The following is a 110,680-nucleotide window of genomic DNA, read 5'->3' as shown; positions in this document are numbered from 1 at the left end:
ACACAGATACACGACTGCAGTCGGGTATTTGGAAATAAACATAATAAGCTCTGTGACAAAATACTCGACTGCAGTTGGGTATTTGCACAAATACACGACTGTAGTCGGGTATTTACAAATAAAAATAACAAGCTCTCTGTGACAAAATACTCGACTGCAGTCCAGTATTTGCACAGATACACGACTGTGGTCGAGTATTTAGAAATAAATATGACAAGTTCTCTGTGATAATCGAGTATTTGCACAGATACACGACTGTAGTCGAGTATTTAGAAATAAACATGACCAGTTTTGTAACAGCCAAAATACACGATTGTACTCGGGTATGTGCACAGAATAAAAATTATTTTCAATCATTCATTATATTGATGACACAATCAATATAGATTTTAAACATATCAAACTTCAAATAAATGAAACTAACTATAGTTCGATTGCCTATCAAATAACACAAATCCAATAGTTATTGAAATCGTAAATAAGTCGTAATATAATAGAAGTTATTTAACATTCATCATAAATTTTTGGCATATTCAACCCAAACACTCGGTCCATATTTTATAAGTCTCGGGTCGCCTCCCTTCAATACTTGTTCTTAGAAAGTCACACAAACATGTTTATTCATCTGCGAAACAAAAAGGTAAAAATTTATCACTAAATATGAAAGATATTAAAAAAATTAAAACAACAAAAAATAACAAGTATATAAGGTTCATAGTAGTCGTGTAACTTATTAACAATTATAGTATGTAAGTTTATACGTACACGTTAGTAGTCGTGTAACTTATTAACACACACGACTATAGTCTAGTAATAGTAAAAGGATATATATAGTGAAAAATATATATTTTTTGAACCAATAGAATAATAAGGTGTCATAATAATTGAATTTTTTTGCACATTTTCACGACTACAGTCGTGTAAATACATACATACACGACTGCTGTCGTGTATGTCGGGTGCAGAAAAAAATTTGACAACAACTTCAGATTTTAACGAATGTAGTTATAAAATTCATCAAATAACAGTCATATGATGCAAATGTAATGAAAATATGAGTTGCTTTAGTGTTTATTACAAACCAAACAAAACCCTAAAAATAATATAATGTCAACAAATTGAATAGATAGCGCAAAATAAAATAAAAAAAAGTTTCAAATACCTTATTCATGGGATGAATAATACACCCAGCTGCAAACAAACTCAGTGCATTAGCTGTTTGTGAGTGATTTTGAGTGTGGTGTGAGTTTTTGTATAGATGATAAATACGTGAGAAGCAAAGAGTGTTGTGAGTTGTGTGTGTGTTTTATATTTTTCTTTAGGGATATTTTAGATAATGTACCACATAAAAATGCATACTTAGATAATTTTCAAATATGAGGTATATTTAACTAAATACACTACTTTTAAGGCATATTTAATTAAAAACCTCTGATTAATGCATAGGACTGAGAGCCAGGCCGAGTGAGAGAGGCGGTGAGGTGATGCTGGAGTTCTAAGAAATGTGAAAAGTTTGTTTGAGAATGTTTGGGCCGAAATTGCTTTCGGTTTCATAAACTTGGGTCGGGGCTTGAATCTCTATAGTGCTGTTGAAAAGCACAGAAGAGGCCCATTACAAGCATGTATAGCCTGGAGTTGCGCGTTGAGAAGTATGGTTTTGCCTAGGGGTGGGCACGGGTCGGGTTGGGTCGGGTTGAAAATTTTTAACCCAACCCAACCCGCACTATGTGCGGGTTGAGAATTTAATAACCCAACCCAACTCGTTTATTTTATCAACCCAACCCAACCCGCAAAAAATCACACGGGTTGGGTCGGGTTCACGGGTTGGGCGGGTTGATGCCCACCCCTAGTTTTGCCCAATGGAAAAATGAGTGGAGCTTCTAATAACACCGGTTAAAAAAATCTCTCAACGAATTCTACTTTTCATTTTTATATCTCTTCCTTTTGGGATATTAGATATATATACATAAAAGATACAAGGAAAATTTTAATTAAATTTTACAATTATTGAAAATAACTTCATTAGATTATAAACAGACAGTTTTCATAGTAAAATCATTACTATTAGGTAATTTACTTCTTCATTGTTTCAAAATTATTTTGATTATATACATAAAATTAATAATATTATATATGATGATTAAAAAAATAGTTAGGAGTTCGTGATTAGCATGGGTGGAAGTCAAATGTAACTTATTTCAAAGGTTTTTGTTTGTATTGCTTATGTTTATGTTCCTTCTCAAAAGCGACATAAACTTGAAGATAATAGTGAGAAATGCATATTTGTGAGCTATAGCATTGAGACTAAAGGTTACCAATTTAATAATCCTCTTACCAAGCAATTAATTGTTGGTCGTGATGTTGTTTGGAGTGAGTCAAGTGCTTGGAATTGGAAAGAGTTGCAGCAATGTCTAGGTGTAATAACTGCAGATGAGCTATAGAGGATGAAGATGATACATGCAAATTATGCATGCATGCAATATGTTCGTGGGTAGCCAAAAGCGGCGTTGATGATGAAGCAGATATAGTCATATTTGTTGAGATGGTCAAGACGGTAGACTTAGTCAACTTAATTTGGTAGTTAGATGAATAGGCTGCTTAACTTAAGCATAAGTGGTAGCATGGTTACATGTTTGTTTCCGATTATTTTGCCTTGTTGTTGCAGTTGTTTTGCTACATTATCTGTCACGTTTGTAAGGCTATAAATAGCCAAAAGCATCTGGATAATGGGGAACAGATTTTCAGCAAAAGAACTCTTCCTTCCTTTCTTAACTTCTTCGACTTCTACTTCTTTGACTTCTATTTCTTCTTATCTAAATTCACTCATATCAGAAGATTCACATGGTGATGATGCAAGACAATTAACTCTAAGAGGGCAACCCTCTGACTCCACCAAATTCTCCACCTTCCTTTCTCGGATCACCACCTAAAACAATGAAGTCTTTGATGGAGATTTATGAGCAAGATGCAAGATGTAATTTTTTCTCAGATCAGTGAGCCAACTTTGTTTCAAGATGCCATAGAATGCAAAGAATAGTGTCAAGCCGTGAATGTTGGAATTAAAGCTCTGGAAAGAAATCGCATATAGGAGCTTATAGATTTATTAGAGGGGGGGAAAAAAAAGAGCCGTTGGGTTCAAATAGATCTATAAGATTAAATATAAACCCGATGGTTCAATCCAAAAAAATAAGGTGAGGTTAGTTGCCAAGGGATACATGCAGCAACAAGGTATCGATTTCATCAAAAAATTTGCTCCAGTTGCTAGATTTGATACAATTTGAAATGTCTTGGCCATTTCTGCAAATCACAAATGGAATGTTTATCAATTTGATGTTATATTAGGCTTTTTGAATGGTTTTTGGAAAAAAAAAAAAGAAAGAGTTTATGTGTACCAGCCTTTAGGCTATGAATTTATAGGTGAAGAAAGTAAGGTGCACGGGTTAAAGAAAGGACTTTATGGCTTGAAACAAGTGTATATATCTAGATTATTTCATATATTTAAATAAAAACAAATAAATAAATCTAGGCAAACCAAATCCTATAATTGAGTGGTACGATTGAATTGAGTGGGCATTTCAAGTAACATGGTTTCTAGAAAAAAAAGTGAAAACGAACCTACCTTGCATGTCAAAACAAGAGGTATGGATGAGATTCTTATTATATGCTTTTTATGTTTATGATATTATCTATACCACTGATAGTGTTAGATTAATGGAAGAATTCAAATATAGCATGATTAATGAATTTAAGATGATTGATCTTGGCTTGACGAGTTATTTTCTAAGGTTGGAGGTGAAGCATTATGATGGGATTTTTATCTCTCAAAAAAATATGTAAATGATTTACTTGAGAAAATAACATGAAAGAGTGCAATATGGTAAAAACTTCAATGAACACCAATAAAAAAAATTCAACTTGAATGATGGGGAAGAAAATATTGATGTTTATCGAAGTTTGATTGGTAGTTTATTCTATTTGAAAAAAAAGCCAACCTGATATTTTGCATGCTAAATATTTTTTTCTCAAGATTCATGCAAAGTCCATATTTTTTCTCAAGGTTCATGAAGAGTCCAAACAAAGTTCAGTATGGGGCTACTAAAAGAGTGCTACAATATTGAAGGGAACTCGCTTATATAGAATTTGATGTAATAATGTTAAAAGATTTTCGATTAGGTGGTTTTTTAGATAATGATTGGGCAGATTCAATTAATGATCATAGAAGCGCTATAGACTATATTTTCAACCTAGGCTCAGATGCCATCTCTTGGTGCTTTAAAAAGCAACCATCTACTACATTGTCCTCATCGGAAGCCGAGTGTATGGCAGCAAGTTCAGCAGCATGTCAAGCAATTTTATTATGATAATCAGTCCACATTGCAATGACTAAGAACTTTATATTTCATAGCCGCACAAGACTCATAGAGATACAGCATTACTTCATCAGAGAATTGATGGAAAATGGAAGCATCAGAATGGTCATTGCAGTATTGATGAGTAGCTAGCTGATGTATTTACAAAGGCTCTATCTTTGGAGAAGTTTCTTCATTATGGGATAGTTTGGGAGTTCAGTGTTTTCTTCCAACTATCTATATACTATCAATGACATTTAATAAATGAATGTTAGAAAAAAGAAAAGCATAATATAGCTATTTTTAAGGCCAAAATTAAGCAAGATGAATATTAGGAAAATATAATTATATAGATGATTCGTAATCTCCCCTGTGAACTCTTCGTAATAAATTATAGAACATCCAAATTGGTTCTTGAGTGAATGAAAAATTAAATCTCAAAGAACAATCAATGATTTGAAAAAAAATGAAGGGAAAAGTAACAAATCTCATTGGGCATGGCAATTTGTAGGGTCGGGCTCATGCTTGGGTCCAATAATACAAATAAAGGGCCCGAGCCAGATAAAAAGCCTGATTGTTTCAACTTTGGGTTGGGTTTAGCTCGGGTCAGCTTTAACATCGGGCTTTGTTCGAGCCCAACCAATTTTTTTAATTTTTTTTAGTGCTTAAATGATTTAAATTTACCCGCTCTTATTACATAATGGTCAAAGTTGTGTAAACAAGACTCATATTTTTTAAAAAAAAAACAGGAGTCAATGAATCAAATAATTTTGTTTTGTTTTGTTTTATTCAAGAACATACTACAAACTTAATTATCCATCATGAACTGAGTAAATTATCAATTAAATGCATGAAATAATATAACTAACTCTTATTATTAACATTATTCATATGGTTAATTGTTTCCTCAAAGTGGGATTAGTTAGTAAAAGGTGGTCCTATTTTGTCTTAAAGAGCTTGTCATAGAGAAGGTTAACCAAATGTTACTTGTGGGATAAGAATGACAAGGCAACGAATTAAGGAACTCTAATTAACATTATAATTACTAACAAATCAATGAAGAAGATGGTGATTACAAAAGAATCTTACTGCATATGCACACATGGCACGCTGAAAACTTTTACAGCTTTGCTACACGTGATTATTGATTAAGAACATATCATTATACGTATAAGTGGTAGCCATCCTTCTTAGTTTCATTAATTAAACAAGTCTTTTTTGGTAAGCTTTTGGAATTATTTCACTTATGGTCACTCGAGCAAGACAGCCCATCTGCCCATGTGATGTAAATCAACACTTTATACTTCTCATTAATTATTATTAGAAATATGGGAGAATGCCAATTTCTCCTCTATTGTTTTTATTATTTTTATAATAGTCAATAATCTATTGATAATATAAGTTTATAATATTTTTCTTATTTCAAAATACACTTTTATGTATAATTTATTATAAATTAAATAAATGATAAGAATAGAAACTAAAAAAGAATTAAGTATTAAAAATAAGAAATATATATATATATATATATATATATATATATATTGATGTGAAAAAAATAATATACTATTTTTCTCGTGCTTTTTTATTTTGTGAACATTTTCTTATAATAAATATTTTATAATATTTTCAAATTAAATGTAAAAAGTACAAGAAATAAATTTATCATTTATTTTATAATAATATTTTATTTATCATTCAAGTTTTCTTATAATAATTTTTTTTATCATTTTATAATAATTTTCTTATATATTTATTATAAGAAAAATTTTATAAAATAAAAAGTACAAGAAAATATTTTATTATTAATTTTTCCAATTCAGAACATATATTTCTTATTTTTAACACTTAATTTTTTTATTTTAATTTCCATTCGTGTGATTTATTTAATCTATAATAAATATGAATAAAAGTGTATTTGAAAATAAGGGTAATATTGTAAATTTATATTGTCAGGGAGTTATTAACTATTATAAAAACAGTAGGGAAAAATGATATATATTGATTATAGTATGAGAAAAATTGACAATCTCCCTAAAAATAATACTCGGACAAAGCAAGCCAGTATTATTCTCCCTACTATAATTTAGTTCGCGATAAGTTAATAACACACAAGCCTACTTACATTTTTTTATAGTGATGATTACTATTATTTTTCTTTCAGCAAACGTGCATATGATTTTCATTTCTCAGAGGGTTCCCCTTTTAACTAAAAACTCTCTTCATTTCTTTCTTTCTTTGTTTGCTTTTTTTCCCCTTCACTCGATCTTTCTTTCTTTCTTTTCTTTTTTATCCTTCATTTGATGTCATTCGTTTTAATTCTTTGTTATAATACTCAACTAATTTGGCAGCATCTCAGTTCTAAGATTCTGTAGAAGTTAATTTAAGTGAAATTAAATTCTTAGGTGTCAATTGTGTGTCCATGCTTTATCAAATAAAATTCAAAGTAATAAACTATTCTTTTGTTCAAATTATTCTATACATATAGAGAGTTTTTCTTTAGTATGAGCGTTTTTATTTTTTTTTATTGTGACGTTATTAAACCATGCGATTTATATTAGTTCGTAACATAATTAAGAAAAAAATATACTTTGCGTAAAAATTTTCCGATGCAAATGAATTTCTGTTGCTTGAGACGTTCTTCAATTTTTTAATATTAATTTAAAATTTTACTAATATACATAATCAGCATAATTTTATTGAGATATCCTGTATGAGCTATCGTCTGGCAGAGCCTGATATATTTTTCAAGATTAAACCAAGTTCTTTAAAAAAAAAAAAAGAACATATTGCGTTGAAATCCCTAGTAGGTGGTGCAATTAATATTCCAATATCGTTAATTATTAGAGAGATAGAGATATGAAAGGCTGCAGTGAGCACATGGAGAAGATGACTGCAAGACTCCATGCATCTACCATTATTATTGCTTTTGCTTTTGAAAAAAGATACATGGTGGGCACATGCATATATGGAATAAGATATCTTATCTTCTTATCTGGGTTAACATCATTTTTCAAAAGGCATAGGCGAAGGAAAAAAGATAAAACTGCAGCAGGTCAAATTGCACATGACAAATTAATTCACATATCAAACCTTCACTCAAAATAACAAACGCCAAATCCAAGATACAACATTGTTGGCTTAGCTGGGTTTATAATAATAATAATCGTATTCCCCACCAAAAGCCAAATTCAAAAAAAAAAAAAAAAAAGGTTAGCTAATATAGCCAGCTACCTAGCAATTGCAAGCAAATGGGAAATCAAATGGCAGTACTACTTGGATCCCCCACACGAGGCGTTGCCTCTCCTTTGCACATGCTCTCTGTCTCCCCCACTATTCATTAGCTCAAACTAATAATTAAACACTCACTCACTGATCACTCATTCAAATAACTATAGTCTATCACAATAGTCACAAAGCTTTGGTACTTGTTTAATTTCCTATATATTCCTATAATGTACACAAGTTAATCATAATAAACACTCAAAAGTAAATTGTAATTAGCATAGTACTTATGGGCAGCTTATGCATATTTGTATGATGTTAATTTGATCGATGATATTCTAAAGAGTAGGTGTTGCTGTTGTTGGTGTTGTTGGTTCTTGATCATTATTGGGGCGTTTGTATGGTGCCGCGGCCAATAAGGTGCATGGGAGGTGGCGGTGGCAGATGATCAAGTGATCGTTAGTTAGGCCGGCGGCTTGCATGAATGAATGGACCACCGTCGGACCCACGAACCTAAATCCTCTCCTAACCATGTCCTTGCTTATGCTTTCTGATTTTGATGTCTTAACGGGGATTTTGTGCCCAAATTTGTATTGTGTAGAGATTGGCTTGTGGTTAACAAATCCCCAGATGTATTTCTCAAATGATCCAAACACTCTTTTAACCTGTAAATTTGTCATCCCACACAATTTCATAATTAATAATTAACTAACGAATAAATAAATCAAATGAATCATAAATAAAGTAATGTAATGATGGATCCCACGCCCTTGTTATTATGTATATTTTAATTTTATTGTTTCAGTTTTTCTGGTTTAAATTTGCTGCGCTGGATTGATCATGTGCTTAACAGCCAATGTTGTGAGGTCTTTCATTACTTTATTGTATTGAATAGGACAACTCGGAACTTGATTCCCAACAACTTTTCACCAAATAAGAGGAGAGAAAATGCTGAAAAAATGATTTAAGTTGTTGACTTGACTGCATTCTTTTTAAATCTTAACAAAAATTTTATTAATTACTCCAAAAGTTATATTTTTAAAGAAGGAACAAAGTCATTAATAAAATGAGTCGTAAAGGGACAAAATTAACAGAGTGGTTGAAAAAAGTGTATGTATGTTACCTCAAGAATTCGGTTAGAGTTGTCGACAACACCTCGAACTCGGCTCATATCTATGCTATACTCTGTACTTATTGACATCATTTGCTTGTCACTTAGTTTGGCCACAGTTTCGGCTTCAAAACCTGAAAATGCATCCCTGAAAAAGAGATAAACAAGAAAAGAAACTATTTATTAATATTAAGGGCGCAATTTAATCTATATGTATGTGTTTAGAAAATAGTAATTAATTAATTAGCACTCACCTGAAACCTTGTCTTTTTTTCAAGATTGAAGTCCAGTCTGAGCCAACTTGAGCACCACTCAGAACTAGCAATTCAAACAACATACTGCATAGAACGAAGAAAAACTTTTAGTAATTGTTAATCAACTAGGTTATATATAAAATAAAAGGAGCGTCCTTAGTTATTTATGTAAAGTGAGAGATGGAGGAGAAAGAGAGAGAAGCCATACTTATCATTACGGACTGGAACTCCCCATTCTTCATCATGATAAGCTACGAAAATGGGATCTGCCACATACAATTAGCATAAAATTAATCAGAACAAAATAATAATAAGTTAAGAATTCATAACAAATTAGGTCACAAAATATACATACATACATACATATATATGGATGATAGAAAAGAAATCAACGTTCGTGTGTGTGTGTCTTTATATACCTGAATAAGCAGTAATAAAGCTGCACCTCTTCTCTTCCTGCTGCTCACCAGTTGTGGGCGTGCTGCGTGCCGCATTATTATTGTTAGGATCAAATAAAGGAACAACTTTGGATTCAAACTTAGCAGACTTTGATCTTCCATAATGAGCAATCCGCATTTTGCGTTGTGCATGTTGAAGCGCCATTTGTTCCCTCCTCACGGCGGCTATGCTTCCCGGCGAGTCCATGATCAGAGACGATGAATAGGTACTAGTATTAGTACTCATCATTAATGCTGCTGTTCTCTCTACATTTCCACCTTCTTTGAAACTTTTAGACTTCTTTCTCTCTAAAGTTCTGATGTTACTTCTTGGAGTAACAACCTTTTCGGAACTCGAATTTAAATCATTGCCTCGCTTAATAGCTTGAGGCCTTGGTGACTTAGACTCTGCAGGACACGTTAATACTAATGGAGCCGCTGGCTTGTTAGGTTTAATAGAAGTTGGCAATGGTAATGTTGGTGGTGGTGGTGGTGCTTTGTTGAGGGTATTACGGCGGTCTAGCTTGCTAGGAACACGGTTACAAGTAGGTTGAAGAACCGGCCTGCCATTGATTTTGGCAACCATCGTTGGGGTTGCTTCATTCATGCCTGTGGTCACCTTGTCCTTGGAGCTACACATTTTATACGTGTATATATATATATATGATGTATGTTTTAGGAGAACAGCTAGCTGGGTTATTAATTAGCTATGGGTTTGGAGGAATTAAAAAAAAAAAAAAAAAAAGGCTCTCAAAGGCTCAAAAGATGAAATATTAATTGAAAGAGAAGGTTATGAAAGAGCTTGCTAGCTAAGAGAGAATATTGAAGGAAGAGAAGAGGGGGATGTTGGGTTATATATATACATATAACAAAGCTAGGGGTGAGGTGAGGGAGGAGTGGGGACAAGAAGCAATAACATTAACGTGGGGGGTGGGTTGGGGTCTTGTGAATATATTATGGAGCATTCGCATTACTTTACTCTTTGCTAACTAAACCACCAGGTGGAGGGGGGTGACCATCTTACTTTTTTCCTACTATTTATTTATTTTATTAGTACTTATCATTTTTACTAATTGTAAGTGTATATATATTGTTGTGAGATATGGGAGAATCAAGGGAAGTTGATAGAAGGGATTTGTTGGTTGAGTTTGGATTAAAATTTGAATTAATATGTTAAAATATATAATACATGTTATAATTTTATCTTCCAACTTCCCCTAATTCTTAATCTTGGTTATGATATATCTTTTGCATATACAAGAATGTTAATCGGCCGGCTCGAAAAATACGCCGTTCTAAAATCGTAGCAGAAATCAGAAAAAGACTGAGATGCCGGCAAATTAATTGAGTTAAAAAAGAAAAAGACCCAAATGCCTATAGATGGAGTTGGATAAATAACTTTCAACAAATTAATTAATTAAAGAGATTCACTCACCAGCTTGCTTGAGTGGTGGATAAGGAAGGTAAGAATGCAAGGAAAAGAATCAATGATTGATGTATTCTTTTTAGCTGGAGGGAATCTCTTGTTTCTCTCACCGTATATCTCACGAGGGATAGGGTAACATGGGATGGGAGAGATATCAATACTTATTTATTTATAACCACAATATTAATAATGTGATAAACTTCTTAAGTAAGACACAGGCTATAACAACCTTTAAGAGAGGATGAACTTAGTTTGAGGTTAGATGTTCTGATGATGACTCATGAAAAGAGATAAGATTACAATTCCATAACAGATCTTTAAATTTGTGTGGCATTATGTATAGTTACCTATTATTAATTAATTAAGTTTATTCTTTGATATGAAAACTCTTAAAGGAGAAAGGGCATGCATGCATGCAGTATCTTTTGTATATATATATACTTTCCAAACGAATTGGGTTGCACCAATGTGATAATAAACTAACTATGTACCTTCAATGACATTTAATAAATTAATGTTCGGGGACAAAAAAGCATAAAATAGTTATTTTTAAGACAAATTTTGAGAAAGATGAATATTAGAAAAATATACTTATACAGATGATTCAAAATCTCTTTTGTACTCCTCGTAACAAATTATAGAACATTTAAATTAGTTCTTAAGTGAATGAGAAATTAAATCACTAAGAGCAACCATTAATTTGAAAAAAAATGAAGGGAAGAGTGACAAATCCCACATCAGAAAATTAACTAACAATTAAAAGCTTCATGTATACTCGAGACAAGATCACAATTCCATAACAGATCTTTAAATTTGTGTGGCATTGTGTATAATTACCTATTATTAACTAATTAAGTTTATTCTTTGACATGAGAACTCTTAAAGGACAAAGGGCATGCATGCAGTATCTTTTGTATACACATATTCCAGACGAATTGGGTTGCACTAATGTGATACTCAGTTCAGTTTCTTCTTCAAACTATGTACCTTCAATGACATTTAATAAATGAATCCTTGGATTAAAAAAAGTAGCATAAAATAACTACTTTTAAGGCCGATTTTGAGAAAGATGAATATTAGAAAAATATAATTTTATAGATGATTCAAATTATTAGAAAAATATACATTTATAGATTATTCGAATCTTTTTCGTGAACTCTTCGCAATGAATTATAGAACATTCAAATTGGTTCTTAAGTAAATGAGAAATTGAATCTCAAAGAGCAACTATTGATTTCAAACAATGAAAGGAAAAATGATAAATCCCTCATTAGAAAAGTGATTAAGAACTAAAGGTTTTATATATACTTATATATGCGACAGATGGTAAGTGTTCTAAGGATAAAGACTCTCTCTACCAACTCCTTTCATTGGGAGAGTAAGTACCCGAGAGAAAGTGAAAAGAACTCGAAATGCACTCTTTTATCCTCGCATTTTGTCTGCAGACTTCATCAAGTTCAACCATAGATAGCAAAAAGATATACAACTTGTGAGATATTGCACCATTGTAAGTGTTATTATTCTTAGATTATCTGTATATGTATAATATTTCAGCTAGAAAACTAGTTAAATTTATTTTATACAAAAAATAAACTAGAATATATGAGATGCAATCAATAATCAATAATTTATTTATTTATTTATTTAACTTTTTGTTGTAATCTAGTAAACATAATGGTCAAAGTTGTGTAAACAAGACTCATCGAAAAATGAGTTAATGAATCAAATAATTTTGTTTTGTTTTGTTTTATTTTATTGGAGAACGTATTACAAACTTAGTTAGCCATCATGAACTGAGTAAATTACCAATTAAATGCATGAAATAAATCAACTAACTCTTATTATTAGCATTATTCATATGGTTAATTGTTTCCTTAAAGTGGGATTAGTTAGTAAAAGGTGGTCCTATTTTGTCTTAAAGAGCTTGTCACAGAAAAGGTTAACCAAACATTACATGTGCGATTAGAATGATTGGGCAACGAATTATGGAACTTTAATTAACCTTATAATTACTAACAAATCAAAGAAGAAGACGGTGATTACAAAAGAATCTTACTGCAGATACCCATATGGCATACTGAAAACTTTTACAGCTCAAGGCCATATCTTTATTCCATTGTGTTTTGTGCCTTCATGTTAAAGTGCTCATCAAAGACAGCATCAAAGTGGATGAAAAGGCAGTTGAATAAATTTCGGATAAAAAAGTGGCCAGAAAGAGAAAATCATGATAGTTATAACTTAGCTCGATGAATTTCTATACAAATTACTTATTAACTTATGTTACAATTTCAGGAATATAGTGGTTGATACACTTCCTATAATAAGAAAACAAATTTGGCAATCTTTTTGGTTATTGAGTTGGCCCAAATAGAATTTGATTCTTTTCACCTAATAAGAGAATTCAAATCGAGGCTAATTATAGCCATTTACCGAAATGTATATAGATTTCCAATATCAATCGATTGAAGTAGTATAGAAAGAAAAAGCATTTCGAAAGGATACAAAAATATAATGATACTCTAAACTTAATTTCACAACGTCGCGTTGCGATCCTTGAAGCTGAATTGTAAGGTCCATCAAAAGGAGCTCCTTTAGTCTACAAAAGCATACCACATGGATAAAAGTTGCCAACATTGCATGTGAGAGCCAGTGCTGCATTATATATGATTATAATTGTCCAAAGTGATCGATAACAGCATAACAACATACCAATTAAATGGCATCTCACCTTTTTCAATTCTTAAGCTAATTCCTTCGGGCTGACAGCCGCCCCGTAGTCTTGTAGTTTGAGTCTTCCCATGTGTTGCAAGAGTTGATTTTTTCTTGGTTTGAGAATAAATTTTTCTTTTATCTGTTTCAATAGGGATCCACGTCAAGGAAGGTTAATTTACTCGGTATTCAAGCTGAATTACAAGAAGAAAGGTCCCTAATGTAACTATATATCGACAATCATTAATGTTGTTTCAGGTTAATTCAATTCCATAATTTTACAGGTGGATTATTCCGTAGAAGCATGATGATCAAGCGATCACCGCCCGTCACATGATGCTATGCGTGATTGTTGATTAAGAACATATCATATACGTGTAAGTGGTAGCCATCCTTATTCGTTTCATTAGTTAAATAAGTCTTTTTTTGGGTAAATTTTTGGAATTACTTCACTCACATTATTTTATGATCACTCAAGCAGGACAGCCCATGTGATATAAACCGACACTTTATACTTCTCATCAATTATTATTAGAAATAATTCTCGGACCGAACAAGCCAATATTATTTTCCCCACTATAATTTAGTTTGCAATAAGCTGATAACACACAAGCCTACTAGCATTTTTCTTATAGTGATGATTACTATTATTTTTCTTTCAGCAAAATGCATGTGATCCTCATTTCTTAGAGGCTTCCCATTTTAATTAAAAACTCTCTTCCTTCCTTTTTTTGTTTCTTTCTTCACATCCCCCCCCCCCCCCCCCTCCCCCCGGGTGTCATTTGATCTCATTCTTTCTAATTCCTCGTTACAATACTCAATTAATTTGGCAGCACTTCAGTTCTAAGATTCTGTAGAAGTTAATTTAAGTGAAATAAATTCTTAGGTGCCAATTGTAAGAATACATGAAGAGGGAGAGACAGTGTGTGTCTCTTTTGCGAACACCTTCATTTTTTTATACGAACACGCTTTTAGGTCGTGAGGTTTAAGAGAGTTAACTTTTAATGCTATTAAACCATACGGTTTTATAGTTCATTAAAAAAAAATCTATCAAACCTCACGGCTTAAGAGTGTGTTTGCATTTAAAAAAATGAAGGTGCCCGCATTTGAGACATATATATAGTGCGAGCACTCTTTTTTTTTTTTTTTAAAGCGGACATTCTATATATGCTAGTTAGTGACATAGCTGATGACATAATTAAGAAAAAAAAAAGATAATTTGCGTAAAAGATTTTCAGATAAAAATTAATTTCTATTGCTTGATATATTCTTCAATTTTTTATTATTAATTTAAAATTTCGCTAATATGCATAATCAGCACAATTTTATTGAGATCTCCTGTATGAGCTCTCATATGGCAGAGCCTGAAATATTCTTCAAGATCAAACCGAGTAAATTCTTTTAAAAAAAAGTAATTTAAGAATGGTGACTGGTGACTGGTGAGCATGGGTGGATTTATTCCATTCACCGTCACGGCATCACCATACATGAAGGCTTAATTTCTTGGTGGGCTTGAAAATACTGGGCAATTATCAGAAAGAGAATATGAGAACATTTTCTGACACATTATTCATTTCCAAAGAATTATTCATTCGTGGACGAAGTGGTCACAGAATTGCATTATTGAACGAACCAAATGGGAGGAGAGGAGACCATATGAATGATGAACACCGATAGGATATTTACTTGTCTCACATTGAAGACTAATGGACATGTGAATGAAACCGTGTGAACAAAAGGGATCTTTTATGTACATCTAGCTCGCAAGCATTGTTTCTTATGAACATGATAATCGATGCATCATGCTCGTAATAATATAAAAGAAAAGAATTTAAAGTACAATTCATTCTGTACGTATATTAATCTTACACAAGCACAATATATATTGATTCATAAATTATTATATTGAGCACTTTGACTCCGTAATGTGGTTTCTATTGTAGATATGAAGCTTCTTAACTCTAAATAAATTTTTAAAAAATACAGGTTTTAGGTTGGCTAATGTTAGAGATTTGTCGTTGTATCATCTCAAGAGCCTACCCCTGGAGGCAAAGGTTGATAGAAGAGATGATGAGTATTCACCTTCACGGTGACTCCATGTGCTGTGTGCATGTTGAGTAGGGAAATGCGTTTGTTGATAACAGAGCATGAGATTGTTTACCATAATAATTGAACGTATATTGATCTGAATGATTGCAATGAATATCTTTATATTGTTTCCTAACTACGTAATCATAAACTGTAATTTTGGATTGCTCGTTAAAAAAGAAAAAGAAAAAAAAGATTAATAACGCGGCTTTATGGACTTGAAAGAAAGTATACGGTTCTACTTCTAGATAGAAACGCAATGGGACAAACTAGGTTGTGAACATTAGTGGTGATAAATTTGGTAGGCGGAAGGCACATGTCCCCAGCTCCAATTAATGCAACTGGAATTGAGGGATAAGGTTTAATGTTATCCATATGTTTTTCATATAATTTTGCTAGCTCTTTCTATTTCATTTGTTGATAGGCATTGGTGCTGGCTGGAGAAATTGTCTTTATGTTACATATGTACCCTGGAATGGCATGCGTTCATTAATGAATTGAAGTCTGGAATTGGGCAACGGCATTAATAACTTGTTTTCCTTGGCAATTTTATTCGGAGCTAGCACATGCAGTCTTTTGTGTTTTTTATATTCAATCATTATTTCAGTGCAAACTAAGTGAGGAATAGGCAGCATCGCGATACCGATTAGTTAAAATTTCAAGTTTGTTTAGCTTTAATAAGAGATTATATATGAAAGTAATGAAAATTGTCTCAGTACCTGGGTTTTAATAATTGCAAAGAGGGAATAACGATTGGTTTTAAAATGGTTGAGATTTTTCATCTCAAACCAAAACTTTTAAATGAAAAAATAAAAAAATTGGGTCTATTTCTTGCACATCAAAGTTGCTTTTCACATCATAAATTATGTTCTACGGACAGTCTTCCAAAGTACTTAGTTAATTACTTATATACGTATCCGATCGAAGATATATTCTTTAGGTAATGTGGATTATTAATGTGATATTAAGTCACTCAAGCTTTTTCTTTTTTCTTTTTTTCTTTTTTTGAAGCAATTCGTTGCAATTAGATCGTATAGTTATATTTATTTATTGACTTATTTTAGTAAAAAATACATATTTAGTTTCAGGTCATAAATAAGAATTAAGCACCAATAATAATTAAGGAAATATCCCCACTGTAGAGAATTTTCGGGTAGAATTGTTTGTGTGTTATTTGTCAGCGAGGTTGGGTACTTGGGTTATGAGCTTGGGCTGTTCTTTTGGTTTGGTCCCTCAATTGGCTAAACTTTCATAACTTTCAAGTCCAATAACGTATTTCCTTCACGGTAGTTCTACAATCTTCCAAAGTCCACATTGCTTTTCTCCATATATAATCATTGTAAATCATCATCGACGAAAGTTAAAATTGTTTGACTATTCAATTACCATTTCCATTTTCCAGGTTCTCCCAGAGACTTCGCAAGACTTTAGTTACCCCAAAAAGCATTAAAATTATATATATCTACACAAGACTTACAAATTAAATCTCTCTTCAAAGAAAGAACATTCTTATCCTATACATGTATATGCACTTAATTTCCAAATTCCAGAAATTTCAAGAACTCATCATGCGTTGAGTATAAATACATAACCATGAGATAAGCTCAAGACATACATAGCGAAAGAAATAATTGAAAGCGAGCTTTCTTACAAGTTATATAATATAATTTAAACGAGAAACTAGAGTTGAACAAAAATGTCTCTCCTTCCTGTTGGGATATCATCTCTCGTCCATCCATATGGAGGCATAGACACCCAGATGGACTGGAAAGAAACTCCACATGCCCACGTATTCGAGATCGATCTTCCAGGGCTTGCAAAAGAGGATGTGACGCTTCAAGTTCATGGAGACAGGATACTTCACATAAGTGCTGAGAGGAAAGAGGAGCCAGAGGACAAAGGCGACAAGTGGCACTGCCGGGAGAGGCCACACGGCGGCAGCTTCACCAGGCAGTTTCGTTTGCCTGATGATGTTAAGGTCGATGAGATTAGGGCTTCAATGCGTGACGGGGTACTAACTATCACTGTGCCTATCAAGGACGATGAGTTGACAAAAAAGAAGAATAGTAAGCACAAGAAGACAACATCATCGGTTTCAGTTGAAATTTCTGGGGGTGATGGTAATGCTCCTGCGCGATCTCATGCTCCCAGAGGACTCGGCCGTTTCGTCTGCTGCAAAGCTTAATTAATTAATTGAATGGTTTGTGTTGGATTGTTATGGTGTCACTGGTGTGAAATTAATTAATTTGCATCCGATTTTGTTATTGATACTGTCCTTATCACTTCTTGATTGATTAATTATAAATTACATTGTAAATCCAATATATACGAAATCTTTTTATCCGCATATGAAATATAGTTTTGTTAACTTGTGTAATTAATTAATAATACATGGCCGGGTCTATGATATTTTTAGGAGAGAAATTCTCTAAGCTGAGAAATTTTATAATACATCTGATGTTCCATGTCGTGGAACCACTAACCAATAATTTTTTTACATGTATTCATTAATTTTTAAACTTTAACTTATTAAAAGTTAAATAATTCCTTCCTTTTCTCTATCTTCTCTAGTTTCAAAAATTCTTCTTCTCTCCTCCAAATTCCAAAAAACATTAATTTATTTAAAAATTATAAAAATAATAAATTGAACAAAGTGCCTGCAGAGGCCTAATTTCATCATCCTCCTCGTTTCCATTCACAACTTCATTGCCCTACAAGGTAATCTTGCTTTGATGTTCTTCTGCAAATGTTTGATATATGACAACCCCCAACCTTAATTCACTTTGCAGATCTAAAAATAATCTTATTTTGATGCTCCTTTTGCTTCTCATTCATAAACCCATTCTCGTAGAAAATCTGCCACTAGCTTAGTTAGAAAATTTGTTGCTTTTTTTTTTGGCAGGGGAACGGAGTTGTAAATGGGAAGGAGTATGAAATCAAGCTCTTTGTAGCCATTTTATTCAATTTATTATTTTTATATCTTTTAGTAAATTAATGTTTATTGAAATATGGAACAGAGAAGAAGAATTTTTTAAACTAGAGCAAAGAAAGAGAAAGGGAGGGAACTAAAGTTGGTTGGTGTGAGTGGTTCGACACTCTCACTCCTTAAGAGAGGTCAGGGGTTCAAGTTCCGCTCTCGTATGGAGTCACCACTTTGGCCAGCACTTTACCCCTTATGGGTCGACCCGGTGCGAGCGGGGATTAGTCTGGGTTGTGGTACGGGCTTAAAGGTGCTTCCCACAGTTGGGGCCCACTCAGGACCACCTCGTGGTTCAAACCAAAAAAAAAAAAGAGAAAGGGAGGGGATTGTTTGACTTTTAATTATTAAAAATTGATTGACACGTGTAAAAAATTTATTGATTAGTGGTTCCACATCATCAGATGACATGGAACATCAGATGTATTATAGAATTTCTCTAGCTAGAGAACAAGCCCGCCCAAACTAATCAATGTGCGTGCATAAATATTTATACAACTAATTAATTAAGTTAGGTGTGCATTGAAATCCACCAATTAAGCCTTGAACAACCACAATCTAATTCTCATTTATGACAATTTTATGTAAATTTGACTTAGTCTGAGTAGCAATTGCTTGAACTAGCCAGCAAAATTAGTGAAGCTCCCTTTACTTGATTGAGAATTAGGGAAATCAATATCCATGCACATTTTTTTTATAATATAAGGATTTGATATCTGAAACTTAAGTAAAAATACTTCAAATAAGTCTGGAAAATTAGTAGTCAATTATGTGTGTGTGTGTGTGTGCACGTACGTAGAGAGAGAGAAGACTAATCTAGTGTAGAATTCTTAAATTTATTAAAATTTGAGAAAGCTATTATCCCATTTAGCGTAATAGCTTAATAGCATTACACTAGTTTATCGATTTATGCACTCCTAATAAAAAAAATGCAACTATCATTCCCTACTAGAAGATTAGGAATAAGTGTTTCAAATTGGGGGGAATAGTTGCAAGATTCTCGACCTGATGAGGGCAAATGCAAAATTTGATCATAGAACCATATGAAGCGTGTTTTGAGGTTCAAGTTTATTATTTTTTATTATTGTTTGGTACAATATGATATGAGATCTTTTTCTAATTATGCTTCAATTTTAACAATTTTATGGATGTTGATATTATTACGAACCTAAAGAGCTTACAATTACATACATATATGTATATATGTATATGTATATGTATATGTATATGTATGTGTATGTATATATGGTTTTATTTTGCATGCTGTAAAGTGTAGATAGTGTATGTATGTATTTTATTCCTAATAAATATATAATGCATTCCCAGGTCGATTCCTGTCCACCGGAAACCACTTTCTCCAGCACTCTTAACGCGTCTCATCACAAATTAATAAATAATGAAATAAAATAAAAAAGAGATCATATTTGACGTAAATTAAAATTAAGCAGCTAGCTGGCTTGCTGTTCTCTACATAATTTGTGCTTGTTTGCATGATCGATCGATCATCGATTTTGTGTTCGTAGTGAGTGCCACTCACGTATTTATTTTCCAGCTCGATCAGTCTCCCAAATGCATGCATAAACGAGGAGTCATATGTGTAAATTAATATAAAAGCTAGCTTGCTTTGTAACAGCAGCAAGAGAACCAAACCATGAAGTCGAAACAATTCACTCTGTTCGCGCTCATCCTGGTCCAAATATTGGAGCAGTTTATGATTAATGTGTTGGCTATCAATATTAACAACAACAATAATATTTTGCCTTTGGAACATGTCACTACCACTTCACTTTTAACAAATAATGAGGCGTCCAAGCTCTTATTATCTCCGGAAAGTTACTTGTCTTTGAGTCACTATCATTCAACATGTCCAGATCTTGAAGGCATCATCCACCGCCAAGTGCAAGCCTGGATTAGGAAGGACTACACATTCGCTGCCAGCCTCATCCGCCTCCACTTCCATGACTGTGTTGTTAGGGTAAGCTAATTTCATTTACATATTACTCTAAATTACTCTTACTCTTACTCACCCAATTGATACATAATTAATTGTTTCAAGTTTCAATTGTATTAATATTATTATTATCATTTTATTTGTTACACAAGCAGCACAATCCAAGATCAATTTATACGTAGTAATGATTCAGTGGATATATGAAATAATTACCTACAGCTGGTTAATTTACATACTACATACTTATTATTTTAACCTATATATACAGTTAATTTTTACCTTCAAGTTTAACAGTTTTTCATTCAATTCTGACTCCATCCTTGATTTTTCTCGTGCAACTAGTAAACCATAGGCTAAAATAAATAATTAAATGAATAAATTTATCATACCGTTCTCTCCTTCTTAGTTAATTATGTCATTACTGTTCTTTATGTTATGCTGTCTCCGTTAATTATCTATGACCCCCATCGAACCAAAATGATTAGTAATATGTGTGTGTCTGTGTGTGTATATAAAATATGTTTGATGCTGCAGGGTTGTGATGCTTCAATATTGCTGAGCCATAAAGGCAGCGAAAGGAGAGCCAAGGTGAGCAAGACACTGAGAGGCTTCAGAATCATCGATGAGATCAAGGCTGAGGTTGAGAAGAAATGCCCTAAAACTGTATCATGTGCTGACATTCTGACAGCAGCAGCTAGAGATGCAACAGTAGTAGCCGGAGGCCCATTCTGGGAAGTCCCGTTTGGCCGAAAAGACGGAAAGATTTCCAGTGCAAGAGAAGCAAATCGCCTTGTTCCTCAGGGACACGAAAATGTCACAACTTTGATCCAAATTTTCCGAGATCATGGCTTGAACATTCTTGACCTGGTCGTCCTCTCAGGGGCACATACTATTGGCAGAAGCTCTTGCGACGCCATAAATCATAGGCTCCATAACTTCAATGGTACGCGAAAAGCTGATCCTTCACTTGATACAAAGTATTTGAACTCGTTGAAGAAAAAATGTGCTGCTAGCAGTCATGTCTATGTTGATCTTGATGCAACAACGCCTAGGATTTTCGACACAGCTTATTACACCAATCTTGGGAGGAATATGGGATTGTTATCGACCGATCAACTGTTGAATTCTGATGCAAGAACTGGACCATTTGTTTCAGTACTGGCCTCTCAGCCATTAGTTTTCTCCTCCCAATTTGCGGCGTCAATGGTCAAACTTGGTAACATTGGAGTGCTCGCTCGCCCCAACGAAGGTGAAATCAGATTCAAGTGCAGTTCTGTCAATCGAGCTTATTAATGAAGGGTCGTCTACTCATCATTATCTATCTATATGCATTCACATAATTTCATTTGATTTGTTTTGCAAATTTTATTTGAATTTTATTGACATTTTGAGAAATATGCATTGCTTTTCCTTACAATAACACAACACACGCGCACATATGATCGCGCTTAATTTGGCCTTGTAAATTGTAAGGGACATTAATTCTTCTGTTATTGGAAATGGAGCTTTGTACTATCCTATATGTAATTAAGAAAAGAGAATTAAAAAAAATGTATATATATATGAGTAATTATTTGACCATTACAGCATTTGAATCATTCAAAAGAAAGAAGGAGAACTATATTCATTCTAACTTTTAATTAAAGGTAAGAATCATCATAATGTAACTATCTGCTATATTCTTTTAAAAAATAAAAATTCTGATTTAACTCTTTATAAATTTTCATGAGAGCTAAAATAGCTTTATTATTTAACAAATGAGGCGAAAACACAAAAAAAAAGACCCTCCATTTTGCCATTGTTACATACAATAAACTAAACGCTAATTTGGTAATGTAATAACTTTTAAAATAATTATTATTAACTATATTGTAAAAATAATCATGTAAAGAAAACCAGCTAAATGTTTAGTAAATTTATTTCTAGTACTGTGAGTTTTAAAAATAATCGTATATGTTTATTAAATCTTATCGTTGAATTATTGTAAGAATACAAATGACTAAAATATATATAATGTTAGAATAAAATTTATTATGTATTCATAAACATGTATATATAATTTTTCTTTATCGTGTGTATATAATTGATAACTAATTTTTTTTATCTCGGTATAATAATAATAATAATAATAATAATCTATTTAATTTTAATAATTTTATTCCCTTATTGAATAAGGATAATTTTAAAATTTGTAATATATGTGAGGATATATAAAAATAATTCTCAAAATTAGATTTTTAAAAGCCACTCATCTCTTACTTTCAAAATTTATTGTAAGATGAGGTGATTTACTAAAATAATATTTTTAAAAAATTTAGCAAATACTAAGGCCAATTTTGGGATAGCGATGGCTGATGAAATAAACTACTTCTGTTGTATAGATGAAACAAATTGCTAATTACAAAAGTAGCTTGTTGTTTAATAAATTGTGTTGTTGCAATTATTGTGAGTCTGAAAAGCATGGTACATGTCTTTAGTAAATTTTATTACGAAAGTATTGTTTTATTATATAATGACCAAAATAAACATAAGGTTAATTTCGTTTTTATTTTTTAGAATATGTTTATCAAGTGTTTAGACATGCCTTGTTTATTGTTAAAAACATATAAAATTACATCAAGTGAAAAAAAAGAAAAACAATTGTTGGTGGTAAAATATGGACTAGAGGTATTGAGGGCATGACACATGGGGAGTATGATTCAAAACTATGAAAAGGCTAAAGGGGAATCTGAAGAGGGAGGACGAAGGTGAAGACCTTAAAGAAACGGGAAGATCTCACATGGGGAATGTGACTCAAGACTGTGATGAAGAATAAAAGGGAAGTTGAATAGGGGAAGATGAAATGTATACCTAGGTCACAACATGTCTATACATGATCACGGGACAGGGACAACCATGCCAACACTATCAGGCCACGCCATTATAGTACGGTCCCCACTTCAACTATCTCCAAAATATCCCTTTGCAAGCCACCAAAGTCTAAAATGACGAAAGGAGATCACAGACAAACTTCCTGCACTCCCTTTAGTAAAATCAGGTGCTCCCAAGCCCGATTGGCTTATTCAAAATAAGTCAATTGAAGTTATGAACATATTGCTTGCACAAATTGTCCCTTAATTGATAGTTTTCCAGCCAAAGCAAGCTTAAAAGCCTCCACAAAAGAAGCCAAATTACTTAAAAACCCTAACTAAGTAGGGAATTCACAAACAACGGCCTGCCACGCATCCACAAGGACGCAAAGATGCCCTCAGGGGCACTCCACATAAAAAGGTCAGGTTGGTTCTCACAAGGGAGATAAGTCACTTATTCACCAAAGGCACTTAACTTTTCTTCTATTCTAGGGTTTCTTAGAAATCCAGCACCTCCTTCAACCTCCCACATAATTGACTGTTGGAGTGCCATTGCTAGCCACTGTTGGCATCGCCTCTAACGGTTGTTTCTTGTGATTTCAAGTTCGTCTCAGCTATTATTACTCCATATAACTATTTTCAGTCAACCCAACCTTCATTTTCACCCAGAAACCATCTCTAGAGGGGAAGAATTGTCAATTGCAAGGAAGCTCTTATAGTGTTTTTGGTTGAACCAAAATAGGACCTAAACAACAATTAAATACAATCTAATGAACTTCATAATTTGTTATATAAAATATGATAAAATATTTTATACTAATATATAATTTAAATATAATAAAAAGTAATATACATTACATTCACATTAAACTTGTTAGAATAATAATACTCAAATTTTCTATTTCTTATAATCTAGAACCATTATTCTTAAGTGTCATTGTCTCTTTCTATTCCTTCATGGAAGATTAAACTCCGATCATATTTAAATACTATCAAAATGAAGATCACATTAATACCATTGTTGCAATGACATAATTTCTATTAACGTAATTTGATTGCAACATTAGTATGATATATAATGGTTTATATATTAGATTTGTTAAAAAAAAAGACATAACTGTCTTTTTGTTAAAATATTAAGGTTTGTAATAAGAATTTTAGAAACATGTAGGACTCTTTATCTGCTTTTAAAAACTGTTGTCAAAGCAGAGAAAATTATAAAAAAAAATTTACAAAATTTATCAAACACTATTTTTGTCAAAAATTGTCAAATAAATAGCTTGTTGAGTTTCAACATTAGTTCCAAACATGACCTAAATTTAACTTTTAATTGATTAAAATTAATTAAAAAATCATTAAGATTAGATTTGTCAATATATTAACTTTTGAATCTTTCAAAAACGATTCCAAATGGGCGTTAATTATAATATCGTGAAATATACTAATAATTTTGTTCTCTTTCTCATATTCCATTTATCACTTAATAATACATATATTCGCATACTAACCTCAACAAAAAATTTTAATTTAGGATCTCAAATTTTATAAAATCAGAGATCCCTTATTTACAATGTTGTTAATACGTATGAACAAAAAAAAAAAAAAACTGATTTACAATATTCTAAATATGCGTCCCGAACTAAAAGCTCTCTTAATATCAAATGTCAAATTTATAATTTTGTATAATGTTTTTAGGTCCACAGCTGCTACACGTTTGATGTTTGCAAAATTGACATTCTCTCATATATTATTGTGTACTATATAAATAATTTCATCACCCACGTTTTCAAATGATGGTGATAATTTCAAGAGATTATCAAGACAAGTCATTTTTTAATCCAACTCTTAAGGTTTTTTTTTTTTTTTTTGGGCTTCACTACAGGCTGAATTCAATTGAAAAAAATAAAAAATGAGAAAAAAAATCCGCACTGCAACTAATTAATTTGTTGTAATTTCCTTAAAATAAATAAATTAATAAGTACAAAATAAATCAAATCAAACTCTTTACGGCTAATATTTATAATTAATCATAAAAAAAAACAGTTTCCTGACAGATAATTAATTACTAAATAAATCAAATTTTCATCATCCTCCTTTTTATAAACTTCGCCTTTTCAACGACCAGCCATTCAAGTAGATCAGATCAAATCCAACACTCGAGATCCAAAAGAAAGAAACGTTTCTTTTGAGATTATCAGAAGAGGAAAACAAAATGACGAAAAAAGCGGTGTTAATAGGCATAAACTACCCGGGAACGAAAGCGGAGCTGAAGGGGTGCGTTAACGACGTTAAACGGATGTATGCATGTTTGGTGGATCGTTACGGATTCTCGGAGGAGAACATAACGGTGTTGATCGATACGGATGATAGGTCTACCCAGCCGACTGGGCGGAATATTAGGAGGGCTTTGGGCAATTTGGTGCGATCGGCTGAGCCCGGTGACGTGCTGTTTGTTCACTACAGCGGGCATGGGACCAGGCTTCCTGCTGAGACTGGGGAGGACGACGATACTGGTTATGATGAGTGCATTGTTCCTTCTGATATGAATCTTATTACTGGTCTGTCAATTCTCCTATTTTGTTAATCTACTCAAGATTTTAGTTTACTTGTGTTTCTGTTTTCAAAAAGGATGGATACATTTTTAAAAAAAAAATTATTTTCTATGATGAGATAGGAGGGTTAGAATCAAAATTTGGAACTAAGATGTAATGTTTAAATAATTTTCTGACAATTCGGCGTTGTTTCCTGACTGGAGATTTGTTTTGAGGACTTCTACAGAATGATCCAGATTTCCTTCCTTCTTGTTCTAATTTTTTTGTTTGTCAGTCGATCAAGTCATTTTTCTGTCTAACTTTTAAGCTGACTAATTCAAAATTCCTTGGCTTCTGAGTCCCTTGTATAGTGTATCCACTAAGGACAAAATTTAACCTTTTTTTTTTCTTGCTGTCACGTTTTCTCTTTGTTTGGATGATAAATTATGCTGTTTGATGATTCAACGAGAGATTTTAGATTCTGACTATAAAATGTGAACCACTTTGTGCACAGATGATGATTTCAGGGAGTTTGTAGACCAAATCCCACCAGGTTGTGAGATAACAGTTGTATCTGATTCTTGCCATAGTGGTGGCCTTATTGATGAGGCTAAGGAACAGATTGGGGAGAGCACAAGGCGTGATGAAGAGGAAGAATCTGGTTCTGGTTTTAACTTCAAAAGCTTCTTGCACAAGAAAGTGGAAAATGCATTTGAATCTCGTGGAATTCACATTCCTTCTGGGCTGCGCCATCACCGCCCTCATCTCATGAAGATGTTGAAGATCGTGAAGTTGAAGCCGGATATGGTGAGGGAGGTTATCATAAGAACAAGTCCCTACCCCTCTCAACACTTATTGAAATACTCAAGCAGCAAACTGGTAAAGATGACATTGACGTCGGGAAGATAAGGCCAACCCTTTTTGATATGTTTGGGGAAGATGCGACCCCAAAAGTGAAGAAGTTCATGAAGGTCCTTCTTAACAAACTTAAGCAAGGGGATGGTGAAAGTGGGGGTGGTGGGTTTTTGGGCATGGTAGGTAGTCTCGCTCAAGAATTTCTAAAGCATAAGCTGGAAGAGAGTGATGAGAGTTATGCAAAACCTGCCTTGGAGACTGAAGTGGGCAGCAAGAAGGATGTTTATGCTGGAGGAAGCAAGCGCTCACTTCCTGATGGTGGGATTTTGGTCAGTGGATGTCAGACTGACCAAACTTCTGCTGATGCCAGCCCTTCTGGGAAGGCTAGCGAAGCTTACGGAGCTCTCAGCAATGCAATTCAGATAATTATTGCTGAATCAGATGGTGCAGTGACTAACCGGGAGCTTGTTTTGTCCACTAGGCAGATGTTGAAGAAGCAGGGATTCACTCAGCAACCTGGCCTTTATTGCCATGATAATCATGTTGATAAGCCGTTTATCTGCTGATACGAGCGGGTGCTTTTGGGGTTCAGGAGATCGAATAATTTAAACAGTTTGCAGGGTTTGTTGTGCTCTTTATGGATATGGTTTGAGTTTCATGTAGAATAAAATCTTAAACAACAGCTTGCTTGTTTAAGTCTTCACATCTTTTGCCTCGGTCTTTGTCGAATTAATCTTGGTCCTTGAATGAAAGTTTTTAAACGTGTTTTTTAATCTTTGAGATAATAAGGCCGTTTGCTCATAATTCCGGCCAAAAAACTTGTATTTCAGCTATTACTCAAGTAAGAATTTGTTGGAGACATACAAAGATAAGCTCAAGAAGAACTAAGAACTATTAACTAATACAAGACTGGTAACCTATTATTTGTCATTGGCCTTCATGACTGTGTTAGTAATTTACAAAATTATAAGCCAAAAAATAGAGCATTGAGTAGAAAAAATCAATATGAATGAGACTGCACAATTCCATATAAGTTTCTTCTTCCTCAAGGGCAAGGCCTGTGCTGGTTTCTTAATTTTACGGCAGTTACATGGCTGTTACATGCAAAAATACCAGAACTGCATCTCAATCATCGATATCTTGAACCCATGCCAAATCTGCGACCAATGCTTTCAAGTGAGGTCTTTTTATTTTTTCTATCACTGGTATACCATCAATGTAAAATTTCCACATCTGATTCTAATATAGTTTTGGTGTGTGTATGTCAGAGAGAGAGAGAGAGAGATAAACCTTGTAGCACTGTCTCAACTGCTGCATTTGGGACCAAAAGCCCAACAATTCGCTTATTATCTGCAGTGGTTTCTAGACGGACAACCCGGAGCCGTTTATGGCTTTGGCGAGCCTGTAGAATTCCGTTTACATTACATCAATGTTGAAAAGGTTTCACAGCAAAGCTATGCAGTCTACTTTTGAGGGAAAAGTATGGTGCAATATCATTTTTACAATTGCGTAACAATCTAACCCCAGGCACCCCAAGTGACATTTACAGCGGCACTCAATTGCTCGAAATCTGGTAACTGAAGATTGACAGATTGCTTCACACCAAATATTATCCTAAAGCTAATTTTTACCACTTCCTAAGACAAACCCAAAACTTCCCACAAACCAATCAGTAAAACAACCTTTTAGCTAAGTAGAAGTTAGTAGCATAACATCCACCAACATATTTTTTTAATAATCCTCGCATGAGTACCATAAAATTCTGTAATCCATATGGATATTGGAAAAGTGAGGAAACCCCAATTAATGAACATTTTTGTCATGCAGCCAACGGAATCAAGGAAAAGAAGCAGTGTAGGCTAGTTAGTCATTACCTGCTTAGAAAGGGCCTTCTCGATAGTGCCCCAAACAGGAAGAATGAGGCCACCCAAAACATTTACTTCTTGTATTCTTCGGCCTACTGTGCAGTAGTTGGCAAGCTTACATTTGGGGCCATGCATACACTGCAAGAAAAGATAACTGTAAGATGTGGAAAAAGTTGTTGAATCAGCAAACTTGTTAAATTTTATGTAACTTTTTCTGTATGATCTTGTTATGGTCCAAGCCTGATAAACGGGATTATCCTGTTCTTATCAATTAATGATTTTACATGAGAAACATTAACTTAAACAATTCAAGAAAAAGAATTCAGGATATAAAGCAAGACAAAATATACAAAGAATAAACTATCAATAAAAAAAATATAAAGCAAGGTTCTACACGGTTCTGGTTTTGAAGGTTGTTCCAACAGGCCACCCAGTCACACCCAACCAACACATGTAATTACAGAATCAATCCCATTGGATTGACAAATCATTCCTTTTCAAGATTAGTCTCCAATGAATTGATTATGATAAAGCATTAACTAAGGCAAGTATTGAACATTTTTACCATGGCAAAGTATTAACTATAACCAAATTGAAATTAGTAAATGAAAAAGAAAAGACAATGAACCCTCTAAAAATTAAGATTCCCAGCCATCTTACAACCAATAATGAAAACTGGTTTTTCATACAACAACTATACTAAGTAGCATCGATATATTTTAGATAAGAAGGCTCGTGCAATATGTTTTCATTAGGTCTAGACCTATGTCAACAAACCACTTGATGGAATAATAATAATACACATACAAACCCCTTATACAAACTATTTGATATATACAAATTGACATGACATAAATTTAGTAAACAATTGAAAAGACAAAAGTCAATGGAATGAATAAGAACAAAGAATATGTAATAGTGCAACATCACATTTTCATGAAATAATTTGTATAAGGAATCTGTGTCTGTAGAATTATTCTAATAAACATTTGCACACAAAGAAACTAACTATACCGTGATACATATGTTGTCGTTATTTGGATATACCTGTTTAGATGAAACTTCATATTCGTCTTCCCAACCAGAGCGAGCCTTCTCTATTGATGACAATTTCCTGTATTTATTTTTCAATTCTGCCAAAGGCATTTCCCTGTAGAAATAGAAATTCTGACTAGTAAACATAAAAGTTTAGTAGAAAGGTTGAAGAGGCCAGTAATTATTAAATTTCATACCTCAGGGACTCCCCTACAGCAGGACGGACAATTTTATACATTCCAGAAGCTGCAGTACTGGAACAGAATTTAACATGAACACAGTGGAAAAAAAGGCTCATCAGGCAGTAGAAATATGCATGCAATAACATCAGACACAAATAAAAACTGTGGGAAAACCACACAGAAGAACAAACAACCTCTTCATCCAACCAATATCAAGCATCTAGATATCTTTTCCAAATTTAATTTTCCACAACTTTTGGTTGATATCTTATTGTCACAGAAGTTAGCATTGATGTCTTAAACCCTAAACCCTAAACAAAAAGGTTTTCATTTCTAAAAGAAAATGAACAATAAAGAAGTGAAGGAAAAAAAAAATATTACTATTACAAAAAGGCAGACCAAGATTCACTAAAAACATCAATACAAAGTGTTGAAAATAAAGATTCAAAGTTAGGATTTATTTGTAATCTAGCCTATTTTAGGAATAAGTTAAATTATAATGGGAAGATTCATTAGGATTCTTTCCAGATTTTGTTTCCTATTATTTAGGAAAGGATAGATGTAGTCTCCTATTTTCTCTCCTATTTTGCTGTATATATTCCCTGTACATACTGTTCTGGAGAGTAAGAAAAAGAAGAACCAATTCATAGTTTTCTTCATGGTATCAGAGCTAGGCTCTAAACCCTAGTTCTCCTATCAGCCGCCATTTCCTTCTCCTCTACCACCTTTTTTTTTTTCAACAGTATCCACCTTTCTTCCTCTCCCATCAGTTGTATTCTCTGTAGCAAAATACGGGATGGCTTCCTCATCATCCTCCGTTACAGTATCACAGTCTAAAGGAAACGTGGAGACTGCAACTCATGGTGGAATTGATTCTTCACCGATCTTAATTACCAGTCATAAATTGAACGGCCACAATTATCTCCAGTGGTCACAATCTGTCATGATGTTCATATGTGGCAAGGGTAAGGATGAATATCTCACGGGTGAGGCGGCCATGCCAGAGGTGTCAAACCCTAGTTTCAAAAGGTGGAAATCAGAGAACAACATGATCATGTCATGGCTTATCAATTCCATGAACAATGATATTGGTGAGAATTTTCTTCTGTTTGGGACTGCAAAGGACATATGGGATGCTGCAAAGGAAACCTATTCTAGCTCTGAGAACACATCAGAGTTATTCCAGATTGAAACCATCCTCCATGACTTCCGCCAAGGAGAACAATCTGTCACTCAGTACTTTAATACTCTGACTAGGCATTGGCAACACCTTGATCTATTTGAAACATACCCTTGGAAGTGCACCGACGATACAACCTTATACAAGAAGATTGTGGAACAGAAGAGAACGTTTAAATTTCTCCTCGGACTCAATAAAGATCTTGATCAGGTTAGGAGCCGTGTGCTCGGGACAAAGCCTCTACCGCGCCCTCGTGAAGCCTTTTCTGAAGTTAAGCGTGAAGAAAGTAGGAAAAAGGTGATGATGGGGTCATCAGAACCAACACTGGACGCCTCTGCACTTGCTGCCCGTGCATCCAACTCTATAGGGGTTAGTGAAAATCGTACAAAGAAAGAAAGACCATGGTGCGATCACTGTCGTAAGGCAGGCCACTATAAGGAGAGTTGCTGGAAAATTTATGGCAAACCTGCTGATTGGAAACCTCGTTCCAAAGGTGACCGTGAATCTCGTGCTCATGCAGCATCCACCACGGACAATCAGGCCCTACCCGAGCCAAATCCATTCAGCAAGGAGCAAATGGAGATTCTTCAAAAGCTTTTCGATCAAGCCACTTTGAACTCCAATGCAGGGACAAGTCTAGTGGCTCAGAAAGAGACTCATTCAGCATTTGCAGCCACTAATGGAACAAGCAAACCCTGGATAATTGACACTGGTGCTTCTGATCACATGACTGGAGATGCCTCAATGTTGCAGGATTATAAAGCTAGCATCAACAGCACTTCAGTTCGGATCGCAGATGGCTCTCACACAAAAATAGCAGGGACAGGTTCTATCAGACTCACTAAGGAGTTACACCTTAATTCTGTACTTTATGTGCCTAATTTGGCTTGCAATTTACTTTCAATCAGTAAATTCACTCATGATCAGAATTGTGTAACTAAATTCTATCCAAATATGTGTGTTTTTCAGGACTTGGATTCGGGGAAGACGATTGGCAGTGCTGAGCTATGTTCTGGACTCTATCTACTCAAAAGCGATCAATCCTCCTTCATAAAAGATTCGAGAGCAAATTGTGCCAAGTCCAATAATCTGTCAACTAGTTATCCTCACTCTATTGTTAGTCCAAATGTCAATAACGATAGTGAAATTGTTCTGTTACACTATCGATTAGGTCATCCTAGTTTCATGTATCTCGCAAAAATTTTTCCCAATCTATTCATCAATAAAAACCCTTTATCCTTTCATTGTGAAATTTGTCAATTTGCAAAACATACTCGAAATGTCTATTCAAGTGTTAAGTATAAGCCTTCTCGTCCATTTGCTTTAATTCACAGTGATGTGTGGGGTCCCTCAAGAATTAAAAATGTTTCTGGGGCTCGCTGGTTTTTGTCATTTGTGGATGATCATACTCGTCTCACTTGGGTGTTTCTCATGAAAAACAAATCCGAAGTTAGTCAAATCTTCCAAAACTTTAACGCCATGATTCAAACCCAATTCAATACAAAAATCCAAGTCCTTAAAACCGACAATGCCAAGGAATATTTCAAAGACTCCCTCAACTCATATCTTCTCCATCACGGCATTCTTCACATCAGTTCTTGTGTTGACACCCCGCAACAAAATGGGGTCGCTGAACGCAAAAACAGACACCTTCTTGAAGTGGCTCGCTGTCTTTTGTTCTCATCTCATGTTCCTAATTTTTTCTGGGGTGAAGCTGTTCTCACTGCAGCCTACTTAATCAACCGAATGCCTTCTAGAGTCTTGGGGTTTCATTGCCCAAGAAAAGTTCTTCTCAATTTCTTTCCACACACTAGGATTGTTTCAGCAGATTTACCACAAAAAATATTCGGTTGCACAGCATATGTCCATGTTCACTCTCAACACAGGACTAAACTTGATTCCCGATCTCTCAAGTGTATATTTTTAGGCTATTCTCCACATAAAAAAGGATACAAATGCTATTCTCCTCACACCAGAAAAATATACATTTCCAGAGATGTAACATTTGTTGAAAACCTGCCTTTCTATTCCAAAACTGCTGTTCAGGGAGAGAGTACGAGCGAACATCAGCCTTGGGAATCTTCTTGGCAATCTTGGCTGGAAACCCCTCATGAAAACCCTCATAACTCAACCACCACACATGATCAATCTATCCAACAGCCACAATCAGCAATCCTCCCAACATCTTCACAACCTTTTGAGTCATCTGAGTCCTCCCAACCACAATCAGCCGAGTCACCCCGTCATCCATCAGCTCATCAACTACAGCCTCTAATCTCACCTCGTCCACAGCTTGCTGTTGATAATCTCAATGTTTATAGGAGGAGAAGAACTAGAGAGCAGATAGAGCACAGAACTCAGCCACATGTCCAAGAAACTGAACCAAATCTAAGCTCTTGTGAAGACAACACAGGTATGGATAGTCTTGCCTCGGTTGAGTTCATGGTTCCAAGTGTTGATGATTCTAATAAATCAATTGCAGAAAGAAAGGGGGTTCGAAGTTGCACCACTCATCCAATTGCCAAATATGTCTCATATGATGGTTTGTCCTCATCATACCGAGCCTTTGTTTCTTCTTTAGATAATCTACATGTTCCCAACAATATACAAGAGGCTCTCGGTCATCTTGAGTGGAAGAGAGCTGTTCATGAAGAAATACATGCTCTTGAGAAAAATGATACATGGGTTATAACAGATCTTCCTGCAGGGAAACGACCAGTTGGATGTAAGTGGATTTTTACTGTTAAATACAAGGCAGATGGAAGTGTTGAGAGGCTCAAAGCTCGTCTTGTAGCTAAAGGGTTCACACAGTCATATGGGATTGATTATCTTGAAACCTTTGCTCCAGTTGCGAAGCTCAACACCATCAGAATCTTGCTCTCCTTAGCAGTAAATCTAGATTGGTACTTATACCAACTAGATATAAAAAATGCGTTTCTCAATGGCGATCTTGAAGAAGAAGTGTTTATGGAAGTTCCCCAGGGTCTTGATCTGAAACTTACTGGAAATAAAGTGTGCAAGCTCAAGAAATCTTTGTATGGGCTTAAACAATCCCCTCGAGCATGGTTTGATAGATTTGCGAAGGCAGTTGTGAGACTTGGTTACACTCAGTGTCAGGCAGATCACACTCTATTCCTCCGAACATCACAAGCAAAGAAGATCTCTCTCCTAATCGTATATGTTGATGACATCATTCTCTCAGGAAATGATGAGGAAGAACTGCAGAAGTTGAAGAAACAGCTAGCTCAGGAATTTAAAGTTAAAGATCTAGGGAATCTGAAATATTTTCTTGGGATGGAGGTGGCAAGATCTAGAAAGGGAATTGTTGTCTCCCAGAGGAAATACACCCTGGACCTACTAAAGGAGACTGGTATGATTGGGTGCAAACCAGTAGATACTCCTATGGATCCCTACAAGAAACTAGGCTCAGTTGAGAATAGTGTCCCAGTCAATAGGGAGAGATATCAAAGGCTGGTTGGTTGTTTAATCTATCTCTCACATACTCGTCCGGACATAGGCTTTGCTGTTAGTGCTGTGAGCCAATTCATGCACAATCCTACAGAGGAACACATGGATGCAGTCTTTAGAATTTTGAAGTATCTAAAGATGACACCTGGAAAAGGATTGTTTTTTAAGAAATCAGAATATAGGAATATTGAGATCTACTCCGATGCAGACTGGGCTGGAGACGTCACAAATAGAAGATCAACATCTGCTTACTGTTCCTATGTTTGGGGAAATCTAGTAACCTGGAGGAGTAAGAAACAATCAGTTGTAGCTAGGAGTAGTGCAGAAGCAGAGTTCAGAGCTTTGGCAAATGGAATCTGTGAAGGAATTTGGATAAAGCGTGTACTCAAGGAACTCGGTGTGTGCAGCCTTTCATCCATTCTAATGAGGTGTGACAATCAAGCAGCAATCAGCATCGCAAAAAACCCAGTGCATCATGATCGAACCAAACATGTCGAGCTTGATAGGCACTTCATCTCAGAGAAGGTCACTAGTGGAAGTGTGGAACTAAAGTACATTCCAACTAGACAACAAATTGCAGACATCCTTACTAAAGCACTGCCAAGACCTAACTTTGAAGACTTAAGTAACAAGCTGGGTTTGTATGATATACACACACCAGCTTGAGGGGGAGTGTTGAAAATAAAGATTCAAAGTTAGGATTTATTTGTAATCTAGCCTATTTTAGGAATAAGTTAAATTATAATGGGAAGATTCATTAGGATTCTTTCCAGATTTTGTTTCCTATTATTTAGGAAAGGATAGATGTAGTCTCCTATTTTCTCTCCTATTTTGCTGTATATATTCCCTGTACATACTGTTCTGGAGAGTAAGAAAAAGAAGAACCAATTCATAGTTTTCTTCACAAAGGAAATCATAGATATGAAAGATTCAGTGAATTGCATAAAAAATAATAGAAAAAAAAGGGTACCTCTCAAATGCTAAAATGAAGTGACGCCTTCCCAACCATTCTCTCTTAGATTCATAGAATCCATCATTAGCTGAACCAAGCCCATCCTTTTGCTTCTCGTCTAGCTTAGTACTAGCAGACTAACACAAAAAGGAATTCCAAATTGGGCAGAAAAATTATAAGATTCCAGTTAAATAGAAAAGAAAGGGGAGGGAGGGGGGGGGGGGGGGTGTACCTCCCATGTGATTCCACGATCCAGAGTGAAAGTAAAGAGCATAGTCGACGCCCCAGACATGTTATCAACATGAACAGTCTGGAACAAAATGATTATTAGTACGACTAAAAGCATAACATAGCAAGAGATCAAGCAAGAAAGTGAACCTTTGGAGTTCCTTGCAGTTCAATAATGTTAGCTTTCATATCAACAATCCCCGAATCAAGATTTCCTTCTATACGTGCATTCTGAACAAGAAGATCCAAGATGCTGATGAACAACTCAAATAGTCTGCATCGAGATGGTCGCAATTAGAATATTAAGTAAAAATTCTAACTGAACAGGCACATCCTTTTTAAAATGAAACATAGTTGACCTATTCTGAATATCAGGTGGCAGTCCCAAGAGCCGATTAAGGAAACGTCCAACATCGTGCATGTCTGAATCAATTATACGACCCGACAACTTTCCATAATCTTTCCCATTACCTACAACGAATGTATGATTGTGACTGTTATGAAATAAAAATAATTAAAACAATATACACCAAGCATATGTATAGGAATCAATCTCTAAAATAAGTTAAAGAAAGAATGACATAATCGATGAATAGGACAGTTTGGCATTTTTAATCCATTTGACGGTTGAGAAAAATATCCCTGAAGAAATTACCGAGGACTGTGTCCCTAACTATGCCAACAGACACAAGAGCAGCTTTCGCCTTTGTCATAAAATCTTGAATCGTTTCTGGTTTTTCAGATGAACATCCAGGAGGTACAACTGGCAAGACATCCTGAAAATTGAATCATAATTATTCCTCAGAATATCCAGTTTCTATTAATTTTCCTTTTCTATTTTTCCCTATTATTCAAAACATAAAGAGAGATTATATAATAATATCACATGTAGATTATCATCACCTGCTCCATTATTCCTCTATACATCATCATCAAGGCCTTTTTCCCGAAAGCACTATCATAATTATATGCACTCAAGGATAGTCCAGCCCTGCCGCATCCAACCAAGAAATGAGAAAAGCATAGACTTTCAACAAAGAAAAGACTGGTTCAAGACTGAACCAATGCAAAACCCTCCACAACAACCAAAAGGAAGAAGTGTCCAACCTACCTGCGGTCTCCCTGAGTTAAGGCTCCAAGAGATTCTAATCTCTTGGCAACAATGGATGCAAATCGGCGTTCTCCACCAAGATTGGTAAAGATTATCCTGCAAAATATACCAGAAAATATCATATATTTTTCCTAGATGCCTGTTCAAGAACTGCCAATAAATATCTTCACAGCAACCAAACCTGATCTTACATCAATGAGATCAGAACAATTTCATGATTCAAGTATATTAATCATACCAATAATAAACTAACGATAAAAAGAGGTGATAGAGACATTTGATGATTCCCATATGATACATCCCGTGCCTTTAGAAGAAGAAGAAGAAATTGCAACAAAGTGTCCAAAACCAAAACTTGATTTATAACCAACTTCAGTCACATCAACAGTGCATATTCCGAAAATACTGGGTTACACATAAAACCTTCCTTCTAAGTATATCAGCAGCCACAGCTTATTACTCACAGGCTAGGGTTCATCGAACTTGACACATATCCTGGGTGCTCTAATCTAATGCCTACACCAGCTACAGACCAAACTGTCTCATGGCGTTCTGTAACTCATAAACAACAACAACTCACAAGTTCCAATTCCCCAACTTCTTGTCATTGTAACTCCTTCCTCAGCCATATCCTTCTACTTTCTACCTTCTACCACTGTAACCTTTAAAGCTACCAATAAACATTGATTGATAGTGCTCAAGTTAGTTTTCCACTTATCCATCTCAACATCCTTATTCCTTGACACATTTCCTAGATTCTCTGTCATTCTACACATCACAGACCCTGTTGAATCAACAGATTATTACAGTATGAAGATTAACCTAACATTAACAGGAATTTACAGCTTATATAAAATCATAGATTTCCTTCATCACGCTCTAGTTCTAATCGTTATTGCACCTGTTCGCAATTGAGTAACACGTGCCAAAAAATCCAACTTGACTCACTCCACTTATATTGCCCAAACCACGAATCAATCAAACCACCCTGATTGATGTTCAGCTTGCTATAGACCTCCATAAAAATTCAATAATTAAGAACTTTTTTCTTTCTTTTCCCCCCAATTTCATAATTTGGAAGCCAAAGCCACTGTCACACAGTGAAGTAGCAATGGCAGCTAATACAAAAAAAGGTGGGAAGAGAAGTTATATTTCTTTCAATAAAAATAGGGAAGCATGAAACTGATAATGTTTGGTCCACCTATATTCAGGAGCTGAAGCTTGATTTGATCGATGAGTTCTTCCAAACTGCTGTATTGCTCTGTCAGCACTCCAAGGAAGCTCCAAAGTTATATGAACCCTTCTTTTCTGTCATAAAAAGAGTCAGACGGAAAAGGAACGAAAAATGTTACATGGACTTGCATATCTGAAAAACCCTCTAAAAATAATGAATTCAATTCTTGACTGCAGAAGCATTTGGATAGCATCTAACTTTAGAAACTTTCAAGGAATGGTGCGGTGAAAACTGGAAAACTTCCACATGGTGAGGCATACCTGATTTGCTGCCCTTCTATCCGCTTGTAAAGAAACACCAGCAGATCCAGCTTCTGATATGATTGCAACAAGCTTCTTACCATCCATAAAGAGCTGCTTCTCATGCATGTTGACCATTTCCATGGTGACTTCCTTTCTAAAGTATAAAACATATGGAAGTTAAGGTAGAGTGAAATGGCAAGCAGATTCACAATGAGGGTGGGAAAAAACACTTACGTGTTCCGTGCCTGATAAGTTACACCTTTTCCACTGGAGGCTCTTACAAGCATGCCTCTCCTCCCCGTCATTTCTGCAACCTTGTCAGGACCTCCAAGCTGCAGTCACATTACATGTATGGTAAAAAATGATAAAGCATGACAGTAGAAAACATAGCTCAGAGCATAAAGATAAAAAAATTCCAGTGAATTTGTTTTTCCAGCAAAACAAGCTTTAATATAAAAGAATGCCAAGGTTAAAGTTAGAGGAAAACAGATCCCGTCATTTCTGCAACCTTTGCGGGACCTACAAGCTGCAGTCACATTACACGTGAGGTAAAAATGATAAAGCATGACAGTAGAAAACATAGCTCAGAGCATAAAGATAAAAAAATTCCAGTGAATTTGTTTTTCCAGCAAAACAAACTTTAATATAAAAGAATGCCAAGGTTAAAGTTAGAGGAAAACAGATCCCGTCATTTCTGCAACCTTTGCGGGACCTCCAAGCTGCAGTCACATTACACGTGAGGTAAAAAATGATAAAGCATGACAGTCGAAAACATAGCTCAGAGCATAAAGATAAAAAAATTCCAGTGAATTTGTTTTTCCAGCAAAACAAACTTTAATATAAAAGAATGACAAGATTGAAGTTAAAGAGGAAAACAGATGGATAAAAACTGAAACAAAAACTTTATCAATATCAACATGGATTTTGATGTAGTGAATCTCTACATGTCAGTTCTTTATTGTGCCAATAGGGACTGGCATGTCTCCCATCCAATCAGAAACAAATACACACAAGCCAAGGAGAGGAGAAGGGGAGACAAAGGAAAGAAAGAGAGAGGAGAGGCATTTAAGGACACATGACCCCCACCTGATCAACAATATCATCCAAAGGATTATTTGGAAAATCCATAGAACGAATTATATCCAAAATTTTTGACTTGCGCTCCAAAGCTGCTTCATACCTAAATTTATAGACCAATGATTATTTCATTTAACAAATAGAAATTCAATAAACCCATCACCAACAGCCCCCAGAAGCACAGCAGCCTTAAATTTGCGACAATAACAAAACATAAGCAAAAGCAAATATGAAACATGGAGCAATTATGAAACCTCTTCAAGAGTTCCGTTAAATATGCATGTCTTGATTGAAGATATTCCTCAGTTTTTTCCTTGCAAGAATGACATGACCAATCACTGGGTATTACATCTGTAATAGGTGGGACTAAGCACCCTGAGTGAACCAGTTGACCGCAGCAGGAACATTGGAGCAATTTCTTTCTTTCCTGGAATCAAACATACTGTACTATTTAACATATTGAAGACCAATCAAGCTTTGAAAACATCTAAACCTTCATAAACATTTTACCTCTTCCGAGTTGCAAATCTCACAGATCTGAAACTCGTCATCAGATTCAGTAGATTCATGAGCAGAATCAGCTGCATTTTTCAGACCTTATATTAGCAATGCGAATGTAAACATTGCAGCATTTCAGCAGTTTTCATCCAACAATGTCGTAAAACAAATAAAGCTTAATGGAGTAGTTCCCAGCATATAACTATGACTAAACCAAAGAGTACTTGGTAAATATACTAAGAAGTTATGTACCCAATGAACTCTACAGGATGTTTCCATCCAAATAAAAACAATAAAGAACATTGAAAGGGTTGTAAATCAATGGGGCAGAAAAAGCAGCACTAGAGTACTAATGAAGAAGGAAAAAGTAATTTTTTCCCAAAGCCATATGGTACAGGACAGAAAGCATATGAAAGATTCATGAGAACTAGCAAAAAAAATCTGTCACTGTCCATTTCCAAAAACTTACTTTCAGATTCTTCATCGCTTTCACCATCACTTGCAGGCTTCCACTTTGCAGCTTTCCTAACTCTCCCTTTGAAAGAAACACCAGGGGATGCTGAATGCCTCTTCCGCTGAAGTTCCTTCACACTCTCCTCTCCTATAATAGATGTAGAAAGTGAATGCTAGTTGCAGCAGCAACGTGGAGAGTAAAAATATCCAGTAGACAGAATCCACACCTGGGAGAGGTTCAGGCTTTTCAGGCAAAGGATAATTTTCTTCCACAAATTTCAGCAACAGCTCTCGAGGCCCAGAAATGAAGTCATCAAGTTCCAGACCCTATTCAAAACGAAGATAAACATAACATTCATACGACAAAACTAAAAAACACAAAGAACAAAGAATTAGATGATGACTGCACATGATTAAAGCTAGACATACGCACATATTTTGTCACGGCTTCCTCAGTCCGAGCCTCTCCAGTACTCTGAAGGCCAATGACCACGCACTTACCTTCAGCTAATGCTTTCTTAGCAAGCCTCACAGTAGCAGGCACCTTGGCTGACATGCACATGTGCCTAAAGAAACGCTACAACATATGCAGATACAAATAGCCAATAAATGAATAGATATGTAATGAATAAAAGCCTAAAACAATGTTAAAACAGGAGAAAGAGATAGCTAAAAAGAAATATTAAAACCACAATGCACCAACTACCCAACATATTCATACCTGATGACCTGACCAATATAATCTCCACAACTGACTAGAATTAGGTTTATCATTAGCGAGAAAAGCACTTGCTGACAACAACTCCACTCGCAATTCTGCCCAAAATTCTGCTGCTTTTTTATACATATCCTGTGATAAATAATTTTAGAGAAGAGGATGCTCCATATTCTTGAATACAATAAAAAGAAAGCAGGAGAGCACCAACTATAAACAGTTTATTGACATTAAGATGGTGTTTTCCTTTCTTTTTTACTTCCTCCCCCCCCCCCCCCCTTCCTTAGTCCTTTCTTCACAAAAAGTAGTTCAATTTTTTTTCTTTTTTGAATTGAGAAAAAAATAAGTAGATCAAATAGTATTAAACACCATAAACAGCATGAAAAAGAAACTTAATTATACAAATTTTCAAGAAATAAAGATCAGAAAATTTCTAGCTATGGCAGACATGTAACTGACCTACGCCACGCAATAACCTCTTCTAGTAAACTTTGTGCAGTTAGAAGTGAATATATTTGCAATCATTTTTTGGTGCCTGAAATAGGAGATCAAACCAACACCACATACCGTCATTTCAGCTTCTAATGGTGCCTCAATAACTTCAAATTCCGCCCCTTTATAGCTAAGAGTACGACACACATACATTCCCCTAAAATTTGAACAATGCATGTGTTAGAACATATTCTACAATATATCTGCTAAAAAAACGGAAGATGAAGAAAGGTTCCCCTAATCTTTATAACCTTGCTTTCATGTCCATGGCAACAAGTTCCAGTGCTCCAACACCACCTTTATCAAGAGCACCTGCATATGATATTTATGTTAGAAGGCCTCGAACTTTTAACAACTCCATATGAAACTAAACTTGTGACATAAAACATGCAAAATACGGAAATAGTTCAATAGAAATATACAGAAATTAGGAGTAAAGTCAGAGAGTTTCATATCCGAGAAACAAGATAAATTGATTGTTTAAAATTACAGTTCCTGGAGTAGGTGACTTGCATCCTGAAAACAATCAATATGTTTATCACTTAAAGGAGCTAGTCATTCCTATTTAATGAACTAAAAACACTATTTAACAGCCATGTGTGCCCTACTAAAATGCAAATTTTTCATATGTTCTTTGTGGTTTTGAGTTCTCAATGATATGGATACAATCCAACAGTCTCAAAGAATTAACAGTTCACATCAAGCAAGTGTCAAGAGACGAGCCTAAAATGCTATTTGACAGAAGCAAACATTTAAAAAAAATAAAAAATAAAAAAAGTGCCATCAATGGCACCGAATACCAGAATTCTATGCAAGCGGAAAAAATCCTGCTTTTATGCAGAAAAATAAATTTTACTTCCGTGGGGCAATATTAACGGATACGTGGAAGCGAATTTTGTGTAATGTGTGCTAAAATGGGGATCCATCTTGAATTTAGTTACATGTGTGATCATAATATAAAGTGTAAAAACAATCAGAACTAGAAACAGATACTTAATGGCCCCTGATTCAACCACTAGAACGCAGATAAAATAGAATGCCATTGATTTGATGAGTTGCTATCCAAAATGTAATGCCACGAGAGAGAGAACAAAGCGCACCAAGAAATATCTGGAAATCTTTGAAACATGTTCCAGCTCCCCAAAGTCCAAGTCGGACCATATAACCCATATTGCGTGGTTCAGATGCACCAGTTGCTGAGCAATAAACAACACGTGCTTCAGGAAGTCGAGCCTGTTTTATTAAAATTTAAATATTAAAAGTTCAGGATACCCAGTTATACTCCATTACAGCCAGCTACCCAATTTTCTATATCAGAAAAAGCATTTCTGAGGATGTAATGAATGTGTATACAATCTTTAGTATGTATACTTTTTCCTAGGGATTTTTTTTTTAAATCCTGGGGGGGCTGCGAGTGTGCGTGCGTGCAAGCTACCTGACATAAAAATTTGCACACATGGATGTGCACATATACAGAAGTTGAAGCTTTTTCAATATCAAATCAATAGAAGATGCGTGCTGACATCAGTTTAGGAAACAAACCTGAAGCTCAAGGACTGCTTCCCCAGTACGTGTTGGCTGACTTCCAGCTTCCGGTACCAGATTTTTAGCTTTGTGGCACTACAATGAAGCCATTCAACCTTAGCAATAAAAGATAGAAGAGTACATTGAAACCATGGAACATTTATTGCATCAATCAAAATATAAACATTTCTAAAAGCTAATACTTGAAAAAATAACAATAGACAACACTACCAAGGAAACAGAGTCTAGGTACCTCATCAAATATGACAAGACCATCATATCCCGATCCACACCACTGCACAAGCTGCTGCAGGCGAGAACGACCTTTCTCAGAAGATGCAATGAGGCTACTATAAGTCAAAAACACAACTCCTTCTCTGATCCCGACGGACCTTGAATCAAGCTTAGAATAAGGTAGCTTATTCAAAGCATGCACTGCATACAGAAAGAGACATATTTTTTTCATTTCTGGAAGCAGAGTACATGCAACCGATGGGGAGCTCTTTCATTTTGTTTTACACTCTTTTTGACACAGACAAACCAAGAATTTACATAAGGAGTTATTTAATTGAAAGGTAGGCCTATCAGATGAGTAAGTCACAAAATATGCAATGTAAATATGCGGAAGCCCACAAGCCCTCCAAATCACTGGAAATAAGTAAGAAACACTCCCATCTGTAGTTTACTCCACAATACTACACATATAATTCAATATAAATTTCCTCAAAACTACATAAAATCATAGCACCAAGAACGTTTTATGAAACTCTTGGATCCGCGAATTTGGAGAAATGCTACTTTCACACAATGAGAAATTAACAAAAGCAAACGGCCCTTTGCGCTAACATACTGATTTAAGAAGATCAAACTATATCTATCCTCTCTAGTCCTCTCAAAATCTTCTTTTGAGATTCTACATTACATGTTAAGGAAGCAAAACCTCTACCATCTCAATTGAATTGTTAAACAGAATCATAATGCGAGCATGAGCATTATGACCTCTAAAAGACAACATTCAAATAAATATTAACAATGGCTTAAGGATTTACCTTCAATACATGTAGCACCAACATCATCCAAGTCTCTTCTTGCATCAAATTTTAAGTCTGACCCAACGGAGATCCACCTGTGTGGCAATTAGAAACAGGAGAAAGAATGACAAGAAATGAACCATAATCTGACACATCCAAATCAGCCAAACACAATTTCATACACTCATAAGGTACCATAAAATCAAATACAACATTTTAAGAATAATAACCTAAAAAAGGTGATTATCAAGAAATTATATATAAAACTTACAATGCTTTCCTCCTTCCATGGTGCCAATTCTCCCATATTAACCCTGCAATCGTTCGACCTTTACCCACACCAGCTCCATCTCCAATAAAGAATCCAGCCCTAGCACTATTTGGAAGGTGCTGAAGGTGTCTCTATTACAGAAATCAACATTATCTTACAAGTTGAATGAAGAAGGAGACTCAGAATAATTAAGTGTAATTTGTGCCTTTTTTTTTTTACAGAAAGGAAACAAAAAATAAAAAGAACAAGAACAAGAAATCAACCTGAGAAGCATACACCAATGTCTCGATCTGCAAGCACGACAACGACTTTGAACTTTCCAAATCATACTTTATTAGTAAATCATAAGTAGGTTCAGGAGGATGTACTGCAGATAAGGAGGATGTCTCTACTATAGGATCAGGATGAGCTGGTCCAATAGAAAGTTTTGGAGGGCGCTACAAAAGAATTGACATTGTATTTTATATGAATACGAAAGAAAGGATCAACAATCAAGGAATTTCTACTCATTATAAGGAACTAGAAGCTAATGAATAAGAAAGAAAAGGACAAAACAGAATGTCTACTTCTGAAGTCTTCAGAGATAAACTTACATAATCTGTAAATGTTTCCCCGACCATGCCACCTTCATCTTCTTCTCGCTCCACTTCTATGGCCACCTGAGAGGTTCCAGTGTCAAAAGTAAAAAAGAAGAGCAGAAAGAATAAAACTGAGCAAAGAAGACTGCAGAATAGCAATAAAAGGGAATCTATCATAATAGTTAGGGCTTAGGTGTAATTATTTTACAACAGTGCAGAGAAGTTGAGTAATTATGACAGAAATTTGTGCATAACATCTCTCGCCTCAAGGCGTGTCATACTCTCATATATTAGTTGCACATAAACAACAGTAAAGATAACCAGTTTTTCCAAAAGCTTAAAGTTCCTTTGCGTTTGAGAACAACCACTAACCAAAAATCAAGATTCTAGGAGTTGCACTTCAATATAATATAAAACTAACCAAGCTCACTTGATTCTCAAATATTAGAACAGAAATACAGAATACAACAAAATTATTATGTTTTAAATTGAAAATTCCTTCAAAGAGTTTTGTCATCTTAAACATTGCCAAGTATTCAAGAGCTGAGCCAGGTCTATACAATCTTTATTTCATACCACAAATAAGTCATGTATCCACTGATGCAGAGAAATATATTGGAACACATCAATCGAGACATTCTCCACAAGCACAACTGCTTGAGACAAGTTGTTCACCAAACTATCGACTGAATTTGTCTGTTAGACAACAAGTAATCAAACTACATTGCTGCCCATTACATACAAGGCAATGCAAAATGAACAATCGCTATACTTCAGATAATTAACAAGGAATTAAACTAATTGCCATAAATGGCTCGAAATCAATCACTTTCTAATGGTAAATTTTAGGGAAAAAAAAATTCCTGTCTTGTTCTTCTCTCCACTTCTTTTTTTTTCTTTTTAACCATAATTCCCAACAAAGTTACACACTGTACTACTGCTAGTACTAGCACAAATTCTCTATTCTTTCCTTTAATTTTTCAGTGGCAGTAGCGATAGAATTAGTTCAACTAGCATATGAATTTAAACTTCTACCAAAATTGTGCATAATTGAAGCAATCTAGGTCAAATAAATTAAAAGAATACGTTCACGTACTATGAAAAGCATAAATGTAAGGGAAATTAAGCAAGAAAAGCAAACCTCGTTGACTTCCTCGGCAGGCGGCGCAGGACGAGGCGGAGGAGGAAAGAACTGTTTGACTTTAGACATATCAACGGCGAGCTCCACCGCGCATTGCGGACAAGAAAACCTAACGAGTCCGTGAGGCACGTTCAAAATCGCCTTACAATTGGCACAAGGCAACTGTATCTTCGTCGGATCGATCCCGAGGGCCGGCACATGCGACGAGGCGGCCTTCATGTGAGTCGGCCTAGTACTGTTAGTAGTATTACTTGAAGTAGTATTATTAGGAACACTACCACCGGTGGATGCAGGCATGAGCTCCGGCGGCAGCATTTGCGGAAGATTACACGTACCGCAAATGAATTCGGTAAGGCCTGGGCCCACCGTTAAGATGATGTGGCATCCGGCGCAACGCACCTGCACTCCGACGTTCGGCGGTGGCGGGGGCGGCACCGGAGGCTGCGTCATAATCAATAACAGTTTAATTTCGTAGTTTTCACCCAAAAATGATCAATATTAATTAATTATGAGAAATTTTTTTTTTTCCCTCTGTTGGGAGAGAGGTTTTAGAAAGAAAGAGTTTGAAATTTTAGTTGTGTGTAGGTGCCTTTTGCTAAATGCATTTTTTTTATTCTTTTTCCCCAATACTGTGGCGTTTAAGATGCGCCGTTTCGTATGGGTCATCTAAATGGCCCCTGCACCCGCGGTACAGGCAACAGAGTTATACTGCGTTTTCCCGCCCACGTGTTTAGCACGTGATAGCATATCCATGGGCCCAGCCCACTACTACAAGCCCAACACAGAGTCATAAGACTCGATTATAAAATAGCTTTGGAAGGATTAACTATTGAGTAATGATACAGCCACAAACTCTTGTACAAACTTATTTTGTACAAATTGATGTGACATGATAAGATTGGTTGAATTAAATATCACTTGGCCCACATGATTTGTTTTTATTAATTTATATTTTCATTCAACCAATGAATTAATGCCACGTCAGTTTGTACAAAATAAGTTTGTACAAGAGTTTGTGGCTGTATCATTACTCTTAACTATTTATAGTCATAAGAAAGTACTCTATATCCTTCAGACGTAGAATTATATTTTACTATTTTAAGTTGTCAGTGCTAATACACGCTAAGATTTCTTAAATGTCTAAGATTTCATAAATTTGAGGTCCTAATTAAATTGATTAAACTGAAAAACTAAGGCACCAGTACTTGCAGGTATACGTACTCGATTATAATTTAAGCAACTAGAAAATTCTGGTAGATAATAGATTCAGCCTAAAATTTAAGCTACGGGTGGCTTATCAATTATATTTTGGTTTCATAAATTTATTAATTGAGATTATGATAACATTTTAGATCCCGTATTCCTCTGCAGTCATTCTCAGTTGCATTACTGCTGGCAAAGCAGGGATCTATGATTATGAAGATCGCATCTTCAAAGTCCACACTCAAATTATCAGATGATGCACAAAGACTTTCAACAAATTAATAGCATCTGGTAGAATAGGCAAGCACTAACACCAGAAGAAATATGTGAAGCATGTTGCGTGGATATAAATGCCAACAAATTAAGCTGTCTTTAACAGCTCGAGAAGTAACCCAAAAGTGAGCTATGATGGCAAGTGTTTCTCACACAAGGTAAAATTAATTCTCAAATCTAAGCAAACTCTGCATGTGCATGGGACAATTTGGAATCGTCAGTCAAATAATTGATGACTTTATCCCTTCCCTAAAATCAAAGATGAATTACGTGTTTGATATTTTCTTACAGTCCAAACATGATGTGACGAACCAAGAGTCAACTACTTGTCTTAATTTGGAAATTGCCAGAGGGTATTTCTGTGATCGATCTTAAGTATGCGTATCCAACGATGATAGATGACTTACAGGTATTATATGCCGAATCTGGGAATTGATCACTCGGTTTGATGTACGTACTTCACCTTATTTAAATGCCCATGGTCCATTTGAGTGTAGTAAAGGTTGAGTGTCAGTAGTCACTGAAGACAGATTGGCTTTTGATATACAAATTAATTAAGTTTTGTGTTGGTGCCGTAAAAATTAACATAGAATTTGATAGGCTTATATGTATTTAGTAATTAAATTGCATATGTATTGACTTCAGAATCCTTAAAACTCATCACCTCGCAAAAACAGCAGTTGTGATTATGTGTATCAGTGTTTGATATGCCAGTTATTGTTGTTGTAGTGAATTGGGTGCTTTAGAAAATGATGAACAACCCAATACACTGCCCAAGATCACAAACCAGATCAATCAAGATGCTAAGAACCTAATCAATCTCACTTTAAAAGTTAACAGAACCTTTAACGTAAATGGTTATAATCAGAAAGTATCAAGAACCAGAATTGGAAGCTAATCAAAAACCCAGAACAAGAAAGTGTTTTACGTGGTTCGAATGTGTAGAAGAGCACAATCTACATCCACGGGAGAAGCCAACAGATCAAGCTTTATTGATGATTCAAGCAATCTTTACACCGTAATACAAGAGCTAACTACAAGGATCAAGACTAAGCTTTCTTTGTATCTTAACTCTCTCTATCACGCTCTCAGATACTCTCTTAAGCTTCTCTGTTAACCAGCTTATATAACAGCTGATATCAATTCCAGAATGCACAGATACTTGCCACCTGTACTAACAGCTTCACAACTAACTTGATTCCCCTCTTCACGTGCATTCCACATGTTCCACTTAAGTCTTTGCTCAAAACGTCACAAGCCCCTGCCGTTTTAAACTTAAGTAATCCACATGCCAAACTTGTGATACCTGAGCTCATTAAACACAAACAAAACGCTGTCGTTTCACATGCTCAAGTTTTGGATTCACCATTTTAGTCCACAGTTGTCCTCTCTCCCTCTCCTTGATATCATTTGATTTTCTTCAAGTGTCGTGTTAACCTGTAATGCTTCGATTTGGTGTCTTTAACAATCAAGTCTAAATTGAAGAAAATACTTTGTATTAGACTAATGCATATTTAAAAGCACTCCACTCCAATCCATACTCAAACATTTTCATACATATATTTTAGAAATTATCCAATCCAGAATCCTAGACTTTCTATCTCATGTAATAGTTTTCTCGGACATCCTGAACCAAATCAGTAATATATATATATATATATATATTGAGAGAGGGAGAATATAATGGGGTGGGCTGGATTCTTAAACCATATGATGTATGTTTATTTTAATTGATTTTTACATCTGTATGTATGCAAAAGAAATCAATCTTAATTTCTCATAGGCCTTCAAAAGTCAACGGTCGGATTTGGATGCTGTCAAGCTTTGATTCACCAGAAGAAGCTGATTACCCATGATCCAAGGGTGCCTATCAAGGTGGATGATTTTTTTAAACAAAACAGTTCTTCCGAGCTGAATTACCTAATATGGATGACCCTGAAGCTAGTCTTGATGAGTATAACATAAAGCCTGCCGTTAACACTGCAAATAGGATGGCTGCATTGAGGTTTCAGTGGATTCCTTCCAAGGAAAAACCAACGAAGATGCCTCAATTCAACAAGAGGACTAATTAAGGTTACCAATGGACTCTTCTGCTCCCTCTTCTAAGACCTGATCAAACAATTTAGAATTAGATCAGTCACATACGAGTAGATCAGGTTTAATTAATTTCTATGCTTTTGTGCTATCGGAGTCCCATCTTAGCTTAGCTGATTGGCACCCTTCCCATCTCAACCTGGATATTTTATAAGATTTATCTTTTAGTGTCTTAAATGTAAGTTTAGTTTCAGACTTTACGGTTGTGTATGGCAGAAGTTTAAAATTCAGCTTTTTTTTTTTTTTTGGGCCATTTCATTGTGAGCTGCGTTGTTGGTTTGTATAATGTAGTTGAAAAGTGATTGAACTCTTACTGTGAAGTGTGATTAGACGTGATTTCCAAGTCCCAGCTGCTGATCAAGATCGATTTGATCAATAATGTCTATTAGCCACTTGTATATTTCGGTAAGTTGATAGCCAGCAGGTTTACTGATTATTTAATTTACACGATATGATTTGATATTTTTAATCTTAATTTATTTGTTATTTGAACTGCAGACTCAAAGGTATGAATTTATTTATTTCATAAAAGATTTTGCTTTCGCTGTACGTACGTCTTTGCATGCATAATACCTTTTTTTGGGGAAAAAGAAAAAGAAAAGAAAAGGAAAAGGAGGGAGAAATCAATTTGGAACCCATTGTACAAAGTCAATTTTGAAAACTCTAATTAAAATGGTTCAAGTTCAATTTCCGACTTTGCAATTTGCATGTTCAATTTCTAACTTTGTATGTTATGATTATAGCCGATTGTTAGTAGAATTTACGATTAGGATTAAAATTTCGAGATTAGGACTCAAGATCATAGTTAGATTACAAATAGGGTTTAGGAGTAAGCACAAAATTTCTTCCGACAAACTGTAGCCCTTTTAGGTCGAACTCATTCCTGTCGTAACCAAACACAGTCCTAGGCAGAACCCCTGGCCTCTATCAGAAGAAGAAGAAGTAGTAATACGCTTAAATTTGACATTTCCAGTAGACTTGAAATCATTAACTGATTAAGTAAGTATACATCGCAGCCCCTTTGCCATTTGTATCTTTAAGTAAGTATAAAAAAATAATGGAAAGCATGAAAAGACACTAATAGATCAATTTGTCGTAATATTAATTATTATATAGCATATGCGAATATAATTTTTCATTCTTTCTTTTAATCTACAAATCTTAACAACATCATCTTATTTATTTATTTATTTCTTTGTTTATTTTTGTTAATCAGTTGGGTCGATAGATAGTTACTGATAAAATATAATTTACGAAATAATGAATTCACTGAAACAATAATAAGTTTTAAATTTGAGTTTTGATTAGAAAGAATGTGAGAGAGAACTTGATAAGGAAATATTTACGAGTATGGAATAGATGCACCACCCAAAAACACAAAAAAAAAGACACATTGAATGCATTAATTCAAAGTTTATAGGATGGTGGGAGTCCGAACGATTAATACAAAAGTTTGACTACTAATTACAAAATATAAGTATTTAATTAAATAAAAACATAATATTTTAATTAAAAGTAGTATTAATATATCCACTCATTGCGTGAAATTAATGGATGAATAATTAAGTGAGAATCCTCTCCATTAGATAATGTTGATAAACTGGGGCTTAATGCCATCCATTGGAGTCTTTAGGTGATTGCTTCCGTCGCCTACTTATGAGGAAGATATCCATTTATATAAGAAAAAGCTCAAAAAAAACTAACGGCGGGTACAAGGGTGTTGTAGCGGTTGATCGTACTTCATCAACAAAGCTTTCATTTAGAAAGAGCATGTGCAAATGCAAATCAGAAAGCACAAGTCTAGACATTTTCGCAAAAGCAGGAATCAATCTTACTTTCTTAATGGCCAATTGATCAACCTTTTGTCTACTCTTGGCGTTAGAGACAATGTTTTGGAAAGAAAACAGAGAGAGGGCGTAGTACAATTAGATGCCATTTTAACAGATCCATTGTGGGCACATGAGGCACTGGAACTGATGTCTTCAGGGGAGAACACAAATGTTCTCGAGGAAAAGCCTAAGCGGGGCTGTAAGCCTGAAGAAGAACCATCTCTGACAATGATGCTGCAGACATTCCGTGCATCAAATCCGCTGGAGCTGCGAACTAGGACAAGGATATTTGTTCAAAATGGAAGAGCTGTGATTGGAATAGGGTCAGGTACTTGTGCAATATTCTGGCTCTAGCTGCAGTGATTTTTGGGACAATTCCTCCCTAATTTTTAGCAACAACCGACGAGGGAAACTTAAAATTGAGGAGGGAAATGGGGTTGTTGCTCAAAATCCGTGCCTGCACCCGGAGACATGCATGCTTTAAAAGCTGTGAACGTGCCAGCTTTGCACCATATGCTGGATAGCGAGGCTTTCCCAGCAGAAGGAGAAAGGTAAATCTGTCATTCAAGAAAGATTACAGCATAATCAGCAATAGATCGATGTTTTCTGCAGCTGAAATGCTTTGATTATGTAATTTTAAAGCAATACATGCTCACGAATATCTCTTTAGATTCTGAGGGAATGTTGTTCAATGACTTGTTCTGTTTTGATTATACTCAAGTTTCGCATATATAACTTCTTATTGTAAACTGATATCGGTTCCGTTATTATTCAGACCTCGTACGGATGAATGTTCGAGGGGTGATCTAGACGGCGATGCATACTTTGTCTGCTGGAGTCATGTTCTTATTCCTTCTCTTCAGTTTCCACCCATGGATTATACCCCGGCATCAAAAAAGGTTTTGGATCATGATGTCCCAATCAAGGTATTACTCAATATCTTATCTAATCCACACTCATGAATAAGCTCTTACTTGTAGTTGTTTAGCTTCTCTTGTCATTACACAATGCCATTTTTATTTTCTTCATGCCAAAGGCAATAAATCATATCATCTTATCTCATAAAAACAAAAAGGATGGAAAAAAAAATCCCCCAACATTTGTTTGGTACTCTTTAATCTGTTATGAACTTTTTCTTGGCCCCTTAACATAATTTCATTTATGCTGATGTAGAGGTAGGGTGTTCGTGGATTGGATTTTTCGGATTGGACATAAATGCATATCTGATCCATGATTTTGCGGAATGTAAATTGTCAATTCAATGCAATTCATGAATTGATGATATTCAACCCCAATCTAATTCATATATCTGCATATTGGATGCAGATTTGACCCAATTTATATCTAATTCATTATTTTACAGATTGGTTCGTGGAAAAAAATTTTTAATTATGTCCAATTCATAAAATAATTAAATAAAAATTGTTGTGCAAATTTTAATGTACTCGCAAGCGCACGAATCTATTGTAGTATAGACTAATGGAGACGAGTGTCGATCCCACGAGGAGGTGGATTTTAATTATATATAGAATTAATTTTGTAAATGAATAGTTGGATTTATGGTGGAAATGATTTGGAATATGCTAATACTTAAATTAAAATGGCGAGAATAAATTCTAAAATTGGAATTGCAATGGAGAGAATAAATTGAAGAGAAAATCTATTAAATTGACGTACTTGGGTATCTGGATCCGTATCAACATGCATCATGGGCTAAATAATCCGTATTAATGTCAATTAAATCATGAGGGGGGAATCCACACCTCATGAACCACGCTCTAATCAATATGGTGCTAAGGGCTTATCGTGCCAAATAATAATAACCTTATACTAGAGAGCCGGTGTAACCAAGGCGGTATCTAGACAAGACTATTATTATTTGTCGACGAGAAGTCAAAACATCCACAAAAATTAGAGGGGAAGAGAAAATAAATTTACCAAATTAAGCCCATGACACATGTTGAGACTTTACCTTCAACCCAAGCTTGAAAGAAAATTAGCCACTCATAATTGAACTAGGGACAAAATGGGAATTTATTAAAATATGAAGAAAATACAAGATGGAAAGGGAATTACAGAAAATGGATCCCAAAAATGGATTCAGAGATATCAAATTAGGGGGGAGAGGCCCCCTTTTTATAGATACATGGAGTAAATCATGGCCATCAGATTAAAAACAGTTTGGACGCTCAGGATTGCGCCACGTCATCAGTCAACAGTCCACGGTTTGACCACGCGGATGAACAGTAACACGGTTTGACCCGACTTTGAACAGTAACGCGGTTTGACCCGGATGAACAGTAACGCGGTTTGGTTGAAAATAATCATGTGTGATGCATGCACCGTACGCGAGATTTTTCGTCTACTGATATGCTGCCACGTCACCATCAACAGTACATAAGAATTTTAGTCCAACAGGATCGTGACACCTCATCAATCAATGCCACATCATCGGTCAATGCCACGTCATCATCCGTCTATGTGAACAGTATCATGAACAGTAACATATACAGTACCGTACACGTGAATAGTACCGTACATGTGAATAGTGCCATTTTTCCTTTTATGCTCCTCCTAAGGTTTTTGACCGTCCTTAGTTCAAAAGTGATGTCTGTTTTGCCGTCTGATTTCTCCTTTATTGTGAAATGACTATAATGCCCCTAAAATACATAAAATACTTAATTAAAATAAAACACATGTAATTAAATCACAAGAAGGTTAAATACATAAAAGTAAGGGTTGTTAGTAAGACTTGAAATGTAAAATGACGGTTTTCTCCTTTATAAATATGCATTTTCTAACACTCAACAAAAATCTAATATAAAAGTAATTTGACTACTAATGAAATTAAAATTGAATAAGATTTAAATAAATTAAATTGTTTAAATAAAGCTAAAATAATCCATTCAAGGTCACAAATTTAATGCATCGAAAAGAAAAAACCTCATTTATTTAGATCAATACATGAAAATTAACTAAAATTATGAATTTAACTCTATACAAAACTTTTTTGTTTTACTTTAGATTTTTTATTTTTCGGGAAGCTATATTTGTTTATTTAATTATTTAATTATTATTTTTATTATTATTATCTAATAAGATAAAAATGGTGTTAGTGTAATTAAATTTTAATTTATTTATTTGATAGTAAGTAATCATGTCACATTTATAAGTTTTATTTTTTAATTAAATAAATATTTTTACTTTTTTTTAAGATTCACGAATTTTTACAGGTTTATAGTAGTAAATTCATATTCAATCCACCAACTTCTAATTTTTCGGAACACTCCTATGTAGAAGAATACTTTGTTGACTACACGGTCAACGATAGCTTGGCATCATTTTCGATGCTTATGTCGCGTAAGTAGATTCACAACCCGACAAAGCAAGAAGCAGTCAATGTCTTGATAGGGATGGCAACGGGCACCGCCCGCAACGGGTTTGTTATTACCAAACCCAAACCTGCACAAAATTTAAATTACAAAACTCACCCACAACCTGCAAAGTGTTTTAGTTCTTTTAAGAAAACCCACCCGCTGCGGCTTTTGACAATTACCAAACTTGCAATAGTGTCCGGATTTTTTACGGGTTTGTACATTTAACATCACAAATGTTTAATATATAAATTTACAATAATAATTTCAAATTCCACATAACATACTCAATTTTAAATTTAACCAATGTAAATGAAAAATTAAAATTTCAACATCAATCCAACACAAATTCTCAAATCCTTTAAAAAAAACTACAAAGTACTATCTAAAAATAACAATTATATTTCATATTATCATTCAACACAAGCTACAAGAGAAGATATTCATTTCATTTACTATCATTAGCACCCATCCAACATGATGCCTACATTAATAATGATTAAGAATAAAATTTCCCAAAGAATAATACTTTTCAAATATTAATTTGAAGAAAAAAATTATAATAATGAAATAATTCATGTATTAAATTAAAAGAATAGACCATACAAAAACACTTTGGTTATTTGGCACTTTGTATAATTGCATTATTTTCTTTATATATATATTTTAATTTAAATTAAATTAAAAATATTTAAAAAAATATTGCGGGTCTAGTGCATATTTATGCGGGTATCCGCCAGATATTGAGTTAATACCAAATTCACCCGCATCTAAGTGTGGGTTTCAATTTATAATACCAAACCCGCTCGCAACCGGCAAAATTATCTGTAGTGGGCGAGTTTTGACAGACATATTTGGGCAGATTTACGGGGTTTTTAATTAAATACCCTTTAATAGTTTCAAAATTATTTAAATACCCCCTCCCTTTTTGGTTTTCATGGATACTCTAATAAATGTGAGCAAAGTCGGAAATATCCTTAATGAATGCATCAAATGCACTCAATGAATTGTCTTCATATTTCTTTCCTCATTCCTTTCACCTAAATCTATTTTTGCTGCCGATTCTTTCAAAATCTCTTAGAATCTCTCAAAATCTCTCATAACTTCTTACACAAATACAATTATGTATTCATTTCTTTAACACCCATTCTTTCTTTAAAGGTGCATTGCTTATTAAACAACCCAATAAGGTATGTTAATGTTGTTGGGTTTTAAATTTTTTAATTTTTAGGAAAATTTAGAAATTTTCCTCACATTACAATGTTTTATTTTCACCATTTTTCTTATACGTAGAAATATATGCAATGTAGGTTGTTTAATTATTTTTTTCAGCAATATAACTTATTTATGGCGAAAATATTTCGAGTCGTGCATTCTTTTGATACTGTGTACGTCATATAGTTAGTCATGTAGGTCGTGTAAGTAATATAGTCGTGTAAGTCGTGTAGGTCATGTAAGAAATATAGTCGTGTAGGTCATGTAAGAAATATAGTCGTGTAAGTCGTGTAAGAAATATAATCGTGTAGGTCGTGTAAGAAATATAATCGTGTAGGTCATGTAGGTCGTGTAGTTACTTGTATATGAAATTTAATATTATTGTTTTTATTGTATCATCAGATATGGTTTTGGTACATGTGTCTATTCTCTTCAATGGTGAATTGATTGAGCAAAATGACGAGTATAAGTTCAAAGGTTCAAAGGCTAAAGGGATAATGATACCGCGATCAACAACATATGCCGCATTGGTGGAGAAGATAACTGAAGTTATTGATATAGATACTTCGGAATTCGAAATCACAATGAAGTTCAAACTTAAGACATATGATCCTATGCCACCAGTTACAGTTCAAACCAATGATGATGTGGAATTTTTTTAGATTCCAATTTAATTTTACTTCTTTTTTCAATAATTTTCATTGACATTTTTTGCATAGCAGCAAATATAAATTCTTAGCACAAATTAAGTCTTTAAAGAACTAAATTAATCTAATGATTAATGAAAAAATTCGTGTAATTTTAAAGTCGCAATTAAACATATTACAACCATTTAAAAAGTTTTTTTCTTTTTTTTTTTTATCTTCAAAGTGCTTTCTTCCTCTGGCCAAGCATACAAGCATACATGAGGAATGCCTGCATATAATTAATCCATGAAATCAATTAAGAAAAAAAAATATTAGCTATAGGAAATTAATGTAATGTTATACACATAAGAACACCATTCGCAGTAATAAAATATTTTCACTCATAACTAGACATATCATGACTTACCATGACCTATAATTGGAAATTAAGAATCTCTCTAACTAATGACATTTCACAAGGTAAAGGTATATGCACAATTCCAATTTATTGTGAGCCTAATTAAACTAAATGTAATGTGCAGATTCTATTGACAAGAAACAAAATGTGGAATTGAAGGTCGTGTAATTGTGTAATACAAGAAGATCGTATAATTGTATAATACCTGAAGGTCGTATAAACATGCAATACATGAAGGTCGTGTAATCGTGCAATATATGAAGGTCGTGTAATCGTGCAATATATGAAGGTCATGTAAAACACAACCTTGAATCTTACATAACCTTACACGACCAAATCTTGTGTTACATAACAAAATTATAATCAGCACAATTCATTAATTTTTCACAATTTGCATGCAGCAAAACAACTAGAAATTTGTTTTCGAACATGTTATGAGAGACCCATAACTAATTAATTTATTTTTTCAATATAAAACCCTAACTTTTTGTTTTTTTCCCTTGAATATTAACAAGAAAACTAATTACATAGAATTACTTGTCTCAACTAGTTACATTCTGACAATTTTACAGTAAATGATCAACTCTCTCCGGCGATTATGTAGTGATGAACTATGCTTCACTTTCTCAGTTGTGGCAGCTTCCCCTTCTCAGGCTTAGTTTGCTTGTGTTGAAGTTCGATTTACCATGTATGGAGAATGAATGTTTGTTTCGGTAGAGGTGATGCCGGTGAGGGAATTGCAGTGTTTGTTTGTTTGAGTTTGATAATGGAGGGAATTGCAGCAGATGAGTGTTTGTTTGCTTCAGTAGAGAATGGAGAGGTGCTGTCCGTTGAGTTGAAATGTTTTAAAATGAGGATAGCTTAGTAATTTCCTATCAGTTTTTAAAGGGTATCGATGAAAATTTTGGCAAAAACAGATTTTAAGGTATTGAGATAATTTTTGAAGTATGGAGGTGTACCCGGCGCAATTAGCACCAGATTTACGGATTTGTGGGCGCAATTGCCATCCCTATGTCTTGAGCTCGCCAAGCTATGCTCCGTTGCAGTGGACTTCTCCAAAACTGGAGTGGCAGCCACAATACCCAGTCAACTACGTGTCAAGAATTTCCAGACTTCATGGAGAAGCAAGACAAAACTAGCTTTGAGTCGCAACGTGTCATCGGAAAGCTTTATCGAGAGGTCAAGAATATTGGCCCATCAACAGCTAACATAAAATCGTTCACTAAGGAAGTGGCAACGCAGTCCTATGATATTGACATGGAAGTTGATGGTTTTATGGACTGCATCAACTGTGCCTTCAAGTATAAAACTATTTATGATAACAGGTTGGGGAACCTGATGGATTATTATGGGATCAAAACTGAGGCTGAAATACTAAGTGGGTGCATCATGGAAATGGCAAAATCCTTTGATAAGAAAAGAGATTTGGATCATGAAGCAATTACCTTTGCTGTGAGGTCCTTGAGAAAAGAAGTCAGGGCCTGGTTCAACGAGAAGAAGAATGAGTTGGATTTTAGCCACGGAGATGCTTACGCCAAAGCTTCAACTTAGTATTACGTCACTTACCATCCAAGTTACTGGGGCTGCTATAAGGAAAAAGGAATAAACGGAGACCATTTTCTTAGTTTCCCATGGAGCATCCATGAGAGGTTGATTGAGATCAAAAGAGGAACAGAGCATCTGAAGGACATGCCTTGAAATTTTTGCATCACTAAAGAGTTGAAATTTCCATTTGAACCTTGGATTGAGCTCTTAGTTGATGGAGCGATTTGAAGATTAAATGGTTAAGTGCGTGCATGCATTTTTTGATTAGCAGCTTGTGTGACAGCTTCTTTACCTTGTTGCTGCTGTCGTTATTGTTATTGTGAGATGCAAGTGTGCCGTGATCAGTTCTTGAAACTTGTTTTCTAGTTTCTGGAATAAAAATAAGTAACCGGTTTGTTGTGTGATCTCTTGGATTTCATCATACTCAGTAGATGGAAGGAGAAAGCACCATATGACTTGTGAGCCGAATTGGTTCCATGGATCTTGTTTTACTGTCGCCTTGGCTTATTTGGCTAGAACCTAAAACTATGTTCCTCTTGACTTTCTGCGGGCCCATTATAATATTAAAGTATCTGCCAATTGGCAAATGTTTCGAGTCTAGTTCAATTTTTGTTTAGAATCCAATGGCTGCGTATATTGCTTTTAAAACAGCAGACTTGCGTGAGATTACTTTAGAGTACATCTCAAGATTAGTAATATATACAAAAGTCTGCAGAAACATATATCTTGCATATACATTTTCATTTTTTATAAAATGAAATGAAGTTGAATAAACATGATTTGATATTAACAAGAACAAAAGAAAAAGAATTGCAAAACCCTTGTTAGATTGATGCGAGATTAGAATTTATTAATCTTGAAAAATACTTCAGCTTACAGTGACCGGAGGTGACAGAGACCCACATGCATATTTTATTAAATAGCCCAGTCATCATCAGTCATTGTTATTTAATAAAATTAACAATCAAAGTTACAAACAGAGTATAGCAGCCGTCACAAACAAGCGTCTTAAAAGCTTTATGGTATCCAAGAGAGAGTTGCTGAGACTGAGGTTAATCTGGTAACTACAAAGATTCTAGGGTTGAAGATTCTGGTTTGAGTTGAGAAAGAAATATGCTCAAGGAAAGCATAACTTCCACCACAGATCAATGAATAAGCATCTCGCAGCCTGTCCCAGTTCATTAATCCTGTGTGCAAGATTTCTCTTTGCCTTTCTTTAATCCCCACTTGGTGATACCTTTTTCTTCATATAAAAAATATGCTATGCTCTCTCTATAAATCTTTTGTTTCTCTTCTTACTTAATAATTTAAGCTTCTGTGTGAGGCGGTGAACATGATATGGGCAACATTTTTGCCTTCCTTAAACAGCGTAATCGCAGCATCAGCATCAGCGGGATAAGTAGCAGTAGAAGTACTAGTGCTTCTGCAAATCATAGATACCCATCTATGTCTAAACAAGCATCTTCTGTTTCTACGAGTGGCACCTCATCTGCTGCTGCTAGTGCTACCCCTAAAGAAAATATCATTTCTTCTGCCAGAGACAAGATGAAGAAAAAGTATTCATTTATTCCTGATACTTTTTCATCCCTTGAACAGGTTTGTTTTTCTTGTAATTTCCTTTTTTTTTTTTTAAATTCTTATTATGTAAATATTTTAGATCTCGAGGCAAGCTGCTTCTTGAAAGTGGGTGGTGAGTAGAGAATTGGGATTTACATATTGGTTTTTCTTTTTTCGAAAATAATTATATTGGTTGGTTAGATGGTAAGTCAACAACGAATGGAATATTCTCGTCTCGCATGAATTGCCCCCAATATTTTGAAAAAAATTTAGAATACAGAGGAACTACGTCAACAAGTAAATAATAGTACGGTATATGTGTATTTATTAAAAAAAAATTATATAAATAGTGATTATATTAAATTTAATTATATTTATTATGTACATATTAATTAATTATAAGGAATTTTAAAATTTTTTATTAGGTAAAAGTAGAGGATTAGGGCTCTCTCCTTACTTTTTTTTTTCTTTTAGTTTCTTTTTATTTTTAAATCTAGTTAAAAATTAATTTAATTATAAATAAAATAAAACAGTTAATTTAATTATCAACATTAAAAATCAAAACTCAATTTGAACCGCTCATTTAATTTTTAGAATTTTATTTGTTCCTTTTTTTTCCTCCACTTTTTTTAGATATAGGAATATAGGATGGTGATATAAGGACCACCCAAACTGGAAGGGAGTCCATGATATTGCTGATAAAATATCAGGAGTCTATTTGTAAATTAGGAAGACCTTGAAGGATATGATATGGGAGTCGTATTGGAGAGAGGGTACATGTAAAAATCTAACGAGTTAGTTGCCTATTATCCAAAAACACTTTGTAGATAGTGTTGCAGCAAAAGGGTGTTCGCTCATCAAGCACTTGTTTCAAGTACTATTGGGTGTATAGGTTGAAGCTGAAGAAGATGGGAACAAGTAGTGAGAAGAAATTATATTTAAAACGAAAATTGATAATGGTTTCTCCGTTTGGTGGGAAATGGGGTCATTAATTGGAGCATCCCCCCATTTGAATTAGTAGTTTTCTTTCACCAACTTGAATTTGAACAGTACACGCGTTTTTCTCTCCCAGTCAACACGGTTTATCCTTGAAAAAAAACAAAGAACCTTTTGAGTGTCGTGAAGAATCAATAAATTTTGTCTCCTTTTTCTGCTCACTCATTGATGAGATGAGATGAGATGGTCCCCCTGCTGCCTTGTTTGGTGATTAAAGTAAAGATGGGGAATCACATGGGTTCCTCCATTCCATACACAACGTTATACATGACCTGCAACCACTTTGTATAGTCTGTACTCTGTAGAAAATGTGTCCATATTTTGCCCTGTTTGACACGTCACGCACCTCGTGGAAAAGGCAGAACACAACTGATTTTGCCTAATTAACCATTCTGAAAATAAGATTATTCAAAATGGCCGAAACTTGGAAGGTTTAGTCAACGTTCATTTGTTTGGCCTGCTCCTGGGATGTACATGCATTTGCAAATATGTAAATAATCTGAACTAGGAACAAAAATACAATAGTTTTGAACAGAACAACTGAAAATAAGTATTTGACTTGATAATTTGTAGCTTAGCATAATTTTTGTATAATGGCCTATAGATCTTGGCTGCTGGGAATTGTTGAAGAGTCCTGACTGGGCTGCTAAGTTCAGTGATAATGTTCTGCCTGCGTTGTGCAAACTGTCATCTTGGTACATGTGGCAAGTTTGAGTTTCTGAAACTTGGAAAATGCTGTCTCTCTTTTCAGGTAACAGCTGCCTTGAGAGATTCTGGTCTAGAATCATCCAATCTCATTCTTGGGATCGATTTCACTAAAAGCAATGAATGGACTGGTATATTTTTGTTCAGTAAATAGAATTAAGAATCGGTACACAACATTTAATCTCAAGGATCCTGAGTGAAACCGAACTAGTATATGAAGTGGCACCATGTCTCTTAATAATGCATAAGAGTGATAAATGCTTTCTGATTTATAATTTTGTGAAATTGTTTGTGTTTCGTATCTGTTTGAAGCCAATGCATCAATGTTGTTATTGAAGGCAAAGTTTCATTCAATAATCGGAGCCTTCATGCCATTGGCGACACACCTAATCCATATGAGAAAGCCATCACTATCATTGGAAAGACTCTGGCTCCATTTGATGAAGACAACTTAATTCCTTGTTTTGGTTTTGGTGATGGTAAGCTATATGATCCTTTAGAAGTCTAAGTCAAACCATGTTACTACTTTCACGAACTCTCAAAATTAACCACTGGATTATTTATTTATATATTTTATTTGTTTACTTACAGCTACCACACATGATCAAGAAGTGTTTAGTTTTCATGATGATCATACCCCGTGCCATGGTTTTGAAGAAGTTTTGGCCTGCTATAGAAACATTGTTCCAAACTTGCGACTTGCAGGTTGGCATTTTTCTTTCAACTTTTCATGAAAACCATATTTGGTTTGAAAAACGATGTCAACATATATACAATCCTGATCTGTCATGAAAAAGTATCTATTCCAATAAGTAGCCTAGTGGTTAATCATCTGTGTTCTGCCTTTTCTTTTGACATTACCTGGTGATGATAAAAAATTTTAATTATCCTTATTCTTAGAATCACAGCCTCATAGAAACATATATGTAATTGTGTTAAGGACCAACTTCTTATGCTCCGGTGGTTGAGGCTGCAATGGACATTGTGGAGAAGAGTGGAGGCCAGTATCATGTTTTGGTTATCATTGCAGATGGCCAGGTTGAATCCTCAGCTCTCTCTTCTCCCAAACACTACCTTTTTTATCAATGTACTTATTTCTTTTACTGTGAAGGTTACAAGGAGTGTCAATACAGGTGATGGAGAACTGAGTTCACAAGAACAGAAAACAATAAAGTCAATTGTTGCTGCAAGGTAGAGTTTTGAATTACCTGACTTTTGCTTCTTGCTTTAAGCTTCCATCTTCTGAAGAAATAACAGACTATGTCTACTTTTATTAGCAGTCTCCATGGACTTATTCTCTTAACCGTTGTTCATATCTTGTTTCATTTATGTAAGCAGTTCATATCCACTTTCCATTGTGCTTGTTGGAGTCGGTGATGGACCTTGGGAAGACATGCAGAAATTTGATGACAAGATCCCTGCACGTGAATTTGATAATTTTCAGGTATATCATTGGCAGCATACAGCTAAGTTTGAATTTCAATGGATTTATAATAGAGTTTAGAATGTATATTCTACTTCTTGTTGCAGTTTGTTAATTTTACCGCCATTATGTCAAAAAATGCAACTCCATCTGAGAAAGAAACAGCTTTTGCTCTTGCCGCTCTCATGGAGATACCTATTCAATACAAAGCTGCAGTAGAACTTGGTATTATGGGGTAGGGACACTAAACATTTTATGTTCTTGATAAAATTGCGTTTTGCAAATCCTACGTTGATACTTGATTAGATAAAATATATGGCCCTTGATGAAACTAGATGATTCTGAAGTTATTCTGTCCTTAGAACATTGCTTGTGACAAATACTAATACTGAATAAATATCTATTTTCAGTATCCAAAGCTATTAAATGATTATATCATATTATTGAATTGATTTTTACCTGTTGCATTGTATAAAAGACGCACGACAGGGAGAGCAAAGAAAATAGCTCCACGACCTCCTCCAGCTCCTTATTCTCGCCGTGCCCTGCCAGAACGTCAACCAAGCCGTGGTTCAACCCCTGTTGCGGAAACCCAGGTATGATGATAACCTTGCATGCTTGCCTTATGAATGTGCACGGCAGCTTGTTTGTTTCAATCAAAAAGTTCAAAACAGAACGTACAAGGTTCAAAAGTAACTCTGCAATGGACAAGAAATTGAACTAGACCTTCGTTTATAGTTATGCCACTGTGTTATAGTTATCAGCAAACTGAGTTGTCCGATTCACTGTAGGCTTGCCCAATTTGCCTGACCAATGCAAAGGACTTGGCCTTTGGCTGTGGGCACATGGTAAGTTAAAATCTGACAGTTACCGATGTTTGCTTTGTTCGGTTTTGTTCTCTTCAACATGCCATTTTGAGTAACATTAAGGTTATTGCAGACTTGTCGTGAATGTGGATCAAGAGTGTCAAACTGCCCTATATGCCGCCAAAGGATCACCAACCGTCTCAGGCTGTTTGCTTGATGGCTGTCCGGCAGGAAGATCAAGTACAGAGTGTTTTAGGAATGCATTTGCGTGTTTTTAGGGATGAAGTTGTACTAAAATGTACAGCATAGTTCTATGTTCATCACGCCGAACTCTTGTATTTGATGCTTTAGCTTGCTTTACTGGCTAGAAGTTATATATTTTATGTTAGCAATTTAATAAAGATCACAATAAAAACTCTGAATAAGCTTTCTCATTTGTCAACTTGATGAAAATCGCAATAAAATAAAATCTCTTGTATTGCTCTGGTAAGCATTCTAATTTGTCAAAATGCACCTCACATCATATGTCACGGTAATGTCTCCATCATCCAGTTTCAAAAATTTAACCTGAACAATTGAGGTGGAGGATATTAATTTCAAGCTTGTTTTCTTCCTAACTGCCTCTAAATGAACCTACAAGGGAGACAAGTACAAATCCAACATCATCACAAACTACTAACCAGCTGAAGGCAAAAGCTTAACCATTGCATAGCACTTGAAATTGAAAGTCAAAAATGTGTATCTAAACAAAGAATTTTCGATAAAGAAAACATACATTAAGACAGATTACTTTGAAGGAAGAACCAACTTCAGAAAATTCTAAACCAAATACGGCAGACACAGTCAAATCATAAAAGTTCCAAAACAAGCAAAACGCTCAAGCTGTAGCATAACTATAACCAGTACAACCTTCGAGTCTTGTCTCTCATAGTGTTAGGATCCCATGAGCCAGATGGTAATTGCTCCAATGATAAACCACACCCACAAATCTACTTCTCTTGGGGCCGGTCAGCTACAGTGGTGTTTTCTTTTGGAATAGGTTGAATTCTCTCATAAGGTTTCCTAATCAGTGTCTCTCCTCTCAATGCAGCTACATATCGGTCATTTGTATCTTCTTTCCTTTGCAGCTCCCCAAGGTACTCTGCCAGTCTCTCTCGATTTACTTGGCCCATCATCTGATTCACAAGTTCAGAAAATAAATTCTGTTGCCACAGTTGCTAACTGATCATGAAAGCCAAGATTGAATTCAGAATTCCAGACCTTTTGTACTCCAACAGCATGCACAAGGACATGTGAACATAATGTGCGTGCTTTTAGAATTAGAAGAGTGCTAAATCAGGCAATTTACTTGAACATAGTTTTGAGTGATATGATCAAGATGGTGGCACTTATCCATTTCCTTTCCAAAACCAATATGAAAAGTGGATGCAGATGCTCAAGCAAAAGTAGCTCACATCGGAGGTTGAGTTTGTTAAGTACATTTTTTAGCCACATGGGTACACAGGGGTTAAGAACTTTGGAGGAGAGATCTACCTTACAATTATATTCCGGTTTTATTTCAGCAAGACATTCAGTGATTGAGGGGGAAAAAAAAAAAAAAAAACTGACGAGTCCGACCATTATAAATGGGATACATAAATGATTGCAAGTAAAAAGCTTGATGATCCATTAACAAAGTGAAATAACATCAACAATAGATGCAATTTGTACTTTGTAGTACTCTAGACGGAAAACCAACAAGTAAATCTATTTTACCCTAGCTATGAATTATTTTTTTTTCAAAAGAAAATTATAGAGTGCAGCGAAATGAGAGATAACTCAATGGTTATTGTGTCCAAATTACTAACCCACAAATTACTTGGAATTCGGCGGCATGTGCAATAGAAAAAAAAAAGTACAAATTATCCAATCAGCAAACAAGAGTAATCCAACTAAATGATACCTATTATTTTAAGACGCAAGTTAAACTGAAAGGTTAAACATTATTCAACAGTCTCCCTCATAAGAGCATAAAAATTCGATCTTTTGCTTAAAAAAAAAAAAGAACTTTGTTTGAGCGTTGAGGGTTCATTAGCTTTTTTTATTTGATTATATTGAACAAGTATCATGCATCGGATGGAATCAAAACAGAAATAAATAAGAAAGACATACGAGGGAATCGGGCCGGGCGGTCCTGCGTAGCTCCGCTTCAAGCTGGGGGTTGCGGGAGTTGGTGGCCTGCATGACGCAATAGCCAACGACCCCCGGAACGACGCCGCATACTGTTGCGAATGCCAAAAAGAACGGCTTCGAATCCCGTGTCTTCCTCACTATCCACCTCCACGTCTCGCTCTTCTCCCACAGTACCGACATCGATCATCGATCTCACTGATTGGCCGGCCTCCAGCTTCATCTTCAGCCGTTTTATTCCACTCGGCCCATTAACAAATGGCCCACCTCTGTTTCTCATTTCTTAATTAATGCCACGTTGTTCTTTGTTTTATCGAATATGTCCCCGTTGTTTGTCCCTTTTACCTTTTTTTTTTACTTCTTACATATTTTAACTTGATTCATTATCTGTTTGTTAGAAGATGAACTGAAAGACATACAGCAATAATAAGTATGTACTCTACTACATTCAAGGTCTGTTTGAAATTGAGGTTGGACAGTTGTAACTGAAAAATTATTGTACTAAAATATTTGATAAACATTAATTACTGTAACTTTAAAATTAAATCCATTTGATTTTATACTCGTATAATGAAAAATATATAATATCTCAATTAATTTTGTCAAATCTTCTTCGGAGAGTATAACAATTATGAATTATCGTAATAAATAAATAAATAGTAAATAGTATACCAACAACAACGAATTCGTGAACTACCAATTCCATAAGAAATTAGAAAAATTTAAAAAATTACTATTTAGTAACTTGCTATGATTTCCTTTGCAATTAAAAAAATTAAATTAAATCAAAGCAATCAAACAATAAGCGGAGAATTTCTAATCTCCAAATAATCATTGCCGATGCCGTATATAGGACCATTGACTAGATTCCATGGTATATATTGGTACCCTTGAAATGATAGAACTGGTCCAAACTAATAAAGTATAATTATCATCCCATCCTTTCCATTAATTATTGGAATATTAGCAATGATGTAATGCTAGAATAAATTAGAGATAATGTAATTAATTAATATCTATATGATATGCGTAGTTAAATTGTATATATTTAGTGCTTGTATGTTAATTTTTCAAAATAAATATCAACATATTATAATATCATTTGCTATACATAATACTTAAAAGATATTTTAAGATTTTTCGATACATTTTATACATCATACTCTAATGATCTATGAGAACTGGCTACCCTTGGAAGAAGAAGAAAAAAAAAAAAAAAACTGCACGAAAGCAACATATGTAGACTCAGATAAGAAATAAGACAAACTGAAGAATCTGAATAACAATTTGTCTTTTCTGTGCACAAAATAAAATGGTAAAATGGAGCCGACATTTTGGGAATCCAGTTCTCCGTAGCCAACAGCTAACTGCCATTCTACAATCAGCCATCACCAGCCGGCCAGCCCGCTTTCGCCTTTGCTTTGAATTGCTTTATCAGTTCTCTCTCTCTGTCTCCATCTAAGATCGTGTGAAAGGTTGCATGGCTTTTGAACTCCATGTAATTTTAACTCCTCAGTCTCTCTCTCAAAGGAATAAAAAATTAGAAAATGGATCAAATGTATGTAGGATTTAGAGCTGGAAATGACCAAAAAAAAAAATTATTGCAACTAATTAAATGAGAGAGAGCAGAGAGCTTCCTGTTGAATGGATCACTTTGCCCTTTTTTTTCAATCAATAGGAGCGTATTGGCGAAAAAGAAAGAGTTTTGGGAATCTCTTTATATGCAAAATCATTCACATAAGGTTGAAGCTATTGTTCTCGTTGGGGTTATTAAATACTGCGCAAGACGGATGGTAAAGACAATAAAAGGGTCTTTCGGCTAAAGAAATCAAACCTAGAACTCTCTCTATCCCTCCCTTAAAGTAATTATTGGCTTATCACAACTCAACTCTTCCATTTTTGGGGCGTGAAAATCTTTAAAGTCGTCTAAAGATAGTAAACACACAAAAAATTCTAGTAAATTACTAACGAATATACTGTGCTCTACATTTATTTTGATTGTTTCTTCATTAATATTGCGGCGACACTCTTCCTGAGTAGACCATATATGCTGCCCCTCGAACACTTTACCCGAGAAAATTTTGGGCATTCCTACTTTCTATACGTACGCTCTCCCGTATTAGATATACTATTGTGACGTATATTTTTCAACCAATCAAAAAATAGTAAATAGATAGTTTTTTTTTTTTTCAATTCTGAATATTTTAGTTTTCATGTGCAAATGCTGTTTGACACAGCACCTCTTATTCTCTGATAAAAACCTCTAGTTTCTATTACAGTCACAACCAAATTTAATTTTCGTTGTTGACTCACCATATTAATCAGTTATCATAAGTTTGGAACATAGACAAAAACTTGAAAAATTAGCAATAGAAATCTTCGTAAACTTAATATTTTAATTTTTCAACGGAGGGTCGAAGTTTGCAAAGGAATTATATATAGTAGACAACATTATATTATACTATAGTGATTCTCACATTTTCATCAGTTTTCTTCAAGTATATATGATTTATTACAAGTATGGCGGATGAAGTCGAGTCTCATCTGCAGTTCTGCAAATGAGAAAGAGAGAGGCTCAGAGAGTAAGGGGGGGAGAGAGATAGCTAGAGAGACCAGTCAAAGATTTTGTGAAGGTAATCATTAAAGTGCCCAGCATGTCTTTACCGATACGAAAATGATATTTTAAGGAAAGGATTAAAGGAGAAGGCAACATAGAACAAAAAACAACAGTAAAGAAAAAGTTGTTTGGATGGCAGGAAAATTATCTAAAGCAATAAAAAGAAAAAGTAGACTGTGACGGTGTGCCAGGTAGATTTGTTCAGATGGCAATGGGCCCTCATCTTCAAACTATCACCTGTTGAATGATAAAAGTGTTCTTTTCCCTTTGGGATAAAAAGTACAGAGAATCATCTCATGGACCCCTCACATGAGCACATCGCTAAACTCATCCGAAATATACTGTCATTTTGAATTGTTACACACTGACATCGCCAAAGTTAAAGACTACCCACAATCACTCGGCATATAAACTATGCCTCTGATCAAATATAAAATTAGAATATTAATCATGGCAACATAAGAAGTGAGCTCGAATTTAGCGGTTCGAGATTATTTAAGGTTTTGTCTATGGCAGACAATGAATATTAGGAATTGATTATTATTAAAATAAATGAAAATATACTAAAGTTGGTTGGTGTGAATGATTCGACACTCTCACTCCTTAAGAGAGGTTAGGGGTTCAATCTCCACTTTCGTATGGAGTCACTACTTTAGCCAGTACTTTACCCCTTACGGGTCGACCCGGTGCGAGTGGAGATTAGTCTGGGTTGTGGTACGGGCTTAAAGGTACCTCCCACAGTTGGGGCCCACTCAGAACCACCTTATAGTTCAGACCAACAAAATAATAATAATAAGTGAAAATATTGGCATTTTCTAAATTATGAACTTAAGCTACCTATCACTATTGATAGGGAAAATATCCCATTAGTTGATATTAGATACTGGATGAATAACATATCTTCGAGGTCACCCTTAATTTTCGTGTTAATTTTTTAGCATGCGTTAAGCTCGTGGACTTCCTTATGATATTATAGCCAAATTTATAACAAGTGGGAATCACGGGTGATGGTAGCTGTTAGGGATGGCAAAATAACCCGGACCCGGCCCGGACCCGGACGAACCCGGATAATCCGGGCCGGGTTGAACCCGCACCGGAATATAAAAAAATCCGGGTCCGGAATAAATTTTAATAACCCGGATATATCCGGGTCCGGGTCCGGGTTTAGGTTAACCCGGACCCGGATATTTAATTTTAATATTATTTTTTAATTAATTTTATTGATTAATCTAAATGTGTTATTGTTTAGAAATGTATTAATTTTTTTATTTTTAGAATTTTAGAAATTAATATTGATTCATTGATCCGGGTTCAAAACCCGGAATCCGGAAACCCGGATTTTTCCGGGTTGAACCCGGACCCGGGTGAAAAAATCCGGGTTAAAATCCGGGTCCGGGAAAAGAAAATAGTATCCGGGTCCGGATCCGGAAAGGCTAAACCCGGACCCGGACCCGGATTTTGCCATCCCTAGTAGCTGTTAAGAAAATAATCCCATGTTGGCTGAAAAATTATTATCCTGGGTTATATATATAAGGTTTGGGCAATTTTTTATTCTTGAGCTATTTCTTAGTATGAATGAGACCTTAAGTTTCTACAAATAAAAATTATTTTTAAGTATGAGTTAGGCCCTTGAGTTTCTATAAATAAAAATTACAAAACACTAATATAGTTTCGTGATTTTTTTTAAAATTTTTTTCTTTTTTAGTAGATAAGGATTAATGGTAAATTTTCTTTACGTATATAGTTATTGATGGCGGATTTGGATCCATGCATGTTGGTATGATTTATCCTAATTTTTTTTAATGATTTTGTTATATGTGTGCATTTATAATATTATATGGTTCATATTTTTTTTGGTCTTAACCACGAGGTATTCTTGGGAGGATCCCAACTGTGGGAGACACCTTTAAGCCTGTACCACAACCCAGACTAGAAGTCTCCGCTCGAACTGGGAGGCACAGGTTCTCCCAATAAAGGCGACTTCCCTGCGACTCGAACTGGGAAGCAAATCCAGTCAAGCCACTTAAGGGGACTTCATTGCCAGTGGAGCCAACACTTTGTTCAATCTAAGGGTCAACAGATCAATATAGAGTCAATGTCCATCAATATCCATCTGAAGTTCACATTTTGCGTGTATCAAAGCGGGACTCTTTTGAAACAAGTTTGGAAAGTTTGCCCACTTGGAAATTGAAGGTACCATGTACATTTTACAGCAAAACCGGTGACAGGTTCCCTGAAGTTATCAAGCACATATGGAAACAAACTACAATCGTTCAATTAAGTAATCAAAAATCAGAACTCAATCGTTCAATTAATTCACTTAAATTTTATAAAAAATTATCAATTACTTAATGAATGACATATTATTTACGATAAAATTTAGAATAAAAAATATTTAGAATGTATCTTTTCTTACTCATATTGTGTATGAATAGGGCTGTGTACGCCACCGTCAAAGGAAAAGCAAGGAAGGATTGAATATGTTTTAATTATTATGAAGAGTAGGAATACATTGTTTAATTAGCCAAAAGGTTAACATTCTATACATACATATTCCTCTTCTGACAATAAATAATTTTATAGGGATATCTCACGTCTCGATTGTGTCTGTCTCCCAAATCTATAATACTACTTCTTTATTCTTCCATGTATCTTTACATTTCGTCTTGATAATCTTCTAGTATACAAGTTCTTCTCAAGGAGGCTTCCGCGATCTGATTGGTCAGTAATGCACGTGGCCTCATTCGCCTCATGGTGACAATCTCTGTGCTTTCATTTCCACCTACTAGGTCTGTAAAATCTATAAATGATATACAATAAAATGTCATTTCTATATCCAAAAAATGAGAAAGAATAAAAAGAGTTGTGTCTAGGGCAATTGTGTATATATTGTTGATTAATCTTCCGTTTACTGTATAGTCTCATGGGTAAGGGCTGACATGAGCAGAGGAAAACTTAATTAGCTGCATATAATTATGGTAATTTGCAATATTTAGTTACAAAATCCATAATTACAAACGTAAGACGACAATCAACTACAGCTAAAATTTCTCTTTATTTCTGGTTGTCATATAAATGTTTTTTGAATTCAACATTAGTAGATGAACTCAACTTAAAATAAAGAATAATGATAGATATCTCAAGTTTTTTTTATCTCAAATTTCATCGAAATGATGTGTTATTTATTGAGTGATTGATAATTTTTTATAAAATTCAGTTGAACTAGTAATATTATTTCACCAACTAATTGATGAACGACACCTCACTTAGAGCAATTTTTTTTAAGATAATGAAAGCTTTACCGCACATTTTCAAGCTTCAAAAGGTTGCCAAATTACTAAATTTTGATATTGAATTTTAAACTCTGGAAACATCAAATAATTTTAAAAAATCATCATCGCATTGTCGATTTAGCAAACTCCGGCGGAGTACGTACGAGTGATTAATATATGCGTATGTACATGATATACTTTGATGCCAAACTCTGATTCTAATTAATTAGGGTCCGATCTTATTCGTAGCAAAAAGGATGGGCATTCCAATAAAAACATGCTTAATACAATTGATAATTAATGTCTAATTATATAATTATTAGTGCAATGATCACATAAAATCATATAACATATATTCTATTGCAAAGTGATAAAAATAATGAGCAGAGCCCTAGCTAGTATTGCGTGTTGTAGGATATGGACGGTTTGCTGGTCCACAAAACTTTTTTAATGGGTGCCTCTGATTTTTGTTAGTTTGTGAGCAGGCAAAAGCAGGGAAGCTTCTTATCCTCCCTGTGGGTTTTCACACAAATCGTTAGACATAGAATCCGCAAAAGGCATGTATAATTTTTTTTTTTTTTATTCTCTTTCCTTTTAATACCTCATCATCAACTTAATTACCAATTCTGCCTCTTGTTTTATTTCATTAATTCTTGCAAATAAGGCTGATATTTGGATATAAAGAATGACAAAGATCATTAAATTATTGGAAAATTATACCTAGACCTCATGTTATTTCCATCCGTTGATATAGATATATAAACCCTCACCGATCTAATGTTTTAAATATAATTAACATCATTTTCTTATCTCGCCATCACATAGATTATAAAAATAGAGTCCAAGTGCCTAATAATGATCTATTGAATGTCTCCACATAAAAATAAAATAAAAAGAAAAACTAACGAAATGGGGTATATGTGTATATAGGGACTAACTATAATTTACGGTAAACCTTGATAATTGGGTCTCATTTTGCTTTAATTTATCATTAATTAAGAAACTGCTTAGAAAATGGCAACAATGTAGATTGACTGAAATATCAAGGGCTAAAAGTTTGGCTATGGCCCCAACAGTGGCCTATATAGTTCATTATCAAACAAGCCATTTATATTACACCTCCTTGAACCTTTAGTCCATTTCTTTTGCTCTCTCTCTCTTTTGCTTTCTTCTCTACTATCCTTTCAATGGCGCCCATGAGCCTCCCTCCTGGATTTAGGTTCCATCCCACGGATGAAGAACTTGTAGCTTATTATCTTGATCGAAAAATTAACGGCCGCACCATTGAGCTCGAAATTATCCCAGAGATTGATCTCTACAAGCATGAACCATGGGATTTACCTGGTGCATAATTAAATAGTTTCTTTCCATTTGTTCTTTCGTAATTTTTTTTTTTTTTTTGTGAAGATGAATTGATGATGACTTTGTTTGTTTTCAACAGATAAGTCATACTTACCTGGGAAGGATATGGAATGGTACTTCTTTAGCCCTAGGGATAAGAAGTATCCCAACGGTTCAAGAACTAACCGGGCGACCAGAGCCGGGTACTGGAAAGCCACTGGAAAGGACAGAACAGTGCACTCTCATAAGCAGTCGGTGGGCATGAAGAAGACACTGGTGTATTATAGAGGAAGGGCTCCTCATGGCATCAGAACTAACTGGGTGATGCATGAGTATCGCTTGCTTGATCCTTTGTCTGGCGCTGCATCATCAAGTTTAAAGGTACTATTTATACATTTCTTCTTTATTCTTAATAATTCTGCCACATGAACACGACACAGATTAATTTCGTTATCAATTATATTGAAGAAATCATCATGATGGAAACCTTTTCAACTCAATTTAAAGACAAAACCCCTAATTGGGAATTAATTTATCGTCGATCGACATATTTTTCGTTCAAAATGATTTAGGAAAAGTTTTCAATTTGGACATACAACATGAATACTGAGTTAGTAATAGTGAAAGCATCTAATTTTTGTGGGGTTACGCTGATCATCTGAAACTATCAAAAGCATTGTAAATACGTAGCAAATCTGATCTTTTGAAAGAATCATTCTGCAGGCATGCATATGATTAATCACAACGATGATTTGTGTATCTCTTTCTTTTTTTCTTGTTATATTCCTTCTCTTTTACTAAAGATTAGATATAGCTCATCACCATGACGACGAAAGACTCTTTGCCACTGATGATCGCTTTAGTGTCCTCATTACAATCATTTTTCTTCTGTTTGAAATTCTCTTTTATTCTTTTCTCATCATCTTTCTTAGCTTTTTCAATTTTATTAGATCTTTGTATGATACTCTTTTACTAAATAAGCCATTTTGATCTCACTTGGTATTAATATATAATTTTTTGGACTACAGGATTCCTATGCACTGTGTCGAGTCTTCAAGAAAACGATACAAATTCCAAAAGCAAAAGAAAGTCTTCAAGAAGCAATGGGCAATAACAATAATGATGCAGAAAATCAAACAGAAACGGTTGGGTTCTCATCAGATGAACAAATGTTAGGGGATGACACAAGTGGACGCGAAGCCGAAGAAAACGATTACTCTAAGTTCCCATCTGACACTTCTTCTTCAGATTTCACTCAAGCAACGCCTACAGAAGCCGGCAATGTTAATGCAGATGAATTTCAAGCTCCATTCATTTCAGATGAAGCTAACAGCGCCGTTAATATGTATTCTCTAGGCGTCGACTTCACTACCAACTTAATTCAGGTATAGTACTTAATATATTTAAAGAAAAAATTGAATATTATTCATGGGTATGCATTAGGTCGTCGTTTCATTTGTTAATGCTGGTGATTATTCTAATTAGAATTTCTTACTTTGGCCACGTTCTTTGTTAATGACATGATTGTCTCCTTTTTTCCGAGGCTAAATTTCCAGCAAATTATGCAGGCTTTATCACCAATTAAAGCTTAGTGCTTACACCTCCTCATTTTTTTATTCATCTTTGATCCTATTGTGTGTAACACATGATCACGGTTGCTTTCACATTTCGCACACTTATTTAAAAGTCATCATAAATGATTGAAATTTTCAAAGTACAGTTAAATGGGGCCACTGCGTTGGAAGTGGCCCACAAAAGAAGGCCTTTGAATTCTCTTTTGATCTCAATAAAGTAAACAAAGTTACAAGTAATGAACTCACCTAGCTTCCTTCTGGTTCTAAAAATCTCTTAGACTGATTACTCACATATTATGGCTTTTTCTTCACCATCTTCTATAAATTCTTTTGACTGACTGACTGAAAATCTCTCTTTCTCTCTCTCTCATCTTCCCAAAACATCTTGAATGTCACTGTCTCCAATGACGTATTTCCTTTCCGTTATGTTAGTCACAATTTGGTCCATTTTCCCGTTCAAAACCTTTTTTTTTTTTTGGAAGGGTTCAAAATCTATTTTGCTTTCTCTATAAAAGGAATACAACCCATCTTAAGTAGTATTGTTATTTTGAAACATTTTTCCACGTGTCTAATGTTTATATAACTACTGTTCTATTCATCAAAGAATGTGACATATAAAAGTGATTAATTGCCTATCTTGTTTCTTCTTTTAGTTTTTGCTTTAAATTATTGATGCTCAATGCTGCCCTTGAAATATAATAGATCCAAAAGAAATAATTTAGCGCATCCCATTGTATCCAACCTGAAGAAGCCTCAATATATCTTTCATTCTTTTCTTGAAACCTCGAGGAAACTGGGAAATTATAATCAATATAGGGTTCGGATAACGAACCCTAATTTTTACACCGTTTAATCTCAAATGTGCATCGCAATAACCACATATTATTACGCATGCATGTAGATAAATTAAAATGCATTGATTTGAAACTCGTGCAAGAATCTGAGTAGAACATGTAGCAACAAGGATCATGTCCTCTTAAAATACAAACGATCTTCTTTGTCGATGCAGGATATACAGATGCCAAGCTACGCAAACTTGCAGTATCAATGTCCTTTCCCACCATTGGAATTAGAAGACTTCCCACAGATAAACATCGCGGAGACGAAGCCATCGAAGCCTGAAATTTTTGACGGGTGTTTGATGTATGATAAGTGTAGGGATTACATGAATGGAGCCCTCGAAGAGATTTACTACTTGTGTTCCGCACAAGACACAAACAACTCTGTCGCCCTCTCCATGCAAGACTAACACAGTTAATTGAGACTTCACCAAAAGATGATGATCATATAGTTAAGTTATATACTTTTGTTTCTCTCTCACATGTATTGCTATTTTTATATACTAAAATTCAACGATGCAGAAGTAGAAAATTGTGTTGGGTTAAATTAAATAACCCCAAATCGGGAATTGTTTTGCTAATTAACCACAAGGTAATGTTGTTTGACTTACCATGCGCTTTTAATTTGCTTCTCTCTCAAAGAGAAAAATTGTACTTCTTATTAATTAGAATGATGAGTCGGGGCATATACCATATTTTTTTTCCTTTTTGTAATTTCTTGGTCAATTTTGAAAGGAAAATTGAAAAATTATACATTTTACAAATGTATTACTTATTTGAATATATTTTTTTGTTGTCATGATATTTCACACGTGAAACATATATACATACAGTTCTTGAACACACAATTCCATGCATACATATATAGCCCATTATGTCGTTAATCAAGCGCAAATTACTTCTTAATCTTCTAAAACTATGGGTCCAATCACTTTCAAGTAAAAATGGAAAAAAAAGCTACGGGCCACTTAAACTAGAATGTCATGTTATAAAGAGTGGAGCTTTTAACACCCCTCTAAAATCCTAATAATACCCCTTTAGACCTAAAACGCCCCAATTTAATTTATAGAATCCTAATCCATGTATTAAAATTAAAGTAACGACAAATATTCTAAATTTTTTTATCTTAAGTTTCATCTCAAATAATGTGACATTTATTGAGTGATTGGTGATTCTTTATAAGATTTAAGTGAATTGATTGAATTATCTCATCAACCAATTGATGGATTTTTTTTAGATTAAAAATTTAGGATGTGTAACACTTATCTTAAAATTAATCATCTTGCCATAAAATTTTTTCCTTTAAATAATATAGTTTTAAAGATTTTATTGTTAAATACATACTAATCCCAAAATCTTAAATTATTTTTTTATGATGTAGTTTTTCTCATTATTAGAAAGAATAATTTCAATTAAAAAATAAAAAATAAATTTATCTTTGGTTACTTAGATAATTAATGACAAATTTTAAAATGCTTCCAATGTACGGCTAACCTTGTGTTGTAGAATTTCTCCATCAATTAATTGAACTATAAGTGTGCTAATGGGTAATCATAAACACATAATCAATGAAGTCTTTGCAACTGTCAATTTTTGAAGGCTAGTAGCCAATAGTTATTCGCCCTTCATCTCCGCAATTTGTTGTTTATGGTAAGAGATAAATTTACTAGTTTTGTGTGACAATACATATTTAAAAAACACAATTAATAATTGCAGTTGAGATTGATCTTATGAGACCTTTGGTTTCACAGTTTCAACTGGATGGTAAAGTGCAAAGAGTTGAATATGAGAACCTTCATGTTATTTGTTTCCATTGTGGTAAATACATGCACAATAAGGAAGGCTGTCCGGATAGGGATGATAATGGTCCTTATGAGGAAAATCAGGAGGCCAATATGGAACAAAATATACAGATCTCAGAACTTTTAATCCTAGCTCTACCTTGTCACTAAAAAATCGGCCCATTAGAAGGAAAAAAGCCAACCAATCAGCTAATCCCAAAGGTCCTAAGCATGTGGGTACATCTACTCGATTGCATGAGAAAGTCCCTAATGAAGAAAACACCAATTTTTTTTTTTTTTGGTCTTATCCACGAGGTATCCTGGGGAGGGCCCCAACTGTGGGAGGCACCTTTAAGCCCGTACCACAACCCAGACTAGAAGTCCCCGCTCGAACCGGGAGGCACAGATTCTCCCAACAAAGGCGACTTCCCTGCGACTCGAACTGGGGAGCAAACCCAGTCAAGCCACTTAAGGGGACTCCATTGCCAGTGGAGCCAACACTTTGTTGGTAGAAAACACCAATTTTCAAAGCTCTATTCCTACACATGACTTACGTGGTTGTCCTAATCTCCATGCAAGCCATGCAAACCCCAATCTTTTACATATACCCATGTATGTTCCTACTAGTCTAAACCCCCTTTATCACTTAGCCATCTCATTTCCTCCTGATAACGTCACTAAAACTCTCCACATTGTTGATGTACATCCAAAAAACTCAAATGATCATAACAGTACTGGCGGTCACATTCTTCTGTCGGAATTGGATGGTGATCCCTCTGATTCTAAGGTTTTGGCTGCCAACATGGATATGGAAGATGATGCAAATGATATCGATTATATGGCTACAAGTGAGGATAGAGTTGATTCTTCAGAAGGTGATGTGTCCCTTGTTGAATAAACGGCCATGGACTTAGTAGAAGAGGCCTCTCGGCTGGTGCAATAAGGCTCAACTTATTTTCATTTTGCTTTTTTATAACGATACGAATTCTGTTTTAAAATGTACAAGAGGCGGCTTCGAAGGGCTTTCGTCGCTCTTTCAATACTCTTATTAAAAATTATTGTCCTTCTATGGTTATTATAATGGAGCCTAGAATCAGTGGGAAGCAAGCATATGATTTTGTTAAACGTAGCGGCTTTGATTATTCTCATCGTATTGAAGCTTTAGGTTTTTCTGGTGGAATCTGGATTCTTTGGCGAGATTGTTTTAAAGTGGAAGTCTTTTATAATCACAAGCAATTCGTCCATTTTAAAATTTTAAAGAATAACAATCTTCAATCTTGGATCGCAACGATGTATGTGAGCCCTAATCCTAATTTGAGAAGGCAGTTATGGGATCACCTTGACTTTTTAGCCAGATCGATTCATGGTCTGTGGTTGGTGGGAGGCGATTTTAATTCCATTTTATGTGCTGCTAAGAAGAAATATGGCTCTACTAATACCTATGGGGTTTCTGGGCTGTTTAAAAATTAGTTTAATATGAATGGTATGTTTGATTTAAATTTCCATGGACCCTGGTTCACTTGGTCTCGTGGTTTTCTTATGAAGCGGCTTGACAGAGTTGTTTCTAATATGGAATGGCTAAACAAGTATCCAAATAATGTTGTCCCACATCTGCTAAAGATTGCTTCAGATTATAGACCTATTTTACTTCGGTTTACTAATGATATCAGTAGCTCTCGGGCAGGGGCGGATGTAGTGTAGGTCTAGTGGGGGCTCAAGTCCCCACTGAAAAAAAAAATCTTTTTGTTTAAAAGAAAAATTAATAAATTTTTAAATAATCTCTATCAAACTATCAAAAACCTCCGTTCTTTCAGTTTCTATAACCACAATAGAGAGAACATTTTTAGTAATGAAATTTATTAAGAATGAACTTCGGAATCGGATGAGAGATGAATGGATAACTAATTATTTGATTGTTTATGTAGAAAAATATGTATTTAATAGTGTTGATAATAAATCTATTGCACAACGTTTTCAAAATATGAAATCGCATAGAGAACAATTGTAATTGTGTTATAAAAAATTTTATATATTCAATTTTCAATTTTTACATTTTGTTGTTATTTAATTTAGCCCCCGGTAAATTATTTTTCTAGATCCGCCACTGCTCTCGGGGACAAAAGCCTTTCCGTTTCTTGGCTGCATGGCTTATTGATAATTCCTTTGGTTAGTTCGTCTTTATTGCTTGGCTTAATAATTTGTCATATTTACATGCTGCTGATACTTTTGTGAAGAAGGTCCTGGAATGGAGCATAGATCATTTTGGTAATATTTTTCAGAGGAAGCGAAGGATCCTAGCACGCCTAAGGGGGTTTAGAAGGTGTAAGAAACCAACTATCGACAAAGTCTGGCTAAGTTAGAGCTAAAGCTGAAAAAGGATTTAAAGGAAGTACTTACACAAGAGGAAACATTGTGGCTTAAAAAATCTCGCAAAGATTGGCTTATTCAAGGGGATAGAAATTCAGCTTATTTCTACAAAAAAAAACTTTGGCCAGACGTAAGAGGAACCAAATCACAACCATTCAGGATGATAATGGTGAATGGCTTTTAGATAATGAATCATTAAGCAGCATGACATAGCTTTCTTATCAGCATTTTATATTAGTGAGACCTTAGTTTTCCTACCTTATCCGATAAGGGGATGCTTCCTTAACCTTAAAGTGTATCTAACTCAAGGGCTCACTACTCCCATTAAAGATAATGAAATCCGATAGACTATTTTTAGCATGAAACCTCTAAAGGGCCCTGGCGTGGATGGCCTACATGTGGTTTTTTATCAATCCCAATGGCATATCATTGGCCCATCCTTCTGTAGATTTGTACAGAGTATTTTCAGTAGTGGCAATATTCCTAAGGAAATTAACACTACGCTTTTAGTTCTCATCCCAAAGACTGATCATTCGGTTAATATGAAGATGTATTACCCGATTAGTTTATGCACAATAGTTTACAAAACCATTTATAAAATCCTGACTAACAGACTACATGCATTGATGCCGAATCTTATTGGCCCTCAACAGACCAACTTTGTCCCTGGCCGACATATCATTGATAATATTGTGATTGCTTAAGAAGTTATTCATTCTATGTGTAAGAAAAAGGGGAAGAAATGTTTCATGGTGATTAATATGGATCTAAAAAAGGAGTATGATAGGCTTAACTGGGATTTTATTCATGAGACGTTGCAGGAAACGAGATTGTCGAGAGATATGATCCACATCATTATGGAATGCATTACTTTTGCTACAATGAAAGTTTTATGGAATGGTGAAGTTGCTGTTGAGTTCGTCCCCTCCAGAGGTATACGACAAGGTGATCCTCTTTCCCTGTATATTTTTGTCTTATGTATAGAGCGGCTCAATCATGGAATCAATAATGTTGTCACTACTAGGGATTAGCAGCCGATTCGTCTTACTCGTCGTGGCACTCCTCTTACTTATTTTTTGCTGATGATCTTTTATTATTGGCTGAAGCAAATATCAATCAAGTTGAGGTTATCAATATAGTTTTGGATACTTTTTTGCCAAATCTCAGAGGTTAAGGTAAACAAGACTAAATCTCAGGTTTTCTTTTTTAATAATATATCAGCTCGGGACATGAAAAGAATTAGGGCTGCCCTTGGGTTCTCGGTTCCCAAGGATCTAGGCACGTACCTTGGGATGCCACTACTACATACTCGAGTCTCGCAGCATACTTATCATAACATTATTGACAAGGTTAAAAGACGCCTATCGGGATGGCATGCTTCTCTTCTGTCCTTGGCGGGTAGAATTACTCTTGCTTAGACAATTTTACAGGCTATTCCGGTTTATGCAAAGCAATCAACGAGCCTCCCCATTGGAATTAATCTAAAGATTGATAAAGCTTGTAGGAAATCATATAGAGTGGAAATTTTAGTCATCAGTGAATGAGTATGGTGAGTTGGGATAGATTGTGCAAACCAAAGGTTTATGGAGGTTTAGGTTTTAAGGACCTAAACGTGATGAACAAGGCTCTTTTAATGAAGCTCAGTTAGGGAGTCATTTTAGATAAAGATAGTTTATGGGTTCGGGTTCTGTGTACTAAATATGGGTTTAATAGTTCTAACCCTCCTCTTACTTTGCCCACTCGATATGGATCTCATATGTGGAAAGCTATTGGTAAGATTTGGCAGGATACACTTTCGAGTGTGTGTTGGTCTATTGGTGATGGTAGAAAAACCCGTTTCTGGTGGGATTGTTGGGTTTATAAGGACAAACCCCTTGCGAGCCATGTCATTTTTCCTATCCCTGATCATCTTAATAATTTAATGGTTGTTAATTGTGTGGAGGTCAATGAGCAATGGAACTGGGCATTATTTGATTATTTTCTTCCTGGTACTGCTATTATAAAGATTGCATCAATCCATCCTCTTTCAGTGTCGTTAGGGCCGAATCAATTATATGGTTCGCATTCTAATGAAGGGAATTTCTCGGTGTCCTCTGCTTATTATGCTATCAGTTCACCAGATAATCAATTAAAGGATACTATTTGAAAGTTGGCTTGGAATTGGCAAGGCCTTTAGTGTGTTAAAGTTTTCGTTTGGCTAGCTTTTCATGGTCGGTTGAAAACCAAATTTGAAATCTTAAGGCGTCATATATTGATAAATCCTGAGTGTAACAGATGTGGGGCCCCGGTTGAGGATATCTTGCATGTGCTGAGAGACTGCATGGTTGCGAGAAGATTCTGGTATTGTGTGATTCCTTTAGCAATGAGGCAACATTTCTTCCAAACTCCATTTAACAAGTGGATGATTAATAATCTTTAGAATTCATGGCCGATTTATGGAATTCAAAATTGGGTTTGTTTCTTTGGCATAACGATATGGAGACTATGGTTTTGGAGGAACCAGTTTTTAGTGCATGGATCGACTATGGACGGCTTATCCATGGTTAATGATGTTAAGGCTCGCACTGAGGAAGTGATTTTGCTTCAACAGTCTTCTTTGATCTCGAGAACTATAAAAGTCAACAAATGGATTGGCTGGTCGTTTCCGAATTGGCCATGGTGCAAGTTGAACTCGGATGGTGCTTGTAAAGTTTCTGGTGTAGCCATTGCAGGGGTCTGATTCGCGACCATAATGGTCATTGGGTTGCTGGTTTTGGAATTAATTTAGGGATTTGTTTAGTGACTATGGTAAGTTATGGGGTCTTTATCAAGGTTTACTTCTTGCGTGCAATAAAGGAATTCGATGGCTTTGTGCTGAGGCTGATAGTTGCTGCGTTACTCAACTTGTGATGAACAAAATGGTGACTTCTAATGAGTTTTCTCCTATAATTCGTGCTATTCAGGAACTCCTCAGACGAAACTGGCATATGGAGATTACTCACGTTTACAAGGAGGCTAATTTTGCCGCTGATTATTTGGCTACTTTGGCTTGTTTTATTCTTTTAGGTCTTCATGTTTTTAATTATCCGCCTACTGGGGTGCTCTAGTTTATTTCGTGAGACAGGTAGTCTACCCCCGCTTTGTTCTTTCTTAGCTCTGTTAAGAGCCCCTCTTAATAAAAAAATAAAAAATACAATTAATAGGAGCCCCTCCAAATGAATTTTCATTTCAGTTTGTATTTCAATGTTTCGTTTCCTCTCTTTATGCATGTGAAGTAAATATATACCTATATCTACAATCTAATTATAGTATTTTTTTCTCCAAATAGATTTAGAATTACATTTAGATTTATGGTGAATGGAATCATTTTATTCACATCAGAAATCTTCACACTTTATTTATTTATTCATTTTTCAGTCTCTGTTTTCCTATAAAAGTTATTTGGGGGGGGGGGGGGGGGTTGGAATTCAGATTAAGTTCCTGTTGGTAGAGATATTTTTCTGAAGGTATTTCTTATGCATTGCGTCTCTCTTGTTCATCTATGATTGTAAAATTGACCGTTTGCGCATTATTTTTTAATTATATTCTTAACGATGTCCCTGAACTTGGAATCGATCTTAATAATCTTAGTGTCGGATTTATTACTTTTATGCTATTGAATTATGAGTTGTTGACGAAACCTCTCGTTTGTTTATTTACATTTTCTTTTCTTAATTTCATTTTAAATAGTATATATCTCCTTCTTTTGGAAAGATGTGACACCATCAGCACTAGATTAGATCTTCTTTTTTTTTTAATGAAATACTAAATTATATCTTTGGCCCTTATTTTTTAAAAAAGAAAATTACATATATAGTATAAGTAAGTTTAAAAGTTTAATAGAAATAGATTACAATTAAAGTCTAAAACCTAACATATAAAATTCAATATATAACATTTGATAATAAACTTTCACTACTATATGAAGAGATTTGAACTCTCTATCTTAAAATTAAAAGAAAAATGTGTCAAATTACGAGGTTGATGAAAATTATATCTTTAATTTTGATAAGGAATAACTTATTAGGAGCATAGTAAATATTAATTTTTTTAAGTAACAATTTTGATGATTACTCAGAGAAAGTCTTGGCTCCATGACAAGTTGAGTTTTTGTCTTATCTCCATGACAAGTTAAGTTTTTTATTCCTTTACTTTCTTTATTTTCTAGATTTACGTTTCCTTTGTTCCATTTGGAGCATCAATGACGACCATAAACCCTAGGAAACCACTGGACATGAATGAGACTTATGCTGCTTTGTCTATTGAAGAAGAAGATGACGGGGGTCTTATAATCACGGGGAAGATGTTGAAGATGGGAAAGATGAGAGGATTGATTTTCGATATTGCTTGGCGGGAAGATTATTAACGGACAAGGTTATCAATTTTTTGGCTATGAAAAATACAATGGTGGCTCTCTGGCGGTCTGGGAAAGGGATTTGTATTAAGGATTTATCACCCACATTATTCTTATTTCAATTTTTTCATGAAATTTACATCAGGAGAGTTCTTGAAATAGGGCCTTCGACGTTTGATCAACACATCTTACTTGTCAAGCGGTTGGGCGAATTAGAACAACCTCATGCTGTGCCGTTATACCACACATCCTGCTGGATCCAAATTTATAATTTACCGATCGGCTTTCTTTCAGAAAAGGTGCTGCAGAATATTAGAGACTACATTGGTGAATTTCAGGCATCCGACGAAAATAATTTAATGGGTGTTTGGAGAAATTATATGCGTATAAGGGTGTCTATTGATGTTAGAAAGCCCCTTAAGCGCCGTATGCGACTGAAGAAATCCGGTGGAGATTGGGTTTGGATAGATTTCAAGTATGAGCGTCTCCAAGTTTTTTGTTTCATATGTGGATTGCTGGGTCATACCGAAAGGCAATGCCCGTCCCTATACGATTATCCTGATGGTGACATCATAAAACCTTATGGGCAGTGGATGAAGGCGCTCATAAGATGAAATAATTTGAATTCTGGTGAGAGGTGGTTATGTTCGGGGCCACCGGAGATAGGGGAAGCGAAAGATGGTAATAGCATGGATCTTGCGGATGTAATGAAAGTTGATTCTTTTCCTCACACAAAATCGGGAATTACTATATCTAGTGGTCAAGTGGATGACGAGATTGAGGGGACCACGCGGGCCTAGTGTTACTGTGATGCATAATCAATTGTTGTTGGAGTTGTTCACGGCTGTTGATGTTAAAGAGGCGTTATTTAGCATGCATCCGGATAAATCCTCGGGGCCGGATGGCATGAACCCTGCCTTTTATCAGAAATTTTGGAATTTAATTGGACAAGATGTTACAGATGCGTGTCTATATTTTATTTCAATTCACACTTTCCCTGATGAACTGAATGATACCTTAATTGTATTAATTTCTAAGAAGCTACAGCCTGAAACTTTGACAGACATGCGCCCTATTGCATTGTGCAATGTCTTATACAAGATAGTTGCAAAGATGCTTGCAAATAGAATGAAGTTGGTATTAGACTCGGTAATTTTTAAATCTCAGAGTGCATTTGTTCCGGGCAGAGCAATCACTAACAATATCCTCATATCGGCTGAAATTATTCATTTTCTTAAAAAAAAAAGAAGCAAGGAAAAACGGGTATAATGGTCTTCAAGATTGATATGTCGAAAGCATATGATCGAATTGAATGGGACTTCCTAAAGGCTGTGATGCTGAGGATGGGGTTTGATGAGGGTTGGGTGGATCTTATTATGTTGTGGTGTTTCTACGGTGAGTTATAAGGTGCTAAGGAATGGGGCGGAAGTGGGATCCATTATCCCAAGTACAGGGTTTCCAGAAGGAGACCTGTTATCTCCTTATTTATTTATAATCTGTTCTGAGGGACTTAGTTCGTTGATCCGTAATCGGGAAAGGGCTGGATTTCTTCATGGGGTTAAAGTGGCTAGGAGTGCACCTAGCATTTCTCACCTATTCTTTGCCGATGATTATTTACTCTTCTTTAAAGCCAATCTAAATGAAGCCAGAATTATAAAGGGTTTGCTGGCTATCTATGGTGCCGCTTCTGGACAGCAGGTGAATTATAAAAAATCAGCCATATCTTTCAGTGCAAATATGGATGAGGTGTCCAAAGGGCAGGTGTGTGAAGTTCTGGAAGTTTCCGCAACTAGTAACCATGAAACCTATTTGGGGTTGCCTTCGCAAATTGGAAGAAAGAAGAGTGTCGTTTTTAATTTTATTAAGGATAACGTGTGGCAACAGCTGCAAAGGTGGAATCAGAAATTTTTAAGTAAGGCTGGGAAGGAGATAATACTGAAAACAGTAGCCCAAACTATTCCTAATTATGCCATGAACATTTACTTGTTACATGTTGATTTATGTAAGGAGCTGGAAATTATGATGAACTCGTTTTGGTGGGGAACTAAGCGAAATGAAGATCGAGGAATTCATTGGCGTCGTTGGGATTCGATGTGTAAACCAAAGTCTTTTGGGGGCATTGGTTTCAAAAAGATACGCGATTTTAATATTGCTATGTTGGGAAAACAGTGTTGGAAGCTCATGACAAATCCACAATCTCTGGTGGCAAGGATCCTGAAGGCCAAGTACTATCCTAGATCCGTATTTATTGAGGCAAGTGTGGGATTTAATCCTAGTTATACCTGGCGATCAATAATGGCTACCCAACATGTCGTAGTTCAAGGAAGTAGGTTACGAATTGGGAGTGGGCAGCAGGTTTAAATCACCAAGGATCCGTGGCTTCCCGATGTTGACAATGGCTGTATAACAACTGTTCTGGATGAGAGTCTCGTAACAACTACAGTGAATTGTCTTATGGTTTCGGGTCAACGACGATGGGACAATGATTTGGTGGCGGATGTGTTTAATGACAAGGATGCTGCACTTATTTTGCAAGTGCCTCTTAGTGCTAGACATGACAAGGATTGTTGGTTCTGGCTTGCGAATTCTAAGGGTAATTTTACTGTCAGGAGTTGTTACAAGTTGCTGAATCTTATTTCTGATGCCCCAAGTAGTAAGGTATGGAAGTGCTTATGGAGATTGGAAGTTCCAAGTAAGGTGAAACATTTCATTTGGCGTGCTTTAATAAATGTTTTGCCTACGGCCGATAACTTGCTGCCTAGGAAGGTTGAGGTTTCCCCTATATGTCCCATTTGTAGTGCAGCTAATGAGTCAGTTTTACATTGTTTGGTGGAGTGTTTATTTGCTCATTCTTGCTAGCTACTGTCCTCGTTAGGAACTATTAGAAAATGTTCTTTTTTTTTGCATGGATTGAGCACATATTTAGTCACTGCAGTAAAGAAGATTGCCAGCTAGCTATGATGGTGTGCTGGAGGCTTTGGATTAATAGAAATGATAAGGTGTGGAATGGGAATAGTGGGCGGGCTCAAAATCCAGTGAATGTTGCTGGCCATTATCTCTTCCAATGGCAAGAAGCTAGAAAGAAAAAGTTAACAATTGGTGAGCCTGTGCAGTGGGGTCATGGTTCGGTGTGTTGGATTAAGCCTCCAACGGGCTGGTTAAAGTGTAATGTGGATGCAGGGGTATTTAGCTCGCAGGACAGCTTCAGCTTTGGAGGAGTAATAAGAGATTCTGGAGGTGCTTTTGTGGCAGCTAAGTGTCAACGCTTCCCTGGTTCGGTTCATCCCCGCGAGGCAGAAGCTTTGGCTGTTCGTGAAGCTCTTAGCTGGCTGAAAATTCTGCAGCTCTCTAAAGTTATTCTTGAAATAGATTGTTTGAATGTGTACTCAGCTTTAATTACTCAAACTCCTAGCCCTAATGGTTTTGGTTTAATTATTGAGGACTGTCAAGAATTAGTTAAACTAGTTGGAGAAGTAAGATTCTCTTTTGTTCGACGATCTGCGAACGTTGCTGCCCATACAATAGCTAGGGTGGGGGGTTTTATGTCAGGTCCTGGAGAGTGGAGGTTTGTTCCACCTCCGTGGTCATGTCCGATGTTGACAATATCTTAAGATTAATGAAATTTCCATTCATAAAAAAAAAAAAAAAACTTATTGGGGGCATATTTATGAAAAAATTTACTAGTTAATTCATAATTAACTATGTTTAGTTGGTTTCTGACTTGGGGTACAGCTAATCATACAATTTTCTGTTTAAGATAAAGATTGTATAGGTTGAGCCCGCAAAATAGATCTTTGCTCTTTGTGCCCTCTAATTTTATGTCATTGACTCATTGGCTACAATTTTACAACTTGTAACATTTTAACCAAAATAGAAACCTTTTCTCGCCAGCTGGCTCCACCTCTAGTCTATAACTACAAACTATATACTGCAAAAAGCTAGCATATATAGTCATGTACGTATTATAGTTGTAAAAATTAGTTTTGAATTTTATTTACTCTTCTTACTTTTCAAATATAATTTTTCGTACTCCACCAATTTATGAGAAAAAACTTAGGCTTACCGGTCTTACTATTTTAACAGACATTGAGGTCTTGCCATTTGGTGGAACAGTAAGTCCCACTCTAAGATCCATCAAAATTTAATATAGGAAAAATAGTTTAGACTCGTTTAATCTACCGAATGGTATAATCTCAATTGCTGGTCCTACAGCTGAAGTGATATGATTAACTTAAGCAAGTTTTTTGGGCCCCCAATTCTCACACGCACAGACCAAACAAAAAATGAAGAAGAAGAAGGTCACGCGAAGTATTAAGATATATACAAAACATGTAACACATGAACTAAAGAGACTGTCATCACAAAATGTACCTAAATCCCACAATTTTGGTATGTGTTTTGTTTCTTAACCAATTTTCTTCTGTATACTTCAAACTTTAGTACGATTGGTGCGTGTCTTATCATCATGCTGTATGTCTAGTTTCATATTTTGCAATTGACTACACACTTGAATAATGAAAAAACGTGTTTTAAAGAAGAATATTTAATATTTTAGTGATTTGTTAATAAAATATTAGGAATTATTGATTAGAGTAACGATCCTATTAGATTTCATACAAAAGTGTAGATCCTCTAAATAACCATTTTGGTCAATTAGATCCCTTTCAAAAATATTGTAATCTCTCTTCATGATAGGATAGCATTTCCAATCATTTTCATTTGAGATGAGTCCACGACAAAAAAATGACGGCAAAACAATCAAAGCATGATATAATGTGCTTTATTGAAAATCTTTTTTTTTTCCCAATCTCTCAAATTTTTTATTGTTAACCCCCTAAATTTTCATTCATGATTCAAATTTATGATATTCTATGACACACAAAAACTTAAGCGTCGACAGGAAAAAACTTTTAAAAAATTTTACAAAAAATTTAAAATATCTAACCGTAGCTACAACAACAACAAAAGCAATCATAAAACCATAAGTATGAATTTGTACTTTATTGTAACTCTAGCTATGAGTATTTTACTCCTCATGTTGAAGAATTTTTGACATTTTTTAAAAAATAAATTCTACACATGGATAACATACAAGTTTTTATTTTTGTCCGACACAAAGCAACTATCATTATTGATTAATTGATGCAAGAGAGTTGCTTGCTTTCAGCTCTAATACTTTTGGAATCTCATGATCGTCCGTTTTCAAACATTTTGTAGCAACAAATTTTTTTCTAGTAATTGGTATATGCATATACAACCTGATCCCCAGCAAACAAATTAACAAATAAAAAGTAGAGAAATAAAAGAAAATTCACTAGTAAGCCACAATCTAAGCTATAGAGTAATTTGATTAGTAACAACACACACACACACAAATATGATAGCCTCATTAAATTATACTAAACTAAAAGTTCCATGCAAAATCATCCGTGGAGAAAGAGCTAAAGTCACGACACATTGCACCAGCCATGAGTGTGGAGTCCACAAAGTCAAGGTGATGATCAAAACTAGAACTATCAAACGAACAATCCATGTTAGCTTCATCATCAATTTTTTCCATCTGCGGCGCCTGACGATCACAAATATTCTTCTCCTTCTCTCTTTGCTGTTGCAGCTTTGCTTCCAAACTTGGCACTTCAATATTAGTATTAGTACCCCACATGCAATAATTCTCATCTGTGAGTCCAAATCCAGGAGGGTTCATTAATGAGGAGCAAGGCGGAGACGACATGGGTCCATTGCGAAGATGATCAACTGATGATGAAACATAATTAGGAAAATTTGTGGAATAATCTTGGGAATTTTGGTCACCAGCATTCCAAACAAAGTTAGGGTTCTGATATTCAGAAGCGGGGGGCATCGGTATAGCTGTTGGTTGAAGCAATGAGAATTGATCAGTAGGCGCAGGCAATGTCAGAACCGGAGGCCTAATGATCTCCATCGAAACAATATTGCTCATTATTTGTGATGAACTCACAGTAAATGCTCGTGATGAAATGGGTAGTTGTATGTTGCATGCAATTTTGCTGGAGGCAGCAGCTCTTTGATGCGAAGGCATCAAAATGTGAGTCTTTGGATCGAGGCCTTTTGACATTAACTTTTTTTTAATGCACGAGTTCCAATAATTCTTCACCTCATTGTCTGTTCTTCCGGGCAGATGCTTAGCTATTTGAGCCCATCTGCCAGCAGCCAAATATTCAGTCAAACACATGCAGCATTCATTCTTATTAATTGTGCTATGTCATATTAATTAAATACCCTTAATAATGATTAATTCAATTCTTTAATTACCTATTGCCCAATATTCTATGCACATCAATGATTATCTGCTCTTCTTCTTCGGTGAAAGAGCCTCTCCTCAAGTCTGGTCTCAAGTAATTTATCCATCTCAATCTACAACTCTTTCCACATCTCTGCAAGCCTACGATTCATATGCATATTAAATTAGCCAAAGGAAAGAATTAACTAACGATATTCAATTCATTGTTATTAAGAAGCATTAATCAATACAGCTACCAGCAAGTTTTGGAACAGAACTCCAGCTGCCATGGCCGTGAGCAGTGATGTGTTTGAGGAGCTTTTCATCTTCTTCAGGAGACCATAAACCCTTCTTCACTTTTTGTTTGCTGCAGCACCTGTGACCCATCTTCTCTGTCTGATTTGTTTCTCGATAACCTTCAACAATTATTAACACGGTCAGCTATATGTTAGCTCTTTTCAATTTATCAGGACGACAACAATTCACGCACTTTGAAGTGAGTTATGGTTTTAGAACTATTTTTCATCAATTTTGTTAGCGAGAGCGAGAGAGAGGAAAGAAGGAGTGATTAATGATGATGATGACGACGATGATGATGTACGTTTGTTTTCGACAAATGCAAAATATTCAGCCAAGGGGCAACATATTTAACATGATTCATAGCTAGCCCAAACAAGCCAATCGGTGATTGATGTCTTGTTAACTAACACATTTGGGCAACCTCTCAAGTGCAACTCCATATTGGCAGAGATCCCTTGAGGTGGCTCATGGTCCCACCAATTCACAAAAATAAAAAACGTTTTTGTCAATTTGAGTACATTATGGGGTTACTTACCAAGTCCTTGCCACCTTCCAATTTCCAAATAAATAAATAAACCAAGTCCTTAGCCGCCTAATGTATTCTTCAGTTGCCCACCTTTAACTGTATATTTATCTATAGCAGCAATGTGCTGTTATTTTACCCTCTCCTAAGAAAAGCGTACCGCAACCCTAAAGACTGCGAGAGGGCTAATTTATGTCTTAAGAAAACTATTGTTGAAAGATAAATGTTCTATTTTAATGTGAAATGATTAATTTTCATTTAGAGACGTGTTAAGGCATTTTATTTAACATTAATTTGTAGATATGTTATTACATGTCAAATTTACTTTTCAACAAAATACTTTTCTTTTAACATTTTCATGAACTATTAAAAATTTATAAGGCACAAAGTGATAAACATTTTTTACCCACAAAAAAAGAAAAAAAAGAGTAACTGGTAATATCATTTACCAACAATCTCGTGGCTGTATTAGGTTCATCACCTAAGGCAACAAAATAATAAGCAATCAGTGCTGCTTGTATGAATTAAAGTTGAAAGAAGTCGCATAAAAGTAGATTCGATAAACAAGTCACCCACAAAGTCCTACGTGGGACCAACTGGGGGCTAGAATGGGCCTTTAGGGACCTGGCCCTACAATCCAAAAATAAAATTTTTAATATTGGATATTTATACTTTTTACCTTTAAAATATAGTTTTTAATGGATTGGACTTGGTTATAACTTGAAACAATTATCGAATATAATATTTGTAAATAATCACGAGTACCACATCATCCATATGCTTATTATATAAAATTTTAATATTCATCTTATGTAATTTTTCTACCGTTCATTTAAAAAAAAATCATGTAATAATCATGGCAGAAATTGCCCTTTAATTCTCTTTTGATACAACTGTTGGATTGTCAATGTTAAGATTGCATTTCACAAGTGAATTAAAATGATATAGCTAAAAATTATTTTGTACAAGCAAATATCGCACAATAGTAGGGTGGAATGAAAATATTAATGACCTAAATATTTTTTTATTATTTTATATTTTTATTTAAAAAAATGTATTTCATGTCACAATAATTTATACAAGAGTTTGTGGTTGTAATATTATGCATATATTATTTACAAATATTATATTCACTGTCAACGGTTGAAAAATACATCAATAAAAGAGTATAATGTCTTGTGCAAAAAAGATGGTTACATAAAATCCTTCCCCATACGATGAAATTTATGTCTTGTATATCTTGATCCTTTGCGTTATTGTATAAGAGAAGATTTGAAAAAGTCTAGCTGATATAAAATAACCCACTTCTCTCATTTAATATTTAACTTGTATAGATATTGGTAATTAAAGCCACTCGATTTGAGAAATGAGCTGGAATTTTAACTTTGGGTACACTCATGAGGGAGGGTCACAAATTCTAATTGAGTGTTCCGGTACCCATGCCCTCACAGTTCCCCTTTCAATTTTATTTACAATTCATGGAGAAACGAATTGAAAAGAACGGAAGAAGCACAGAACATGTGATCGTTTACGAGGAACATCAATTAATTGAATAGCAAAACAAATGTATAGATAGCCTTAATTGATATTGTTTCCAAACAGCGTTATTCATCGGTATTATTCTACAATAGCTTCGCATTTTAATTTTCTTAAAGAAATTTTAGATAGAAATTAGAAACTTCACCCATCTACCGTCGACTCTTGTTTCCTATTATATTACTTGAAATTGGGTGATCATGCGGCCATATATACATGGTGCTTAACTAAATTCTCCACCCATGTGGTTGAGATGTCGAGTTAGCTAGGATTTCTTCTTTATTTGAGTTCTCCTGAAAAAATTTTGGGTGCTCTCGATGCATCCAAGAACGAATTTTCACGTGAACTAGAACAGTTAATCAAAAAAAAAAAATTATTTCCTTAAATTATAAAAGTGGCACTACATGGGATAATTAAGGCTCCTAATGTCCCCTCTTATTAGTGTATTTTTTTGATCTATTCATGAAATTTCAAGTTCACTTCAAAACATAAATCTTTTATATATTCTTTCATTTAGCCCTGAATAATATAAAGTCCTGAGTTCACCCATGGATGCATCACTCCCTCTCTATTAACTTCTTTCTGTGTTGTGTTTTAACCAATCATGAAAATATTCATAAACATACAAACAGTAGTTGTGGAAAGGGAGCAGTGCATGGATGCACTACTCTATGCCATTAAGAATCTTACGCCATGCCCGTATATGCATTGATGATTGTTGTGTACTATTAAAATTTAGCCACTTTTACGTTCTTATTATCAAACAACCACTAGACACTACATATAATTTTCTCAAGATATATAGAGATAAAGATCAAAAGAGAATCTTGGTGTTATTGCTTTGATGACTGTTATTTTTGTTTTATTTATGTAAAAAATATTTACAGGATATCCCTCTTGCACGACCTCAAATTATCTTCTTGTAACCAAACGTCGAACTAGTAGTTATTTTATTTTATTTTAATGTATGTTAACTATGTAAAATACCCTTACTTATTAGAATTTACTAATGAGATGACGAATTTATGTGCAATCTTGGGCAATCTTCCAAGATCATATCATGTGCATGTAGTCATGATGATACATCGATGTCATGTGACAATCTTGCAAAGTACTATACTTGATTGAATCAGTTAGTATTAATATGAGAAAAGTATGTGCTTCTCGTCTTCAGAGCAAATGATTGCCCAGCCATTTTCAAGAGAATACTAAACCCTTCATGATTGCGAAAGCAACATTTTTTTGTTGGGTTATTGTCTCTCTCTCTCCCTCTCCCTCTCTTAATCTCTGCATGATCAAATACTATACACCTGTTAAACAATTGAGTAAAACCAACTTAACCAAGAGCTCACCATGACAACTGATTCCATTTTCTTTGTTTTCTCGCTTGTAAGTTCTGTATACTAGTTATTGACAATTAAAGAATGATTTTGATCATCAAATGAGTGAATAACCGAGAATAATTTACTTGCACTACTTAATTGACATTCATAAAAAGCGAGGAAGACGATATACAATAACTTCAGTTCATGAAGAAGTTTCAAGTTGAGTATTTTAAAGAGTAACACAATTGGAGGCCATCTATGGTCATCTAAAGCTTTTCAGAACTTTTTTTCCCCTTCTCATCGCGGTTCAAAATCTATACATATATAATAGATAACAATACTCTACAGATAATTTATTGGCACATAAATTGGGCCCTCCTAAAACATGAGGGAGGAAATTAGAGTGTGTTTGGTATGCGGTAGAGACCAGGTTTCTGCCGCATTATGTGTGTTTACCATGTTTGGTGGACACGGCCGGGTCTGGATAAAGATGGTCAATTGGCCACCTTTTGAAGCCAAAGTGGGAATTTCGCTCCCGAATCGGGTCGCACCTGGTCTGTATTCCCTCTCTCTCTCTCGCTCTCTTTTATAATTATTAATTAAATCTATTTTCAATAGTTTTAATTTAATAAGTTTGTTAATAGCATTTACTTATCACCAGTAATCGAGCCAATAATACGCACCAGCGACCACCATCGTCAGCTACCGATCGCTACCTCAGACTTTTTCTGACATCCTTCAACGTTAAATTTAGTGCTTTTAAAATCCCTTTCTTGTACAATGGTACTTGTATATCAGTGGCAGCAGAGCTTCCATTCGCCGTAGATCTACGGTTGAAATTTTAAATTTCAAACTTTAGAACGAGAGCTCCATCACTGAACATTATAAATGCCGTTACTTAGAGCTCGAGAAAATGATTCCAATGGTACTAAATATAATTTAAGTGAAGAAATTTTATAATTTTTAACAAAGACAAAGGGCAGTGGTGCCTTGGTGGTTGCCAGTGGCTGTTCAGTTCTTTTGATAAATCAAAAAATAATAGTTTAATATTATTAAAAATATAAAATGATTAGAAAATAATTTAGTATTATTACTAATATAAAATATTATAGTACATAATAAAATGCATGACATTTCAAACATGATACTATATTAAGAATGTGTTTGGAATTGAGGTTGGGCAGCTATAATTTTCAAGTTATAGCACTAAAGTATTTGGTAAACACTACCTGTTGTAACTTGGAAGATATGTTAATGTGGTTTTTCACTTGTATAATGGAAATCTTTTATATCTTTAATAATTTTGTTAAAATTATTATTTAAAATTTATATTTACTACATATTACTAACTTTTGTTTCATAGTTATACCTTTTTTTTCACAGCAACTGCAGCTTAAAAGTTACAGCAACTCAATCTCAAACGCACCCTAAATATACCATACACTAACAATATGTTATATTTTAATCTAATCCAATCCAAAACAATGACGTACCAAACACACCCTTAGTGCACAAGAGAAGTCCATCATTAATGGTGTATGGAGCAAACCAGAGTTTCACTAGAGAGAGATACTATTTTTAGCTCTGTATTCTAACTCAAATTTAAATCCAATGCTAAATTTATTTGTACTTGTATTATTTTAATAATACGTACAATTATAACAATGAAATGTGATTAAAATTTAATTATATAAATGGTTTTAACTCATCATTTGATTCATGCAGGTGTCGACGCTAAAAAAAATGTAATCTTATCTAATTTGTTTAATAGGTAGTCGAGTCTTATATAGTGTGTGTGTTTAATTGATAAAATTAATAAAATAAAATAAAAAACTGTAGGCTTTAATCATGGATCTTGAGCAGATAACGGACACTTAATCACCTTTTTAAAGCAGCTTAAAAATTATTTGCTGGTTACTATAGCTTCATATAGCTGTCAGCAAAAAATTCGACCGCAATGCATATGAACAGAATTAAAGGCAAAACAGAGGAAACATAATTAGGGCTTGTTAATTTGTATAATTAAACGCGTTAATAAGGCTTAGCTTCTCAAAGATAATGAGTGTCGTTCTAATCATGATTTTCTGGCTTCTAATATAATGGCAAAGGCCCCTCTCCATTAACCCAAAGAAATTGGCGACCAATACCGTGATAAAGTTAATATGTAAAGGTAGAGTAATTGACAAGGTACTATTTATCTTTTTAAACACACCACACATTGTTGTTTCTTTTGTTCCAAAATTACAATACTTATTACTTTATTTAGGGAAAAACTATGTATTTGATTTTGGGTTACATCAATCTTCTGAAACATAAGAAAGTAAATTTTGTTGATGAACCATATATATACTTAGAACCATATATATATGCCAATTTGGCAACGTCTTTCTTTCGGAATTTTAGTGTACTTGAAGCCACTTAGTTGTCTAAGATAAGTTTTATACAATATCTTCAATCAGTGACATGATTTGCTAATTATTCAATTAATCCACACGTACAATTACTTGTTTATCGTATGTATGCTTTCTATTTTTTAATAACTAAATCATAATCTTGATGATCCCGTTTTAGGGCAATGGATAGACTGGACCAACTAGCTAATTAATCCTCCCTTATCAGGAAGACTTTAGTAAAATATTAGATTAGACAAAGTACCAAATTCGGGTATTATATGCAACATCTTAAGGACATAGTACATTGATGATGGTTTTTTTTTTTAATCTTTCTACGATAATTTTAATTTTTCATCCTAAGCCCCGATTGATGATGCTTGATTACTTGGATAATTTCTTTTTCTCAATTTAACAGAACTAGGAAGATTAATTAATTTATTGTTTTGAAATTGATTAATTACAAATAAATAGGTAAACACTTTGGTTAAACTTGTAATTAAGCTATGTTCTGGTATCTTGATTAAGCTTTGTTAATTATCCTTAGTAGTCAGTACTTATCCAATTGAACCTTTTTTCTTGTACCAATGATTGGAGAATTTTCCGAACAAAAATTAAAATTCAAGCAAGGTGAATGTTGAAGTGAATAGCTTCCTAATCATCTTTTAATTTTTAATTAATTCCTTGATGAACGTATCTGGCACTGGCATTGTGATGTTTGGAAGCTTGAACATCAAGATATGAACTAATTAATTAATTAGAGAAAACAAACTAAAAAATTCAACTAAAAGGTTAGCCAAGTTTTTGAGATGATTAAAGTTGCCAAAATTTCAAATTTCGTGCTGAAGAAAATGAAGGCAATGAAGTATTTTAGTGGAAAATCAAGCTTACACTTCAAAATTCAAACTAACCATTACTTTAATGCAAAATAATGGGACAACAATTAATTGACTAGTTTGACTCAATCACAATTCAGTATTCACTAACAATACTTGACACCCGTATTGCCTCCACAATACGACACGTGTCTACTTTTAATTTTTAGATCCTTCGGAGTTGTCTGAAGAAAACGAAAGTAACAGAGAATGGACATCATATTCATGGAATGAAACATTCTTCAGTAAAATAGATTAATAAATTAATAAATAAATTGACCTGGTTCAATGTTCGTCCAGCAGTCCAATCGCTGCGCTTTGCCTCTGTGTAACTTCTTTTTGTATATTCTGAATAAATCTTTTCTTCATTTTGGTTCAAAGAGCGTCAGATCGAATGAAGAATTCAGGTATAAAATAATATATTTATAAATTGAGACGACGCCTTCAAAATAAACGCAAGAGCAGAGATTTTTTGGGTTTGTAGCTGAAGTTCAAGAGCAGGTAAAGAGGCTGAATCAAGTGAACATACAATATACTTCAAGAAGTTGCAATGATTTAGCTCACTTGCAAAATTAGCTTTGGCGCTCAATGATTTTGTATTATGGGTAGAAAATATATCAACTTAATTTTTGTACTTATTGACAGAATTGAATAAATGAAAATAATATTTTCTCTCAACAAAAAATAATAATAATAATAAATTGAGACGAAGAAAACATAAATTATTTTTTGGAAAAAGAAAGATTAAGTTTTCAATTAAGACGCTTGTCTATTATTATTTATATTTCAAGAGTACCTAGCCTCTACAGTAATTTACTATTACTGATTGATTGGATTTGGATCTATCTAAAGATGGCCAACAAGTCGAGTAGTGTGTGGCACGACACAGTACGAGTACGTTTCGGTAGGGCACGCCGCACGGTACGCATATGGGCTGGGGCGGGCTTAGAATTTTAGGCATGTGTGCTTTAAAAACACGGTATGATTAGAGATGAGACAAAACACGGCACGCTAAAAGGCACGTAAACATAAAGAGTGGGACTATTGGCACCTCTCCAAATACCTCTTAAAACTCCTTTAATTATTTTACAAATTTAACATTTATTAAAATTACATAATAGGACAATTTTTAATTAAACCTCACTCAAAAGTTAAATAACTTTTTCCCTTAAAAATTTTTTATACGCCATATTTTCGTATAACAATTTTAAATTCTAGTGGCGGCCACATCGAGTGTAGGATTTCACAAATACCCAGCTATGAGTGTCACGATCTCATACCACCACCACTCTAAATAAGGATGGCAATGGATTGGATCTGACCCAAGATCCATGTGATCCAAATCCAATCGGATCGGATTTGGGTCGGTTTAAAATGAATTTGAATATCAATATGCGGATCTTAGACGGATTTGAAGCAGGTCTGGATCTATCTTAATATCTAAATCCATATCTATATCCACTCATCTTTTAATTTTATTTATTTTAAAAGTTTATTAAAAATTGTGAAATTATAATGATAATAAATTTTATTCATAGCATATTAGTGGTATTTACCATGCATTTAAATTCTTAAAACTTAAAGGTTAGTTTTGTAAATTTAAAGGTCAGTCAAGCCCAAAACATGTACATGTAATATTCAAATTGTAAGCCAAGTAATACAACCTGACAATTTATTTTATTATATTGGCCAAATAATTTTTAAGGAATATAATTATTCATATATTTAGTCAAAATATGGTCATAATAAAAATAATAAAAGACTGAATATAAATTATATTTAATTTATATGTCATTATCTAATGTTGTAGGAATTAGCGTAGGTGTGTCGTGGATATTAGAATGATGAAGGAGACAATAGAATATTAGATTGATCTTACTCCTGCAATTACTTTTGAATGATATTTTATTATCTCTCTTATTTATTGTTTTGGTGTAAAAGTATAAGTTACAATATTTATTATATTTTTTAGAAAAATTATATAATTTATTTGTTATCAATACATTTTAGCCTTCAATTTTCATTCTAAAAAATTATTACTTTTTTATTACTTAGTTTTAAAATTCATGATGGATTTAGAGCAGATTTGGATTTTAATTTTTTTTTTTGGATTTGGAGCAGATATAGATATTTATTTCTTATTTAGATCTGGATATGTAGTAAAAAATATAGATTCATGATGGATCTGGAGCAGATACGGATCTTGATTTTTATTATGGATTTGGATATGGAGCAAAGTAGATCCAACTCATATTTGCCCCATTGCCATCCCTAACTCTAAACAAATTCCCAAGCAGCTGGGCATAGCCAACTTCATTAGTGACCTTATCCCACCATACACTCCTCTAAATCTAATCCCAGCCATGGTCCATGTCCATCTCAGCAAAATAAATTAGCTCTAATTAATGCCATTGAAAAGGTATTTCCAAATGCCACTAGTTCATTTTGTGCAAAAACGGGTGTTACAACATCTCACATTTCAAGATTTCCCTTCATCTAAAATTAATTTTCATGTTTCTTAAGCCATTAAAAATAGCTAAGGAAGGTGAAGGCAAGCAGCAAATTAAGATTGAAACCTCTGAAATTTCAATGAAGAACAGCTCTTTGAAACTTGTTTATTACTCATGTTCTTATGTCCAAATAAAATATATAAAGAAAAGAATTTATTACTACCTGTGGCTGCAACAGAGAGAAGAAACCGTTGTTTTTTCTTTTGAATGTAAGAAACCCTTTTGTTGAAATCGGGTTTAATAATAAAAATAAATAAAAATTAAAGAATGAGTTTACACTAATAAGTTTTAATTAAGGGTATTTTTGTCATTTAAGGAGGTGTTAAAAGAATTTTATAATATTTTAAAATATTTTAACAGGGTTAATAAAGAAAGGGGGTGTTAAAAGGTATTTAGAGGGGTGCCAATAGTCCCACTCAAACATAAAATGTTATGATTTTATAACTATCTTGAAATTAAATTTTTTAATATATTTTATTAGCATAGGCTTTTAATAATTAATTTAATTCTTTATTTTAAAAAAAATCTAATTGTTTTATGTTTATCATTTATTAAATGAATAAATGATATCGTGATTTTAATAAATAAAATTATAAATATCATGATTCTATAAATGATAAATCTAAAATTTTGTGACACTGATATTTCATTTATGAAATAATAACTTAGTTAAAGGAGACACAATTAACCTTGTTCGTTTATCATATCCATAGTTGTGATTCATAAACGTTATTTTGTGTTTAATAATCAATATTTCGTAGTCTCGTAGTGGTGATTTGTCATAATCTACATTTTGTAATTGTAATAAATTGTGACTTGTTATAATTGGTATCTTGTAGTTATGACTTCTTGTAATCGTTATTCCAAGATTGTAATTTTAATTTTTGTTAATCATTACTATGGTCTATGGAATTAAGTTTATGTATTGTTGTATTATAATTAGTTATTGTGAAATTAAATATATAGTTGTGAAATTGTGATAAACTGATAATGAAATGTTAATTGTTTCCTTAATAAAAATTATTGTTGTTGTTATTTTTCTTCTTATTGTTGTTGTTGTACATGGGTTGATGAGTCTGAAAAAGCATGCCAAATAAATGAGCTTAAAAAAGCACACTAGGATTGTGGGTTTGAGGGGAACAAAAAAAAAGATTGGCGGGCCTTTTTTAGGCATGGCATGCGTGGGTTCATGCCGTGGGCCGTGCTAGGCCTTAAAAGAATTTGGACACGATACGACACAACCCATTCACTTGGTGGGCCATGTCGTGCCGACCCATGTGCCCTAGTGGGCCTCAGTTTGACAGTTGGCATGACCTGTTGGCCATCTTTAAATCTATCTATAAATCTAGTCTACACCACTAAATTGGAGCAAATCCTCATTACATCTTTATAGTTTGATCTCGTATCCTATTACGTTCTTATATTTTAAAAATACTCCAACACACTTTTGTCTCTTAATTTTTTTTCTCAATTTAAGAATTGGGTTAAGTTCAATAGTAAATAATTTTTTTAATAAGAATCATTTGTGAATAATTTAAATTAAGAATGATTAATAAAATTAATTAGCACTTATAATTTTTATCCCTTGGAACTTATATTTAATAAGGGAACTATTTTTTTACTAATAAGTAAACTATTTGGTTATATACTAAAAGAAAGAACTTTAAACTTTTATTAGGAATATTGTCTTCAATTATTTAATTTTCTAAATTTAATTAGAAAAATACTTACTAGACTAAACACAGTATATAGGGGTCTTAAACCAAAACATAGGGACGTAAAACTAAAAAGCGTTTACCCTGCCACTAAAGTATAGTATATAGTAGGAAGAGATTTTAGAGTACATTAAAGATATTCCACCCAATTAGTGTAGGTATGTCATGTGGTATTTGTTTTGAAAAAGCTATGTAATTAGTATTTATATTTAATTGGGATCAGGCTACGGTGCAACAGTGGCACCTAAGGGGAATCCATTTAATTGAACAACACATATTATATATGCATTAAGTGAGTGCAGTACCACTAATATATTCTATAATTTCTCGCTAGTAGGTGCATTTAGTCAAGGTTGGTAAAATTTGAATTTAGATCTGGATGCGGATCTGCATTGGCATTTCTATATCTAGATCCGCATATAAATCTGCAAAAAATAAGGGGATCCAGATCCTGATAATATCGGCAATGGATGCGGATAGATATTTCCAATATCCAGATTTGCAAAAATTAAAATTCAATAATTTAATATATAATTTAAAAATTCAATAATTTACCTAATAATATCAAACAAAATTCAACCATAATTTAACAATTAACAATTTAACATGAATAACATATAGCAACATCATAAATTCACAAATAAATTTTAATTTTTAATATATATTTATAATTTAAAATAAATTTAAATAGATCCAGATGCACTTACATCCAGATCCGCACCGAATTCATGCATATATCAACTTTTCACATTTGAATCTGCGTTTTTCGAGATCCAGAAATGGAGGTAGGATTCGAATTTTATTGCCACTTTTGCTACCAATTGTGGGACAAACCTACAAACTCTTGCAAAAATTCAATTATTATTTTAAAAAATTATTAAAAAAAAGATAAATTAGATCTTCAAATTTATGGCAATTAAATTACATTGCCTCCTTGTTATCACTGAACGAATGGAGGAGAGAAACTTCTTCTTTCTTCCCCAATTTGTTTGCTTATTTATTGACTATTTTACCTCTCGTATCAAACCATTATGACTTTGGACATGCCAACTTACGCCAAGGAACATTTAAAAGTTTGTGTTTTGTGGTTAATCAATGCAATATCACGTATCATGACTCAGTTGTACCGACTAAAATAAAAAGATCGAGTGCTGCTAAATGTAGAGAGAGGAGAGAAATCTACCTTTTTCCTAATCATTTCTCTCGTTTTTTTCTATCCTTTTCTCCGCTTAGCATTTTTGAAATAAAAATAAATGGGTCTCCTCTGGTTACAACTACCGAAAACAAGGTAAAAGCAGGGCACTAGCTCCATCTCTACACCTAGTCCACTTGCTTGTTATTGTTTTTGCTTTATTTTCGTTGGTTGTAAGCCTCACTCAATATGATTTAAGGATTGCTAGAATAAAAATTGTAGCGTTACTATCATATGGCCACGGCACAGATATATATGTCGCGATATAAAAAAAAAAATCGATATAAATTAAACTGAACTCAATTATTTTTGTGAAGACAAACATTTTAATCTCTCTAAATAAGACAATCAACAGCAACTAGCAAGAATGCAAACATATTGCAAATCAAAATAATTAATCATAAGTAGAAAATAGAAAAAAAAAAAGTATGAAAGCGGTTTTGATCAAGTCACATATATCTCACATGTCCTGCTCTCACTGGGAAAGCTGTGATTGCTCTCCACCAATAACTTATGTCAATCCAGCTTGTTGCTTTTAGTAGATTACATCTTCAATGTACATGCATGCACTTGTTGGGTATGTAGCGAATAAATTAAACTAAGCGATTGAAGCCAGCTGCAGCTGCTCTCTCTTTGTATTCTTCTTCATCCATTGTATCCGAAAGTTGGGTATCTCTTGTCTCTGGTAAGCCAATCACAAACAACCCACAAAGCCCTATCACCAATCCAAATATCCCATACGATAAGAAATTATTTTGTCTCCCGGCGGCAACAAGCACCGGACTGAAAACGCCGCCGAATACAAGAGCTTGCCTCACCATTGAGATAGCTGAGTTTCTCACGCATGTTGGGAACAACTCTAGTGTGTATATAAGCAACAAGCTAAATGCAGTACATGCGCTAAAGAAAGCCACTAGCTCTAATCCAATCTCAACACTCGTCCATATCTTTCCCATCACAACACACAGTACACTACAAACCCCACTCATGATAGTGAAACCTAGTAACGAACTTTTTCTTTTCAGTTTCCCTATGAGAAAGAAAGTAATTAGTGATGCCGGTAGCTCAGATAAGGCATTGAACGTCACACTCAAGTAGAGATTGAATGATAAACTTCCAAGGCCTAATGGCATGCCATAGTACACCATTCCAATGCCAAAACCAGTCACCATTATCGCTGATAATCTTCGAAGAGCCCACTTTTTCTCCACAAGAATCTTGATTGCTGAGTAAAGATCTACATTCCATGTCTCTTGCTCGAATGACACGTTGTTGAAGTCCATGATTAAGCTTCTTTGGTTCTCTGATGTTGAGATGCTTTTGATTATGGACACAGCTTCCTCTTTACGTCCTTGAATGAAAAGCCATCTTGGAGACTCACGAACTAAGAATCGAACAAGTATGCAATACAAGATTGTTGGTATTGATGTGTACAAATAAATTCTTCTCCAAGAAGAACCTCTGTTAATATAAGCTATGGCTGGTAACGATAGAAACCCTAGAGTGAAACAAAAGAAACCAATGGATCCTACCTGGCCTCGCCGTTTTTTACCAACGAGCTCTGTTGATAACACAATTGCACATGTTCCAATCGTTGCGCGACCAAAGCCATTGATGAATCTCAAGACAGAGTATATCCACATATTGGTTGAGAAGATGGTAAGAAGGCAAGAGACAGACATCATCAAACATGAGAGAAAGAGCATGTTTTTGCGGCCGAGAGACGAGTCAGCAAGTGTGGCAAGAATAAGCCCACCAGCCAGGCAACCCATGAAGAAAGAAGAAGCCGGCAGCCCTTTGATGAGTGAACTTGCACACTCGAGATCCCATTCTGAGATGATTGATGTGTGTGCTTGCAAATCCCAAGACCATGAGTTCTTGGGAAGTTGACACAAGTTGGAGACACCGTTACATGAATCATCAGTGCAATGCCATGTTGGCTCAGCGTCGGTGAAGACACTTATGAATGTTTGTTGTGCATCAAAAAACCAAGCAATTGATACAAGGAAGGCTTGTACGAGCTGGGCTGAGCTGAAATCTCCGATGCACCGCTCAATCGTCTCACCGAGGGATGGACGGCTTTCTAAGTCGGATTGAGTGAGAATTGGTGTTGAATCACTCATTTGCAGCTAGCTTATTATAATCTCGATCAAGTTATTGAAGAACGTAACTAATATTTCTAGTTATTGGTCTCTTCTCTGAATTGATCTATTTTTATAAATGGCTAGCCGCCGATAAGAACTAGCAGTGATATGGATTCAAGTTGGCAAAAGGAAAAAAATATTTTGGCTTATGGTAGCAATTTGCTAAAGGTACATTTCATCACACTGGGAGTACCAGCCACTTTCTTTAAAAAACTCGTTATTTGTGTAATGCCCACGTCGGTATACCGAATAAGGACATAAACACTCTTCTGTCTCATGTAATTTTATGGCATATATTTATTTACTTCTAAGCTGTAATACAACATACATCATTTCTAGAATTTTCTTCTCGTCATGCCACCATTAATTCTTACATACTGATGATCTGTGCATAACATGTGCAGCGGCAATACATGGAGTGTGACAATATGGCTAATGAAACAGTAAATATTCTCAATACCAGTTAGCTAATTAATTAAAACACTATGGTGGCTGCTTAATCATAAGTTCGATCATTAACTTAATTAGTAGAGATTGAAAAACTTGGAATTCTTCGTACAAGAACAAGGCATGTGAGACCGAGTTGGATCCTACGTGGTTTTGATTCCCAAATACGTTCAGAAACTGTTTTATATTTTGGCCTATATATGATGCTCTTGACTTTTACACTGTTGTTGCAGCATAGGCGACAAAAATGCAACAAAAGGATATGAAAGGTAAAAAGACCACGGCCATGATATGGCAGGAAAATTTGAAATGATTAAAAAGTTCATCTAGTCAGAAACAGCTAGCTAGCTCCCCAGCTGCTACCTATATGCTTTTGTTCACAAATTTGCAATAAAATTTCACACACATGCTGAGACGCATATATATTTAATCTTATCTTAGTAGTTAAGAACTAAATGTCACAAAATATATAAAAACATGGTGCAAACATTAGTAGTACCTAGTTATGGCTTTCTTACGGTCGTTTTCCCCACCATCTTTTAATGTGTGACTGTTTGCCCAATGTTTCTGCTAATCTGCTACCTATACCACCTTTGTGTTGTGGAGACATGAAGCCTAGCTAAAACATAATATTATAAAGAAATAATATTGATGATGATCCCAGAATAATTTATTTTTATCGCAAGTTGAAGATGTAAGTATATAATATAATTAACTTTACGATTTATAATCAATATGGCGGCTGAGCATGAACCAGCCCACAATATGTATGTATATGATGGAGCTTGTCGCGGTAATGCTGTACGATTTAATGGTTTTGTCCGTTACATCCAAAGCAATAGGAGATATTCTCACTACTTGATGCTTTTTATTTCATTTCTGCTAAAAGAAGTGTCTAGATCTAGTTTTTTTTTTTTTAAATTAAAAAAGTCCTAGAACTGATTCTGTTTGTTTGTTTGTGATTCGATATTATTTTAATTTATCGAGCTTATACCAATTGAGAAAAATTCATTGACTATATATATGAGCAATGAGCTTGAGGTATCCCTTAACTTTTGAATTAGTTTTAGCATGAGTTACATTTAGGGTTGGCAGACCCGATTGAGATTCAGGATTTCATACATGATGTGCTTTATAATAAATGTAATTTATGTTATAAGAATTATGTTTAAATGAAAATTTTTACAAAGTTAATTTCTAAAATATTTAAATGAATTTTGTAAAATAAAAACACTTTTAAATGAATTTATACAAATGTATTTTAAAATGATTTTTTCTTAAGAAATTAGTTTTCTTAAACAAAATGTTTTCTTAAATAATTTTCTAAAAGAATTAAATGATCAAATAAAGATTCTTAAATGTTTTAGAAGACTGTTTATGTTATTTATGAAAGGATGTAAGATGGATTCAAAAATGTTTTGGCTCATAGTCCGTAGTAATGTATATGATGTTATGTAATACTATATGCAGCTTGCTGGTATGATGATAATCTTGTGCACAAGGATGTTATGAACAATGCGGGGTATAGTACCCTAAACGAGAAATAATGCGGGGTATAATACCCTGAACGAGGAACAATGCGAGATATAGTACCCTGAACGAGGAATAATGCGGGGTTTAATACCTTGAATGATGAGTGATGATGACTACGAGGCATGAGCTAACAAATGTTTATGTTTTAATATTTTTAATGCTTTTACATGAATTCACCCCTTATGCTAAATGAAGATGTTATTATAAGATATTATAAAATGTTAAAAGGTATAATGACAAAGGTTTTCAAATATTGTTCATGGATTTGCTTACCGAGTTGACGGCTCACCCGTCCTCTCCAATATTTTGCATATTGATCAGAGATGTGGATTGAGTTCTTAGATTGAGATTTTTTCTCACTGGATTTTTGGAGTTGCTTTAAAAATTAAATTTGGCTAGGCTTTTTATTTTGGATTAGAGACTTTTCTTTGGAGAATTTATTTAAGATGTTTTATGTAAGGATTCAGTTGGAGTATGAATAATAATTGTCTATCTTGAGGTTAGTATGAATAATGATAGTCTATCTTGAGTTTTTTTTAAAAAAATAAGAATAAACGATATTAGGTTTCATTCCAATTTTACCCTTGTGTTTTCATGGGTAATTTTTGGGGTGTTACATTGAGTTTGAGGCATTGAGCATTTGTGGATTTGACACTTTGTGCTTAAATTAAAAAAAATATATATTAAGCTTTTAACATGAATAGTTTCACAACTCAGTTCGGGTTAACCTGAACTAAATTGCTAAATTAATCGGTTTTAAAGATATAATCTATTTGGCTTTGAAGATTTGATCCGTTCGAGTTTTGGGGTTAACCAAGTCAAACTGAAAACTGAATAAAAATTCAAGTTTAGACTGTTTGGTAGTAAGGTACTATGACCTTTACATTATACCTGTTGTAAACCAAAAGCTATAATTATTAAAAGTTCATGGATGTTTAATAATATAATTGTGTAAAACTTAGCATATATATTTTTTTTCATTTTACAGTTGGATGAAACTTTAAAAAGCATGTTGTTGCCATAATTAGGCTACATGTAGCAATTTCTATTTATTTCTTCAAGCCAAACACGTTCTTAATGTTTATAACTTTCCCTGGCATTATCCTTATTATATGTGTACATACTTTTGATCTCTCCTAGAAATTTCCCATCACAAATTTTAACTTTAAAGAAAAGAGTACACTAAACCACTGGGCCAGAGCCACTCCCTCACAAATGTGAGGAAAGTGGTTCGAACCTCCACAGAAGCATTGTAGGGGGTTTAATTTAAATTTAAATTTTAATAATAATAATAATAATAATAATAATAAATGATAATATTAATAAAAATAAAATAATATTAAATTTTATTTTATTAACTTTATTATTTTAGTTATTATTAATTATTGTTAATATTATTTTTATTAATAATAATAATAATAGTAATAATAACAACAATAATGATAATATTGTTAACAATGATAAATTAATTATTTTTATTAATTATTAATATTATAGGTATTTTGGTAAATTGATTGTCATTCACATTCCTCATTCTTAGGGGTGGGCAAAAAAAATATATTAATAAAAAGCCGAACCGAACGGTTCGGTTAGGTTTTTGTGCGGTTTTTTTGTCTCCAAAAAACCGAATGAGTAATATAGTAAAAGTAGTAAAATCAGTCGGTTCGGTTTTCAGTTTTTAAAGAAAAAACCCAAAAAACCAAACTGAATATCAAATAAACCGAATGTCAAATAAACAAACCCTAAAGTCTAAAGTCTAAACACTTTTTCTTCTCTCTCTCTCTCTCTCTCTTAGAATGAATTTTCTATTTTTTCATCATCTCTTTCTCTCTCTCGTTTCTTTCAACTTTCAACGCCAACAGAATTAAACTCATCATTAACAATCATGTCCTCTTACCATTATTCTCTCCATCATCATCATTGCTCCCACTTCATTCCCCACAACTCAAAACACCATCATTGAAAGACTTGCTTATTTATTTTGATTTGAACTTGTTATTTGAACATGTTATGTGTTCTTGAACATACTTTGAGATATATTTTGATTTTTTGTTTGTTAACTTTTTATATTTGTGGTAGATTTATTAATTTAAGGTTTTAAATTTAAAAAAGTCCAAAATAGATCCAATAGGTCCATAATCGAAATAATCGAATCGAATTGAATCAAATTATTTCGATTAATCGAGTATTTGATTATTCCGGTAATTTGATTAATCGCGATTATAATTTTAAAATAATCGTAATCGAATGATTATGAAAAATTTAGTAAAAAACCGAACCGAACCGAACCGCGCCCACCCCTACTCATTCTCACTTATTTTGCCAAGTAAACACATCAATGACATTCTAGCACATTCTCATTCCTAGTTATTTTTGCCAAGTAAACATTAAAATCTCATTTCCATTCCAGCCCATTCCCATTCACAATACACCATAAATTAAAAGCCATTTGAGAAAGTAAGCTTTTATTTATTCATATCGTAAGACACACGCTTTTATTTATTCATATTGTAATTTGTAAGACACGCTTATCCAGAAAAAAAATTTTAAAAAAAATCATTGCATTGAAAAGTCAAATATATAGTATCATTGCAATCTGCCACATTCTCAAGTCAAAATATCAAAACTGTAATTGAAATTAAGCACTAATGCAATAAACTTTAACAAAATGAATTCATATACGGATCTATCACACAGTCACACTGTCCTTGTGCTCTCGTTGGTCTATGGTATCACAAAGGGACGAACCCCTAGTCTCAGGCAAACAAATGACAAAGAACCCACAACATATTATAACCAAACCAAAAACTCCATATGATACAAACTCATTGTTACTCCCAGCAGCCACCAACACTGAACTAAAGATTGCAGCAAAAATGATTGCTAGCCTCATTATCGATGTGGCTGAGTTTCTCACGCAAGTAGGAAACAATTCAATTGCATAAATAAATATCACCGTGTATGCAATGTATGCACTGAACAAAGACGCTAGCTCTAGCCCAATTCTCATTCTCTTTCCGGCATTACTAATATCGTTGGCAACAACTGCCATAATGCTACAAATCCCGCTTATAATAAATAGTACCAGCAATGAACTTTTCCTATTCCATTTTTGAATCAAGAAGAAGGTTAAGAAAAATGAAGGTATTGTTGATGCGAGATTCTGGTTTTCTACTCGTCCATGACCAGTATCTCTCCTCAACTAACTCGTCCACGACCAGGATCTCTTCTCGTAAGACTTCTTCTCCGCAAACTCCTACGTACACAGAGACAGGTCAGAGCACACCGGGTGTTTTTCCGGCGTAATCCCTCCGACGCTCAAGTCAGAAACATAGGCTTTACCTTTCTGGGAAAAACGACCACTAATCTTATGGCTCTTTTATGATTTCTTAATAAAAAGCTCTTTTTATTCAGTTGTAATCTAAAAAAGTCTAACCCTTTTACCTTCGTTGGTTACCCTTTTATAGGCTTCCCTTGAATCCGGGCCTTCCCACAA

The 110,680-nt window shown here is 34.5% G+C and overlaps 11 protein-coding genes and 2 pseudogenes across 12 annotated transcripts; 7 read left to right on the top strand and 6 right to left on the bottom strand.

The window, feature by feature from the left end:
- Positions 1–7,410: 7,410 nt before the first annotated feature.
- Positions 7,411–10,115, bottom strand: LOC18031307. Its single transcript, XM_006422249.2, has 5 exons — positions 9,359–10,115; positions 9,148–9,205; positions 8,940–9,023; positions 8,698–8,833; positions 7,411–8,239 (listed from the first exon to the last, which is right to left on the bottom strand). Exons 1-5 carry the CDS (start codon positions 10,014–10,016, stop codon positions 7,913–7,915), a joined length of 1,263 nt encoding a protein of 420 aa, XP_006422312.1. The 5' UTR covers positions 10,017–10,115; the 3' UTR covers positions 7,411–7,912.
- Positions 10,116–17,187: 7,072 nt separating this feature from the next.
- LOC18031550 (18.1 kDa class I heat shock protein) lies at positions 17,188–17,878 on the top strand. Its single transcript, XM_006422248.2, has one exon. The coding sequence runs from the start codon at positions 17,296–17,298 to the stop codon at positions 17,782–17,784; it is 489 nt and encodes a 162-aa protein (XP_006422311.1). The 5' UTR covers positions 17,188–17,295; the 3' UTR covers positions 17,785–17,878.
- Positions 17,879–20,227: 2,349 nt separating this feature from the next.
- On the top strand, positions 20,228–21,820 carry LOC18031740 (peroxidase 7). Its single transcript, XM_006422247.1, has 2 exons — positions 20,228–20,551; positions 21,062–21,820. Exons 1-2 carry the CDS (start codon positions 20,228–20,230, stop codon positions 21,818–21,820), a joined length of 1,083 nt encoding a protein of 360 aa, XP_006422310.1.
- Positions 21,821–25,439: 3,619 nt separating this feature from the next.
- Positions 25,440–27,535, top strand: LOC18031856 (metacaspase-4). The gene is given in 3 exon segments (XM_024180831.1): positions 25,440–25,934; positions 26,422–26,667; positions 26,670–27,535. Coding segments are annotated over 3 exon segments (1,251 nt in total). The 5' UTR covers positions 25,440–25,588; the 3' UTR covers positions 27,329–27,535.
- Positions 27,536–27,636: 101 nt separating this feature from the next.
- Positions 27,637–46,679, bottom strand: LOC18031734 (protein FORGETTER 1). The gene is made up of 32 exons (XM_006422243.2): positions 46,040–46,679; positions 44,914–44,979; positions 44,584–44,757; positions 44,321–44,451; positions 44,068–44,144; positions 43,272–43,453; positions 43,037–43,114; positions 42,595–42,727; positions 41,746–41,806; positions 41,570–41,651; positions 41,009–41,137; positions 40,721–40,864; positions 40,515–40,614; positions 40,304–40,435; positions 39,847–39,917; positions 39,591–39,763; positions 39,346–39,439; positions 38,494–38,591; positions 38,278–38,413; positions 37,985–38,091; positions 36,784–36,879; positions 36,576–36,663; positions 36,328–36,448; positions 36,032–36,143; positions 35,823–35,946; positions 35,677–35,754; positions 35,463–35,581; positions 29,860–29,916; positions 29,675–29,777; positions 28,637–28,765; positions 28,053–28,164; positions 27,637–27,919 (listed from the first exon to the last, which is right to left on the bottom strand). Exons 1-32 carry the CDS (start codon positions 46,487–46,489, stop codon positions 27,888–27,890), a joined length of 3,789 nt encoding a protein of 1,262 aa, XP_006422306.2. The 5' UTR covers positions 46,490–46,679; the 3' UTR covers positions 27,637–27,887.
- Positions 46,680–51,265: 4,586 nt separating this feature from the next.
- Positions 51,266–59,029, top strand: LOC112100223 (annotated as a pseudogene).
- A 394-nt stretch (positions 59,030–59,423) lies between these two features.
- LOC18031600 (E3 ubiquitin-protein ligase RGLG4) lies at positions 59,424–64,537 on the top strand. Of its 2 annotated transcripts, XM_006422241.2 has the most exons (12): positions 59,434–59,846; positions 59,985–60,212; positions 61,921–62,005; positions 62,213–62,353; positions 62,466–62,579; positions 62,815–62,912; positions 62,986–63,065; positions 63,213–63,318; positions 63,405–63,532; positions 63,776–63,893; positions 64,089–64,145; positions 64,237–64,537. In XM_006422241.2, the coding sequence occupies exons 2-12, from the start codon at positions 60,063–60,065 to the stop codon at positions 64,318–64,320; spliced, it is 1,161 nt and encodes a 386-aa protein (XP_006422304.1). In that variant the 5' UTR covers positions 59,434–59,846; positions 59,985–60,062; the 3' UTR covers positions 64,321–64,537. The 2 variants fall into 2 exon arrangements, with proteins under 2 accessions (XP_006422305.1, XP_006422304.1); XM_006422242.2 differs by having other exon boundaries at positions 59,424–60,212.
- Positions 64,538–64,787: 250 nt separating this feature from the next.
- On the bottom strand, positions 64,788–66,503 carry LOC18031811. The gene is made up of 2 exons (XM_006422238.2): positions 66,255–66,503; positions 64,788–65,278 (listed from the first exon to the last, which is right to left on the bottom strand). The coding sequence occupies exons 1-2, from the start codon at positions 66,453–66,455 to the stop codon at positions 65,093–65,095; spliced, it is 387 nt and encodes a 128-aa protein (XP_006422301.1). The 5' UTR covers positions 66,456–66,503; the 3' UTR covers positions 64,788–65,092.
- Positions 66,504–73,309: 6,806 nt separating this feature from the next.
- Positions 73,310–76,529, top strand: LOC18031742 (NAC domain-containing protein 45). The gene is made up of 4 exons (XM_006422237.2): positions 73,310–73,505; positions 73,603–73,883; positions 74,531–74,887; positions 76,086–76,529. Exons 1-4 carry the CDS (start codon positions 73,349–73,351, stop codon positions 76,323–76,325), a joined length of 1,035 nt encoding a protein of 344 aa, XP_006422300.1. The 5' UTR covers positions 73,310–73,348; the 3' UTR covers positions 76,326–76,529.
- An 8,674-nt stretch (positions 76,530–85,203) lies between these two features.
- On the top strand, positions 85,204–86,796 carry LOC112100221. Its single transcript, XM_024188980.1, has 2 exons — positions 85,204–85,584; positions 85,843–86,796. Exons 1-2 carry the CDS (start codon positions 85,204–85,206, stop codon positions 86,794–86,796), a joined length of 1,335 nt encoding a protein of 444 aa, XP_024044748.1.
- A 3,043-nt stretch (positions 86,797–89,839) lies between these two features.
- On the bottom strand, positions 89,840–91,081 carry LOC18031292 (transcription factor MYB41). Its single transcript, XM_006422236.1, has 3 exons — positions 90,952–91,081; positions 90,727–90,856; positions 89,840–90,614 (listed from the first exon to the last, which is right to left on the bottom strand). The coding sequence occupies exons 1-3, from the start codon at positions 91,079–91,081 to the stop codon at positions 89,840–89,842; spliced, it is 1,035 nt and encodes a 344-aa protein (XP_006422299.1).
- Positions 91,082–103,525: 12,444 nt separating this feature from the next.
- On the bottom strand, positions 103,526–105,304 carry LOC18031904 (organic cation/carnitine transporter 3). The gene has a single exon (XM_006422235.2). It carries the CDS (start codon positions 105,181–105,183, stop codon positions 103,654–103,656), a length of 1,530 nt encoding a protein of 509 aa, XP_006422298.1. The 5' UTR covers positions 105,184–105,304; the 3' UTR covers positions 103,526–103,653.
- A 4,569-nt stretch (positions 105,305–109,873) lies between these two features.
- LOC18031617 overlaps positions 109,874–110,680 on the bottom strand; it is a 2,281-nt pseudogene continuing 1,474 nt past the window's right edge.

Source organism: Citrus clementina, unplaced genomic scaffold (genome assembly GCF_000493195.1).
Source record: "Citrus clementina cultivar Clemenules unplaced genomic scaffold, Citrus_clementina_v1.0 scaffold_9, whole genome shotgun sequence".
Taxonomy (NCBI): Eukaryota; Viridiplantae; Streptophyta; class Magnoliopsida; order Sapindales; family Rutaceae; genus Citrus; species Citrus x clementina.
The sequence above is the reverse complement of the archived record's forward strand: the minus strand, read 5'-3'. Positions and strand labels throughout refer to the sequence as shown.

What these genes read in the sequence shown, in the direction of transcription:
- LOC18031307 (XM_006422249.2), bottom strand. Translation starts at nt 10,016, where the DNA reads ATGTGTAGCTCCAAGGACAAGGTGACCACAGGCATGAATGAAGCAACC. An exon ending in GTTCCAGTCCGTAATGATAA is followed by an intron (nt 9,024 to 9,147) that starts GTATGGCTTCTC and finishes CGTTCTATGCAG; the next exon opens with TATGTTGTTTGAATTGCTAG. An exon ending in AAAAAAAGACAAGGTTTCAG is followed by an intron (nt 8,834 to 8,939) that starts GTGAGTGCTAAT and finishes TCTCTTTTTCAG; the next exon opens with GGATGCATTTTCAGGTTTTG.
- LOC18031550 (XM_006422248.2), top strand. Translation starts at nt 17,296, where the DNA reads ATGTCTCTCCTTCCTGTTGGGATATCATCTCTCGTCCATCCATATGGA.
- LOC18031740 (XM_006422247.1), top strand. Translation starts at nt 20,228, where the DNA reads ATGAAGTCGAAACAATTCACTCTGTTCGCGCTCATCCTGGTCCAAATA. An exon ending in TCCATGACTGTGTTGTTAGG is followed by an intron (nt 20,552 to 21,061) that starts GTAAGCTAATTT and finishes TTGATGCTGCAG; the next exon opens with GGTTGTGATGCTTCAATATT.
- LOC18031734 (XM_006422243.2), bottom strand. Translation starts at nt 46,489, where the DNA reads ATGACGCAGCCTCCGGTGCCGCCCCCGCCACCGCCGAACGTCGGAGTG. An exon ending in CATTGGTGTATGCTTCTCAG is followed by an intron (nt 44,452 to 44,583) that starts GTTGATTTCTTG and finishes TTTCTGTAATAG; the next exon opens with AGACACCTTCAGCACCTTCC. An exon ending in AACTGCAAGGAACTCCAAAG is followed by an intron (nt 35,755 to 35,822) that starts GTTCACTTTCTT and finishes ATTTTGTTCCAG; the next exon opens with ACTGTTCATGTTGATAACAT.
- LOC18031600 (XM_006422242.2), top strand. Translation starts at nt 59,955, where the DNA reads ATGGGCAACATTTTTGCCTTCCTTAAACAGCGTAATCGCAGCATCAGC. An exon ending in GTGAATTTGATAATTTTCAG is followed by an intron (nt 63,319 to 63,404) that starts GTATATCATTGG and finishes TTCTTGTTGCAG; the next exon opens with TTTGTTAATTTTACCGCCAT. An exon ending in GTAGAACTTGGTATTATGGG is followed by an intron (nt 63,533 to 63,775) that starts GTAGGGACACTA and finishes ATTGTATAAAAG; the next exon opens with ACGCACGACAGGGAGAGCAA.
- LOC18031811 (XM_006422238.2), bottom strand. Translation starts at nt 66,455, where the DNA reads ATGTCGGTACTGTGGGAGAAGAGCGAGACGTGGAGGTGGATAGTGAGG. An exon ending in CCGCCCGGCCCGATTCCCTC is followed by an intron (nt 65,279 to 66,254) that starts GTATGTCTTTCT and finishes CTTGTGAATCAG; the next exon opens with ATGATGGGCCAAGTAAATCG.
- LOC18031742 (XM_006422237.2), top strand. Translation starts at nt 73,349, where the DNA reads ATGGCGCCCATGAGCCTCCCTCCTGGATTTAGGTTCCATCCCACGGAT. An exon ending in CTGCATCATCAAGTTTAAAG is followed by an intron (nt 73,884 to 74,530) that starts GTACTATTTATA and finishes TTTGGACTACAG; the next exon opens with GATTCCTATGCACTGTGTCG. An exon ending in TCACTACCAACTTAATTCAG is followed by an intron (nt 74,888 to 76,085) that starts GTATAGTACTTA and finishes TTGTCGATGCAG; the next exon opens with GATATACAGATGCCAAGCTA.
- LOC112100221 (XM_024188980.1), top strand. Translation starts at nt 85,204, where the DNA reads ATGACGAGATTGAGGGGACCACGCGGGCCTAGTGTTACTGTGATGCAT. An exon ending in TGAAGTTGGTATTAGACTCG is followed by an intron (nt 85,585 to 85,842) that starts GTAATTTTTAAA and finishes GTGAGTTATAAG; the next exon opens with GTGCTAAGGAATGGGGCGGA.
- LOC18031292 (XM_006422236.1), bottom strand. Translation starts at nt 91,081, where the DNA reads ATGGGTCACAGGTGCTGCAGCAAACAAAAAGTGAAGAAGGGTTTATGG. An exon ending in TTCTGTTCCAAAACTTGCTG is followed by an intron (nt 90,857 to 90,951) that starts GTAGCTGTATTG and finishes TATGAATCGTAG; the next exon opens with GCTTGCAGAGATGTGGAAAG. An exon ending in CATAGAATATTGGGCAATAG is followed by an intron (nt 90,615 to 90,726) that starts GTAATTAAAGAA and finishes GGCTGCTGGCAG; the next exon opens with ATGGGCTCAAATAGCTAAGC.
- LOC18031904 (XM_006422235.2), bottom strand. Translation starts at nt 105,183, where the DNA reads ATGAGTGATTCAACACCAATTCTCACTCAATCCGACTTAGAAAGCCGT.